The sequence below is a fragment of the Vairimorpha necatrix genome, chromosome 8, assembly GCF_036630325.1.
Source record: "Vairimorpha necatrix chromosome 8, complete sequence".
NCBI classification, from domain to species: Eukaryota; Fungi; Microsporidia; family Nosematidae; genus Vairimorpha; species Vairimorpha necatrix.
The window spans coordinates 966,803-1,094,101 of record NC_088823.1 but is presented as its reverse complement, the minus strand read 5'-3'; the positions used below and the strand labels follow the sequence as shown (position 1 = coordinate 1,094,101).

General features: G+C 25.5%; 29 protein-coding genes and 1 non-coding gene across 33 annotated transcripts; 6 read left to right on the top strand and 24 right to left on the bottom strand.

Annotated features, from left to right (window-relative positions):
- Window positions 1-23,620: 23,620 nt before the first annotated feature.
- Window positions 23,621-25,819, bottom strand: VNE69_08197 (uncharacterized protein; the record flags this gene model as incomplete). Its single annotated transcript, XM_065474518.1, has 1 exon — window positions 23,621-25,819. The coding sequence occupies one exon, from the start codon at window positions 25,817-25,819 to the stop codon at window positions 23,621-23,623; it is 2,199 nt and encodes a 732-aa protein (XP_065330590.1).
- An 8,788-nt stretch (window positions 25,820-34,607) lies between these two features.
- VNE69_08196 (uncharacterized protein) lies at window positions 34,608-35,315 on the bottom strand (the record flags this gene model as incomplete). Its single annotated transcript, XM_065474517.1, has 1 exon — window positions 34,608-35,315. One exon carries the CDS (start codon window positions 35,313-35,315, stop codon window positions 34,608-34,610), a length of 708 nt encoding a protein of 235 aa, XP_065330589.1.
- A 3,166-nt stretch (window positions 35,316-38,481) lies between these two features.
- Window positions 38,482-39,045, bottom strand: VNE69_08195 (FCP1 -like proteiny domain-containing protein; the record flags this gene model as incomplete). Its single annotated transcript, XM_065474516.1, has 1 exon — window positions 38,482-39,045. One exon carries the CDS (start codon window positions 39,043-39,045, stop codon window positions 38,482-38,484), a length of 564 nt encoding a protein of 187 aa, XP_065330588.1.
- Window positions 39,046-40,840: 1,795 nt separating this feature from the next.
- VNE69_08194 (uncharacterized protein) lies at window positions 40,841-42,478 on the top strand (the record flags this gene model as incomplete). The annotated part of the gene is made up of 1 exon (XM_065474515.1): window positions 40,841-42,478. The coding sequence occupies one exon, from the start codon at window positions 40,841-40,843 to the stop codon at window positions 42,476-42,478; it is 1,638 nt and encodes a 545-aa protein (XP_065330587.1).
- A 4,888-nt stretch (window positions 42,479-47,366) lies between these two features.
- VNE69_08193 (uncharacterized protein) lies at window positions 47,367-48,092 on the bottom strand (the record flags this gene model as incomplete). Its single annotated transcript, XM_065474514.1, has 1 exon — window positions 47,367-48,092. One exon carries the CDS (start codon window positions 48,090-48,092, stop codon window positions 47,367-47,369), a length of 726 nt encoding a protein of 241 aa, XP_065330586.1.
- A 3,395-nt stretch (window positions 48,093-51,487) lies between these two features.
- On the bottom strand, window positions 51,488-51,748 carry VNE69_08192 (putative glutaredoxin; the record flags this gene model as incomplete). Its single annotated transcript, XM_065474513.1, has 1 exon — window positions 51,488-51,748. One exon carries the CDS (start codon window positions 51,746-51,748, stop codon window positions 51,488-51,490), a length of 261 nt encoding a protein of 86 aa, XP_065330585.1.
- A 124-nt stretch (window positions 51,749-51,872) lies between these two features.
- VNE69_08191 (translocation protein SEC62) lies at window positions 51,873-52,469 on the bottom strand (the record flags this gene model as incomplete). Its single annotated transcript, XM_065474512.1, has 1 exon — window positions 51,873-52,469. The coding sequence occupies one exon, from the start codon at window positions 52,467-52,469 to the stop codon at window positions 51,873-51,875; it is 597 nt and encodes a 198-aa protein (XP_065330584.1).
- Window positions 52,470-54,891: 2,422 nt separating this feature from the next.
- Window positions 54,892-55,491, bottom strand: VNE69_08190 (putative SP-containing protein; the record flags this gene model as incomplete). The annotated part of the gene is made up of 1 exon (XM_065474511.1): window positions 54,892-55,491. One exon carries the CDS (start codon window positions 55,489-55,491, stop codon window positions 54,892-54,894), a length of 600 nt encoding a protein of 199 aa, XP_065330583.1.
- Window positions 55,492-58,315: 2,824 nt separating this feature from the next.
- VNE69_08189 (putative SP-containing protein) lies at window positions 58,316-62,172 on the bottom strand (the record flags this gene model as incomplete). Its single annotated transcript, XM_065474510.1, has 2 exons — window positions 58,316-58,804; window positions 61,624-62,172. The coding sequence occupies 2 exons, from the start codon at window positions 62,170-62,172 to the stop codon at window positions 58,316-58,318; spliced, it is 1,038 nt and encodes a 345-aa protein (XP_065330582.1).
- A 2,300-nt stretch (window positions 62,173-64,472) lies between these two features.
- On the bottom strand, window positions 64,473-64,940 carry VNE69_08188 (eukaryotic translation initiation factor 5A; the record flags this gene model as incomplete). Its single annotated transcript, XM_065474509.1, has 1 exon — window positions 64,473-64,940. One exon carries the CDS (start codon window positions 64,938-64,940, stop codon window positions 64,473-64,475), a length of 468 nt encoding a protein of 155 aa, XP_065330581.1.
- A 199-nt stretch (window positions 64,941-65,139) lies between these two features.
- On the top strand, window positions 65,140-65,376 carry VNE69_08187 (uncharacterized protein; the record flags this gene model as incomplete). Its single annotated transcript, XM_065474508.1, has 1 exon — window positions 65,140-65,376. One exon carries the CDS (start codon window positions 65,140-65,142, stop codon window positions 65,374-65,376), a length of 237 nt encoding a protein of 78 aa, XP_065330580.1.
- A 92-nt stretch (window positions 65,377-65,468) lies between these two features.
- On the bottom strand, window positions 65,469-66,533 carry VNE69_08186 (proteasome subunit RPN3 (RPN3); the record flags this gene model as incomplete). Its single annotated transcript, XM_065474507.1, has 1 exon — window positions 65,469-66,533. One exon carries the CDS (start codon window positions 66,531-66,533, stop codon window positions 65,469-65,471), a length of 1,065 nt encoding a protein of 354 aa, XP_065330579.1.
- Window positions 66,534-66,833: 300 nt separating this feature from the next.
- Window positions 66,834-67,256, top strand: VNE69_08185 (putative ADP-ribosylation factor-related (ARF); the record flags this gene model as incomplete). Its single annotated transcript, XM_065474506.1, has 1 exon — window positions 66,834-67,256. The coding sequence occupies one exon, from the start codon at window positions 66,834-66,836 to the stop codon at window positions 67,254-67,256; it is 423 nt and encodes a 140-aa protein (XP_065330578.1).
- A 310-nt stretch (window positions 67,257-67,566) lies between these two features.
- On the bottom strand, window positions 67,567-68,484 carry VNE69_08184 (replication factor C subunit 4 (RFC4); the record flags this gene model as incomplete). The annotated part of the gene is made up of 1 exon (XM_065474505.1): window positions 67,567-68,484. One exon carries the CDS (start codon window positions 68,482-68,484, stop codon window positions 67,567-67,569), a length of 918 nt encoding a protein of 305 aa, XP_065330577.1.
- A 134-nt stretch (window positions 68,485-68,618) lies between these two features.
- Window positions 68,619-68,990, bottom strand: VNE69_08183 (putative DNA repair protein Mms21; the record flags this gene model as incomplete). The annotated part of the gene is made up of 1 exon (XM_065474504.1): window positions 68,619-68,990. One exon carries the CDS (start codon window positions 68,988-68,990, stop codon window positions 68,619-68,621), a length of 372 nt encoding a protein of 123 aa, XP_065330576.1.
- A 23-nt stretch (window positions 68,991-69,013) lies between these two features.
- VNE69_08182 (histone acetlytransferase) lies at window positions 69,014-69,853 on the top strand (the record flags this gene model as incomplete). Its single annotated transcript, XM_065474503.1, has 1 exon — window positions 69,014-69,853. One exon carries the CDS (start codon window positions 69,014-69,016, stop codon window positions 69,851-69,853), a length of 840 nt encoding a protein of 279 aa, XP_065330575.1.
- Window positions 69,854-69,860: 7 nt separating this feature from the next.
- Window positions 69,861-71,897, bottom strand: VNE69_08181 ((endo)-chitinase; the record flags this gene model as incomplete). 3 transcript variants are annotated; one of them, XM_065474501.1, is made up of 1 exon in its annotated part: window positions 69,861-71,897. In XM_065474501.1, the coding sequence occupies one exon, from the start codon at window positions 71,895-71,897 to the stop codon at window positions 69,861-69,863; it is 2,037 nt and encodes a 678-aa protein (XP_065330572.1). The 3 variants fall into 3 exon arrangements, with proteins under 3 accessions (XP_065330572.1, XP_065330573.1, XP_065330574.1); XM_065474502.1 differs by having other exon boundaries at window positions 69,861-71,750; XM_065474500.1 differs by having other exon boundaries at window positions 69,861-70,415.
- Window positions 71,898-72,004: 107 nt separating this feature from the next.
- VNE69_08180 (uncharacterized protein) lies at window positions 72,005-72,478 on the top strand (the record flags this gene model as incomplete). Its single annotated transcript, XM_065474499.1, has 1 exon — window positions 72,005-72,478. One exon carries the CDS (start codon window positions 72,005-72,007, stop codon window positions 72,476-72,478), a length of 474 nt encoding a protein of 157 aa, XP_065330571.1.
- A 339-nt stretch (window positions 72,479-72,817) lies between these two features.
- On the top strand, window positions 72,818-72,889 carry VNE69_08906. Its single transcript has one exon. It is a non-coding gene; the product is annotated as a tRNA-Ser (tRNA).
- A 737-nt stretch (window positions 72,890-73,626) lies between these two features.
- On the bottom strand, window positions 73,627-74,559 carry VNE69_08179 (uncharacterized protein; the record flags this gene model as incomplete). Of its 2 annotated transcripts, none has more annotated exons than XM_065474498.1 (1): window positions 73,627-74,559. In XM_065474498.1, one exon carries the CDS (start codon window positions 74,557-74,559, stop codon window positions 73,627-73,629), a length of 933 nt encoding a protein of 310 aa, XP_065330569.1. The 2 variants fall into 2 exon arrangements, with proteins under 2 accessions (XP_065330569.1, XP_065330570.1); XM_065474497.1 differs by having other exon boundaries at window positions 73,627-74,271.
- Window positions 74,560-80,214: 5,655 nt separating this feature from the next.
- On the bottom strand, window positions 80,215-81,159 carry VNE69_08178 (uncharacterized protein; the record flags this gene model as incomplete). Its single annotated transcript, XM_065474496.1, has 1 exon — window positions 80,215-81,159. One exon carries the CDS (start codon window positions 81,157-81,159, stop codon window positions 80,215-80,217), a length of 945 nt encoding a protein of 314 aa, XP_065330568.1.
- A 6,678-nt stretch (window positions 81,160-87,837) lies between these two features.
- Window positions 87,838-88,779, bottom strand: VNE69_08177 (putative SP-containing protein; the record flags this gene model as incomplete). Its single annotated transcript, XM_065474495.1, has 1 exon — window positions 87,838-88,779. One exon carries the CDS (start codon window positions 88,777-88,779, stop codon window positions 87,838-87,840), a length of 942 nt encoding a protein of 313 aa, XP_065330567.1.
- Window positions 88,780-91,066: 2,287 nt separating this feature from the next.
- On the bottom strand, window positions 91,067-91,999 carry VNE69_08176 (uncharacterized protein; the record flags this gene model as incomplete). Its single annotated transcript, XM_065474494.1, has 1 exon — window positions 91,067-91,999. The coding sequence occupies one exon, from the start codon at window positions 91,997-91,999 to the stop codon at window positions 91,067-91,069; it is 933 nt and encodes a 310-aa protein (XP_065330566.1).
- Window positions 92,000-93,839: 1,840 nt separating this feature from the next.
- VNE69_08175 (uncharacterized protein) lies at window positions 93,840-94,760 on the bottom strand (the record flags this gene model as incomplete). Its single annotated transcript, XM_065474493.1, has 1 exon — window positions 93,840-94,760. The coding sequence occupies one exon, from the start codon at window positions 94,758-94,760 to the stop codon at window positions 93,840-93,842; it is 921 nt and encodes a 306-aa protein (XP_065330565.1).
- Window positions 94,761-99,683: 4,923 nt separating this feature from the next.
- VNE69_08174 (uncharacterized protein) lies at window positions 99,684-100,607 on the bottom strand (the record flags this gene model as incomplete). Its single annotated transcript, XM_065474492.1, has 1 exon — window positions 99,684-100,607. The coding sequence occupies one exon, from the start codon at window positions 100,605-100,607 to the stop codon at window positions 99,684-99,686; it is 924 nt and encodes a 307-aa protein (XP_065330564.1).
- Window positions 100,608-104,771: 4,164 nt separating this feature from the next.
- On the bottom strand, window positions 104,772-105,710 carry VNE69_08173 (uncharacterized protein; the record flags this gene model as incomplete). The annotated part of the gene is made up of 1 exon (XM_065474491.1): window positions 104,772-105,710. The coding sequence occupies one exon, from the start codon at window positions 105,708-105,710 to the stop codon at window positions 104,772-104,774; it is 939 nt and encodes a 312-aa protein (XP_065330563.1).
- A 2,973-nt stretch (window positions 105,711-108,683) lies between these two features.
- On the bottom strand, window positions 108,684-109,595 carry VNE69_08172 (uncharacterized protein; the record flags this gene model as incomplete). Its single annotated transcript, XM_065474490.1, has 1 exon — window positions 108,684-109,595. One exon carries the CDS (start codon window positions 109,593-109,595, stop codon window positions 108,684-108,686), a length of 912 nt encoding a protein of 303 aa, XP_065330562.1.
- A 393-nt stretch (window positions 109,596-109,988) lies between these two features.
- On the bottom strand, window positions 109,989-110,894 carry VNE69_08171 (uncharacterized protein; the record flags this gene model as incomplete). Its single annotated transcript, XM_065474489.1, has 1 exon — window positions 109,989-110,894. The coding sequence occupies one exon, from the start codon at window positions 110,892-110,894 to the stop codon at window positions 109,989-109,991; it is 906 nt and encodes a 301-aa protein (XP_065330561.1).
- Window positions 110,895-118,522: 7,628 nt separating this feature from the next.
- Window positions 118,523-119,416, bottom strand: VNE69_08170 (uncharacterized protein; the record flags this gene model as incomplete). Its single annotated transcript, XM_065474488.1, has 1 exon — window positions 118,523-119,416. One exon carries the CDS (start codon window positions 119,414-119,416, stop codon window positions 118,523-118,525), a length of 894 nt encoding a protein of 297 aa, XP_065330560.1.
- Window positions 119,417-121,894: 2,478 nt separating this feature from the next.
- VNE69_08169 (uncharacterized protein) lies at window positions 121,895-125,390 on the bottom strand (the record flags this gene model as incomplete). Its single annotated transcript, XM_065474487.1, has 2 exons — window positions 121,895-122,748; window positions 124,574-125,390. 2 exons carry the CDS (start codon window positions 125,388-125,390, stop codon window positions 121,895-121,897), a joined length of 1,671 nt encoding a protein of 556 aa, XP_065330559.1.
- Between the last annotated feature and the right edge of the window lie 1,909 nt (window positions 125,391-127,299).

The following is a 127,299-nucleotide window of genomic DNA, read 5'->3' as shown; positions in this document are numbered from 1 at the left end:
ACCTACCTACCTACCTAACCTACCTAACCTAACCTACCTACCTAACCTACCTAACCTACCTAACCTACCTACCTACCTACCTACCTACCTACCTAACCTACCTAACCTACCTAACCTACCTACCTACCTAACCTACCTAACCTACCTAACCTACCTAACCTACCTACCTAACCTACCTAACCTAACCTACCTACCTACCTAACCTACCTAACCTACCTAACCTACCTACCTACCTACCTAACCTACCTACCTAACCTACCTAACCTACCTAACCTAACCTACCTAACCTACCTAACCTACCTACCTACCTACCTAACCTAACCTACCTACCTAACCTACCTAACCTACCTACCTAACCTACCTAACCTACCTACCTACCTAACCTACCTAACCTACCTAACCTAACCTACCTACCTAACCTAACCTACCTAACCTACCTAACCTACCTAACCTAACCTACCTACCTACCTAACCTACCTAACCTACCTACCTAACCTACCTAACCTAACCTAACCTACCTAACCTACCTACCTAACCTAACCTACCTAACCTACCTACCTACCTAACCTACCTAACCTACCTACCTAACCTACCTAACCTACCTACCTACCTAACCTAACCTACCTAACCTACCTAACCTACCTAACCTACCTAACCTACCTACCTAACCTACCTAACCTACCTAACCTAACCTAACCTACCTAACCTACCTAACCTACCTACCTAACCTACCTAACCTACCTACCTACCTAACCTAACCTACCTAACCTACCTAACCTACCTAACCTACCTAACCTACCTACCTACCTAACCTACCTACCTAACCTAACCTACCTACCTACCTAACCTACCTAACCTAACCTACCTAACCTACCTACCTACCTACCTAACCTAACCTAACCTACCTACCTACCTAACCTACCTAACCTACCTAACCTACCTAACCTACCTACCTAACCTAACCTACCTACCTACCTACCTAACCTACCTACCTACCTACCTAACCTACCTAACCTAACCTACACCTACCTACCTAACCTACCTAACCTACCTAACCTACCTAACCTACCTACCTACCTACCTAACCTACCTAACCTACCTAACCTACCTACCTAACCTACCTACCTAACCTACCTACCTACCTACCTAACCTAACCTACCTAACCTACCTAACCTACCTAACCTAACCTACCTAACCTACCTAACCTACCTAACCTACCTACCTACCTACCTACCTACCTACCTAACCTACCTACCTAACCTACCTACCTACCTAACCTACCTAACCTACCTAACCTACCTAACCTACCTACCTAACCTACCTACCTAACCTACCTACCTACCTAACCTACCTAACCTACCTAACCTAACCTACCTAACCTACCTAACCTACCTAACCTACCTACCTAACCTACCTAACCTACCTAACCTAACCTACCTAACCTACCTAACCTACCTACCTAACCTACCTACCTAACCTACCTAACCTACCTACCTAACCTACCTACCTACCTAACCTAACCTACCTACCTAACCTACCTACCTACCTACCTACCTACCTAACCTACCTAACCTACCTACCTAACCTACCTACCTAACCTAACCTAACCTACCTACCTAACCTACCTACCTACCTAACCTACCTAACCTACCTACCTAACCTACCTAACCTACCTACCTACCTAACCTACCTAACCTACTACCTACCTAACCTACCTAACCTAACCTACCTACCTACCTACCTACCTACCTAACCTACCTAACCTACCTAACCTACCTAACCTACCTAACCTACCTAACCTACTACCTAACCTACCTACCTACCTACCTAAACCTACTAACCTAACCTAACCTACCTACCTACCTACCTAACCTACCTACCTACCTACCTACCTAACCTACCTAACCTACTACCTAACCTACCTACCTAACCTACCTACCTAACCTACCTAACCTACCTAACCTACCTAACCTACCTACCTAACCTAACCTAACCTACCTACCTAACCTACCTAACCTAACCTACCTAACCTACCTACCTACTACCTAACCTAACCTACCTAACCTAACCTACCTACCTAACCTACCTAACCTACCTAACCTACCTAACCTAACCTACCTAACCTACCTAACTAAACCTATAACCTACCTAAACCTAAAACCTACTACCTACCTAACCTACTACCTAACCTACCTATACCTACCTAACCTACCTACCTACCCTACCTAACCTACCTACCCTAAACCTACCACCTACCACCTACCTAACCTACCTAACCTACCCTACCTAACCTACCTACCTACCTAACCTACCTAACCTAACCTAACCTACCTAACCTACCACCACCTACCTACCTACCTAACCTACCTACCTAACCTACCTAACCTACCCTCTACCTAACCTACCTACCTAACCTAACCTAACCTAACCTAACACCTAACCTACCTAACTAACCTAACCTAACCTAACCTACCTAACCTACCTAACCTACCTACCTAACCTACCTACCTACCTAACCTACCTACCTACCTACCTAACCTACCTAACCTACCTAACCTACCTAACCTACCTAACCTACCTAACCTACCTACCTAACCTACCTACCTACCTAACCTACCTACCTACCTAACCTACCTACCTACCTACCTACCCTACCTAACCTACCTAACCTAACCTACCTAACCTAACCACCTACCTACCTAACCTACCTAACCTACCTAACACGTATGCTTTTAGCCCTCAAACATTTCTAAATATTTTGTTTTAAAAAAATTCAGTTACATCAATATGTAACTAAAATAAATAAAAAATGAAAATTTTTAGATAAAATTTATTTAACTATCTTTATAATTCAAGTATTTTTTTTCAGATTAATGATTATATGTTATACATTTATTTAATAGGAAAGTTCAACCCTAACATCCCCCTCCAGAAGTGTAGTCTCACGTTACAAGCTTCTAATTTATCATTTTATAATCTTTTAGGTCATAATGTCGTTTTTTAATGTATCTTTTGCTATCAGTCCTTACAATATAAGAATCATTCTCACACTTTCCCATTATTTTACCAACACTTGTAAATCTTCCTTTCATACTTTTCATCTATTTACCCTTGTTTTCTCTTATTGCAATTCTCACAGCTTGATCTACTTCAAATTTTTCTCTATGCCTTAATTTAAAATTACTTGAATACACACCCTTTTTATTGTTTTCAATAAAGACTTATTTTCCTTGTTCTTTCCATGCTTCAATTGTGTTGAATTAATCGCTGTGTGTAAGAATTATTAGTTCTTACAGCTTGTTCTAGTTTTTCCTCTGGGTTTCCTTCTTTTTCATGGATCATCGATTCCCTTATTGTTCAAATACATAGTTCTATTCTTCCATTACTCCTATGAGCTTCTAAACCTACTTTCTATTGCATAATTTCGTTTACTTTACACCAAGTTACAAATTTATTACTGACAAATTCCTTACCGTTATCCGTAAAATATTTATCTGTGTATCCATCTTCCTTAAACAATTTTTTCTAAAATTTTAGTAATAACATCACATCCCTTAAATTCCATCTTTGCGTGACATACTCTTGTTCTAAGTAGTCCATACCTAATAGCACGTATCTTTCTATTTCCCCAATATCCATTACGTCATAAGCTACTTTTCTAATTTCTTAAATGCCAAAAAAAATTGCCACCTCCGATCGTTTTTTTGTTATTAATGCTACATACTTAACAATTTTTTAGCGATGTGGTTATCTGGTCTTTCATACCTGGCCAGTACCATCTTTGTATAATCTTATAATGTGTTCCCTTAACTCCTCGATGATTTAATTCCTCATGAACTCTACGAATTTCTGTTCTCACTTATTTCTTTGTGTTGTATTTATTAATTTCTCCTGTTGAAAACTTCCAATAGTTTTTACCTTTTCTATTAACCATGCGCTTTATTTCTTTTTCTTTCATCTGTTTTTGGGCCTTTTCTACTTTCGCTTTTTTACTTTCACTTCGTTTTTTTAAATTGTCTACTATGAGCATATAAATACGTGATCAATTCTCCTTTTACATATTCAAAAATAAAATCGAACTCTTGTATATATTCTATCCATCTCTTAATTATGTAATTATTGAAAAACGGTTTGTTTCTAATCTCGGCCAGTGATTAATGATCTGTTATTAAATGAATTTTTCTTCCTCACAAATCTGACTCAAATTTCTTTATTCCGAATAACACTGCCAACATCTCTTTTTTAGTAATCATATACTTTTTATCTGTTAATGTTATCATTTTTGATGCCCATTGTTTCAAATCCACCTATCTTCCTTGTCTTCTTGCAGAAGTATGGCTCCAATTGTCGTATCGCATGCATCCGTTCTTATTCTATAGATTTTTTTACTATCTACTATTTTTAATTTTTTCATATCCTTCAAACCCATTTTGATATCCATAAAAGCTCTTTCCATATATCGGATCATTCCCATTTACTATCTTTTTTTAGTGCTTCTGTAAGAAGCGCTGACCTATAAGCATAATGAGAAATAAAATCTCTTAACCAGCCTGCACGATCTCGAAAATCTTCTAAGATCTTTTATGTTGTTAGGCCTTTTGTATTTTAATGTCTTATGCTTTTTATTTTTGTTAGGTGTAATGTCTTCTCCGTTAATTGATACTCAAAGTAGTTATACTTCTTCTTTATATTGTATCTTTTAAGTTTCTTAAAATCCACATTCGTTAAATTTTCGAATTACTTGTTTTAAAGAATTTTCTTGTATTTTACTATCTCTTGCATGAATAATAATATCATACATGTATACCTTAACACTCTTGCCTCTAAACTTATCTAAAACTCCGTATATCACTCTTTGCATAATATGGGAAGCATTTTTAAATCCCTTTACCATGCCATTCCCTCGTAAACTCTATCATTTATCTTAAAAACTGTCTTATGTTTGTAAGTCTGTCAATTTCTATATGTTAGAATCCTTTTTTTAGGTCTATAACCATAAATACTTTAGAAACTTGCGTTCCCCAATAATATCTCTAATCAATGGCAATTCATACGGATCTTTTTATTCCAGTTCATTATAAGCCATCAAATTGCTTCTCAATTGTACTCCACCATTTGGTAATTCTATGGGCCTAATTGGGCTTATCCATTCGCTCTTTGTTCTTTCTGATAATACCTCTACTTTAATAAATTAATATACTTTTCTCGATTATTATAAGAAATATTTTTTACTTTTTTACTACTTTCACTCATTGTTTTGTTTTAAAAGAACATTTTATCCCTGTTAAGTATTTTATTTACTCTTCGTCTTTTCCGAATGCCTCAGGAAATTTTCCTTCCAATTCTTCATATTTATTAATATTTTTTCTTCTTTTATCTTGGTTTGTATTTTTTACATAAAAACTGTTTCTTGAGTTCTCTCTTTCTATCTCCACTGGTAGTCTCAATTTAAAATCATTTCCTTTTAATATTTTCATTTTACTATTATCACGAATCCCAAAATATTTAACACTTTTATTTTCATTATTCTCTTCCTGTCTTCCTTTATGCAATATACAACTTCTAACTATAAATCCAACTCTTCTACATATAAAACAATGTTTTGGGGGTTCTCGTCTTTTAATTTGATGTGTCTTCCTGGCACTGCTACAGTCCTAGTCAGTTATCCTTTAATCTTCTTTTTAATTTTTCTTTTATACCCTCTACCATATCTTCTAGTTCTCTACTCATTATTTTTTCCGGTTACTATTCTCTTCCTCTTCAACAACTAATTTATAAATTTCACTAATAATATCATTCCAATTAATCATACTGATTTAATTTTTGTCAATAATAAAATCCTAAAGTTCAGAACTTACTTGTTTTATCGACTGCTTCGTTGTCACATCTTTTACATCCTTCTGCATTCCGATGATTGCTTCTACTCTCTGAGCTTCTTTTAGTAATTTTCTATCTCCTAAACACAGGTCTCACTTGTTACCCTTTCGTCTTTTGTGTTTGCCATGTTATACATTTATTTAATAGGAGGTTCAACTTTAACATTATAATTAAAACACAAAGCATTTTTGGTGTAATTCTGCGAATAAATTTATGAAATAATATATTGTAAAAGTATGAAATTACTTCTTTAATTTGTAATATATATTATTGTAAAAAATGTCATTCTTGTGTTTTAACATATTTTTTTACTGGAAATATTCGTATTATACTAAAAAATAATATTTTAGGGATATTATACAAATAACTTGAGTCTCGAATGCTGTATTAACGCATATATACAGACATAAGAGCTTATACTCTTTAGGAAAGCTCATGATAACCACTTTGAATAATAAATTAAATCATTATTCCAAGAAAGTAAAACGACTTAATAATTTGGAAACATTAAGGACTAGATTCCAGGGTTTGTTTGAAAATACAATACGAATAACTAATTACATTCGAATATCATATATAAAAATTTTTGTTATTTTAAAATAGATCAATGAAAGTAATTAAGATTTATCTAAATTAATATGATATAATTTATTTTTATAAAATAAAAAATTGTTTTTTTGAATTTTTTATGAATATTTATATCTACTTGAGCTGCTGCATAGAGGTGCGGCTTCTTCTAATGTACAATTTTATTTATATATGTATTACCTAACTGTCCAGGAATTCTTTATAATTACAAATGATATTGTGTCTATTTTTTATGTTCTCTTTGAAATTCAATTTTTTATGGTAGAAAATATAATATTTTAAAAGTAAGAGGGTGTGAAACTATTGGATAATTGAAAAATACATCCTATAGAAAATATATTTGATTATGTGATCATAATACAGTAGATATGTTTTGTTTGTACTTATATCTTTCTTTTATAACCGTTGGATTTACTTCTTGATTGATCTTCATATAATTTTAATTATGAAGAGAATTGGTTTGATATATTTGATAACCAGTTAATATTGATAAATTTTTTGCGATTCAGATATGTTGTATATTCAAAATTATTGCTTAAAAAATTGCGAATAGTTTAAAAGTAACCTATCATTCTCAATGAAAATGTTTTATTTAATGTGTTATGCTAAAATGTTATTCTTTATGATAAAACCAATTCATGGATTATTAAAAAATTTTAATTTTTAATTAAATCATTAGATTGATTTCATTCTACGAAAATCAAAATGTTTATTACAAAAAAATTCATGAAAATTTTTTTGTTTAATAATTAAAATTTAATTTATCAATTTATTATTATATTTTTTTAATCAATTAATATTTAAATTAAATATAATTTAATAATTTTTAGAAATCGTCAACCACATCTATGTTTAATATGTAATTGGAATTATGCATTAAAATATTTTAATTAAACTATTTTCTGTCATTATTGAAGATAAGATTTGTTTTTTTAATTTATACGCTCTTAAATTAAACTATCTTTAAATTTATATAAATATCTATTAATTAGCTGTATTGAGGTTTGTTTATACTTTTTATTAACCCTTCTTAGTTCTTATTGATTTATATTTTTAAATTATATGGTTAGTGTAAATTTTTTTTCAATAAAATTACTAATTCTGTATTTATTTTGATTTTATTTTTATCATAATTATAGTATCATTAATAAATACGTGGACTATATGATATTTACTATAAAAATCCACATGAAGAAATACGTAATTCATTTCCAGACTAGTTTTGTGTATAAATTTACAATTTGTATGAATATTGATTATCTTTTAATTTGAAATGTATTTAATATGTTTTCTGACCATTATTAGATTTATTTCCTAGATATTTATCATTATTCCCATTGAAATAAAATTTTTTTTTTATAATATTTTTACAGATTAATACCATAAATTTTAAAATACTGTTGTAATAAACCATAACAGAATGAAATGTCGTACGTTGTGTTCCTCTATAGATGTTTATATTTTTTTTCGTCGTATGTCTTTATGTTTCTTTGAGACTTTAAATTTTTATTTATGAATTTTCTTGATATTATTTGGTTTATATATGCTACATTCTCATAATAATTTTAAAAACTTAAGTTAAGCATAAAAAAATGAGTTTTTAGATATGAAGAACTTTCCAATGTTTCCTTGTGATAATTAGAATTGAATGTTTTACTATAAGAATGATTTAAATCATTTATAAAACTTTATGAAAAAATGATTGTAATTAAAAAACTCTAATCTATAATTTTTAAAACCCTCCGTGATATGGTTTCTTTGAAATACCAATATAAGAAAATTTTTAATATTTTTATAAATTTTTCATTATTGAATCATATGTTTCTCGTGTTGGTTGAATATATCATCATGTTTAACAATGTAGGTTTAATATACTGCATTGTTATTTTTCGATTGATATATTATTTTTAAAAAAAATTACGTCGTTATATGTTCTAAAACTTTTAGTTATTTTAATCAGTCGTATGTGTATTATCAAGAGCGAAATTTGAAAATATAAAATTCAATTTAATGATCAAAAAATATTATTTTCGTTTTAATGGTTGAGACTTCTAAATTAATCAGTCGTGAAAATTTTCTTCTTTTTACTTATTTTAAATTATTTGAACGTTTAGTTTTAATGTTTTTTATAACTATTCTGATGAAAATATATTTTCAAAACGAGTTTAGTCCAATATAGATTTTTTAAAGAAAGTTATCCTACTACTTTAAATATATTTTTTTTTTAAAATTATTTAAGTAATATTAACCTCAATTATCTTTATTGAAATTGCATTTCTTAATATATTAGTTTTTTCAAAGATTTTTAACGCATTATGTTTATTTTACTTGTAGAACAATCTTTGTGCATTAAAAATTTAAATTGAAGTAAAAAATTTTCTTGATCTTTTCATACTTAGTTTTAATCTAACGCATTTAATGAACTATAGACAATATATAATATATTTAATTAAATTACTATTTTTCATCTATAATGTATACTATAACGGTTATATTCAAATTTTTGATTCAATTAATTTAAATATCTGATAATTATAAGACAAAGAACTAAATTTTTTACTTTATAAGAGGAATTTTCAAGTTTGGTCTTGTAACTAATAATATTTCATTTTTTTGCTAAATAATAAAAATTTTTACTTTTTTATTTAAATATGTGTAAATGAATTCTAATTTATTCTAAAAATTTAATTTCTTAAGAATACTTTTAAATTTTCGAGACTAACGATATATAAATATTATTTAGGTGTTTTTTCTAAGATTCTTATTTGTTTCGAAGTAATACCATATTGTTATATTTAATATATCAAATTCTAACTTTTAGACTTTCTTTTATTTTTTTGTAAATAATCTTCAAAACGTCCCGGTGAAATATTATATAGTATTATTATTGAAAAATATTTATCTTGTATTAACATGTTTTTAGGTAAGTTTTTAAATTTAACTACAGCTAGTGCAAACATTTTATTTTATGTTATTACTCTTTATATTAATTGAAATTATTTTCTGCTTAAATATATAAATTTTGTAATATATATTCCGTTTGCGTGTGACTATACTATATAAGATTTTATAATAAATATATCATTTCATATTAATTCTATTTTGTTATTATATGTAATGGATTTATATGCATTTCTATTCCCCCGTATTTTTGATTTTATTTTTTAGAATATGCGATGCCTTTTTGAAAATCTCGAAAACGTTTTATTCACAACAACCTTGTATTAAATTGTACGTGCTATTGTTTTTATTTAATTATTCATAATTGAAAATTTACTTATTATTTCTTATTATATTATAATATGGAAAATGTATTCAAGTAGGGGTTTTCCCTAGGATTTTCTAAAATCAATAACATAAATGTTGTTTCTGAGTAAAATTCCTTTTACCTTTACTAAACGATATTACGATGAATAAGTCTTATTGTATATAATTTTTTTCAATTCTACTAATTATACATTAAATAAATGATTTTCCCATCAATATATAATTGTTGATTGAATTAGGAATTTTTTTTTCTTACGTATATAAACTTTTTTTATAATATTTTGATCTTCATACTTAAATTTAAATCTAATTATTATATAAAAATATTATACTTAGACGATATAGGAAGTATTATAACTTTCAAAAGGGCGATTATTAAAAATTTAACCGATAGATTTTTGAATTGATTTGTTCTCATTTATTTGAAATTAATAATAAAATAATTTAATTTTATAAATAGATAAAAGTATTAATGATTTTACTTTTTAAAATTTTTTGGTCATAATTTCTAATTTTGTGTGGTCAATATGATTGTAAACAACAAATTAATATTTGTGACATTTGTATTTTACCAACCTTAATTTAAAAAGTCTACAATGTTGCAATACTGAAACTTCTTTAGAATTCTATAAACCAAAAAAATGTAATATACGAGGTTAATCGAAATCCGTTAAAAATTTTTATATAACATTTGTTTTCGTTTTTTTACCATTAGTAATTATTATACTTAATAACGTGTACATATTGGTCATATATAAATATTATATAGTTGATTTTTAGTATAATTTTTATTTATAAAATCGTCTGATATGTTCTAGATAATTAAAAAACTTTATTGCTTGTTTTAATTTTATCTATATATACTATATGCAACATTGGGATTAATTTTTGTTCATCTTTCGTAGATTTTAATATAAAAGAAAATTGTATTTCATCTAATATCTTTATTTTAAATTCTTATGTATTTATGTTGCTGAGCAATATGTATAAATCATATGAATATCTTTTCTTTATAATCTCTTTACTATCTAGTTGTAATAATTGAATATTATTTGTATCACTTCTAAAACAGTGCTATAATGATCGTAAAATAATTTTATTTTTTGCTTTCGTACTTATACCAAAAGAAAAAGGGAAAGATCAAATTTCAATTATCTTGTTATTACCTATGATGTAATTTAGATTGAGTGTAGAATTCGTTTTAAATTTTAAAAGATATTTTTTTCTTTATACCAATATGCTCGTTCTTATTTTTTCTTTATTTATCTGTTCCTCATAGATAAAACCTTGCTACTTTTAAGTTAGAAGGCTAAAAATATTTTGCTATTAATAACTTTATAGTTGTGTACTTGCTTCATAGATATTCCTTGCCCTTCGTATACAAACTTCTTTTTTAAATATTATTTTTATTGTAATTATTTTTAGCCACGTAAGTTCAAGGTTAATTATTTTAAATGGATAAACATATTGTAAATTTTTAATTTTTTGTTGTATTATTGGTGTGTTGGAACGTGTTTGGTGAATATTTGACAGAGTAAACTTTGAAAACTGTCCTTATGATGTAATCTTTATTACACACTTCCATGAAACCTTTGAATTTAGTTTATCAAGTTTCGGTTTTTTAACATTTATTTAAATACTCTAATGCCTTTACCTAAATTATTTTAGATAGATTTATAATCTTATTTCTTTTAAATAATATATCCTAATTTTTTCAACAAATATATTTTTATACTAAATTATATGTCTTAAATGATTAATATATAGTGTCAGACATTTCTTGTAATTAAATCACTCAATGATTGTGTTTTAATTTCTTTTTGAAAGAATCTTATTTACTTGTTTTGAAAAATATGATTTAATCTTGCAAAAAGAAATAAATATATCGTTTAATTAACGTATTGTGTCCAAAGCCGATTTAATATGTTTAACTTTACTTCAATTTTTTATTTTTATGGCGATTCTGCACATAATGCGTTTCTTAATTATTTTATATATAGCAAATTATATACTTACGTACTCATACGAAAGAACAAAAAAACTAAATTTCTAAAAATATTAATAATACAGATACATACGTTGGCAACATCAAAAAAAATGTACTAAATTATGCAAAAATAATTTTCGAAATAACAAATATAATATTTATTCAGATGTGTCAGGCTGCAGACCTGCACTGACAATACAAATTCCAATTAAACAATGATTATTTGTGCTGTCAAACATCTTAGAGTATTGTAAACAAACATTAGACATGTTTGACATTCACAGACTAAAGTAAGAAAAGTGCATGTCACATGAAGTACTACGTATTTAGTAGAACTTCGGTTTTTGTTTGTTTGTTTACATCTTAAAGAGTTTGACAGTTAATCTAATTGACTATTTAAACGATTTACTCCTGACCCACAATTCGAAGAGCAGAAAACAAGAAGATAATATAAATCAATATGTTAGTTTTGACTTGCCCTCCTCTACTTCGGATCAGGCTACATGCCGGATCATAAGATGTGTAGATACTCCATAAAGAAAAAAAAATTATTAATTTGTCATATATTTATTTCTTGTTTATTTGTTTAATTCATATCTAAATATGGAAACAATATAGTTTATATAAGAAATTAACATATTAGATTCCATTGTTATAATATATTTAAATATCTTTACAAATAAATCCAACATAATTACTATTTTTTTTCTATTATAAAAAATGAATTTATTTTGGGATATGTAATAAAGTTTATATTTCTAGTATATTCTGAACAGGTTCGCGCTAGCGTCTCCTGTTTGTGGGCAGCTTCTCGGCTCTTAGTCTTTTTAAAATCTTAACCTTCACATCTCTTCGGTGGTCTATTGGAATGCTTTCGTGTCTTCTCTGTTAATCATTTTGATGTACGAATCTACTTTCTTAGAGTATTTGATAGTTAGACCTATTTTTTATTTTATATAATACAACAATATTAATATTATATTTTTATTCAAATGTATATATATCTTCTTTATTATACTCTATAAACCATCTTATTTAAATTTTTAATATATCATTTTTGTTTAATCATAATATATTTAAAATATTTTTTTTCACATATTTTCCTTAAATGAAGATAATTTCAGATCACAAAATATATAAATTAAATATTACAAATAGATTAGTTTCATTAAATATAATAGACAAGATTAATAGGAACCTTACATCGATAAAAAATATTAGAATTCTACAACGCTTGATCTGATGATTTATTTTTCATTTAGTCTTTATTGTAATATAATCCGTTGTTTTAATTATCTTTATCATTAAAAAAAAGCAAAATTCATTACCGACAACCAAATTACTACACACCTTCTTTTACATGGCCAACATGTTTTTTCTTAATATATTTTTTTTATACTTAACTCTAGATTTTTACTGATATATATATATATATATATATAAAATAATCATTCTCATACTTTATAGAATTTTATATCATATATACGTTTTTATGATATTTTTATTTATTAAACTCATTAAAATTATTCATTATAATAGAATGACAGTCTTTAATTTGGTATTTATATAATGTTCTAAATATTTATAACTTTACATTTGAAGCCTTTTGTTCTACTGATTCATCTTAATTATAACTGTAAACAGTTTATATGATAATTTGCTATCTATTTATTACTAATATATTATCTAAACTTGAATGTTAACTAATAAAGACTTTCAAAGCTGATTTTAAAGTTTGTCTGAATCAGTGTCAATATATACTTTATATGACAGATATGTATTCAAATCAATTGCCGTATGCACAAACTTTAAAATTTTATTATATGTTAAATTTCTTATCTGATAAATCTCGCTTTTCGATTGTTATAAAATTTTCGTAAATGTTAATAATCCTTCATTAAATAATATCTCTAGACATTCTCTACTTTCTCATAATATTATTCTCTTCCTAATTTTTATTTTTTTCCATGAAAGATAAGAGAAAACTATTACTTAGAATTTTGTTAACAATGAATTTGTTCTCATACGTTTCGTGTATAGAGTTAATTGATAAATACCGATTTGAATTCTCATACAAACTACAGAAAGTACATATTGTAAAATTTTTTCGTTTCAGAACATATGTTTTGATCTACCTTTATATTTCATCGTCAAGATTCACTGCTGATAAGAAACTAAGATTTAAATAAATTCTAAATTGCAAAATCATGTACATAATTTACTAACACAAATAACACTTATCATTACACGATTTTTTTACGCGACTTCTAACATTACTATAATTCGATCCTGCTTTCTACGGACTTCTTTGACCACCAGTTATTCGAATTTTAAAAAATGGGGATATAGAATCGTATAAAAGAAAAGAAGATGCTCCTAGATAAATTCTTTAAACGTTGATTCGCCATTATCAAATTTCATTAAACATTGCATCAGTAATGTTTTTTTAAAAAACTGGCCTCTTTTTGAAAACACGGTCGATGTAAACATCAATTTTATTTCTAGTTGTAAGTGAAGTTGTTCATTTATAGTAAAGTTCTATTTTTGTATTTTTTGAAGCTCATTGTTACTTAAAATTTTTTAATGATTTCCAAAATAAACTTCGTCGTGCGGGGAACAAGAAAGGCTTTTCAAAAAAGCAAATCTTAATAGTCATAATGGAAAAGACTTGGTTACAATGTTTTTTCTAGTGACGTTGATCTTAAAGATAAAGGACTGGATATTCATTTTATATCTCATAAATATTTTTAAAATGTTCTACAATTTCAGTGTCTACTACAAAAACTAAAAATTTAAAAATATTTATTAAAAGAGACTTTATACAATATTACTTATCATTTTTTATGAAAACATTACCTGCAATTTATATATAGAACATTCATTTTCAGTTTATTAATACTCTATATGTAAATTTCCCTTATATTACACTATTGATTATAAAATTGTATCAAAAAAGGTTTGTTATTTTGTTTTAAACATAATATTTTTTATCCACTCTATATATATTGCTGATGCAAGTTTTATTTTCAAATTTATCATCTTTAAAATTTCTACATAGATAGTTTTATGTCTAAAATGCAAGTTTTTTTTGCTTTTAAAAGAGTGTGTGAGATTTGCATCATTTTGATCCTTGTATTATATTTTAATTGTAGATACGTTTCTTGTCATTTTCAAATAATAATTAAAAAATATAAATACTTGAATTATTAAATTTAACATAATGTATTTTTTAACTAAGAATTTATCTTATTTTTAATTTTACACAGATACATTGAATCAATCAGCTTAACATAATAATCTAAACTTATAACAAGTTGATTATATTAATTCGACATGAATTGTACGTATTAAGCGTATTTCATCTAGGTTTTATAAGGTAATTTTCATATTTATTTCTTGTCTAGATTTTATCTACAACTGAGATTTATTAAAACAATATATCTCTATTAAAGAAACAGTACCATTCCAATCTAAAAATATATAAAGATTATCAAATGTGTAACCTTATGTTTTGTTATACGATAGAGGATCAGGTTCGGTTTTACAGAACAAACAAATAACAATATCAGTATTACTATTTTAATAATGATATATGTGTTTTTTGTCCTTTATTAGGAAAGTAAGCTATTGCTTCGTCTAAAATAAATATTGGACTGTTTTTCAAAGAAATTGTATTTTTATTTTGTAAATGTTAATTTCTCGCATATGTATATTTTCGCCCTTAATTATAAATTGCTTGAACATAACATTAAAATTTTTATTGTAAGAAACGACATTTCGATAATCTTTCATCTAGGGATTTGTTTTTCTACCAAATTGAAATTGTGTAAGGAATTTGTTTTAGAAATTAGAAATAAGGGCGAAACGATTCAATTCGTTTCCTGCATACTTTATTTTGTGTAAAAATATTTTTAAAGTAACTTATAATGTGAATATAATGTTATTTTACTGTTTTTTATGGAACAGAATTAGAATATGTGCATTTTTTATAAAAATTTAATTTACAACCAAAACAATCCCAGGAAGGTTCAGTCAAAATTTATGTCTGCAATTATTAAATCCATGTATAATATCTAATGTGAACAATAAATTTGATTTAGTGTACATTTTTATAACTATTTTTTGATCTGTAATCTTTTTATTTGTTTTCTTTTCTATTATATACAACGTCCTCTTATCTGTTTGAATTATGTATGATTTAGATGGTCTAATTATTTGCAAACAGAAAGTATATCTATTAGGGGGTGTAATTCAAAAATAAAAAAAAAATTTTTTTTAGATATGTTATATTTAAATGATCATTCTCCCCATACTATGAAAAATATTTTCATCTCTGGAATATTCAAAAAATATAGTATCCCAAAATAAAATTTTTCCATTGTTAAGATTATATAATCTCACAATAAAATGTTGACGTAATTAAATCTAAACATATCAAATATTAAATTGCGGAATTATATTACTCTATTGTATATATGTTGTAAAAAAATGATTTTATTTTTAATCAAAATCACAAATAATTATAATTTCGTTATTTCTACTGTTTTTTTTTTATTTCTTAACTTTTGTTTATTTTATAATCATTTATAACTGATAAATTTCTCTTATTTTTTTTATTGTAGGTCAAAATTACTTCAATCCACCCTATAAATTATTAATAATTATATCTTTTTACTGACTTATATTTATAGAATATATAAGATACGTAAATTCTATTTTTTAATTTGTCATTTATTTTTTTTAGGTTTTAGCATTATCTTGACAAAGAGAACAAAAGTTTGATTGTTTACAATACTTAATTTTCATCGATTGGGTTCTTTAATATAATTTGTTTACTCTTTTTACATACAGAATATTTTTTTTTATTAATTAATCGATATTGTTCATAACTCAGAAACAAACATAATTTCTTATTATATATCATTAAAAACGTTATTGTTCATTATGTTTAGTCTGTACAAATAAAAATTTCGATTCAATTGATTCTGGGATATTTCATTCTTTTATACATAGATACACCTGATTGTTCCAATAAATATGAACTTATTAATATGATTTTTATTTCTTAGTATATTTATATTAAGCACTTGGCATCTTAATTATATCTACACATATCTTAGTAAAAGCTTATAAATTTTTTTGCATTTTGAATTTCTAGTATCATATAATTTTTATTTTATTTTATATATAGACTTCGAGGTTAATTTACGCCCTAAAGAAGGAATATTGTTGTTTTCTTTAATGTGTTCATTTTTTCTGTGCTTTTCAATCCTTAATAAGTAATCTTTTCTAGTATTCCACTAAAAGTGTCTTGTTTATGTAAAATGCTAATGACTAATTGGAGATATTTAAAACACAAGAAACATTTGTTATATAAATCTTTATATGTCAACATTACAGATATATATCTGCCAATTTTGCCATCTAAAGTCAATCATTTCTTTAGTCTATCTATGTGCCAGTCAATAATGGCTAATACTAGTGGCAGGGCACGCCTCAGTATGCAAATGACTCGTCACACATAGATTATTTAATTTTGTAGTATTAATGGAAATCTGTTCAAATACAAATTTCTTAGAACATCTAAGTTTGGTTGTATAGATAAATATTTATATAACAATGTATTTAACATTGTTTGTTGAATAAACGATCAAACTAATTATTTATGTTTCTCTATTATATATACTAACTTTACTTTGTTTGCAAGCGATAGATATAATTAGAATTTTTTTTCGCAAAGAATATTAAATAAACTTTTGAAGTTTGGTACTTACAATACTGTTTATTCTGAATTTTAATATCAGATTATTTTTGTCTTGTCAATATTATTATCTCTTCTTAAATATATATACATATACATATACATTTACATCTCTTTTTAAAAATTAATTGGTCGTTTAAAATGTCAAGAATAATACTTTTAAGCCTTCATGATATAGTTAAGTTCTTTTGTAATGAATTATTTTGGGGTGGGTATTTTCCTTGTTAATTATCATGATTTTCTTCTTCATCTTATTACATTGTATATTTACTTGTTGTCTTTGAAAAATCTAAAATTTAAATCTCTAAAATTAGAAATTATTGCATTTTAGACTAATTATTTTTTCATGATTTTCTTTTCTGTCTTATTGTATATATATATATAAAATTTTCCTTATTTTAAAAATGAAAATTTCAAAACTCTAAAATTAAGAATTATTGCCAGTTAGACAAATATTTTTTCATGATTTTTATCAACTTCTTTTTTTTATAAATGTGTATAAATTCTTTTCATCAATGAAAAAAAGAAATCAAAATTATGTCATTTTAGATAATAATTTTTTCATAATTTTATTCTTATTCTTGGTGTTTGAATATATATACTTGTCATCCTTGAATAATTAAAAATTTAAAAGTTCAAAAAACATAATTTTGACTTATAGCCTATATTTAATTTAAAATTTCGTATTCTTGGCGAGTAGAAGAGAAGATGAAATCTTATACATGAACTCAAAAGAAATTGAGTTAATTATCCAATTGATATAGGGCATTTCTACTCACTTAACTATTATCGAATACTTGCGCTTCACTATCTCCGACGTAACCATTGGGATTTGATTTGGTAAGAATATTTTTATATACAAGCCTCTAATCGCGTCATTAAATCGATAAATATATTAAAATGAAGATTTTAAAACCTCTATATAGATTTATCGTATTAATATAATGTCTATATATATATAAAACATAAAGATCTCAGATATCTCTTTCCTTACACAGAACACTAAAAGCTACCTTTTTAAACTTCATTGTCACTAATAAAATAATTTAACAGATCTCTATTTATATTATATCTTGTTTGTATAAAAACAAACTTCATAAATTTCTACATCAAGAGTGGCATAATTGGCTTTTAGATCCCTATAGAATATACAGCTATGGTATTTTGAAACACAGAAGGACAAATTATATGTATTAAAATTCGAATTAATAATATATTTTAGAAATTAATAATTAATTCAAAACAAGAGATACTTTTCATATTATTTGAAGTCTATCAATTTGCCAATTTTATTTTATTGACGTCTATATATATGCCCAACAGCAAATATTTGATACAGCGAATATAAATTTTATTGCCAACGGAAATCGAACTTTAGACCTTCGATATCCCAAATCAAGGTGCAACTATTCTGCCAAGAACACTTATTTTAATTTTTTGTTATCCTTTGAGAAAACCAATTATAGTTTAACCTTCTTTTATTTTTGTTTTCTTTCTATGCATAAAAAAACATTTCATATTAGTCAGATTAAAAGATCATTAATCTGAATGAATCAAATAAAGAACAATTTACAATGTTAGTTTTATGCTTTCTTATATAAAATAAAATTATATAAGATTTTCTTTGATCCGAATATACCTTTGTAATATATATATTTAGTAAACTAAAAAATAAGATACATTTTACACGGCAAAAACGAGTATATATCCTTTATTATATACAAAATACTTTGATATGTGATTGCAAATTTTAAGATTTACTGGCGTCGTTATTCAATTTCTCTATTATATATGGCAATTTTGTTATTCTTATTTTCCATACCCTCTAAAGTAAATTTTTTTAAATAATTTTTTCAACAAATCAAAACTGTCATTTGTAAGAATATGATTGGTAAGTATATGATCTGCTACAACTATATATGAACTACATTTTTTAATAATTTAGACTACAAAATAATAAAAACATATTTCGTGATTTAACTAATATTCTTTATTAAGATTTTGTTTTTCTTAGATACTGTGATGTACATTACTATAACACATGGACAGATGTCAAAAATATGTCAACCGTTTCGGATGGCATGTCATATTGGGTCACACAATCAAACGAAAGTTGCATGGTCGTTACTACATTCGTAAGTACGCCAATGTTTGTGTTTAGTGTTGACAACAATTAACAAATTAAGAATAAACTTTAAAAGAAAGTCTGTCTGTGAAGGGTATGGAATATATGGAGTACTAAAGAACCAAAGAAACCATCAATAAATATAATATTATTAAAAAATATTTAGAACAATATATTAAAAATGGCCATGTACCCAAGATACATGACACATTGTAATTATCTTATAGTATCAGTTTGATTTGTATTAAATTTAATTGGTCTCTATGTAAGGTTCTTTTGCTTCTTACTCCCTAAAAAAAAATTTCTCTATTACAAAAATAAAAGTAAAAAAAGGATTCTAGGCCAAAACATAATGACTTTAAATGCAATTTTTTATTGTTATTTTAATACTTAAGCAAAAATTTTACATTTGTGAACATGTAATGATTAAGAATGTTAAAAAAGATTTATAATAATTGTCGCGAGCCCAACTGGTTACCCGAGCCGACTGAGTACACAGCATATTTTCTTGTATTTTATAATTTTTATTTATGATCTATGTTTTCATAATTTATGCCCAGTTTCCGTTAGTTTTATCACGTGAAACATTTTTAATTTTTTAAAAAATTTTTTACCCATATGATATCTGAACCAAAAAAAATGCCGAAGTCAAAGACTCAATAGTAACCACCGAGCCAAGTAACTTAAACTTAAAAAAATTAGAATATTTTAACAAATTTTAACTTTTTTGGAAAATATTTTTTTATCCCCTCGATGAAAGGAATCAAAACCCAAGAAGAGTATGATCTTCTGGTAAAAATCTCCAAGGAGATGATTTGACTGCAATCATCGACAACAATTACGGTATAGGCTGAGATAAAGAGCCGAAAAGTTCTTTCTTGCAGATAATTTCTCTTTCTAAGAGATATTTCTGGCTTACATAAAAGGGTAGTTGTAGAGAGTAAGGTACAGTCAATGAAATTGGAAGTACAAACTCTACATAGTAAGTATCATTATGGACACAATCGTTTATATGAGTTGTGTCAGCAATTTTACTTCACTATCCCAAGAAGTCTTGTGCGTGAGGTTTGCAAAGAGTGCAATGTTTGTTCACAGGCACAACCTCTAAAAACAAAGGAAACCTACAAGCATATATTAGCTAAAAGGCCCTTTGAGAGGATTATTATCGACCTGGTAGACATGAAGGTTTATGCCAACCAAAACGAAGAAAATAGTTGGTTACTAGAAGCTATAAATGTGTATTCTAAGTATGCATTTACTTCTGTGATGAAAACGTAAACTGCTTCGGAAGTTTTAAAAATTCGAAATTTAATTTCAATCGGTACGGGCTTCCTAGTGAACTTCATTGTGATAATGGTAAAGAATTTAAAAATTCACTTTTATCTGAATTCTGCGATCAGAATGAAATTTTACTAATTCATGGCCGACCCAGGAATCCTCAGAGTCAAGGTCAAGTTAAGAGATTAAATCAAACAATTTTATGATACTTACAAAAACACCTCTACGCAGGATTTTGGTACAAATAATAAAAACTAAGTCTTATTCATTGACACAGTTGTTTATCAATACAACATCTCAGTACATTCTGCAACAAAAAAATCTCCATTTGAATTATTTTATGGAAGGAAGGGATATAATACTTGTAAAAGCAGTGTTAACGATGAGGAAATCAAAATAGAGACTTGTATTTTGACTTTGGGCGAGAAAATAGATTTATGTTAGACGAAAAATATCCCTTAAGAATGGACAAAAAATGCGTTCATCGTTCTATCAATAATTTTGTGATAGGAGATAAAGTAATATTAAAAAAAGATTTTGACGTTAAGTCCAAAACAAAAAAGTTAAAATTATCTCGTTTTATTCTGAACTAGGAGAAGTAATAGAAATTTTGTCTAATAATAGGTTAAAGGTTAAGTTTAAAGATTCTGAAGAAATTGTGTCTATGAATTTGGTAAAAAAATTAAAAAAATAGTTAAGCTTTGTTAAATTGAGTTTTTATTCTTTATAATTTTACTTTAAAATATAAACTAGATTTTTTTTTCAATACTTATCATATTTCTATTCCAGCGTTAATATAATTCATCATAAAAAATATTTGTGTCATTAGTATATCGAATTATATATAAACAACTGATAATATTTATAGATTGTCCTATTTTCATTGTACAATTAATTTAATTACAGAATCTAGATTTATAATTCTTGTTTACAATGCTCAAAACCAATCATTTTTAATCACTAATTCATTGTGTAAATTATATTTTTAACTTTTCCACAATTACAAACTATTCTAAAATAAAATTGAGAATATAATTCGACGTGTATACCGTTTTAATTAATTTAAATATAGTTTTGTTAGTATAATTTTAGTATTTAAATATATAACAAACAACTTTTATAATTGAAAATATTTGTATAATTCAAAATGCGTATTATAATAAAAATTATACTGATAAAAATATTAATTGAAATTTTGTAAGTTTTTTAAATTTCAAAATACTAAATAGAAGATAAAAATTAGATAATAAAGTAGTAAAAATTCTTAAGAAAAATGTCTTTATTTTTTTTCGAATATTTTTTATAATTAAATTATAATATTGAGTGTTATTGAAATATGTTTTATGCTAAACACTCTAAACAATTCCCTTAGAGCATTTTAAATACCTTTGTAAGGTTTCTATTAAGAAAAATTCTTTTTTTAGTAACCAGCTGGGTCGTAACAATAATTAAGTAGTTATCACAAAATGGGCATTCAGCTTATATGAATTTATTTATAAAAAAAGTTTTTGAAATAAACGTTGCATTTAAGCAAACCTTGCAGATCACATTGAGGGTTATTTGTTTAACTTTTATTTATTAAAATTTCTTATGCTACAAATTATCTAATAATACAAAATTCTTCTAGAATACGAAAATAAATCCAGAAACATTTTTTGCAATTTAAATGTTGAATTATGAAATCGTCTATATCGGTCGGCATTTGGACATTAAATGAAGAGCTTAAGGGATTTCAAAGAAATTGTACAATTGATGGTAATCATTTATAGATTAAATATAAATAGATTTACATCATTAAGTCAATAGCATGACTGAAGACTTTCATGTACCTCTTGTTTCTTTTTTTATCATATAGTCAAACTATGCTCACAAGTTCTCCTTAAGCTTCCTCAATTAGTATAAGTTGCTTTGATCGAAAATTCAGATATTTTTTGAGCTTCTAACATTGTCTATTTCTTATACCTTAATGATAAAGTATGATTTAAATTTATTGTAAAGTTATGTAGAAATTCAATTGTCAACAGAATAATTTTACTGTTCCCTAACAAAACACTACTTGGAAGTTGTTAAAAATGTCACACTTGTATCTAGTACTTTTATAAACATAAAAAATAGAATTTAGTTTATACTGATAATCATATATAATTATTTAAAACGCCAAAAACATAAAAAATTATCTATCTCTTATAAAAACTCTATTTGTAGAAATGATTAATTTTAAAATTTTATTTTTCTTAAAATAAGTAATATATTACTTAAATGCATTTTGATGTTATCCTGACTAAATAGAAACCAAAGTTTATATATCAAATATACTAAGAAACATTTGGATAAATAACCCATTACGTCAAATCTAAAAATTTCTTTTAATTATCTTAATATGTAGCTCGAAAGAATAAATATGTCAATAAGATATATTTGTATTATAATTTCTCTTTGAAATTATAGAAAATTTTTCTTTCATGATATATTAAATTTAATATAAATATTATTTTATAATTTCAAAGCTTAAATAATCGTATCTATTAGTTAAAAAAGCATACAATAAGCTTTTATTTATCATAAAAATAAAAAAAATTATCTAGTAAAAATAGCATGACTTAAAATATATAATCTAGTTTTTCATATTCCATTATATTCATCGATACAGCATTAAAAAAGTATAATTTATATTTTACATTTTTATCATGTATATAGATAACTTACAGATTTATAAAATAACTCAAAGTAACTATTTTATACGTTTCCTTTTAATAATTGTATCAAATTATCGTGAAGTTTTATTCCACATTCGGAATTTACAAATTTTATCAAATCATTTTCTACCACATTGAAATTAAATTTTTTGTGTACCTTTTCATTATGATTTTTTGCAAAAGAATCGTCTTGTAATTGTCTACTAAATATTTCTGTTAAATCATTAGACAACTCTGATAAAATCTTATTTGATATTGATCTAGTAAATTCTTGTGCAAATTCATTATATATTTGTTCCTTAAGTTCTATTTTATGATCATTTATTGATTCTTCTTCTATCCCTTCTAACCCTACAAAATCCATGAATATTTGATCAATTAAGTTAAATATATTAGTTTTGAATTCATTCTGTAGTTTTGTAATTAATTCTCCGTCAAATATGTTTTCTATGTTTTTATTTTGACAATCTACTATTATTGAATTTATTTTTTCATATAATCCGTATTGTGAAACAATTAGTTTGATTTTTTGCATTTGTTCTTCTCTTAATTTTCTCTCTTGTTCATATTTTTTATCGATTTGTTCATTTTCTAATAATCTTCTTCTTATAATTTTTGAATCGTGTTCGACATTATTTTTACAAAGTTTCAAATTCGAAATGGCTTCATCTTTTGAAAAGCGTTCTGGATTATTTCGAAAAATTAATGCAGTATCTAATCCTGTAAGTACAGATATTATTCTACATATCATAAATATAACTTCATGATTATATTTAAGAATGTCATTAATATAAATATTTGATATTTCATGAATAACAAGCGAAATATAAGTTTTTTCATCTTTTTGGTTTTTAGATTTTATTAATTTTATAATGTCATTTAAAGAATTATAAAAAAAATCATTGTGCTGTTTACACTCTGTCATTAAATCTTCTATCTCTAGCACTAAACAAATTTTTAGAAAATAGGAAGATTCTGACATATTGTTAACTGAAAACAATCTCAATAATGATTTTTCAATTTTCTCAATTATATTTCTTGTATTCGTTATTTTTCCTAAAATGATATCTAGCTCGTACTTATTTATTTCTTTTGTATGTAAAAGAATGTGACCAAAAAAAATATTTACAGCCGATCTTTGCTTATTTAGAATTCTCTTTACGAGAGATTCTACTTTTTTATTTTTCTTTAGTAGTCTAAAGAGAAATTCTAATCCTTTTCCATCGTCTAAATTTCCAATAACGGATATTTTTTTCAAAATTTCCTTAAACTTAACATGACATTGTTCATCAATATACACGCAATTTTCGTATTTATTCTGTCCTTCTAGGACGTAAAGATATTTATTACAAGGTATATTGAAAATTATCCTGTCAGATTCTATCTCAATTTTTAACGACAAGTTCTCTAGTTCTATTTGATTTAACGAACATTTTAGATTATTTGTTTTATAATATTCCATTACTCCGTCAATAAAGTCGTATTTGTATAGTTTCAAAAGCTTTGCAAATATTTCTTTGTCAAGTTCGTTTTTATATTTATCTATCGGAAGTAAATCAATTCCATCATGACTAAAGTCGCTAATATCAAATTCAAATAAATAAAACACATCCGTTATAATGATGCGCAGCGTAATTCGATAATTATCTTCATAATCTTTCATGATGTAAATAATAGGTATGTCGGAGAAGATAATTTCGTTGTTATTTGTTGATAAATGTGTTTTAAGTTTCCAGGTCATTAGTTCTAAAAGATTAAATTGATCACAAATATTTTCATAATAAATTTCATATGTCTTCTTTTTAATCTTTCTTTTTTTGTTGTTATTTTTCATATTTTCTATTACATCTTTCATGATGGGATATTTTTTTAATTGTGATGCATTATAGAACAATATAACGCTATGATTATTTTGTAAATTAAAAAATCTTCTAATATTATCTTCAATTTTATCAATTATGAAACTTATAGTCTTATATTTATAATTCAAAATAGAAAAAGTATTTATGTTGCGATTTACTTCATCATAAAAATTATGATTTCTTTCCAATATTGTCATCATCATATCTTCTTCTAATTCAAAGAAAAACAACCAAACTTTACAATATTGTTTGTTAATATCAAATATAATATAATCGTAAGAGCCGATTTTGTTCAAAAAATTATCCTTAATCAGTGTGTATAATACATGATTTAAGTATACAAAAAATAATTGTAAAAATATTCTTAAAATTTGCATATGGGCAAGTTATGAGAAAATATAAAAAAAGTCATATATTAAATGATTAATGAAATGTTTAAAACTAAAACGTCGATCAAAAAACTTTTATATAACAAAAAAAATTTGTACTTTTTTGCCTTGCATAATACATCGAGAATAGGTTTCTATTACGATTACATTTAAGCCAATCACATTTGTTATTTTAGAATTTATGCAATATATTTAGGTCATTATGATATATTAAAACCTCGGCAAAGAATAATTTATTTATATAGACACACTTCTTTTTTATCAACAGGCGAAAAACATCTGAAATTATACCTTGGAATATGTTATATATCCTTTGATCTCTATCAATGACGTAAACATGATCTACTATGCTCGAAGATCAGAACAGGAGATCATATGGAATAACAGAAAAAAAAGGATTCAAAAAATATAAGATTGTTTTTTTAAGGAAAACTCGAGACCTCTAATTGAAGCAATAATTATATAGGTATTCTATTTTTTATATTTTGTGATATATTATAAAGTAAGAAACTTCTTTATAAAATACTTTGAAAAGATAATTTGAAAATTGAGTAGCAAACATACCTTAGTTGTCCTAAAAATAAGTCTCTTTTTTTCTTACAAGTCGACTCAGAGCCATTATATATTTTTTTTAAACAAATTTTAACGCTTTATCATAAATCCATTATAGAAAATAATCTTAATCGATTTTTCAAAAGAAAAAATATATAAAGACCATAACAAAATTTATTCGCTTATTAATTTTTTTATTTGACTTTGCTATCAAAAAGTCAAAATTAGCAATTCGTGTACTCAAGTTATAAGATTAAAAACCAATTAGAATTTTTTTTACATATAATCTATGGGGAAAATAAACGAAAAAAAATAGTATCATACGTATATGTTGATCCCAGCTTCAATAATTTTTTTTTGTCTTTAGTATATAAAAAATGCTTTCAAAATATTAATAAATTTGACGTAGAACATGCCATTACTTGGAAATTCTAAAAAACATAAAATATATATATATATATATATTCAAAAAAATTTTCCACTTAGGACTATAAATTTCTCAATCTTATAAATAACAAATGTAAACTACAAATTAATATGTTTTTAATAATAAGTAGTCATAAAATTTAAAAATAATTAAAGTAAAGTAATTACCAATAATTTTATAATTTGACATAACGTTTTAATTGAAATGTAGTTTTTAGCTGACGCGTGTAAGCAATAAATTAATTTTTTAAGAACTTAATTATAGTGTTTTTCAAAATGGTTATTTTATAGGTTAACATAAATTTTTTTTTACCGTTTAGAGATATCTTGAAAATCTTTTTTCTTTCTAATTTTTACATGAAAATTATTTTTATTGAAATAAAGAAAGTCGAGACTATGTGTTTTTAATCAACAATATTCTATGCGAGTATTATATTTAAACTGCTTATGATTTGCTAAGGATGAAAATATCTTTATAGAAGTCTCCCATTTTTATAATATTCAACGTAACAAACAAAAAATAATAATAATAAATATTAAAACCAATATTTTTATTAATCAATATTGAAAATAGAAGAAAAACACAAGCCTAATGAGTTTTACAAATAACGAATCTTTAGTATTATTTTACAATGAGTGCGACTAGACAACTCTATAAGTCTTTATAAGTCTATTAATTTTAAAAATATTTTAGAAACCATAAAAACCATAAATTTAAAAAATATTAAATAAATAGGGCTGTAAAATATATTATGAAACAGTTTGTATAGAACCTGATTATTTTGATGATAATTATCTCGACATTAGTAAATTTATTATCTATTAAACATCATAAAACATGCTAATTACAACTTAAACCAGTTTTTACTTAATATTCGTACAGATATATATATATATATATATATATATATATATATATATATATATATTTGTTATAGACTTTTCTGACAAAGTTGATTATTTAAATGATATAAAATGAAACTAGATACTATATACGACTAAAAAATAATTGGGCCTTTTCTCGGATTGTATAAAAATGTCATAGATCATTACTTGTAGGTTCATTTTATAATCTACTGCAAATATTTTACTAAATAGTATTGTCTAAGTAAGAAAAAAATATTTTTTAAATTTAAAATAGAACCAGATGAATATATTAATTCAAAATTCTAAAGACTATTTTAATTATTTACATTATAAAAAATGCATTTTTCTAAATTATAGGCAATGTTTTATAGATTTTAAAAAAATAGATGTTACTACTATAATAACTGATGAAAATACCATCCAAGCAAGTTTATGTGGTCTAAAATAATGTATTTATAAAGATAAAATGTTTTTTTTAATCGATTTGATTATAAAAACACTAAATTCTGCATAAATTATTTTACTGGCCCATTTACTTTTACATTATAAAATAATAGAAGTATCCAAAAATCAATATAACGCTCAAGAATGAATGTATTGAAATACAAAAAAAATTGGATTCGTCAATACAATATTTACAAAAGTGTCAAATTCACATAACACCACTTTTTTAAAAAAAATCGCACTGAATTATAAATGAAAATGCGATGAAGACAATGATGTATATAAAAACTTTTAAAGTTATCGGAAGTCTCATATTGCTTAAAAAAGATAGAAATAAATACATAAAAAAATGAGTTTATTTGAAATAATTTAAGAAGTAGAAAGAGTTCATGTGTCAATTTAAAAACATATTAAAATGATGCTTTAATTGTTTTATGTAAAAAGATATCAAAGTTTACGCGATTGAAAAAGCCCCAACAGATTTTATTAATAGCTTAGAACTTGTTAGATTATAGTAGAAGACGTCATTGAAAGTTTTGCACTTTATAAAAACGAGATAGTGAAAATAAGAAAATTTTAAAAGAACGATTGATCGAAAATTTACGAAAGATATAAAATTTGAAGTAAATGGAAAAAGATAAAGAATATAAGTTAGTTAAAATTATGCAATAATAAAGATTCTTAATTAATAAAAAATTATTTAAAATAACACATTAATCCGTAACCATAATATTATAAGATTTTTTAGTAAAAAAAATGAGTACATTAGAGAACAACTTAATGAAAAAAGAATAAAGACCATTGAAGCAATGGTTTTAAAAATTATAATTGTTCGAGTAAACAATAAATAATATTAGAGTATAAAAACAAGTTAAAAAAAATTACCGATGAAATGAATTAAAATATCAAAGTGTGATGTACATGACTACATCACATAGACAACTGTCAAAACGATCAGCTGTCAAACATCTTAAACGGGGTGTAATGATGAGTCACGTAAACGATCAAACAAACGAAAGTTCCATGGTCGCTACTACATTCGTAAGTACGCCAATGTTTGCGTTTATTGTTGACAAAGAACAATTAATTAAAAATAAAATATAAAAGAAATATTGCTGAGAAGGGTACGCGGATATGATGAAAGAAGATTCATTAAATAATCAGAACAAAGATTATAATAAACAAAATAAAACTATTAATATAAAAAACTATTTAGAAAAATACTATAAGGATGGCCATGTACCCCGGATACATGACATAATTGAATTCAATTCCCACAAAGTATCGAAAGGGGACAAAAACGCAGTAACTAAGGAAGCGTTAGAATTTAAGTATACGATCGAAGAGATCGATTTAGAAGTTAAGAAAAGCTTAAGCATAATAAAAAATATCAAAGAATTTAATGAAATGGAGTTAGATACATGGTTTGAAGAGTTCAACCAAATTTCTAAGAACAAAAAATGGGATTTTAAAAAAGAGAAAATCGCCTTAGCAGAATTAGTGCGAGATCCCGCATTGCAACAAATATTTGCATTACCAGATTTAGAGAAAATAAGAAGATATATTGAGAAAAATTTAAGTCAAAGATCAAGTCCTGAGATGCTACATTTAAAGCTACAGGCATGCAAACAAATTAATTTTAGATACATTAAAGAATATTTGTTTGAAATAAAGAATCTAGTAGATCAGTATGCTAGACTAGAAAACTTAACAAGAAAAGAGTACGAGAGAAAATTAAGAGAAAATTTCTTTTTAGGCCTAGGTTTCTCCACTCGCCTAAAGATATTGGAACTTGGAAAAAATAACGTAGAAGAAATTGTTACATATCTAGAATCAGTAGAAGAACGCCTAATATTAGAAGGTAAGAGACGAGGTCTCAAACAAAGACAAATTGACATGGATCGAGAACGATTTAGGAATCAAAACGATAACTATATGAATAGTAAATGGTGCAGTTTACACAAAAATACTACGCACGATTCAAACGAATGCTTTACGATAAAAAATAATACTTCCGAACAGCTAAGGAAAACATCGCAACATCGAAAAGTCAAAGAGGATGTTCCAGTAAAGCTATACATGATGAAGGAAGTTAAAGAAACGAAAAATAAAGTCGAGAATAATGACTTATTAAAAGAAGAAACATTAAATAAAAAAAATTCAAAAGAAGTGAAAATTAAATATGAAACATCAACAAATGATGAAATAAAAGCGAACACGCTTAGTAACGAGAAACTACGCGAGAAGGTAGTTGAAACAAATATATTTAAAGTAAAAGATAAAAATATTAAAAGAAACACAGATGTTGACCAAAAGCTTAACAATGAGATAAAAAATAAAGAAAAGGAAAATAATAATGAGGAGTATAAAAGAAATCGAGATATTAAATTAACAAAAATAAAATACCGTGATAAAGATAAACAAATGAAGACATATAAAATAAGAAATAAGCACAAAGAAAAGTTAGAAAATATAAACACGAAGAATAAGCAGGAAATAATAAAAATTAATAAAAATAATATAATAGTAGAACCGCCGGACGAAATATTGAAACATGAAGAGTGGTCAGGAATATATAAGAATGAAGTGGTATCTTTAAAAAATTTAAAGCTTTAGGAGAGGGCAGAATGTGATGTACATGACTACATCACATAGACAACTGTCAAAACGATCAGCTGTCAAACATCTTAAACGGGGTGTAATGATGAGTCACGTAAACGATCAAACAAACGAAAGTTCCATGGTCGCTACTACATTCGTAAGTACGCCAATGTTTGCGTTTATTGTTGACAAAGAACAATTAATTAAAAATAAAATATAAAAGAAATATTGCTGAGAAGGGTACGCGGATATGATGAAAGAAGATTCATTAAATAATCAGAACAAAGATTATAATAAACAAAATAAAACTATTAATATAAAAAACTATTTAGAAAAATACTATAAGGATGGCCATGTACCCCGGATACATGACACAAAGAAAAATGGATTTGTTTTTTACAAAAACATTGATGAATTTATTTTATGCTGAACTGACGATCAAAAAATTAAGAAAACAAAATTAAAAAAATTTAATTTTAAAAAAAACCTATAAATATTATGTAATGGGATTTAAATAAAGAGTCTATTATACTTATACGTAATATTTTAATAGGATTTTTTAGATTTCAGGTAATTATGGTGAATAAAAAACATAACTCAAGGGTTTTTAATGTAACATACAAAGGAAACTTGTTGTCAAATTTTCATACCCATGTATTTACTTGCAATTATTCTCCATATCTTATATGTGATTTTGCTGTTATAAAATTGTTAAATAAGATGAACAATCAACCAAAGATTATTTCATAATATATTGTTTTTAAATGTAACAAAGTCAAGTAATATTTATTTATACATAAATATAAAGTATTATTTTTTATTTATACAAACAGTTGATTGACTATGTTGGGCTATTTTTACAATGTTCACAATTTGTGGTAATAATTGGAAATCCTTTTAAAATCTAACTTTTAAAAAATTAAAATTTTTTTCATCAATATCTTACTAACACAGTTTTAAATCTTACTTTACTATTTTAGCCTTCATCATATAAATCTTTGAAATATAAATATGATAAAATATAAATTAGACAATTTGTAGCTGTATATTATATTAATAATTTTTCATTTGAGAGATATGTAAGTATTTTTTTTAAATACAATATAAAGAAAGTTATACATTAGATGTTATAATAACAGGATATATATAGAAAAAAAAAATTTAAGCATTACTTATTTATTTTTTTTTCAAACACAGAAAAATAATATATTTAAAATTATTTTTAAAAGATTCTGAAATACAATACATAGTATCTTTAATTTGTTTTTATAATATCTTGTTGCTTGACCCTCTACATAATTATAAAAAAGAAAACGAAAACTATTATTAATGCAAATAATTGGTATTACGATAAAAAATAATATAACCTTAAATATAGACTTAACACAAAACACATCCTTTTTTAAACTATTATAGAAATGCTATCATACTTTTTAAAGGTAATTTAAAAATCTCGCTTTAAACCCAATTCTTATGTTTAAAAATAATTTAATCTTATGAATGAACCAGAAAAAAAAACAATTATCCTCTGGCAAGGTATAGAACAAGAAACGATTAGAACAATATTTTTATCTTGTTTGATTCATTTTTCTTAGGAAGGATATGCTCGGCTTAATTATTATTTTATATTTTATTAACAAACACTCAAAATATTTTTTAAATTTGTATATATATTTTTTTGTATTTTAATTATCATATAAGTAAATAGATATGTGGCGTGCTGCACAGGGATGCGGCTTGTTCTAAACTAATATGCAAAGAACTGTATGTTTGGCGTCTATCCCCGTCAGGCTTGCATATGTTTTTAAATTAATGCTTTTATTTGAGTACGTCTCCTTTAAATTCATTTATTCTTGTGGGGTTTAAACTAAAATATTTAAAGAATGCGAAGGAGGGATAATAATTTATAATATTAAAATACTTCTTATAAAAATAGAGATGTTATGTGAACATAATAACAAGATGTTAAAAACATTATTTTGTTGTTAAAATTTCAGCCGTTAGTGCCTTAAATATAAAATAACAAAAACTTACAAAAAGTATAAATTTTTTATTAAAAACTACAAAATTTATAGAAATTATTTTGTTCACATTTCTATATACTAAATATAAGTTTTTTTGTTTGATAAACATTATAAATTGCCAATATAGAAAATTTTTAATAATAACCGCTATCAAATATATGACACATGATAAAAATAAACTCATAGACAGTATAAGAAACAAAACAGATAAAACTCAAAAAAAAAAGTGGTACAGCAATATAGAAAATTACATAAAATTAGAGATATATTTCCAGCTATTATATGTCAATAAAACAAAATTATTGAAAAATATAAGCAGGTGTAAATGCGATTATATGCATATGTAAATAACTTTTTAAAGATATTGTAATAAACACTGAATATTTTAATTTTTTGTTTAGTACTGTCAATATTCTCATAAAAGCATGGAAAGCTATATCGAAAGATTATGCTATATTATTTATAACATAAAAAATGAATTAATAGTATAAAAGGAGCGACTGTATGACGAAAAAACATTTCCTTAGAAAAAAACTAAAAATTTTTATTTATTTATGAGCTTAATCCTCTAAGTTGCGTATATGTCATGCTATTAGTATTGCATTAATTAGAGTTTTAAAAAAAATGTAGTTATTTATCATAATTCACAAGAGAATCTACAGCAAGTAAAAACGATAAGTTAAAAAAGTATGGTGTCCTTGAACGAACTGGGTCTAATATATGGTTTTAAAACAGAAATAATATCCTACGTAATTAGTTGGAAAGGTATAGTGACTAAGTTTCACAAATCTTATACCACAAGACTTTTAATCCATAATATGGTAGAAGCGTAAATCCAGATGATCACGCTAAAGAAGACGCTAGAGAGCATTTCTCTGGACTAACGAAGGAGAGGAGACGAAGCCGATGTGGAAAGGACTATGGAGATGAGAAGCCACCTACAAGCAGGAGACGCTAAAGCGGAACCTATTCGTGTTAAACTAAAAATATAAATTACAATAAGCATATTCTAATTAAATTTATCTATTATATCATAATTATGGGTAAGATTTATCAAAATATATAACAGTTAATATATACGAAATATTTGCACATTGGATTCTAGAAAAAGTTTTATAAATTTCAAAATTTTTCATAACTTTCATAATTCTAAGAGTCATTAAAAGTCAAGAACCAAATGGTTTTCAAATATTATAATAACTATAAAATTTTTCGATGACATAACGTCTTAAAAATAATTTCAAATCGATTAAAATATGTATTTAAAAAAAATTTAAACGTTGAAATTGCATTTTATTTGTATGTATGTTTCAATATTTCTATTGGCCTAAAAAATAGCTTTTGTTTCATTAAAATTAAAGCTAATTAGGTAGTTTGAAAAAAAATAGTTCCAAATACTTATAATAGAATTATCTGAATAGAAAAAACACAAATATTACTTTACAGACAGATTATGCCTAAATACGAAGTTTCAAAATTTTGCAAGTTAAACAAGACAAATGTAGAAATACACTACTGATTTATTAATAAAAATATTAATGATGTTATTCCCAAATTATTTTCATGTATAAATAATACTTACAAGAAAGATTATACAAAAAGAAATGTAAAACAATTGATTTGTAGCGTAAAAGCACCCTTGGACGATTTTTAAATCCAGAAATTTTAGTATAAAATAAAAAATTGTTTGTTGTAGCTAAATATGCAATGTAATTAATTGCAAAGATCGGTAGTGTATAAATTAACAATATTCCTTTTTTATTGATTATAAAATAATTTGAGTATATATAAAACGTCATATAAATCTTAAATCTACAAGAAAGAGCATTACATACGTTTAATAAAAATTTTATTATTTCTAATTATCCCCTACTTCCAACAAACGAGGTGTCCAATGGATTTTTTCTCTTACCAGAATACATCAGTTCACTATATAATTGTATAACATGCCATGGGCAAAATTCCTTCATCCTCACATCAATAAATCTATTAACAAGCTTTTGAATCTTTTTCATTTCATTGGCATCTTCAAATAAAGAATAAAAACTTAAATCAAAGATCAGATCATAACTATGATACGCTAAAAATTCAAAGAGATGACCAATAGGTCTCAATTTTATTTTAGCCGGCTGATTTGTCAGAAATTTTATTACAAATATTTTAAAATAATATCTTAAATTTTGAACGTACACATGTTTTTTCATATTCTTAGTTAGATTTATAATTTTAATAATATCTGTGTGTGATGTCAAAGCATCAAACACAACATCTAGTGATTTTAATATATTTTCCCATATAATTACATTATAAATTATTTTTTTTGGCTCGAATAAAAAATGTTCATAACATTCAAATATTTGCGTATTATCGAAATCATCATACCATAATTTATAGTTTTTAACAGTAACATTTTTATATTTTATATCAAATGGCAAAACGGATTGTTCCCTGTCGAAAATTGCATTTTTATAAATCATTCCATTGCTTTTATTTTGTGGACCAATGGCATTTAACGATCTTCCAATGAAATTGTAAGAATTACTTAATAACGAATAAAAAAATAAAAACATTATAGGGATGCAATTTTATCATTTAACTTTAAACTATTAAGAAAATTGCGTCTGATTTTCATAAAAAAATTGTATTTTCTTGACTTTATAAATAATAAATATTTATGAAAGTCAATTAGTGACATGTAACAACGTAGCGAATAAAATTACATCATATAAACAAAACGAAGATTTTATTAAGTAATATTATTTTCTAATGGTAGAACTCCATTATTCTAAAATTGGATTTGTAATGTTAAATAAATTTTTCTTATTAATGTTGAATTTTTAATGTTTTACTGTAAACAATTAGTGTTCTTGAGGCATTATCGAATTGCCTAAGCATGACGTTAAAAATTTTAAAAGTGTCAAAAATGAGCGCAAAAAAAAGATGCAAAAGATAACTAGAATAATTTATCATTTTTGGCATTATAAATCTAGAATACTTGTAAAATAATTTACTTTGCTAAACATTATCGTAAATATTAATTCGAATTGATTTTTAAAAAAATTTTAGTCCATGAAATATTGTGCTCAGTTATAGTCAAGTAAAAATTGTTTTTTTGAATTGTGATTGAGATCACATGTGAATTTTATTTAACACTTGTTGAAAATATTATAATGGGTTTCCTTACTTCTATTTATTATTTACTAGCGTATGCTTTCCCGTTTTGAAAACGGGATAAATGTGTTTGTTTTATAATATGTCCCGTCTCGGTAAATTTTGTGAAGTTTCCATTTTTGGCTGATTGAATTTGACAGAGTTTAGACATGATTTTTTAAAATACTTTTTAGTGACATATAAGAAAAAAACTTGATATAAAAACATTTAATAGTTATAATGAGATAATTTTAGGAACTTCTAAGCTCAATTTTTGACACTTACATGTAAGATCTTCATTGGTTATATGTTTTTGCAATTTTTCTAAAAGGGTTAAATAAATTCTAAAAAACGATTCTGACGATATTTTGGAACTGAGTTTTACAAAACAAAGAATTAAAATAAAAATGCATTAATATATAGTGTACGCACTTACGATAATCAAACGAAAGCATTAAATTCGAAAACACTATTTTAATAACACAATAAGCTCAAAACATATCGTTAAGAAATTTTAAAACTACAAAAAAGAGGGGTAAAAAATTAAATAAAATTCTTTTATATATATGATGACTAGCGTATGCTTTCCCGTTTTGAAAACGGGATTTGAATGTTTTGTTTTATAATATGTCGCTCCTCGGTGAATTTTGGTGAGTTTCTATTTCGGGATGATTGAATTTGATAGGAGGAAGACATCGTTTTCAAAAATACTTTTTAGTAACATATAAGGAGTTAAGTTAAGTTAGAAACACTTATGAATCATATTGAAATAATTTTGGGAACTTCTAAGCTCAAGTTTTGACAGTTTTATTCAACTTTTTTCTTTGGTTAATATTTTTGTGAATTTTTTCTAGAAGGGTTAAATAAATTCTAAAAAACGATTCTGACAATATTTTGGAACTGAGTTTTCTAAAAATAAGAATTAAAATGGAAATGTATTAACATACAGTACACACACCCATGATAGTCAAAATCATTCAATGAGTTTATATTTGATATTACAATAACACAATAAGCTATAATAAGAAGTTTAGATTTTACAAAACCACAAAAAAGAGGGGCAAAAAATTAAATAAAATTCTTTTATATATATGACTAGCTTATGCTTTCCCGTTTTGAAAACGGAATCTAAATGTTTAGTTTTTTAATATGTATTTCCCCTTTTATTGTTGTTAAGTTTCCATTTTGGGATGAATTTGAAAAGGAGGAAACATGATTTTCAAAAATACTTTTTAGTAACATATAAGGAGTAGTGTTGTTTTAAAACATTTAATAATCTCAATGAAATAATTTTGGGAACTTCTAAAGCTCAGTTTTTGACACTTACATTCAATTTCTTCTTCGTTATTTGTTTTTAAATTTTTTCCTGGAAGGGTTAAATAAATTCTAAAAAACGATTCTGACGATATTTTGGAACTGAGTTTTACAAAAAATTTATAAAAAACAAAAAAGTATTAACATATAGTATTCGCATCTATAATTATCAAATTGAAACATTAAATCTAAAAACACTATTTTTATAACTTAATAAGATCAAAATAAATAGTTTAGAAATTTCAAAGTCACAAAAAAGAGGGGTAAAAAATTAAATAAAATTCTTTTATATATATGATTTGGTTTTTGTGCTTTGAGCTTAATGATGAAATAAATCTGCTTTTAAATAAAATATAACTTATATAATATTCTTCAAATAAAAACTTATTTTATATTCATGTTAAATTAAATAATTTTAATTCGAAGTAGAGCAGTTATCTAGCTATTCATAATTTTCAAACATCTATTTCTATTTTAAATAACTAAATATTTTCTCATGCAGTTATTTCTCTATTTAAATTTGTTCTGTCTTCTATCAACCAACGTCATACATTGTGTACTATTTTCCGTTGTTAGAGACTAAATAGGCTAAAATTTAGTTATTGCGTCAACACTTCTCCCATGTTTTTCGTTTATTTGTGTAATTTAAATCGTTTTCACGTGTTTATATATTTTCTTTTCTATTTTTGACAAAAAAAAATATCTATAAGTGATAAAAAAAAGTCAAATCTGGCGCTAAAAATTTTTTCATTTACTTAATTGTTTTTTTTATTCTATTTGGTCAAAAAAAAATTTCAAATTATTTATAAAACAGATATAACACTTAATTTGTATTATAATCATTTAATTTGTTTGCGAAAAGAGTTAATATGCATATCGTAGCCTATCAAAAAGAGCAAATCATCTTTCGACAAGTGAACGTATTTGATTGGCTACTGTAACCTTTTAAAATCATTTCCAAAAGAGGGCATGGAAAATACAAGTAAACTGTTTGACAATGCATTCTATATGTAAGGGGACCAATTGTTCTATAAAATTAATAAATAATATATAAACAATTTATGTAAGATATATATTTCTTTCCATGTGAAACCATAATAAAAACTAGCCAATCATCTTTCGACAAATGGACGGTTTTGATTGACAACTAAATTATGTAAAATAATTTTAGAAGAAAAAATATTTGCCAAATAAAACATTAATATTTAAAAATAAATGTTTTAATCATTTAAACCGACCTAAATACTTATCTTTATTTGCAGTCTCGTTGTATTATTCCACAGCTAATGATTTTACAAAACATTTTGTCTGACAATCTATAAATTTATCCAGCTTTTTACATATATTGATGATTTCTTCATCATGTCCTAAATTTATTTCCTTTACGTGTATAAAGTTTTGACCATCAACATGTTTTTCGATATCATTGTCTATGAGTACACATTGTTCTAATTTTACATTAAAGTGCTTAGAAACTACTTCTAAATTTTTTATATTGTTTTTTGCTTTTATCTTTTCAGTAATAATACCCTCTTCACATTCCTCTTGTCCAAAATAGCCCAAATGAAAATTATACCCAATTTCTTCCAAGTAAGGAATCATCTTTTTGATATTATGTTTCATAGATGTAGACCAAAATACATAATTAATATTGTGTATCTCTAAAAATTTAACTAGTAAATCTGTAAGCGGTCTTTTCAACAAAATATGATTATTACAACTGTATGTATTGTTTTTCTGATTGTCAGTTAAACTGTCTAAAACATATTTATCAGTTTTTTTTATCTTAGAAATTAACGTATCATTTATATCAAAAACAAGTAGAAATCCTTCCATGGGTAAAATATTTCCAAATTTAAAAAACAAAACTAACTAAAGAATAAATTTAGACTCCAAAAAACCAAATGGCAATTTCATAAAATATTACACGTTTTTTAAATATATATTCTATTATGAATAAATAAAATGATTAATTTTTTGATCAGCATAACATTATATTAAGTGTGCCAATTATTTATTCCAAGTTTTTCCACCTTTCATAATTGCTTATTTTTTACTAATTGTAAATTTGAGTGGGGCTTAATAATGAATTCAGTAATTATTATTGTATGTACTCTGTGTTTAAATGCCCTTTACTGCTCTTTATCTTTGTAAAACCCAGTTCTAAAATATAGAAAGAATTGTTTTTTGGAATTTATTAACCCCTCTCCATCAAAATTTACAAAAAAATTTATCCATCTAAAAGTAGAAATTTATTGTTCTAAATGGTAATTTTCTATTCAATTTATAACTGTTTTACAATGAATTTCTTGGATATATGCGACTTAGGAATGGTTCCTTGAATAACTATCATCTTAATGTTTTATTAATATATGACTGAAACGGAAAAATAAAAGCTGTAAATAAATATTATAATCACTTTTCAAAATAAAAATTTGAAGCTAGTTCTAAAAAATTCTTATTTGATTTTTTACTCTTCTTTTTAGTAGCTTTTAATTTTCTAAATTGTTTATTTGTCTGTCTTTAATCAAACAAACGATGTAAATAGTATTTGTCTAGCTATACTAAGCCCGTCTCGTCTGTTGTGAGTCCTCTTAGCAATCAGTTTTGAAAAAATAATTTAAAAGATTAACTCTACGTTTTTTTGTTACTACAATAATATACTTTGTGAGACAAAGGTAATCTATAATTTCATATATTTAAGATTTAAAATCCATTTTTCGATTATTGCTGATAAACTTTGATGCTAAATTTTTAGTGGAATCATCTATTATAATTTTTTAAACCCCTCTTCCGTAAAATTGCAATACAATATAACCTTTTGAAAATAGAAAAATCATGAATTTCGCTAAAAATAGCGGCTAAATTTTAATTACATTTTAGTTTTTTTAAAATTTTTATTTTCTAATGTTTTTTGTATTGCTTTTTTTGTGTTTTTAAAAATTTTAACTTCAAAAACTGGCATAAAAAATATTTTAAACTCGTTTTTCTCAAAAGATCAGTAGTATATTGCAAAAAACCCGCGAAACATTTAGAAATAGAATATTGGATTTTAAAACGAAATTTAAATCAGACAAATGTACGTAATAAATTTTACAAATGTTATTGTATTATAAGAGAATAATTACACTATAGATATTAGAATATTTTGCACTTTTTGGTAAAATAAAAATCTTGATCATGGTTTTTAAATTCTTTTGCATAAATGACAATCCAAAGAAAATATTTTAATAGAGATAAAAAACACGTATCTCTCTTTTAACTTTTAGTTTAAGCTGGTATTAGACTACTTCAATAGTTTGATAATAATGAACAATTAAACTTATTGAATCTAAAAATATAATCTCAAAAATTCTACTTAATAATTTATTTATTGTTAAAATGAGCCATTTAGTTTACGGCAAGATAAAAAATTAATTTGCTTTTTCGAACGAGTAATTGTATTTTTATGATCTAAATCACTACTTTACTTTATCAAATCTATACTTATTTACAAAATTGATCAAAATAAAGGAAATAATGTATGAATTTCGAAAACCTATATAATAAATTTTTATCTTGATCGTTAAATTAAATTTTTAGTAAATGAACGAATTAACGTAAGTATAAATACCATTAAAAAATATCCCACATGATTAGTATTAAAGTTTTGCTCTGGATTTCAATGGTAAAGCCTGATCTAAGAAAAGAGATATATAATAATTTTAAAGACGAATTAGAAATTAAACTAGACATTGGTGATTTCATTACCATTGATAAAAATGAATTGCATGAACTAGAATATATTGAATTTGAAGAAACTCTTGATAGTTATATCATAAATTTTAAGACTACCATATCTGAGTTTGTGTTGGAAATTAGAAATGATAAATCTATATCGGATGTATCTAGTCAAATTTATAAAGAAATTAAAACTTATTATGGATTGTCTTCTTACCCTAGATTGTTGGTGTATAACCAAAATAATCTTCCGTTAAGTAAATCTATTAAAAAAATAATCAATACTTTGAAGACATTGAATAGGCATAGCAATAATGCTGCACCCAAAGATTACTGTTTTGATGATATTATTGAAAAGAGTAGTATGTTATATGACGCTATAATATTTATTATGAATAACATTGATGAAAATGCATATTTTAACGAATTACGTTATGTCAAAAAAGATAATACATTTTTTATTTATTTATTTTTCCATAATAATGATCTCCTTTACTATTTCGAAATTGATGTTAAAAACCTCAATTTGAGAAAAATTTTTCGTAATAAGGTACTAAAGTCTCTTAAAAATATCAACTTTAATCAAGAGATAATTAGATATGTTTTTAAATTATATGGCATCAATGAACTAAGTAATATCATCAATGAATTCCACTATAAACTTCAAAGATCAAATGATAGAGTATTAGTAGTATTTAATAAATATGGAAATACATCTGAAAAGGATTTAACTGAACATAATGCTCATATAATTAATGATGGTATGGGTTCGATGCATAAAAGTGTGTTATCAGAAGAAGGATTAAAAGAATTAAATAAAATTCATAATTATCTAGATACAATAATAATTAGAGAATTTGAGCATATAGAAATATTTTACCGACTGATTGAAAGTAATTGTCTCGTAGAAATGCTACTAGAAAGAATTTTGTTTAACACTGGTAAAGGACTAAATATATTCTTTATCAATTTTTGTCTGAATATTAATTTGTTGTGCAAAAATGATCTAATAGTTTTTAATGAGAATTCCTTCGTGAATCAAAATTCAGACAAGACTCTTTGCGTTAAAGATATAACTAAAAAGAAGAAAATACTACATAGAATTGTTGATTTTCTAACAAATTATAAATTTAGTAATAGCTATTTGATCAAAACCTGTCTATTTATTGAGGCAGAAACTATTTTAAATGAAAAAGAAGATTCAGGCAAAGAAGTATTTCAAATATTAAAAATTATTGGGAATATAGTTGGTCAAGAAAATATAGCAAATACCTTTTATTTAAGAAAAAAAGAATTTAAAACATATGATCTAATTACAATATTTGAGAACATGTTCTATCATAAGGGGCTTATTTTTCATTGTATTACACGTATGTGGGAGAAAATCTTTGAAACAATATCTTTTGTGATCGGAGTTGAAAACGTAGTAAATATTGAAGGATTTAATTTTAAATTTAATAATGAAAATAGAAATTGTTCTTTTGTTGACATCGATGAAGTAAATAAATATAGGAATGACTTATCAAGAAAACTTGGAAAACGAGTTTAAGAACTTGAACAATTGTATAAATACATTTGTTTTAAATTGTATATAAAACTGTTACATTAAATTTATAATTTTAAGTCATGTTCATTGAATGTTATGAATATATATTATTTATATTATTTATTTCTTTTTTTTACAGAATTTGAAATACGTTAAACATAGCCATTCTAAGTCTATTATTTTTTAAAAAAAGCAGGTTACAAAATTTATATAAATAACAAAATTTCAATATTTTTTAGATATCCATATGTAGTTCAAAAAAAATTATGTAATTTTTGTCGTAGAATACTATAAAACAACACAAGACGACATGGAATAGCTTTAAAAATTTTTCTATAAATTTATAAAACTTTTATTTATACAAAATTTCATACTAATAGATGATATATGTTGGAAAGGGCTTTGAAATTAATTTGAATTAAAAAATTTTACAATAAATATGATAAATTTTCCTAAATAAATATATAAGGTTTATTTTATTCTACATATTGTAATATTATAGAGAGATTTGAGAATAATTATGTTGAAATTTCTATGTACATACAGATACTCGTCTATAAAGAATATCTAGTAGTACAATACGCTCACAAGCTTTTACTTATTTTATCACATAAATACAACAAAACTTAAACTGTGTCGAGTATAAACTATATCAGATAAAAGAATCAGGGTGCGTGTCCAGGTAAAAGTAGCAATAGGGCTTTTGATAATATAGGAATATAGTTGTTTTAAATACGACACTTCTGTTTTACTTATCAAAAGGGAATCTGGACCATAAAGAACAACATTTTAGACGAAATAACTTAGATGTCGATCTCTGCGAATATAACATATGGAATATACCTTATAAATATCTTATTTTTAGACGTTTTGTCTAATTATATGTACAAACAAGTGCTTTATAAGGATTACTTCATTCTTGTTTCAACGTGATAAAATATGCACACAAATATTTCTCAGACAAATCATTTCTAAACGCGATTTAGGAAACTTAAAATTAATATTTAAAAAAAGTTGATAAAATGCAGTCTCTATAAGATTAAACCAATTACATCTGTTTATGTGGTTTTTACTTATATTACATATAACATTAAAACAACCTTAGTAATTTTTAAATAATAAATATTTATAAAATATTATATTTATGATGAAATATTTATCCGAAATATTTGCCTTTTTATTGTATTTTAATGCATTATATATTTCAAGATGATTTATATAAGCATTTCGTTGTAATCTTATAAATTAAAAAGAATGAAAACCAGGAGATGAAATTGTAAAAATCTTTTTTAATACATATTTTTTGTATTTTTTGACTAATAGCCCCAATTAGATATTTCTTTATCTATAAACATTAAAAATAATTTATTTAAGTAGAATATAAGATCTTACTTACTAATTACTTTTTACAAGCTATATTCTCAATCTCCTTGGGAGTCCCTCCTGAAATCCACATGTTGGGTAATCGAATGCCCCTCCCCGTTCAGAACAAGCCCATGTCTGATTAACATAGTTTTGGGCCTTCTAAAGTCATTTTAATACTCTTGTCTGTACATATGCTTCCGTTCTGAAATCTAATCGAAGCTCTTTGATATGCGAGCGGTGGAAATTAGTTACTGTTCCATCTCAAGTCATCAAATGAGGAATAATTTTCGGCTTATTTTGATAGAGAGAAGCCTTATGATTTGCAATCAAGTCGTATTTTCAAAAGATATATACAGCTTTTTATTCTTAAGATTCTAAAACATTTTTTTTTCTTTAAATAGCACGAGAAAGATAAAAAGACGCTAGTAACTCAACAAAGAAAAACATAATACAATAAGTATAACAAAATTTATCTTTTGAGGTCAATTTGAATGATTTGTTTCATTAGGTTGTTTTTATATACTTATATAACTTGAAACAATACAAAATATAGAAACTTGCGCAATATTAATTACTGTAGCCGACCTCAGTTTTTTTTTGAGTTGCAAAAAAATAAAGCGATTATTTCTGAGATGATAGATAATTGTTATGCAAAATATGAAGTAGTTTAGATAGTTTACTAGAATTTACTATGGAATAACACTTATAAATTTAATTACTATTTTTTTGTCGAAAAATCTACTATCATATATTCACCACAAAAGTTTTTGGATAAATACAAAATTTGTCAAGTTTCAATATTTACGCATATCTATCCTTATCAAAAACGAATAAAAAATTATATAAACAGAATAAATTAATCTATAAGTTACAAAACAGCTATCTATTGGTAATAATATAGATAAATTTTTCTTTTTTTTGAGAAGAAAGAATTTATATTTAAAAAGCCGCAATCGGGAATAATTTTTTTACAGATTTGAACTCCAAGTAAACATAATTGCATGAATAATAGTACTTTATAATCTATACTTAGAGAAAAATTTGAATTTATAATCAAAACAAAGAAAGTAAGTATAATGGATTGATAAAGAATTAAATAAATCTTTTATTGTCTGATATGCGTATCTTTCATTCAAAAAAATAAGATTGAACTTTTCTGATCATTAATATAAGTAAATTATAAACATAAACGAAAAAAAACAAAATTTAAATTTTTTTCTAAACAGAAGGAAGGTAAAAAAATATTAATGAAATAATGAAAAGAATTATCAATCGGCTAGAAGGGACAAAACTAATACGTACAAAAATGTTTACGAAAAATTAATATAAATCTAATGGTTAATATTCTTAAAAATGTTCTTGTGTTATTCTAGATTATTTTCTTATTTCTTTTTGTTGTTTTAAAAAATAAACAATGCGTTAGATTATTTAAATCATGTTACTATTTAAACACTTTTATTCTTAAACTTTTTGTGTTATAGCTAAGTAATTTTCATTTGGAGTACCTTTAGGTGTTTCTACAGGATTAAAATCTTGTCTCGTCAATGTCTTTTTTCTCTTATAAGGCCTTCTTTCATCCTAGTTTTCAAAATCGGACTTGATACTTTTATTATTTATATTGATATAAAATCAAGATGTTTCCTGTATTAATACATGAACCTCGAAGGAAAAATACACGGGGGCTGTATTTAACATATTTCAAGGAATTTTAAGACCTTTAGTTAATTTGAATGTGTTCGTAAATATCGTAATTTGAATTTATTATTATTGCTAAATTACAAAGTTGATTTTTTAAAATCCTTTGTATATACAAAAATGGAGATTTAAAGCATTGTTCATTGTTTTTATTGTTAAAAAGTTATAAAGTAATTATTGCAACGTAAATTTTTTTGTTCCATTTTTGCATCATAATGTATTTAATTTTTGGAATAGATTTTTAACATTGCAAAAACTTTTATTAATATCTCATCATAGACTTTTTTTTTATGTCATGTTAAATATAAAAAATTTAATTTTTATCTGTCGTTGCAGGTGGTACAGATTATAATTTATTCAATATTTTACTTAATCTATCACATAATTATAAAATTTTAGAGTAAGGTAAATAGATAATAAAAGGTATTGGAGCTATTAATTGCGCATGAAAGTCAAACATACAAGATTTTAATGGTTATGTACAATGTATTTTATTGATAAAATCGTTATGAAATGTGCACGCCAAATCCATTGATTAAATAATATCATATAACATTATAATTAAATCACGCATTTCGTCAATTTCACAGTATTAATGTTTTAAAAAAAAATATAAGAAAAAAAATTATATGTTATCAAATGAATTTAATAAAACGAAATTATAACATACTATTTCTTGTCAGTTATTTATTGAATTATAATTGTGGTGCTAGCTGCCTCTCTAGCCGCTCGGCTTGTTGAAATAAATTAAATCTGTATAATATTTATTGACTCTGGTTCTTTTCATAACTCGGCGAAGGGCTAAAAATTCATACTTTTATGTTTTATTTTTAATAAACGTCAAACATATCATTTATTGAGGGAAAGCTAGTCTCTTGTACAGTGTGGTATCCACCACTGAGGAAAGTATGTAAAATGTTTTTATTGTAATTTTTACTTTTGCTTTCCTCTACTCCGTACCCCTCTCCGGGTAAAATACCTTAAAAAAATGTTGGAGGGAAAACTGGACGAATCTAAAGGGAAAGATTATAGGAATATATTTTATAATATTGGTTATATCATATACAGTTTTCTAGATTATGCCTTTATTCCTCTGACTAGACATCTTCTTATTCGTCATTTGTATGTTGACGATGACGTTTTTGTTCACGTCCATGACTTCGCTGCAATTGAGATATGACAATCGAGGAGTTCAAGCATTAGAGTCTCACTTGCCCCTACTAGGTATAGGAAGGATGTCGTGTGACAATAATTGTCGTTTAAATTAATTTTTATATTTTAACTCTTAAAGGTTACCGAATAGATAAGGATTATTTTTAGTTTAAAAAGTAAGGGTTGTATGTATAAAATTTTTTGTTACAATATTATACAAATCTATAAATATATTGCTTATTTTTTTTACAAAATCTTTTAATTGTAAAATTCTTAACTTTTAATGTTATTTATTGATCAATTACTGACTATTTTGCTACGATTACAACGACAATATATTTGTTAAATGTGAAATATAAATTTTAACTTGAGCTAATTAGCTACACTGTTTATGTATAAAGCAGAAATTACAAACAATCGTAAGTTTAATACTTAATACCGAAATCACAAACTTAATGCTTAATATATACGCATGATTTTACTGACAAAATTAACTCAGTGTTAATCTTTCTATACCTTATGAACATACTTTTTTTGAAAGTTTTTTGACTTTTTAGAATATTTATAATACAAAGTTGTACATAAAATACATCAAGTACAAGTTATGTTTCTATTATATAGTGTTTCCATCTTTAACACATTGTTAAATAATTTAAAGTATATAAACTAGTTTATCTTATTAACCACGACTTCCAATAAATTCAATTTCTCCCGGCTTTTTAATTTTAATATTTGAATTCATAAGATCATTGTACAATTGTGTTATATGCCATGGACATGATTTTTTTATTCTGACATCAATAAAATCGTAAACTAGTTTTTTAATTTTTTTTATGTGGTTTTTATCTTCAAAAGATGAGTAAAAACTTAAATCAAAAATTAAATCATAGCTATGATATGCTAATAATTCAAAAAGATGTCCAATGGGATGTAATCTTATTTTTGTTGGTTGATTTATTAAAAACTTTGTTACAAATATTTTAAAATAATATCGAAAATCATGTGAATGTTTATGCCTATTCATATTATTAGTTATGTAAATTATTTCAATTATATCTTTATGGGACATTAAAGCATCGAAAACAACATTAGAGGCTTTAAAGATTATTTCCCATATAATTACATTGTAAATAATTTTTTTAGGTTTGAATCTAAAATGTTCAACACATTCAAATGTTTCATTAGTAATTTGACTATCATACCAGGAATTATAATTTTCAACAGTAACGGAGTCGTATTTTATATTAAAGGGCTGAACTTTATATTTTTTTACATATTTTTTGTTGTCGTACATCAACACACTATAATTAATTGATGCATTGCCCGTTACAGCTAGTCCTTTATCTATAGAATGAGACAGATTAAACGAATTATATATTAATAATAATAATGTAAATATCACCATTATAGGGGGGGTTGAAAAATTATATAATAATTGTTTTATGTATTTTTTATAATTTTTTTTTTGTTTTTATGTTTAGCAATATTCTTAATGTTATATTTACAAATAAACAATTTTATATACTACATCGTTAGTGCAAACAAATACATCAACACGTATTAATTAAATGTTAAAGTAGTTTCTTCTTTAAAACAAAACAGATTACTCAAAACTTTAAATCGTGAAGTAAAAATAAAAAATAAATAATATGATATCACGAAATTGTCATTATTACAAAAAGTGTCAAGTTGGGCGATAAATTATATAGCTTTTTATTTACATAAAAATACTTCGTTGGGTGCCTACCTATGATTTTGACTCATGCGTAAGTATGATTTGTAAATCATGTACAAAGTTAAAAATTGTAACTTGGTTAATGATGGTAGTTGCTGTCCTTAAATTTTTTTTCTGTTTTTCACTTGAATGCATATGATTAAATTTATCAGAAGTAATACGTCGAAAAAACATATGTTAAAGCTCAGATATATCGAATAATATGATTTTGAATGTGATGTGATCCAGTTAAATAATAAAACTATTGATACAGTAATGACGAATTAACATTTTAAAGACATATAAACACTGAAAAACTTCATAAACAGAGATCAGGAAATTGTTTAACGTCCGACGAATTATATTTAATTTTTAAAGATTCAATATAGTTATATAAAAATACAGCGGTATACTATCAGAGATTTCGAATTATGTATTATTATTACAGTATTTGCATTGTATCTACAGTGACAATGAGATAATGTAATTTCTACTATTTTTCATCTCGCGAAAATATTTTTAATGTAAGTACCAAGAATTGTTGTTCAAATATTAAGCCCTAGAAATAATTTTCTACAACACAATCATTATTTTTGAATATCTAACAAGTGACTATTTATACATAGACACGTCATTAAGTTAATTTTATTCTCATCTACAAATTTTGAACAAAGAAATTTATCTTATGATTTAAAATATTAGATAACAAAATCTTTCGTTCTACCATTCATAAACTTGCGAATAAAACAATGAAAGAGATCTTAATAAACATGAAAAAGATCATGGGGTCGTCAAAATGGCTTTACGTTGTGAAAAGTAATTCAAACGGTCTATCAATACTGTAGCAAACATGATTACATATGATTCTTACGTAATCAAAATTAAGATTAATAAAGCCAGAAATTTCGAAAAAAAAATTCTCAGTAAAAAATGCATAAAAACAAATAGTATTTAATATGAGAGTCGATGTTTATTTTTTAGGTTTTTAAACAAAGTAAAAGACGGGCAAAAAATATGTGACAAAATAAGCAAGAATTTTTTTTTACTTTGATATTCAATAAAATTTGAAAATTTGTTTAATAAAAAAATAATCAATTGTTTTACCTTGAAGAAAAGAAATGTCAAAATAATTAAAATTGTGGATATGTATATAGAGATCATGAAATAAATTTTTTAGAAATTCCTTATCTTTCATATCTAAACCTAAAGACACTAAAATTACTATAATTTTGAATCACAAATGAATACAAAATAGAAATCAAATATTTTTTCTTTAATTCTGTAATGATATTGTACTGTAAAATTACGCTAATATTTTTGTTAAATTAATCGAATAATTGTATAAATATCAATCTCGGAAATTTTAATTAATTTATATCTTAATACGTCTCGCATTTAAGTTCAGATTTGCAAAATAACAACGATACAATAGAAGCGTGTAAAAATTTTATCTGAAAAATTTAAGAAATGAAGTATGATAAACACATTTAAAATTTACGTGTAAGAGATATAAGTTACCGAAGTCTAAACCGAAAACTAATCCAAATTATGTATTATTTATAGTATCTTTTCTTTATTCCCGTTTAAATTCGTAAAGAACTAATTTGTAACTAAGATTAGAAGCATAAACTTATGCTAAACGTACTGGATTTTGTATTGATTTTTATAAAGGTTATGATTAATAACATTCCAATGACAAACGCTGCTCGATATTATGAGACATGTTATTAAATATACTGTATAATCAAGTTTATTGGAAAGAACTATATAACAGACAAGAATTTTTAAAATTATTTGCAAAATTCTACATATGTCAATCAAACATTGGCTTGGTACTTATTAGGAAGTGGTATTAAGAGCCCAATATTTAGATTTCAGAATAAACATCGGAGAAATATCGAAAAGATTGTGAGTTTATCTTGTGAAAAGTAATTAGTAAGTATGATATTATGCCCAAATTAATTATTACTTGAATTTAGTATGTTTGCACAGAACAATATAGATTTTAATACTACTTTTCACATCAAGCAACATTAAAATGGCAACTTTAAATTTATCTTGAATTGTTTTTGTATTGTGTAGATTTTACAACTTTAAGTTTTAAAATATAATTCAATATATAAAGAAGTATTGTGTAAGCAATTTAAAATGATCTGAAGCGGTAGTAAAAATATTAGCAGCAGATGAACAAAAAATAACATTGATTATTACTTTAAAAAATTTGTATAATGTACACGAGATTTCTTTTTTATACTATACATAAATAAATTAACGTATAGCAAAAAAAAATAACGTAGAAGTAAATAAGGAGTTTAAAACGATTCTGTCCAATGGATTTTTTGCAATTTAACTAATTAAGTTAAGAATAAAGATTTTTGAAAGTTAATTATAAATATATAATACAAAAAGCTGAATGTGACAACGGAGCATTATTATAGTAGTGATTCAAATCCAGTTCTTTATAACAAATGATGTTTTTACAAATAAAACGAAGATTTTATTGCAAAAAATAAAATAGATTATTAAATATGAATGAACACAAATTATTTAAGACTTTAAAAATACAGTCGGTGTTGAGAAAGAAAAAATTTTAAATAACATTGATTTTGGCTCTTTTTATCAAAAACTAATATTGTTTGGCCGAGTTAATCAATCAAAACCCCGAGAAAAAATGGAATTCTTTATGTATCAAAAATAATTAGACCCAGCTACAAATACACATTAAATAATATATAAAATTATGAAGATCAAAACCAACCTTTCAACTTTACAAAGATTTTATTGCATCGTAAAGCACATTAACTATGGAATTATTTAAAAGATTTAGAGTCGAAATGTTATACATGCAAAGAGTCATTCGGGAAAAAATAAAGGCTTAAGGATAATAACAACTCCTTATCAATAAATATAGTTAAAATAAAATTCTATTAGTGCATGACTTGAGGAAATTGTTTGCGTTTAATGACCCCGCGTCAAATATATCAAAACATTGGCCTGTGATTTTTGACGCGTGCCACACTCTCTTGAAAAAAGAACTTCGTAAATATAATTGTTGACTAAAGAAAAGAATAAATTTTTATTTAACATTAATTCTCAAAAATCTTTGATAAATCACTACATCCTCCAATAAATTTCCTATCCAGAACTATTAAGGGGAAAGTGCGGTAACTGTATTTATTCTGTGCTTCTTCAGTTAGAGTTTTGTATTTATCTTTATTAAATTTCTCAAATTTAACCTTATTAGATTTTAATATTTTTTCAGCTTTGTAACAAAAAGGACACTCCTTTAAAAAGATCATGAAATTTTCATTGTCTTGTAAGGCTTTTTCTAATGTTAGCGATTCCATTGAAGGATCAAAAAATTTTATTTTTATAATTTTTTGTCAAGAAGTTTGACCAATAAAATAAAAGCTAATTGTGAAACAATTTTGTGTTACAAAATATTATACAGACATTTGAAACTTAAAAAAATTAATCTTCTTTATTCTTTTTTACATCTTCCCCGTGATAACACCACAGAGGAATAAAACTGTCTATAAAGCCACAATCTGCGAATAAATTTGGGAATAACCAAATGCCAGGAGAATGTGTAAAATAAGTAATTGAGAATAAAATAATTCTTATAACTCCCAAGACTAATAAAAATGCTATAAAACCACCACACAAATATGAAGCGTAAGATGCGAGCACTTTTAGATTTGAAGGCCACATTTGGAACATTACCAGGGAAAGTCCTAAAATTATTACGCCTAGACAAATGAGCAAACTAAAATGACTAGATTTTTCCTCGCTCCAAATATAAAAATCTTTTTCTGTAAATCTGTAGTCCAATAAAAGATCACATGACTTTTTATTCTTTGAATCCATCTGAACTTTAAGAATAATGCTATTTATTAACATGTAAGATACTAACTCCTTAATAACTTCACTGGTGCAGCCTTTTAATTCTAGTGCCTTTAGCAAATCTACGCCTTTGAAAACATTGACCCTTTTTGCAGATCTTAGTATTTTCTCCTCTGTTGGAATTTTTCTTAAACATTTTTCTTGTTGGCAAAACAGCTTTTCCATTTGGGGCTAAAAAATAACAGAGAAGAAAATAAAAAGAAATGATCAAGTTTTATCTTTAGATATTTGAAGATTTATAGATATTAGAACATAAATTAATTTAAAAATCCAATAAAATAATATTTGGTCTTAATTTTGTTAGAAAATTTGTGAAGCGCAGTAATCATGCATTATCAAAGTAAACAAATCAAAAGAGCAAATTGTTATTTAGTTATGTATGGTGCTCAAAAATTATTTATTACTTTTCATGATCAATAATTTAATGTTTGATTTCGAAATAATTATTATTTCAAACATATAACAATATTTTTAAATTACACAAAATAATAAAACATTCTTACTAATTCGTTTTCTTAGATGAAATTACACCTTATGGTCATTAAATGTGAATATTTTATAAAAAGAAATGAATTTAATTAGGGTATGCTTATTGTAGTTTATATTTATAGTTTAACAAGGGTAGGTTCCGCGTTAGCGTCTCCTGCTTGAAGGTAGCTTTGTGGCTCCATAGTCCTTTCCACATCGGCTTCGTCTCCTCTCCTTCGGTAGTCCAGAGAAATGCTTTTTAGCGTCTTCTTTAGCGTGATCATCTTGATGTACGCTTCTACCTTCTTAGGGATTCCAAGTCTTGTGGTATATGATTTGTGGAACTTAGTCACTATACCGTTCCAAGTGATTACTTGGGGAATTATTTCTGTTTTAAAACCATATATTAATCCCAGTCCGTTCGCAAGGACATCATACTTTCTAACTTATCGTTTTCTACTTGCTGTAGATTCTCTTGTGATATGACACCTATTTCAATTATTATGATCAATTTATTCTTTTTATCTACTACGACAATATCAGGTTTATTATATTCGATCTTTATGTCCGTTTTTATCGTCGTGTCTATTCTTATTTCCACATCTTTTTTTGCAACTATCTACTGTACTGTGTGGTTTCTTAATCTCTTCTTAGGCTGCACTTTAAATTTTTCACACAGTAGTAGGTGGATGCATTTCACTATTTCATTATGCCTTCTCATATAATCGTGTCCTAGCATTTTTCGCATCTTTTCGCTAGGTGATCCACTGTCTTTGCTGATTTATTGCAATGGGGGCAGGTTCCAATCGATCTATTAAATATATTTCGGTCTTGTAGGGCACATAACTTACTTTATGTCCTGGTATTCGTGTTACCTACTTTAAGCCATAGTGATGAATTTTTAATGTCGACTATTTCATTTTCCTTTGCCCTAAACAACTTTTTATGTTCTGTTTTATTATTTATGTTGTTGTATAGGGTATTTAACTGACCCTCAACTAGTGCTTTCTGATCCACATCTATTAGCTTATACTTTTCCTGGACGTATTCTTTAATTAGAAAAAAGAGTTTTCTTTTTTTCCTGGTTTATTATAATAACTCGTCTTCTGGGGTAAATATTGACCGATTGTTCGAAGTCTGTCCTTAGTTTGAGTAGCATGCTTTCACTTTAAAACACTGCACTAGTTAGTCCTCCTCCGAGCGCATCGTGGAGAAGGTATAGTCTTTCTTTGCATGCCGGCTGTGAATGACCTTCATGTATGTTCAATGATATTCTAATAAAAGAGTCTATCTCGACAAATATTTCGGTTCTATAAATTACAGCACCCTGCTTTTCCGAGCAGTCTCCGATCTCAGTACTCACAAGGCGCTTACTGGCTTAACTTCGAAGAGCTGACGAGTTCCGGTGCTTTACAGTAGATATGGCCGTAATGTATATTTCATAAACATAATTTTAGAATCTTTCTTTAAAAAACATTTTTGACATTTACATAACTATACTTAGCAGTATCTTAGTTTAATTAGACGAGTTTTGTCGTATCGGAAATGTATATGCTGTTTAACTTTCAATTTTATTCAACTAACCTCATGTTAACGAAAATTCGGACCAAATTTGCAATAAAGATTAATGCCATGCCAAATATCATTTTGCTTTTACGTGTGTTATAAGACCTTTTGATGAATTTTGCAATGGTATTTGTGAACAACAAAATTAAAAAAATAAATCTGGTGCCATTTTGATGCATGGTAATTATTCGAAGAAGTTTTTTGTAATTAAATTTTTAAAAAAAAATTTATGATCATTTTGAATTTTAATTTGTCATCAAAAGTATCGTATTGAGATAAGCACCATTAAAATTTCTTACTCTTGAAAAAATTTAAATTTTAAGATTCTAATAGCTAAAGAAATATACAAGAAAATTTATAGATATTTTTTTCAAGTAATAATACGCTTGTCTGTATAAAAATATATATAAATAAAAAAATATGGAAACAATATAATGACTTGGATCATTTTTTCAGTTACAAAACAGTGTAAAAATATCTTCAAAATTATTATTTACAAAAAAGTTATTTATAAAAATTTGTCTCGTTACAAATTACTAGATGATCCAATTCATTATATTCTAATATCTTCTGCGACAAATTTGTTTATGTTTGCAGAATAATATACCAGATACATATTTTGTATCTCAGCTCTATTCATGAACCATTCATAGAGTTGGTATTCATATGATTCAGTTTTAGTAGCCCCAATTTCTTCAAACATATTTTCATCATTAGTCTTCATGTCTATTTTATTAAAATAGATATCTTTTTCGTGTAACTTTGCAAAATATTTCATTATACCAATTAACATATTATTTTTCTGTTCTTTATCTGAGTCAATAACATATTGTCCGTTATTGAAAAATTCGCTTGACTCGATAATGTGAGCTATATTTTCTAATAAATTTTGATATTTCTCTCTTTTAATATTATTTTCAGTAGTATAGAAATAAAATAGAGCTAAATGTTCTGCTCGTATGTCATATACTTTCATTTTTTCTTTTTTAAAATCCACAATCTTGTTAATTTCGGCAGAATCCTTATACGAAATGTTATTTTTTCTATAGTTCCTACCTTGATAGTGTGCAATGGTTTCTACCCGACTACTACTCATGTTCGCTGTCGAACTACTTAAAATTGTTATAACGAAAAAAATTATAAACAAATCCATGGGGTGCAAAATTTTTGAATTTTATATCAAAAAAATTATATTAAAAAATAGTAGTAAATCAAATTTTATAAATTATCGAAAAAGCAATGTTGATAATGTTTTATAAGGTGTCAAATTAATTTTATAATTGATTGATTTGACTTACGTCTTTTAATATTTTATTTTATATAGAAATAAAACAAAATATAATACATTATGATAATCACACTTAAATTTTTAAAAAAAAGGACATAACACAGAACAATACTATTTGTTTTTCTTTCTCGCAAAAAAGGTTGTTGTTTCATTATAACAATGTAAAAAGTATTCGTTTTTAATTTTTCTTGTTTTGAATCATTAGATTGTTTATTGGAAATGGAATGTCATATTAGGCAGGAATAAGAAATTACTAGAAATATTAATAACATAACTTGCATTGGTTTATAAATAATTGAAGCAATATTACAGCAACTTCTAAAAGTCATGAGAAAACTCAACCTGTCGAGAAGTATTGGTCTAAAACGATGACAATTAAGAGGTCACCAACCTATAGCATTGTATTTGTCTTATATAAAAGTCAATAAATAATGTATTTATAATTTACTGATATTTTACGTCTTTTCAAAAGAAATTATTAAGAAACAAATAAAATTGATGAAATGTTTATTTTAGTATCGAAAAGACCTTACGTTTTCAAATCTCATTATATTTTGACTTTTTAGTAATATGCATGTTTTTTATACAATTAATTACTTCAATTTCAGTCTTTTACATTTTATGTGTATATTCGTATGCATATATTTGTTAATTTAAAAAAATTAAGTATAGCAGTTCATATAATAGTATTTATTTCACGAAATTATCTATTCAAATATTTTTTCACTTTTTACTTCGTTAATATAAATTATTCAAATCATTTTGCAATCTTTTTAAGAATTTTCTGCTATGATGACAATTAAAATAATAATATTCGAAGTCGGCAATAAATATCTAAGTTTAACCGTTTTTTTATCATTTTTAAAACTGCCTATCATTATTTTTCTTGATTATCATCTACAATTGACTTGATTCTTATATATTATAATCTCAATCTTTAGATTTGCGATTTAAAGGAGAAATAAGCATAAGGTGCCATGCTGTGTAAATTTGCATATTTTTGATTGGCAAAATCTATTATCTATGGACACACAGATAAAGCGTTTAATAATAAGTAATAGAAATAATTGTTGAGAATAGTAAACGTAGGGAGTATTTAATAAAATTATCGCTATTTAATTTTATCCAACAATAATCAACTTTTTTCCCTGTAACTATAGATATTATTTTAAATAAAAATATTAATATCAACTTCGCTCCTAGATTTTTTGAACACGCTTGAAAAATATTTGCATGGTCTGCTTTTTTTCTATGACATAAGCTGAAATAATTCTTACACCATCGGTCGATTTATTATTTTTATTATTATCTTACAAATGTTTTATTTAACCTTGATAGTTTTTTTCGTATTGTTAAAGTAAGATTTATCCTAAACTTTGGATAATCTGAAAATTATGATACAATTAGCGCGTGTATTGTTTCAGAGTAAATTAAAAAAATATTATTTTTGTAATTATCCTTACACTTTTTCTATGAATTATATCTAATATTTTAATCGTAAATTTTATTGGTAGGACATACACAATGTAAGAAAATAATTTGATATCTATGTAAATATGAATTTTTGTTAATTGTTCGAATTATCTGTATAGTACTACATTTATATTCAGGCAATCCACAGATATTATTTACTATATAAATCAAAATCAAATAAATATAATTTTTTGGGTATAATATTCGGCTTATTAATTACTTTTCACAAGATACGCTTACAGTCTCATCTTGCAGTTCCAGGACTTCCTTCTGAGATTCACTCATTGGGCTCTCGAAGACCCCTTCCTGATCTGTATAAAGCCCATGTCTGGCTGACATAGTTAGGCTTTCTAAAGTCTTTTTAAGGACTCTTGACTGTATATATGCTTCCGTTCTGGGTTCTAATCTGAGCATTTTGATATGCGTACGGTGAAAATTAGTTACTATTCCATCCCACGTCATCACATAAGGAATTATAAATCAAAATCAAAAGATTATTTTTTGTTTTAGTGAAAATAATGGAAAAGTCAATATAGTTTTCCATGCAATTAAATTTTATTCGTCTTTTTCATATTAACACATAAAGTTTATATTATAAAAAATTATGCATTATTTTTGTATTTTTAAAAATGTATTCAACAATTTAAACAAGATTTATTGTTGCCGAACTAATAACTGGTTTTTTACTTATAATGTAGCACTGAAATTGTTTTAGCATACGCAATTCGTATTTCGAATAAAAGCGTTAACTTTTTTCAGTGTTGATATGTTGAGGTTAAGTTTTCACATAACTAAATATATAAAAACCCCTGTTAGAATATAATTATTCCAACTATCTTGATAGGACCCCTACTCACAATTCAAATTGGTTTTTTTCTCTAACACTTCTAATTTAATTATTAATCATATAATTGTTCAAACCGTAAAAATATAATAATATAAATTTAATTAAGTTATTATACGTAAAAAAATAGATTCCATATATAAAGTACAACAAATTTTGCAAGGTAAAAATGATTCATTAATAAAATTGTTCATTAAACTATAACAAAAATTTTCAATGCTATCTGAATCGTTATAAATTAAAAACAAAAAAAACTATATGTAAATTGTTTAAATATTCTATACGTGTCTTTACAAATTATGAAATAAATTAATTTTAATATATAAATATTTTCATATTTTTTTTTGTTTTTTTATACTGAATTCTAATTTATCAGTGAATCACTTCTTTTATTGGTATTTTTTCATATTCATAAACCAGAATCATTTTTTTTGCTTTAATTGTGCTTATAAACCAAAAATATAAGTTATATTCATAAAAATTAGGCCTGGGTCCTTCTAAAACTAATAAGTTGACTAAATTCGATTTTATCTCTCCTTCATCGAAATAGATATCCTTATGATGTAACTTTGCAAACGTTTTCACAGCTCTTTTTAAAGTAGCTATTTTTTGGTTTTCATCTTTTTCATCAGCATATTGTGCGCCATTGTAATATTCATCGTCCATAATTTTTTCAGCTATATTTTTCAGTAATTTCTCTTCTTTTATAATGTCGAGCTTCACTAGTTTTGCATATCCTAAAATAACAGTCATTTCATTTACTCCTATTCTTCTTAACACGCTTTTATCGTCAAAATTTATAATCTCAGTAATTTCAGGTAGTTCATCTCCGTAATTTCCGCTATTATACTTTTTTAAATTCTTAGCTTTCGTATTTATGACAGTAGATATTAAAAAAAAAATGCAAACAGATACATAGGGGTTAATTTTTTTTAATTAAATATCGTAGATATTTTTTAAAGGAGTAAAAATATAAATTTTTTAAACATGAAAATATAAATATTAAATTATTTACAGCTAAAAATAATTTACAAAAAAAATCAATCCTTGTATTGAATAATTGATTGGTCAGATTATCCCTTTGTTATAAGGAAAGATATTTTATTAATTATTTAAACAGTGCATATTTCTGGCAAATTATAGTTTTGAATTAAAAATAATATTAAAAAAAGTGTATAAAAATAAGATTATATGCCATAATTAATATACGTTATTTTTTTAAATCTGATAAAATTATCATATATAAGCACTTCTGATTTAAAAAAGAGATTAGCCATTTATATCACAATCATGTTGATATCTTGCATACTTGTTAAAAATATTTTGTTTAAGTCATTATCATGCTTTTAGGCTGGCCACAAAGTTTTCCAAAAAAAAACTTTCACTTTTTTTTAAATTTTTTTTAACATTTAAGATAATGGTTAAAAATTTTTACAATTTTGATGTACATAACTATATCACAAAATCAGATGCCATAAACTCATCTGTCATGTCTTTCTGAAGGCACATCAAACGTTCCATGTCGCCTTCCAAGACGTGTCCCGCAAACAAACAAACCAACGGAAGGTATAATATTTTTACTACATTAGTAAGTACGCCAATGTTTGAATTAAGTGTTGAAACACTTGATTAATAAAAAATAAAATTTATTAGAAAGTATGTCTTTGAAGTTAAAAAATATTGAATAAATAAGAAAACCATAAATTGATATATTTAAAATTATCTGAAAAGCCATGTTAAACGCTACAAAGTCCTATCTATACAGGACAATAATATTTACAACTTTCTCGAAAATAAAAAATTACGCAACGAAGTTTTTATGATCATTTATTAATCTATATACATATAGACAGTTAATCTATTTTGCCGAGACACCTTTTATTATTTTTAGATATAGTTTAAGAATTATTTTTTAATTCTAAGATTGGGAGTATGAAATGTTGCGTCCAATATAATAAAATACTTTACATTTTTTTATGTCCCCCATGTCTCCAGCCGAAATTTTATATTTGTAGTTTTATAAGCACATTATATAAAAAATGATTTACATCCAATCAATGTATCGAGTACTGTTTCTAAAACCATATATTAATGAGTCTTTGTTTCGAATGACTAACTATCTTTAAGGAAAAAAAATTAAAATTCATCGTCGAACTAATTTGTAAGAAAAAATTAATGATATGAAACCTTTAAAATCACATCACACTAGTTTTAAGCACTTTTTTATAAAATAAGACAAAAAAATTGATTTTATACGTGAATTGGTGTCTGATTATGAGATATATGGTATCTGTTGGAACATTAAAATGTGTACACAAATTGTATTTTTTATAGTAGATATTACCGAGTCAAGCTACAGATGATTTACTTAGCATGATTCACACATTATGGCCCAGCTAGCACAGGTTTAACGTTACTTTAAGGTGACAAAAACAATCTAAACTTTTAAAAATCGATGACTGTTGAACTCAGGATAAGATCCTTTGAACTAAATTTTAAATTACGAAATAAGTAAGACGATTTTAAAACCTTCCTTATGAATTATAGACACGCCGATACAAAATTTTTACAGACAAATTTTAAGCGCCGACCTGGAAAATGCAATTTATTCATGAGTGATTATGCTGGTGTAGGATTCAGATGATAGTAGAACGTTTGGATTTGTATCATGATGACACTTCTCGGATATAGGTATTGTGCCGTTTAATTTCATCTTCTAGTAAAATTTCGTTAATCGATATATATATATAGGTGGTATTTGAACCTTATAGAGCCTTAGACAATGAGTAGAGCAGATTTTCGTATTTCAACTCAAAAAGAGACTTTAATAAGTAAAAACCTATAAAATCGATGGATGAATATCTGGTTTCAAGTATTTTGATAACCTAGTTATATTATCAGCGTTTTAATTTTTAGGCAAAAAAATTACATTTACGAGATTTTATCACCATGCAATTTTTTGCCTAGATTATTTATCTACTCTGTTATCAAAACAAAAAACTAGTTTTTTTTTATACAAATCTTTGATTGATTCCAAATCCACAAAAGCTCATTTTTTCTTGGTATTTTCAATTTTTATATTCTAACAATTTTTACATTCTTACAATTTGTGTTGGAAGTTTTTAGAAAACTAAAATGTTAATATGTTTTTCGCAATCTAATATGCTGTCCATTTATTCAAATTAAATATATTTAAATTTTTTAGTAATGCATTTTCGGCACTTCTTATTCACGGACATTGTGTTAAAATAAATTCATAAATCAATCATTTATTATCCCATATAAACATATATTGCTTGGATATTGATTTAAAAGCTATTGTTCGAGTCTCAAGCAACTTTTAATCTCCTGAACTTCAATGTCTCAAAACTTATTTATTTTTTTTCATAAAAGTCAAACTGAAAAGTGTGATAAATAAATTTTTAGAAACCAAAATGCTTTATCAAATACCCTTACAAAGTACATGAAATTTGTCATGAATATAATAGTAGTACGGAAGAAAAGGGTTCAGCCAATGTAAAAAAAATAATACCACTTTTTAATATATATATATATATAAATGAATAAATCAACCTATAATTCGATTAAAAAATATTTAAAATTTCAAATTCAATATTTTTAACAAAAATAAATACTATTTTAATGAAAAATTAATGTAATCATGCCCATACTTTTTTTACTTTAAGCATTTCTATGTAATATAAATCTTTTTTTTCAATTTTATATACCAAAATTATATTTTCTACTTCAATAGTATTCATGAACCAACGATAAAGAATATATTCGTAAGACTTATATCTAATGGGTCCATTATTAACTTTTAATTTCTTTCTAACTTCTTCATTAATTTCTTTAAAATCAAAATAGATATTTTTCTGATGCAACTTTGCAAACATCTTTATTATACTAGTTACCATATCAATTTTTTGATCTTTGTCTGGTTGATAAACATATTGTCCGTTATTATAGTAGTCATCGCACTTAATTACATGGGCTATATTTTTTAATAACCTCGTTTCGTCTTTATAATTAATTTTGTTTTGTTCGAAATATTCTAAAATAACAGACATTTCTTTTACTCTTAATCTTCTGATCATTCTTCTTCTTTCAAAATTTATAATATTCTTGATATCAATAATTTCATCTGTTATACTTTTCACATTTGTTTCAGATTGAGCACTCAGATTTCTTAAAATAAATGTTAGACAATAAAATGTAAACAAATTCATAGGGGTATTGATTTTTACATATGAAATTATTTTTAATAAGTAGTAACAGTTTTAATTTTTTTCGAATCATACAAATTAAATAAAAGAATAGTCTTTGCTAACGAATATTCTAGATTATTAACTAATTGTGTAATAAATAAAAGAATGAGTTATATCGTCCGTTGTTATTATAGTCTGCATTATAACCTCGATGACGATTCTTTTATACATTTCGATACACATTTCATAAAAATGCATAAATGAAAAAGTTGATGTAGTTACAAGGACAAATCTATCGACTTGAATTAAAAAAATTTATTTAATTTTTTGCCCTTTTTTTCGTGTTTTTAAAATCTCCAGTCTACTCAATTGAATCTTATTATGTTTAAACTCTATCAAAGATAGAAATAATGCTTCAATTTGATAATTTTAGGTGTGTTTAGTTTTTGCTAATATATTTTTCATTTGAATTATTATTTTTATGACTAAAACTCAAAATTTCTTTTAATATAGCTATATAAAATTAGTCTAACTTTACCTAGAAAAAAAGTAAAGAATAGTTATTTTAGCTAAGTGGTCGACATATATTGCATAAAAATATGTCTAATTGTATCAAAACTGTTTTCATCTCTATTTAACTAGTTATATTTACTTAAAAGCATTTTTTTAAAAAATCTACTTTATTTTTTTCTCAAGGTGTAAAAATTTTAAGAGAACATACCATCAAGCCTAATATCGATCCCGTATTCAAAATGGGAAAGGTTACGCTAGTTTTATATTAGAAAATGAATATAAATATAAAGTATAATGCAATTACACAAATCATAAGAATAAATTTTAAAGAAATGTAATTCAAAGATATTTTAAAATCAATTTGTATTTTTGTGGACATTTAAGTTTATGGATTAAATTTATATATATCTTTTTTCGTCTTTATAATACAAATAATTTTTAAAATGTTGACTGTCATTTCACCAATGTATTGTTGAAGTAGAATTTCCTATTCAAGCCAGCGTCCCATTTTGCATTGATAGATTTTTTTTAAATTATATGTAACTAATACTGTTTTTTTTTATTAAATTTTTTTTAGAGTAAAGAAATTGTTAGGTTTGACAATTATGTTGATTAAAAAAATCTAACTATATATTTATAAATTGATTGCTTGTTTATTTCAAAAAATTAATTTTGAAGTAGTTTCTATTATTGTTTTATTATAACCATGGGGAACATTGGCTTTAATAAAAACTTTAAAAATGAGTTCTGAAGTAAAAGTTTTATAAATTTCTTTATATTACATGCCACATTTTATATATCGTTTATCTTTTTAATTATACACGCAAATTCCCACTATGAAAAGTAGTTCAGCAGTTTATTTTTTTTCAATAAGATTTAATATATTGTATATTTTAGTCATATGTCTTTTTAACATAATATTTTGTGTTGAGAAATAGAATTATATAATTTTATCATATATTTTCTCATAGTTCGTAAATAACTTTTTTATTCCAAATAAATAGTTTGCAAGGAGTTAAATCATGACTAATGGGTTGACTCCTTGCAAATATTATAAAATTTACACCCAATTTAGAAATTTAATGGTATAATTTAATTAGTTTGCATTTTATTTACGAAAGTCTAGAATACTATATGTATTAATAATATATTTGGCTTTTGCTATTATCGTAAGTTCACTAAGTGCTAATACGCATTAAGTTTTTTATATATGTTCGTTTACACATACTAGAACTATCGTTGTCATAATTAAATTTATTAGTAGTTGGTTTATATGCTTAATCCGCCTTAAAGAATATGACCAAGAGTTTTACGCTTTAATGTATTGTTTTTATAAATAATGTAAATGAGTTATGGCTATCTCAAACCAGTAGAAAATTTTCAATATTGAGTTTTTTGAAAATAAAATTTTCAATATTGAGTTTTTTAAAAATAATTTCAAATTTTAATACATGTTAACAAAGCTATCTTATCTTTAATAATGTCGTAGAGACCTTACTTTGGAAAGTATAAGAAGATTTTTAAATGTTTAATTATTTATTTTCTTCAATTTAAAATAATTTTTTTTATTAAATAACAAATGTTAATATAAGATCAGTCAACTGAACATTTCTAAAAAGCCTTTGTTCTATGTTCAGTCTGGTACTATACAAAAATAAATTTAATTCTTAAGTATAAAAATGTACCATTTTCTAAATTATAAGTTCAATAATTTTTTTAAATTTTTTTTACAAATTAAAAATATAAATTAAATCAATTAATATAAAAAATTATAATGCTTTTTTTTAATATTTTTAATTGTAAATTATTTATTTAGATGGTCTAATAGTATCAATCTTAATATACCCTGGCAAAGCTCTAAAAACAAAATCAAATTCTTCTACATCTCCATTTTCTTCCATTACTTCATTTATCTTATCTTTATCTTCTTGACTCATTGATTTCTCTACATCTAATTCTAAGTAGTTATTGTTCTCATCCTTGACAGTTATAGTTTTATCATCAGTAAAATCAATCAATTTTGCATTCACTTTGATCATTTTCATGACAGTGACTCTGTCACTGGCAACTAAGATCATGTTCCTACTGGTATTATTAGGAAGATCTTTACTGGTTACAGCAGTTTTAGCAGATCCATGTTTACCACATTTAACAGAGTCAATTTTCTCTACACGGGTGAATTTGACAGTGTCGTTTTCTTCAATTTTGATGTAGTGGCCGACTTTTATTTCTTTTCTATCAAGACCCTCTTCTTGAAACTTCAAAAATTCTGCCATTTAAAAATGGGGTAAAAAAAAATAAATTTTAAAAAAAAAGATTTGATTTGTAATATTATTAGTTATATAAAATTAAATATCAAGCATATATAAACTTAAAATAATTGTAAATATTTTATAATCTTATAAAATGTAAATAATAAATGTAAAATATTAAATTTTTCTCATGTTTTTATAAATCTTCAGTTTACCCTTTTTTATGTTTGAGAAATTATCAGAAGACAAAAGAAAACTAATCCAAGAAAAAATAAATTCTTATGGGCTAGAAAATGAAAACACAGATGAAGAAATCCTAGAGAAAATATTCAATACACTGGAATATAAGAAATATTTAGAGAGTGAAAATTCTGTAGATGATACTGACAATTATGTCAAAAAGAGCAATATCTTACAGAATTACAACAAGAGAAGAAATCAAAACAGAGAAAATAAATAAACCATAAGAATAAAGAAAAACAACTTACGTCATAAGAGGATTGACTATATAACAAATAAAGAACATTTTATAATAAAAATGACTTATAAATTTTATTGTATGGCTTTCTCATAACAAAGTGGTTGAATCTCAGGATACTTCATTTCTGATTTTATATATGAATTCAATTTCTTTAAATTTTCAAATTTAAATTTGTCTGTTACTTTCTTCTTGGTCTTACAAGCGTAATATACGCCATCCTTGACTTCCCCAGAGATCAACCCCGAGTTTATACTTTTTAATAAAATATATTCTAAATCTTCCTTGTCAATATTGAGCCTTTGACTCATGTCCTCATAAGAAATCTTAGAATAAACCAGGCTGATACACCTGATCTTCTCCTGAATGACATTCCTAGACAATCTCAGTATAATGAAAAATGTATTATCTTTTATAAGATCATCTTTATGATCTTCTATAAATTTCATATATCCAGGAAGATCGGCCTCCTTGACAATTCTAATAAGATCAAAATAAATCTTAATTTTCTTATCATATTCTACAGGGATATTAAACTTGGACTGCAATAAACTGGCCAATATTAAATAAACTGCCCTGATTCCTTTATTATTAGGAGAATCTAATAAGAAAAAGGCCTTCTCATAATTCCCTTCTACTAATTCTATAACTCCATTATAGAAATTATATTTAGACAATTCTGAAGGGACAATAAAATTCTCAATTCTCCTGTAAATTTTATTACTAACAAGATAATCCAATAAACAATTAGTAATGACAGAGACTGACTCTTCATTCCCTAACTCTTTGTTGGGAACCAACAAATTAAAACATATGTCATTATTTATTCCTAATTCTTTTCTTGATAAATAATACATCCTCAATATCTTAGAAATTAAGATATCATAACTTCTATATTTCCCAAGTAAAAGGCCTTTGATGTTATTTTCTACATAAGAAACAACTTCTAAAAACAACTTCTTTTTAAAAAGAAGGACAATTTCCAAAGTTCTAAGGAGGAGACACAAGTCTCCTCCTCTGAGACTTACTAGATACTGAAATGTCTCTGTATCCAATTTCTTAAATATCTCTGAATATTTTCGACTAAACAAATCATAGTCTTTGGTTGACAAAATATTTTCCAAAAAGGCCAGTTCCATGGAGGGCATGTTTTTTCAAGAATTCATGCGTATTTATACTTTTAAAATAAAAAACAAACAAACAAACTCGGTCTGAGAATTATGCAAAAAAACAAAGTGGCATAAAAAACATAGGGAGATAATATGCTATTATTTACAAATGTCTAATGCTAAAAGGACATAATAATAAACTTATTTTCATTTTTTTTAAATAAATTTGATTAGATTAAATATACGAAGCTTTAATTCTTTTTACTTCATAATACATATTCTTTTCTGTGATTTCTAATATTTTCTCTTTAATTGCCCCCTATACTAAAAATGATTATAGAAATATTTGTCTCCTTGCTTATCTTCATACTTTCTTATAAATTATTCCTCAGATTAAAACCAACTAACTTGAATAAAAACATTCTTTTCACTGGCTACAGGCAGACAGGGAAAACTCTGACAATAAATTCACTTATTAATGAAAAATATAAAACAGTGCCTACTCTCGATTCATATACAGTAAATTATAAAGATTTACAAATTAGAGAACAAGTTTATAATGAAAAGGACTTATTTGATAAATCTTCTAAAATATTATTTTTTATAAGAAATAATAAAGACATGGAAAATTTGACAAAGAAATTTCGAGATTGTAAAAATATCAAATTTGTGATGTATAAGAAAAGTAATGATAAAATCAAGAATGTGTTATATTTAGAAGAAGAACCAAATAAAATAAACATTATTTTATGAAAAAAATTATAATTTTATTTATAAGTTATATTTTGGCCTTATCTCCATAGATAAAAGATGTTTATAACAATAACCATACTAAACTAAATGAATTTATAAATCTAAACAAAACTATTAAACAAATTAAATTTAAACATACCTGTTTAGACAAATTAAATTAAATTTAAACATAACTGTTTAGACAAATTAAATTTAAACATAACTGTTTAGACAAATTAAAATAAATTTAAACATAACTGTTTAGACAAATTAAAATAAATTTAAACATAACTGTTTAGACAAATTAAAATAAATTATATTTTTTTTTCTTTTAATTAACTTTTAAGATGTCATAAAACATACCATAAAATATCAATTTGCTTATATTCCCTTTGATAATTTTCAAATGCGTCAGGCCAACGGCCTTCACCACTTCATAATTTTCCATATTTTTAGCAATTCTAAAAAAAGACGAAATCAAATCTTCTGCGTCATATTTTTCATCCCAAATCTTCTCAAATTTCTCTATAGCTTCTTCAATATTCTTTTTAAGTAACAAATTTACCACTTCATTTACTAATTTAGGAGAGGGTATTCCTATAATCTTGACAATATATTGAACATCAATCAAATTCGGGTTATTTATACAAGTCTGTAAAATATTAAGTAATTGTCTCATGTCTCCGTCTGAAACATCAATTATGAAATTGACAGCTTCGTCTGTCAATTTTATATTTTCAAATTTCGAAATTTCTCTAAGCCGATTTTCTATGATTAAAGTGTCAATTTTATCAAATCTTAAGACTGCGCATCTGCTTTGTATTGGCTCAAATATCTTCGAGAAATCATTGCAAATTAAAATAAATTTGCAATCTGAACTGTGTGTCTCCATAATACGACGCATAGCTTGTTGAGCGGCAGTCGTCATACTATCGCATTCATCTAAAATTACTATCTTAAAAGGGACTGTCTGGATTTTCTTCATACTGAAATCTTTTATTTGTGTCCTTACTGTGTCTATTCCTCTGTCATCAGAAGCATTTAATTCTAAAATGCCGTCTTTACTGCCAATTAATTGAAAAGCGAAAATTTTAGCAGAGGAAGTTTTACCAGTGCCGGGTGGGCCTGTGAATAAAAGATGAGGCATTGATTTTTCTTTAATTATGTTTGATAAAGTTGATATTGTGGAAATATTTCCTATAACTGATTCAATATTCAGTGGTCTGTATTTATTTACAAGAAGATCCATAAGAGGGCAGTAAAATATTATTACAAATTTGATTTATTAAATTTATATTTTTTATGGTTTATTTAAATTTTAATTTACCGTTATTAATAAATAATCTTAGATAAAATAAGTCAATATCTTTGATTCAAGAATTTTTATTTAAGTTTTACAGTGGAATTACATCCCACGGCTGGACATTTATAATTATTATTTTTTAAAAAATTCTCTAATCCTTTTCTCTCATAAGTGTGTCCACAATGATTCGTAAAAGCATTCACTACTTTTTTCTGCTGGAATGGGCAAATTTGTTCTCTTTCAACTAATTTCACTTCGCATTCATCAGCACAATTGGCCAATTCTTCCAATTTCTCCTGATATCTTTTTAAATTAGAAACTTTCAATATCGACTCTTTATTATTAAGTATTTCTTTATGTAAACTAATCATTTCTTTTACTCCATTATTTTTATAAAAAAGTTTTTTTAAATCTTCTAATAAGTCTTTTTTTCTAGAAATGTACTCGTCCATTTACAAGGGAAAAAAACATGCCCATGGAAATTAAACAAGACAATAAAAGTTCAATGCACAAAAAAATCAAAATAAATGAAGAAGTTGAAGAAATTTTGAAAAAAATTTATGAGGAAAAAAATATTGAAAAAAAAAATAAAATAAAACATGTGATTTTGGGTGATAGAATTTTTGAAATAAAAACTGACCAATTTAATAAATTAAAAACTGACACAAAATATTTTTGCAATGAGTGTCTAAGAATGTATGAGGAAAAAATCTCATACGACCGACACAGGCAAAAATGCGATAAAAAGATACCAGGATTGAAATTGATTTATGAAGAAAAACAAACAAAAATATATAAAATTTATGGGTATGAAAATGTACCATTTTGTCAAAATCTTTGTTTACTTGGGAAATGTTTTATTGATCATAAAACATTATTTTGGGACATTGAAAATTATAATTTTTATATTCTTTTTGATAACTCGAATTTTGCCGGGTTTTTTTCTGAGGAAAAATATAACGCGAACAACAACTTGTCTTGCGTCGTAGTCTTGCCTGATTGCCAAAGAAAAGGTTTTGGTTCACTTTTAATAGATCTGAGTTATTTCTATAAGAAAGGAACTTGTGAACGACCACTTAGTTCAGACGGGGAAAAAGTTTATTATAAATATTGGAAATATAAAGTCTACAAATATTTAGAAAAAAATAATTGCAGAAATGTGTCAATTTCAGACATGGCAAATGAACTTAACATGGCGAACGAAGACGTATTCTTGGCATTGAATCTTTTAAAATGTAAAATAGACGAGAAAATAACATGTGACGAAAATGATTTAGGTGAAATCAGATTAGTAAAAAAAGAATATTTAAAATAAATACAATTTAATAACAACCTCCTTCATCTGCTAAATTTGATATTCCTAGTACTTCTGCTACTGCTTTATATATTTCATATCTCTTTTTACTCTTGTCTACATTAGATCCTGTACATTCTAAAGCTCCATTAATGGCTTTTGTTGTAGCTCCAAATTGATTATCTTTTACACCAGGCGCACTTTCTACATTCTCCTTCCAAAACCAAACACTCACTTTCGCGCCAAGCTCGGCATCTTCGGCTACTTTCTCTGGATTCTGGAAGAGTTCATCTCCCATACCCAATGACTCACCAGCTGCTTTATAATTCGCAGGCCACGATAATTGAATGAAACCTCTTCCATGGTAAGATTTACCAGGAGCTCCTTCCGAGCCACCATATTGATCAGCACAACTGGTTGATCCAGCGCAATCAATTTCTTCTATGTATTGAAAGCCTCCTGATTCATGTGCTAGTTGAGCAATAAACATAGCTGCCATATTTAAATCATCAAAGTTTTCATTAGTTGCCTTAACTACAGCTTCTACATATTCGGGATTTGGACTAAAACTCTGTTTTGACATTGCTTCGTTTATTTGATCTGCACTTACGTTTACTTCTCCATTTCCTCCACCTGATCCACTAGGTTTTTTATCTCCTCCTGATTCACTTGGTTTTTTATCTCCACCAGCACCACCGCCTTGAGCAGGCTTCTGAGCACCACCTTCTGTAGGCTTTTTATCTCCACCGGCACCACCGCCCTGAGCAGACTTTTTATCTCCGCCACCTTGAGTTGGTTTCTGTGCGCTTCCACCTTGAGCAGGTTTCTGAGCACCGGCGCCTTGAGATGGCTTAGAAGCACCAGCGCCGCCTTGAGCAGGTTTCTGAGCACCTCCGCCGCCACTTTGAGCAGGTTTCTGAGCACCTCCGCCGCCACTTTGAGCAGGTTTCTGAGCACCTCCGCCGCCACTTTGAGCAGGTTTCTGAGCAGCGCCACCACCACCTTGGGCTGGTTTTTGTGCACTGGCACCGCCCGTACCACCTCCTTGAGCAGCACCGCCTGTATTACCCCCTTGAGTAGCGCCGCCAGCTTGACCTCCTCCGTGTTGAGCTGCGCCTGCTGCACCAGCTCCTTGGGTAGCCCCACCTGGTACGTTACCATTAGCAGTACCTGCGGCTTGACCTCCTCCGCCTTGTGCTGCGCCTAATTGACCACCACCTTGAGTAGCGGGCATATTTCCAGCCAATTCAGAGGACGTAATGCCATTTTTTTGTATATCTTGTGGCTTTACATAAGGTTTTACTGATTTATCAGAAGGCTGTATCAATTGTACATCGATATTACTTGCGTTTTCTTTTTGAATTATCGTTTTATACACTGTAACTGTCTTATCTCGATGTTGTGCATCCTGTCCTTTATAATAGGTAACTGTGACTACGTGATTATCTTCCTTATCATTTTGTTTGTCGGATTTTGAATGATTTGATTTGACTTTTTTGTACTTCTTTTTCTTAGATTCTCGTTTTTTAGTACTTTTCTTTTCTTTATTGCTATCTTTCTTTTTCTTTTTATGAGACTTTTCTTCAATTTCTGATTCTTCTTGGTCGGATTTCTTTTTATTGGACTTATCTTTATTATCTGAATCTTCTTGCTCTTTTTTCCTTTTGTTTTTATGAGACTTTTCTTTAATTTCTGATTCTTCTTGTTCATTTTCGCTATCATAATCTTCTGATTCTTTATTTTCATTGCTTTCCACGTCTTCTTCATTGTCTTGTTCTAAATGTTTTTTTAATGAATTTACAAAATCTTTATCATGTGATAACTTAATTAATTGCTCCATTATGTTTTTTTCTGTACCTTTAGACTGTTTTGACTTTTCTTTTGTGTTTGTAGTACATGAAATCTTATTATTTTTCATTTTACACTCAGTATCTTCTGGACAATCTGTCGTAACTAAATGTCCTCCTTCATCGCATATACTTAACATATTATTAATACACATGGCGGCCCCAGGTGTACAAATATCTTTACTATACGCTAATAGCATGTAAAATATAAAATTCATGATACAAAAAATTAAAGAAAAAAATACATAAAGCTGAAACTTTGTGTTTCAAAGTAACAAATTATTTTAATTTGACGTTATTAAGTTTTAGATTTTTTTTACCCCAAATGGCTTTTAAGAAAAATTATTATGAACGAAAGCAAGTTGCACATAGAGCGAAATATGGAAAATTAGAAAAGAGAAGCGAATTGATTACAAGATTAAAAAAGAAAAAAGAACATAAAAAACTTATAAATGATGCAAAAAGTGAAATAGAAAATGTTACTGGTAAAGAATATTTTTTTAAATATAATACCGTTATTAATAAAAACGGAAAAATTTCTAAAGTTGAATTTGACACTTTAGAAGAATTAAAGAAAAAAAAGTTGTACGTAGATAATGAAATTATTAGAATTGAAAACAAATTAAAACAATTTTCCGTTATACCAAAAAACAAAAGATTTGTATTTGATGATGATGGCAATAAAAAAGAAATAGAAATTGTTAAAGAGAAATGTCTAAATGAAGATTTATTAGAATATGAAACATATTTAAGAAACTTGATTGAAACGAAACAAGAAATAACAAATAAATTGAAATGAATATTGTATTTTATTAATCTATAGAGAAATGTAAAAAGAATTTAAAACATACAAGTATGTTTTGTTTGTATTATTTGCCTAAATAAACAATTTTTATATTTGAAAACATTTGTTTTGACTTTAAAAATATGTTCAATTTTCTACTGTCATATGATTTATCCATTTAAGTGAGTTAGGAATAAATAAATTGGTTAAAAATTAAGTATGATTGCAATCCAGGCATGAATATAACACAAGAAAACAAAAGTTTAAAGTTTAACTTAGAAATTATAAGAATTTCTTTATATGTTCAAAATAGAATTTTAAGTTTCGTATTGGATTATACCATAAAAATAAAAGTTCTGTGGCCTAGTGGTCGAAGGCAGTGTCCCTCGAATGAACGTGGCTAGGGATCAAATCCCGGGATCGAAAAAGATTTTTTAATTTATATGGTGAAGTTGTAACAACTCAGATGATGAAAATGTCCACGATAATCATTAAATTGACTCAATGAAACTTGTGTGTGTCCAGCCTTAAGGGGATTAGCATCTAGTGTAGAAACGCAGCAAAGAAATGAAAAATTATAGCCGTAGTAAATAATTGATACGTTAAGTATTTGGTATATAAATTTAGTCTTCGTAGTGTGTCACAAATTCTGGAATGTAATTTTAGAGCTCTAATAGTCAATTACGCGAAATAGAGTAAAATAGGATCTCGTGAACTCTACCCTATAGGAAAATGTAATACAATGACCTAAATTAGTGAGAGTATAGTTGTCAACGTAGTTCAATTTATGTCTCTATTTGTCGTGGTGGATTAAGGAGCCCCGTGTCTAATGCAGATGATAGTAGAGATTTTAAGATTATCACGAGGTCTCTTCTCTGGTTGTTAAAACTATGCCCGTTAAGTATATCTGCCGTGAGATCTCTCTGGACACAATTTGGGCCATAATGCTCTCAGTTTTTTATTTGTTTAAGTTCAATAGCTTAGGAAAAGCTTGTTGCACTGGCACGTTATACGGAGGAGTATGGGTGTTAGATAGACTCACATTCAGAGTTTAAGATTCATATTTAAAACAAAAAAGCTTCATAAAGGGCCCATGTCGCCTTCTACATAGATTTAAGAACAAAAAAAAAATATATGATATTGATTTCTAAAAAAGTAAAAATTTATATACATGGTTCAAGCCGTTCAAATGTTGTTAACAGTCCTTTCAGATTATCTATAAGTCCATTAGGATTATATAATATATAACTTAAATTTTCCGACATGTCATACAAAAGCCTATTCAAAATATTTGAATTTGCAATTTCTAAATTTTGATTAACTATTCTTTCATATAAATCTATAAATCTTCCATATAAATCGAAGTCGTCAAATAAATAAGGATATCTTTCAATCATGGCCTTATAGTAGAATATTAAAGTACTGAGTTCATATTTATATCTAATATGTTTAGGCCTGAGCTTATTATAATATTTCATGACACAATATAAGGATTTAATATCTTCTATTATGGATTTTTTAACGTTTTCAGAGAAAGAAGACTTTTCTATTTCATTCTTTAAACGAGGCAAGAAAAACGTAGATATTTTTGCAAAACTATTCAACCACCTATTTGCAATTACGTTAATTTTATGATATTCTTTATAATCTTTAGTATTTGTAAATTCGAAAGCGTTGACTGTATATTTCATATCTACGTTCTCACTTTCCCATTTAGAAATCAAATTATAAAATTCCTTAGCACGGTCATCTTCATTCTTGTTTTTTCCTTTATCAGTTTTATTAATCTTAATATATTTAGATTTCATACGGCTTACGAATTTATAAATTAAACGTGGTAAGTCAGACTCATGAACTAATGATGACGCACTAGATTTTTGATTTTTTATCTTGTTTAAAGTATCGTTTTTCTTAGAAATTTTTGAAACTAATAAAGAATGTGATTGGCTTTTATCACTTTCTTCGATGCCTTGTTCTGGTTTATAAGAAAGATCGAGTGGTAAATCTGACGGAATACATTTATCATTCGTCGATTTAATACTGCTTTTTTTGTTTATTAATTTACAGCATTTTATCAAGAAAAGATACGAAATCATTTTGGGTAGCAATTTTGGAAGGAATTTAACATCGATATCAGAACTACAGAAATAATATTTATAAGGAGCAGAAGCGAAGGGAACTTCTTTCAAGATAAAAAGGATCATAATTTTATAATTACTACAAAAAAAATTTAAACTTAAGAATTAAAGCTAAACTCTAGAAAAGCTATTTAAAATTTTGCAAAATAATTTAGAGAGTAAAATTAACTTTTACACATGAAAATTAAGTACTTATTTAGAGATCAAAAGTCTTTTGGGCTTTATTTTCTGCAATTATGCTTTCAAGACATCTATTTTTTTTCTAATGTAACCTGTGGTTTGAAGTTACACGTTACTTATAATAATCTTGCAAAGTTAAAAGCCTTAGCAAATACAAATAAAATGAATCAGATAATGTCTAAATATAATCAGTCAAAACATATCTTTGTTTTTATAATTGATCTTTTTAATTGTCATTTTCAGACTTCGACATCATAAACTTAAATAATATTTCAATTAAAATTCAACTTAAAATTTTAATCTAACATCTTCTTTTACGATAATTCTATCAGATATCTCTCATGATATTAAAATACTTACCATAATTTTTTTTGTTTTCACAAATTAACTTAGGTTTTTAAATCCCAAAAATATTCTAGTAGATGATTTGTATGAATTCCTATGATTCTTTTTTTTTTTCAATAAAAATATATTATCTATTTGCCGTCCAAATATATTAAACTTAGAATATTAAACCTAAGTTAACACTTGAAAAAATGAATTTTCATCAAGAAAGTACTTTGAGCACTATGGTCGTCTCTTAACATCATTGCATGTATTTTTGTATATATTTTTTTTATATGGTTTAATATATGATTTGATGAAATTTTTTTATCATTTTGTCGCAAACTTTCTTATAGTTTTTTAAAAAAGTTGAATAGTAAATTACTTTTAAATCTTATAGTTTTTTTTACATTAATGTAGAATTCGACATTTTTGATTTAATAGGATAATTATGAAAAAGAACTTTAGAGCTTTTTGTAAGTTGATGAGTCAATAATACGATACAACAAGTATCAAAGTGAGTTGTATTTGCGGTAATAATAATTGTGGACTAATTAAGAATGTATTTTTATCATATAGGCAGAACGCAAATTTTAACAGAATGAACGGATAGAGACGTATAAGATACATAAATACGCCCGCTGGAAATCTATATGTTTATTTTATTATGGTACAAGTCATTGTTCGTTTTTTCATGTAATGACATGATCCGTTTTGTAACTAATTTTTTCACCACGCACACATTTATAAAGCTTCGAATGAACCAAACGGTAAAATATATGCAGACAAAAATTCTATAAATAAATGTCCAAAAGCTTAATTATGTAAAGCAAACTTTTTTATCAATTGATTAAGAGAGGATACATGAGAACCTGGTTATTATTTTCCACAGTTGTTACAATGTCTGTTACCAAAAAAAGTGTGCGAAAAGAATGATATTTTTTTATTTTCTATGTCTATATGACCTTTATTTATTTTTACTTGTTTCGCTTAAGTTATTTTAATATGGCTAGAAAAAATAAATTAAAACACAATGTTATATATTTTGATAATTTTTACCCCCATTATGATAAATAAATACATGGGGGCGATACCAAATCGAGAGTCAACAAGTGATGGCTGTGGTCAAGAGGCCAGAATAATGTTACAAGAAATTAAAAGAATAGTTTATAAGCTAGAGTTGGATGGAGTAGATGAGTCTCTATGGAAGGCAAGAATTTATGAAATGGGTTCGGAAGAAGTAAAGAACTTTATGGTAGAAAGAATTAAAAAAGAAGATAGTTGGTCCTTAATTATTGAAGAAATGGAAAAGGAGGTTAGAAAGGACGAATTAAAAAAGAAGGAAGAAGAAGACAAAAGTAAGATGATGGAAATAATTGCAGAGTCGGTTAGAGGAACAGTTCGAGAGGAGCTGGCAAATAGAGGAGCATTAGGAAAAATAAGGGAAGAAACTACGAGAGTAAGAAGTAGAGATTGTTTTTACTGTGGTAGATTTGGGCACATGGCAAGAGATTGCTTCGTAAGGAAGAGGAAAGAAGAAGATAATAAAAATAAACATTTTAACAAGTATTTAATTGTTCATGAAGAGAGTGGATCTACAAGCACAGAACTTAGCGCACAAGAATATAGGAAATGCGGAGAAGCAAAACGTAAACAAAATTCAAAAAGGAGAGGAATGAGAGAGGATAGAATGGAAGAGGGCCTTGTCATTGAAGATATAAAAGCGAAGTTTAGAGAAATTTTTGACTTGCAGCAGGAAGAGATCGTACACTGTAAGATAGAGAAATGTAAAATTGAGACGCCACCAGGGAAAAAAGTAGTTAAAAGAGGACAAACTATCCCACAGGCGTTGATGGAAAATACTGAAAAATATATAAAAAGTTTGGAAGAAAGAAAGATTATAAGAAGATCAACATCCGAGTGGAGGAACCCAATTAGAGCTATAGTAAAACCTAACGGAGGAGTAAGGCTTGTAAGTAATCTAATGAGTTTAAATGACTTAGTTGAAAAAGACCCGTATGAGTTGTCAAATATTAGGGACATCGTTAGAGCCACACAGGGGTCTAAATGGTTTACCGTTATAGATCTGAAGGAAGGCTTTTACCACGTAGAGATTGAAGAAGAGGATAAGCACAATACGGCCTTTGAATTTAACAGAAAGGTATATGAATGGAACAGTATGGTAATGGGATATAAAAATTCCCCGCAGATATTACAACGAATAATGAACCAAATATTTGAAGATTTACAAGGAGAAGGAGTGGAGGTATATATGGACGACATCGTTATACACGCTAGAACTAAAAGAAGGCATGACAAGCTAGTTATAGAAGCATTGGAAAGATTAAAAAGACATAAAATGAGATTGAATATTGAGAAGATACAGTTTAGCCAACAGTTAGTTAAGCTCTTAGGAGTCACATTGAATGGTACAGATATTGAAGCGAATGAAATAAAGAAGAACGAGGCGTTGGAATTCCCGCAGCCGACAAGTGTAAGTGAAACACGAAGATTCCTAGGAATGACAGGATGGTTTAGGAACTTTATAAAGAATTACGCGGAATTAACTATTCATCTGACAGATAGCTTGAGAGGTAAAGATAAGAAGTGGGAATGGACGGTTGAAATGAATAGAGAGTTTTTAGAGCTGAAAGAAGTTTTGAGAGCGATGGGGAAACTTAGATTGCCTGATTATAGGAAGGAATTTATATTGAGAACGGACGCGAGCAATGTAGGGATAGGAGCCGTGTTACTTCAGAAGAACGATAAAGATGAATGGGTAGCAATCCAATGGAGTTCAAAAAAGTTAACACCTACAGAGACCAGATATACTATATCGGAGAAAGAAATGTACGCGGTATTTTGGGGGATAAAAAGATTTGAATACGAGTTGCGCGGTAGGAAGTTTAAAATCGAGACGGACCATAAAGCCTTGGTTGAGATTAGAAATAAACCGTGTTTTAATAACAATAGAATAAATAGATGGATTGAAAAGATCCAGGAATTTGACTTCACCATAGAATATAAGAAACCAGAAGAAATGGTGGTGGCTGACGCGTTAAGCAGGATACATATGGAAGACGATGAAAAGAAAAAGAAAATCAGAGAAAGGACCGCCAAGCAGATAGAGGGCAAATGGAAAGCGCACGTCGATGACGCAGAAGGAAAAAAATATTGGAGATTTGATTCAGGACGGAAAGTCGAGATACCACCAGAAGAGTCAAGGGAAAGTTTGATGCAGGAATACCACGAAAAAGTTGGACATAGATGTATGACAAGTGTATATTACGCGATGCGGGAAAGATTTTATTGGCCCGGAATAAAGAAAGACATAAATGAGACAATACGAAAGTGTGTACAATGTCAAATATATAATAGAAAAAGACTCGGTGGATGTGAGTTTGTAGATACTACACGTTATTTAGAAAAGGTTGCTTTGGATCTCATTGATTTTAGAGACGCAGGTAAATACGTATTGGTTGCGATAGATTATTACACTCGAAGAGTATGGGGCACGGTAATGGAGAACAAGACTGGAAAGAATGTGACAGAATTTTTAAGTAAGTTGTGTGAACAAGGAAAAAAGCCCGAAGAGATTATAACGGATAATGGGCGAGAATTTATCAATGAGGGGTTTAGAGAGTTGTGTAACAGACTAGAAATTAAACATAGGAAAGTAAGTGTCGAATCACACAGGAGTAATGGCAGAGTCGAGAGGGTTATAGGTACGCTGCGAGAGAGCATTCTGAAGACTAAAGAAGGTACATTTGCAGAGAAGGTCATGGGAAGCATTGAAAAATATAATATGAGTTACCACACGGCACTAAAATGTACACCAATAGAAGCGACAGAGGATAAAACTGGACATGTAATGATTGAAAATAGCCCACAAGGGAAATATGGAAAACTGTTTAACAAGGGGAAAAGGGAAAAATTTAAAGTAGGTGAGTACGTGAGAGTAGCTAAGAAGGAAAACTTGAAAGGTGCGGATAAATATTCGAAAGGTAGGTTTTTAGAGAGTGGGAAAATTATAGAGAGATGTGGCAATGATTCTTATATAGTTAAGTTAGTAAATGGAAGATATGTAAAGAAAAGGCACTATGATCTAAAAAGTCTGCTTGGGTTAAGGATAAAGTGAGACTAACCGTCTTGGAGGGGGGATGTTATATATTTTGATAATTTTTACCCCCATTATGATAAATAAATACACACAATATTAATATAAAAATAAATCGCTTGAAAGTACTGGTAGAATAAACGTATATACAAGCCATATCCCCATAAGACCCTTAAGAGTATCTTATTGGACGATTAAAAATGAAGATTGACAATCAGTAGCGAGGCAATGAAAGAGTAGGTGTCTGTAACAGCTTTCTTTTTTTAAATTGTTTATCATACTAAGAACTAAAAAATCATAAAGTTAAAAGAGTTATATTTATACAAATGTGTGATAAAATTATTGTAAAAATATATAAAAAAGGTTAATTATGTTAGGTTTTATATCAAAAGACAAGATATATAACAACCCGACGAAAATGTAAAGATATTAAGGAAAAAAACAATAGAATTATGGCGAAACCCGTACAATATGAGTGTCTCAATATTTTGCCTAATGTAAATAGATGATAATAAAAGAGGTCAACTATCCAAAGAAAACAAATATATGTAAGCACTTTAAGTTAATTTTTCTAAATTGTTAAAACATGGACTTAGTTGTTTTCTAATTGTTGATTAGTATGTAATAGAGAAAGAGCATGATCATTGCCAAAAACAATTTTCAGTGATTTGCAAAATTACCCGCGGTCCAAATAATACCTTATAAAAAATATGATCTGATTTGTAGGTATATATTTTAGGTGCAGGAATAAAAAATTTATAAACAGCTATTTGGTTTCATGTATGTTCAAAAAACGCAAAACTATATTTATTTTTGAATTAATATAACACTTAGATCTTTTGTAAATTTAAATATACTATTAGTTTCTTTTTAATGATTAAATGTTGCATTTTATGATGTAAAAATATTAAACTTTATTTGGTAAATAGAAAGATATTCGAATATAAAAAACCATAGACAATTTAACTTTTTAGTTGTAATCGTATAGCTAACTATTTCATTATTGGTTCGAGAAGTTCCAACATTGTTAGCATTGCTTGAATATCTTTTATCAAGCTATCTGAGTTTTTTAATACATATTCTAAGTTAAATGACATGTTGTATAATATTTTATCCATGTCATACGATTCGTTTACTTTTTTAATATATAATTCAATAATCATCTCATACAGATAGACAAATCTGCCTGCTAAATTAAAATAATCAAATAGATATGGAAATCTGTCAATCATAGTAGTATAATAGAATTTTAACATTTCAGTACTGTGACTAAATCTTACAAATTTAGGCTTTAGTTGCTCAAAATAATCCATGACACGAATGATGCTATTTATATTTTCGATCATTGATATTTTAACATTTTTGTTAATGGAAGATCTTTCAAGCTCATTTTTTATTTGAGGTAAGAAAAACTTAAAAATTTTGCCAAAATTTCTTAACCACAAATTCGTTTTTCTGTTTAATTTTCTATATTTTTTGTAATCTTTAGCATCTTTAAATTTGTATGTAATAAAACTTACTTTCATAGTTGTTTTTTCTTTTTCCCACTGATCAAATAACTCATTAAAAATTTTTGTGCAACTATTAATGTTTGTTATATTTTCGTAAGTCTTATTATTAAAGGATTTCGGATATTTTTTTTTTGTACGAACTAAAAAATTTGTGATATAAGACCTCATAGCCGGGTCGTTATTTTTAATTGAAGACTCCGATGACATAAAATAGTCTCCTTCATATGAGCACGAGTTTCTATTACAGTTTTTCTCGTTTGGAATAGAATTAATTTGACTTTGAAGATTCTCGTTTATCACATGTTCATCACCATAATTATCTTCTTGAAGTAGTTCATTTTCTACACTATACAATTCTCTTATATGGTCTAATTCGTAAAAATTTTGTAGTTCAGAACCGAAAACATATAAAATGTGTTGAAACATGAATGGTTAAAAAAAACAATTTAAGTAGCAAAAAAAAAATAAGATTTAATAAAAATTTGAACGTTAAAATAAATCTATGGATAAAGTTTTAAGATGCATCTGAATTTTATGCACAACCGTGTCAAAATTAATAATGCTTCATACGTGAATGTTCTTAATAATCTAATGTATTAAGCCAGTAATTTTTTTAAAAATATATCAATGAAAAGATTTTAACACTAAAATTGACTTTACAAAAAGCAATATATTTTTATACATTGGCCTGTCAATTACATTATATATCAATAAGGTAATTAATTAATACTTCTATTGAAAAAGAACTTCTTTTGCTTAGTTCGTTATATTTTGATAACATTTTGATATAGTGCGTCAAACATAAGCTCCTGTAAATACTAAAAGATATCATTTACATGAAATGAGCTACACGGCGCTTTCAGCAAGAAACCAATAAACTAATTGATTTTTGATATAGAAGTTCGAGAGTCTAGCCCTGTAATAAAGACCTTAAATGGCACTTTCTGAGAAATGCCTATCAAATGTCAAACATCGTCATGTGTCATTAGCACAATTAAAAGAATACACCTCTTTAACTAAGCATACGTAAGTATGATAGATTCAAAGACTCTTAGAGTATTAATTGATTTAACCGTAATTGTAAACTGCAATTATATGTTGGCAAGCAGAATTCTGTCTTGGATTTTATATTTATTAAAATATCTATATAATAGCGTTATTGCACAACAAATAACATTTCCTTCATAGAACAACAGTTTCGCCATCTTATTTGTTTAAATTTGTGTTAGCATATTATATAGGTGCGGTATATAGGATTTACGTTCAATTAACACTACAAATTTTAATGTGTGGGGTTGCCAACAGGTCAAAACTAAATGGCTAAGATGCATAAATTGAGTTTATATATGCGATTATGCTAAATGGTTGTCGATTTATAGAATATTTTTGTAGATTTAGCTTTGTAGATTTTTAAACATCTCCTGAATGGAGTTTCTGATGTGACGTATACATTAAATGTCGCAAAATAGAAGCTATAAATGAGTTCTCGAATTAAATTGTGGACCTATAGTTTATATATTCAAATTTTACAACAAAACATACATATCTTAGACGCATTCAAAATGTCTATAAATACTACTTAAGTTGTAAAATTTTTGGTTTTAATTGCTACTTACGCTATAAGATTTTTTTTCATTTTATTAAAGTGGCAAGGAAAAAAATAAAAACACTACAATATTGACAACCCTAATCTATTTATTTCCTAAATCTCTTATTATAAGCTTGGGTGTAAACATAACACAATCCATCGATTCAGAATCAATTTAAGAAATGATGAACATATGCACGCATTCAAGTTTCTGAATTAATTTAATGCATGTGAGATATACCTTTTCAAATAATATCTATATTTTTATTGCTATATCTATCTTAATTATCGAAAAGAAAAAACATTTTTGATTCATCATATTTCAAATGGGGGCATAATTGTATTGATTATGATAAAATCATATAATAAAAAATTTTATCGAATGTAATTATAAATATTGATTATATATAGAATAAAAGTTTTCTTCTGTAAAATTTTATTCGTTTTTTGTTGATAGCAAAAAAAGATTGTTTTATATAAATTATAAGTTATAAGAATAGCGCAAATTTAACAAGTCTTTAAATTTGTTCTACGATTTATCAAGCATTTTTTACTATTAAATATTGAATTTTTTTCGTGGTAAATTTTATGAGAGGCAATTTTTTTCACATTAATACTATGTAATATATTTTAATTTTTAAATTTATAAATTTGTCAAAGGCTGCGATTTACTGAGATAATCAAGGAATTATAATGTTTAGCACATATTTTAGTGCTATTTTTAGTTTTTAGCAATAAACGATTATCAACTTCATTTTTACATTAATTTAAACTAATCTGTTATTATTTTGAGATTTTTTTTTTCATACAAATATATCACAATTTTTTTTTCCAGTGCTATTTTTAGCGCCTTTACACATTGTGATTACTTATTTTCATATATAGTAAAACATAATAATTTTGCTTCTATGTAATCGATTATGTTTACAGTATAATAAAATAATATTACAGTTCCAATTGTTATAATAGCATACAATATTTATTAAGGCCCATTAAAAAACATAAATTTTAAGATTAAAGATTTAATTGAGTAATATTGTTTTATTTTCGCATCGAAGTATATTATCTTGATTGAAAATAATATGAGATTGAAATGACTTGTTCTATACACACATGTAATTAATAAAAATATTGACAGACTAAAAGATCACATCTACAAACTTTTCGAACCACATTCTGATTTTTATATTTAATTTTTTATAGATGTAAGGTTAATGGAATATAATCAATTAAAAAATTTGTGACCCTCTACTAACAGTGCGGAATTATAGCAAAGAAGTTTTCGGAGCATTGAATGTTTTTTTTGGTTCTAAAGGTTTTATATTGAAATACATTAAAATATAATATACGAAAATGAATAATGCAATCTGTAATAACAGATTAATAAATTTATATTAAGTCTATAACCAATAGAAATATCAAAAATAACGTTTAAAATATTAAATATCAGGGCTGTATAAAGTATACTGCAAGAATAAGATTTACAATTAGTTGTAATTAATTTAATTGCAATAAAATACTAAAAATATACAAAAACACAATTAATCTTCTATTTTATTAATTACAGAGCATAATTTTAATTACCGTAGAATTCAAAACCATTTTGAAATGTTTAATTATGTTAAGATAGAGAGTAAAATAATTTGAATTGAAGATTTTCTATTTGTTTGTTCTCGTTAAATTATTTAGCGATTTCCAAACTACATTTTTCATATTGATTATTTTCATATAATATCAAATTAAAAATATAGCCTCAAATCGATACTATTAATTGCGTTGATATATGTAAACAAGTTTTTTTTGTTAAACTTAGTTCTAAATAAAGTCGGAATTTAATATATTTTGTGTACCCTTACTCCGAAGCATTTTAAAAAGCGTTCTAGCATCATAAAATTCTAAACATGATGTTAAAATTGAAATAAAAAAATTGGAAATGTTTATTGTGATAATTTACAGTTTTATGCTACTTAAAAAATACGTTACATCTTATAAGCGATTCTTTTTTATTTTTAAAAATATAAACTTAAAAAAATTAAAAACTTACGTTTTATAGAACCTATATTATAAATACGATTATAAATGGATAGTGAAAAGCAATATTTGTATTACAATGAATTCTTACATGTTTTTTAAATAAGACTAAGATTGAAAATAAAAAAAGAAACCATTTTAAGGGGTTTTTATGAATTCTATAATTTTATGATGGATTAAAAAGTAATATCAATTCATTGATTTTAATTTTTAAGTAGTAATTAGATTATAATTAAATGACTCTAGGCGTCCTAATGTAGTTAACAGTCCTTCTAGATTCTCTATAAATCATTTAGTTTTTTTTAAAAAAACACGCAAACATTTCGAAATGTCATTAATGTCTTATTAATATTATAGCTATTAATGACATTTTGTAAAAGTTGGTTATCAAATATTCCATATAAATCTATGACATAAATTGAAATAGTCAAACAAATAAGGAAATCTATCAACCATTTTCGTATAAAAAACTAATTTATTAACATCAAATTTATATCTATAATGTTTTAGTCTGAGTGCATATAACATTTCATTGGTCTGGAAATAAAATTTACATCTTTTATTATCAAAATTTGAAAATTTTCTGGTAACTAAGATCTTTCTTCAAATTTCTTAGTTGAGGCAAGAAAATCGATGATATTTTATATAAATTGTTCCACTACAGATTTGTATTATAGTTGTATTTTTTGTATTCTTTAATACCTTTAGTATTTGCAAATTGTTTAAAAGGTTCAAGTAAAAATAAAATTTATTTCATCAATTCCCCATTCTACAGGTAAATCAAAAAAATTTTGAGTATGTTCATTTTGATTTTCTATACTTGCTCCTATATAAGTATTTTCAGTCTGAAGATGGTTTGTCTATAAATATCTTATGAAATTTCAAATTTTGTGTGTAAAGTCTTTCTCTTTAACTAATGTTTAAACATCAGATTTTAATAATTTTTTCTTGCATAATTGCATCCTTTTTCTATAAGTTTTTGCAACCAATAATGATTGTAATTGGCTTTTATTTTTTTCGTTGTCATGTTTTGGTTTAGAAATAAGATCAAGTGTTAAATCATGCTGTGTATCTTCGGTTATTATATTAAGATTGTCTGGTTTGTCTATTTCAGAACATATTACGAATAAAATATACAAATCATTTGGGATAAAAATTTATAAAATTTCTCAATTTCAATATAGCAGTGGAAACTAAAAAGACAAATATACGAAAAACATCTTATTGCATCACATTTTTCTTTTAATCTACTTTGGTGCATTTGAAAACACTTTTGAATGTTTTGTAAAAAAATAAAATTAATAAAATTTTTATATTATAAACAAATAGTTTAATATTGGCATTTTAAAAATAGAATGTTTATTTTTAAGAAGATAAATTTAGATAATATATCATTCGAAATTTATATAAAGTTTATATCAATATAAATTTACAATGTATTTTATTGTTTGATTTTATTTTTATTCTAATTACAAATCTAAAATACATGCTTTCTACTAATACCAATGATTGTTAGAAGTCACTTGTTAATATTATAATTAGAGCATCCAATAATAATGCTTCAAATAAATAATATTTTCAAAGAAAAATTTTGCATTTGAAAAAAATAGAATAATTTGTGAATATTATTCCTTAATTAGTTCTTAGACGTTAATTCATACAACTTTTAGTAAAATGTAGTTTAAAGTATATTTTTTTTCTTGAATGTTATAATAATTTAGATAAAAATAAATTTTGATTTTATGTTTTTTATTACTGTAATACATTTTTTTATCTAAGATATTAATCACAAATCAGTTTTTCTAAATTTTTAATTATTTTTATGTAAACTAAATTTTGAATCTTATACATATTTGTCTTAGGAATGAAAAACCTATTTGTTCAAGAATCGTAAATTCCAATATTATTTATTGTCAAGATATTTTAAATGCTGTGATGCCACTTCGCAGATGTTATATTATTATAATTCATTTTTCTAGTTCTCGGGTAGCTCTGTTGTATTGATATTCTACATTACCTCACAATATATATGCGTACATTTTTATTTCTTTATCCTTCAACATAGAACTGAGTAAATATCTGTATTAAAAGTTATAATATTTATAATATTTTTGTTTTTTAAAATAGAAAGTGCTAAAGAACGAATAAATTTATTCATCCCAAATATTTTAGAACTTTAAAATCTATATACACAAATGCACAAAAAAATTTAAAAAAAAAAAAATTAAACAATTTATCCTAATTTTTACATAAAGTAGAAATTAGTGTGTAATAAAATAATTGATAAAATCTATCTATTGTGATTGCAAGTGATGTTAAAGGTTTTTTGAGAGTTCATAACAAGTTTTAATACTGAAATTTTTTTTTTAAAAAGATAAATCATTTGATGCTATGTTACTAGATAGTTTGTAAAGATGTTAAAGTTTAGGAATTTGTGTTTCAAAATAGATGAAAATCTAGAGATAGTATTATATAGATGTATTTAAAACAATACTTCAACATTTAAAAATACTCATATTTTTAGATGTAAATATGGAAAAATTATTCAAAAAATCATTATTAGACGATGTTTTCTATTCAATAATATTTAAATTCAACTATTACCTTGAAATCACTACTATTTTTAATTGTAATAAGCGAATTTTTACCATTAAAATCTAAATATTATAGTTTTCGTTGTATGTGTTTGATTAACTACAATAAAATAACGTAAATATTTATTTTATTACACGATAACATAGATTATTCAAATTACAAATCTTTAATACGCACTTGATTTAGTCATCACATATATTAATGTGTAAATTAAAAACAAGTTTCAGCTTTTTGTGCTTTTTACGATAGCCACTACTGTTACATTCTTTTTAGAAAACAGAAAACATTTAAGAAATTAAAAAAAAATAAGTAAATCCAGAGTAAATATGCAATCTTTATATAGGGCTATTAAAATAATATCAAAGATAAAATTCGATATTGACTTATTACTATGCCAAAAATGAACCAGAAATATTATATAATTAAACACGGAACTGTTTTTGTCTTTTGCTACAATATAATATTTTCACGTAAATTTAAAAAAGTATACATTTTTAAAATAAATTTTTTTTTTTAAAAAATTTCAATTATCTTCACAGATGAAAATTTAAAGTTACTATGATGAATCCAGATGTTAATAAACAAAATCCGAGCTTCAGATAAATTTTGCAATTAAATATATACTTTAAAACTTAAAGCATTTTTTTTAAAAACGAATATAAAAAACATTAAAGTAGGAAAGAATCACAAATAATCGCAAATTTTTTCTTTCGTATTTATTAATTACGTTTCTAACCTCTTATAGAATTAGATTTAAAGTATTTAGCTTTTATATTTTTTTTTGTTGTCTTTTTAATAAAATGTACAAACTGGTGATTATAGAATAAAAAAACGAATGTAAAATTTTTAAAGTTATTATCAACAAAAATATTGTATTTTATGAAATTAAACTATTTAATTGCCGGTTCGAGATGTTCTAACATTGTTAACATTGTTTGTAGATCTTTTAAAAAGTTATTAGAATATTTTAATACAACATTTAAGTTAATTGACATGTTGTATAATATTTTTTCCATTTCAGACGATTCGTTCACTTTTTTAATATATAGCTCAATAAGCAGGCCATATAAATATACAAATCTTCCACATAAATTAAAGTAATCAAATAGATATGGAAATCTATCAAGCATAGTCGTATAATAAAGGTTTAACGTGTCTGTATTGCGCCTAAAACTAAAATTTTTAGGTCTAAGTTTTTCAAAATAAGCCATCGCACGAATTGTACAATTTGTGTTTTCGATAATTGATGCTTTAGAATATGTATCAATAGAAGACTCTGCCAATTTTTTTATTATTTGAGGCAAGTGAATAGTTTTTATTTGTGAAAAGTTGTTAAACCACCTGGCCATTCTTTTGCTAATTTTTTGATATTTGATGTAAGAATCATTATCTGGAAATTTGTTATTTCTTTTAATTTTGATGCTATCAAGTTTCTCATTTTCCCATGTCTCCAATAGATCAAAAAACATTTTAGTACAATTATAGACATTTGGTATATTTTCTTTTATTCTGCAGGTTTCACTTTTTAGATAATCTGTCTTCATACAATGCAAAAAATCAGATATAAATGTAAAAAACACTGAGTCATTATTCGTACTTGCAGATTCTGTTGACGATGAAAAGTTTTCGTAGCAAGACCGTGGGCTTTTATGACAGATTTTTTCAATATTTGAAGAAAATATTTGACTTGAATTTATATTTTCAACTCGTTGGCGACCAAAATTAATTTCGTTAAGAACTTCGTTTTTTAAATCATCCCATTCTCTCCACTGATCTGATTTCTGATCATTTTGTAGGTTGGAGCCGACTACTAATAAAATATATAAAAGCATGAATGGGGTAAATAAAAAACTTAAATAAAAGCAAAAAAAAGTTTAAAAAAATTTGAATTTACTGTTAATTTATGTCAAAAGGTTTTAAAACCTTCTTTGTCTTTTTTAACACCTGTCAAAATTAATAAAGCTAATATATAAATGTTCTTGAATATCTTAGATAATTACAAAAAAAGAAGGATTATAAATAAAAGCCTTCAAATTTAGAATATAATTTTATAATTTTTTCTTGTTTTTTTCCCGCAGCTGTTTTGTAGCTATCAAATACAGAGATAAGCAAAAAGTTATTGTTAATACATTTACAAATAGAAACTACCTGAAACTTCAAAATTAAAAATCATTTCATCAATTTTTAGAAAATTGATGACATAATTTGATAAAATCAGCATTATAGTAAAAAATGACAAGTATAAAATTTTTAAAAATTGCCCTCTTTAAAAAAAATTAATAAGAAGCAAACCTCAAATCCCTCAAAACATATAATAAAAAAATGAATGTATTAGAATTAACGAGGAATGTTGGTTATATCAAAATAATACTTTTATATATTTTGCTTCAGTTGCGCCGTATAGCTCATTACTTCTAATAATATAAAAAGTCAAATTATTTGACAAGGGTTGTCCTTAACCTATTGAAAATAGAAACTTCTAGTGATTTTTTTCTGGGAACCTGTTTTGATATTCCTAAAATCTTGACTGTGATTTGCAAGTTTTCTGAACCTTATTAGCCTCTTTAAGGTTATATAGGCACCCACATATCTTAACAAATTACGGATTTAAAGTTTTACACGCTTTCTCAATTTTGGGAACAATGTATATTTGTTTTTTTTATATTTACATAGACTATATTTTATTACTTTGATTCTTAATGCATTCATCAACAACTAACTCCCATATGCCAGTCTTCCTTTTATATTTGGCTTTACCAAACTTACTTTTGTATATCTCTACAACTATCTCATCAATTTATATCTGTACTAGGTTATTCAAACTTATAATAAATTTCTAAAAATTTTCTTTGATGTAACTTACGTTTTAACGTTACAACCCAACAATCTCAATTTTGAGTTGTGTTTAACCTAAATGATCCACTTTTTATTTTTTTACAGATGTAAATGATTTAGTTTACTATTTAAAATAAATAATATATTTAATTTAAAAATCTATCTTTGCTATTAAAATCTGCTTCTAAAATAAACCTTTTATTTAATACTTGCTCACAGCCACATTTTATATATTTCTATTAGCATTTCTTATTATAAAATGCTAATAAAAATCATTAATTCTTTATTTATTGTCATTCCCTGGTTTTTTTCAAAAAAGGTAATTTTTAAAAACTTTGACACGTGTCATTTTTGGACGCTAACGCTGAATTTACCCACGTAATTAAATTTACGTAAACTTCAAAATGGAAAAAAAACTATAATTTTTGTCCATTCAAAATCTGATTTTTAGTTTTTTAATATGTAAAAAATTAATGGTGGTTAAGATTTCATGAATATATGCCAACTTCAAAAGGATAAATTAACTGTTCAGATTATAAATTCAAAGGTTTAATGGGTTACAGTATACCACGAGCCTTTGTTGTATTTGTATGCTTTCTAATTTCAATTCTTTTATAATGCATAATATTTTTTGGATTTTACTGACAGAGTAATTTCTAAAATAATATCATAATATATTTGTTTTTTTTAATTTAAATGCAGTTATTATTTTGTTGAATTGTTCATATGGAACAACTATAATTGTTTCTTATTTTTAATAATTATACAAAAACATCAAAAAATCAATATAAAGACATTAAATAAAGATTTTTGTCTTAGAATTTTTATATTGTACACAGTAACTTTTTAATTACGGGTATTGTTCTAAATATTTAAAAAGGTCCGATTAGGCGCGCATCCCTTTTTTCTTATTTTATAAGAAGTTTTTACTAATATTTCAATTTTAAGGCAGTGTTTTGTTAATTAACATTCATACCTCTAAATACTTCTCCCGTATGTTTAACTCTTTACAAATACCGACATATTCTCAAAAGAATATAGATTTATTTATAATGAGCATAATTTGGTTTTGAATCTTAATTTTAATATTTTATAAAGGATGCAATTGAATTTACTACATGTCCTATATAAGATTTAATAATATTACAAATTTAAATTTACTTTTTTATTTTCGAAAAATTAAAAAATATATTAAACCATTATCGGTAAAGGTAAACTTTTAACATTATTAAGTATTAAATACTTTAAATCTACAAAATACTAAATTTAGTAAATCATTAGAATTTATTGAACCAATTTAAAATTTTCAAGTATTAAAATAATTTCTTTTACATTTTTTAGAAAATTTTCCCGTCTATGTATTAAAAGTTTTAGGTTTTTTGACATATTATACAATATAAGTTCCACTTCGTACGAATTAGATACTTTCTTTATATAATGTTGAATAATCATTTCATACAAATCTATAAATTTCTTACATATATTAAAACAATTAAATAGGTAGGGAAATCTATCGACCAACAACTTATATAGGTGTATTAATGTATTGCTATGATATACATAATTTAATTTATGAGGCCTAAGCTGTTCAAAATATGACATTCCACAACATAATGTATTTATAATATCAATTATTAGATTTTTAGATATTTCTTGAATTGTAGAACATTCTATCTTATTTCTGATTTGAGGCAAGTAAAAAGTTAATATTTTACAGAAATTATTTTGATAAATATTGATATATTTATGTGTATATATATACTTCTTATTATAATCAGGATCTACAAATTTACACGGTTTATGGATTTCTAATACCATTATATTTTCACTTTTCCATTTCTCTAACAAATCATTAAAAATTGTACTTTGGTCACTAATATACGATCTATCTTCATGTAGTTCAACACTTTCAGTTAAAATATGTGTCATTTTTATACGACTTAAAAAATTTAATAAATGTCCCAATTTAGTCGGTTTTTTTAATGATTCTGAAGGTTTCTTACATTCTTCGCTGTAAGCGTTCGTAATTTTATTGATAGTTTCTGTCACATTTGAAGATTTTAATTGATATTTTTCATTTTCATACTCCTTCTTTTTTGGTTTAAATGTTAGATCAAGCGGAAATTCGTCTGTTAATTCTTCATTAAACGATTGTTTTAAGGTAATTGAGCAATTTTCTATTGTAGAACCGAAAACTAATAAAATATTAAAAAACATTTTAGGGTAAAAACTTTATTTTTAATATCGTTTTAATAAAACTTTTGTATTAAACAATAAGTTTATTCTTATAAATTTCACAAAAGGAAAAATTGAAGAATTTAAACTATAACACATTCATAAAAATTAAAAATTCTCATTAAATAATATATTAAACCAAACATTTTACAAATAAATACAAATAAATGTATGTCTATAGTTATTTCATTCTTTATTCTAAAATGACTAAAAAATTTATACATAAACATACATTTGAGATAAAAAGTTAAAACCTCTATAATTATATTAACAAATTTGTTTCATTTTGAGCATTCTTTGTTAAGCTAAACATACAAAAAATAAAAATATCTATTTTAATATGTTGAATAGTCATTGCGTATTTATTTGTGATGTTTGCAATTTGTATTGTGTCTTTGCTTTTTTTTTATAATGAGTAGTGCTTGGCAAGGCGGTTTAGAATTTCATAGCTTCAAATGAATATTCGGGATATGAAGGATGATTTAGATACCTTTTTGGATATTGAAAAATGTATTATTGTAGGTTTTGTTTATCATATAAGCGCAAAGGGAAACAAGCGAACCATTGTTTTATAATGATAAAGCCAATATATTTTGATCATGACCATATTAAAATACTAGACTTAAGATCTAAAATTTATGAAATTATTCTGAAAGAGAAAACATCATGTTAATTATTTGAGAAACATTTGGTATTTGGTGACACACGACATTCTTCTAGCTCTCTTAATATAAGTCAGACTCTAATAATAGAAATATTCGGCTTAATTTTAATTCTACCGAATCATCAACCTAAACAAATACGTCGCCTAAAAAACAAATGGAAAATTTAAGTTCTTTTTATAGTAAAACGTATGGAAATGAAAAAACTTATTGCAAAATTGAAATCCTTTTCAACCAACGAAAGATAAAATTGATCTAATGTGACATAAAAAGAGAAACAACAAACCCTTACTAGTCACTAGAAAAATAGGTGTCAAAAACATTATAAAAATGTCTTTTATCTAAGCAGAGCAGCTATGGCGCAGCTCTCACTCAATTTCCCCTTTTCGGGATATGTATTATAATTTAATGACTTGCCAAATAATACAATATAGTCAAATTGATCTTGTTGATATCAATTTTCTATCTACAAATTCTAATGATAAACAAATCAAAGCACAATAGATGATATACTTGTAACATATTAAAAAATTATTATATTTAAATTCAAAATGACATTACATTTTTTAAAAAAAAATGTTCTAAATATATTTAATATCGATTTTTCCTATTAAATTTGTTTACAGATTGACATACGTTATTTATTTTAGACAATAATTTATTAGTTGATCTTTGCCGAAAGTAAGCAAAGCATATCAAAAAATTCAATCTGTACATATTTCATTAGAATAAACATAACGTATGATTTTAGTTAATATCATCAAAGTTGATTAGTAAAGTTAAAAATAATACTGGGCAGATTTAAATCAGTTCTTTATGCATTTTACGCTCTGAAAAATGTTAACATCTATTGAATATTTAAAAATTCCATTCAAATTAGAATCAGAACAATCTCTATAATTTTAATTAAAAAAAATTTGATTTTTTGTCAAATATATTTCATAGAAGTTTTTATAAAAAATGCTTCAAATTGTTTTGCTTTTATTGTTCCTCTTTATTGTTATAAATTTTTAAAAAAAAAATTTTGAACGTGAAAGTCTAATTTGGGAGCAAATGTATTACTTCCCACATATTTTTAATGATATACCTTAAATACTTGTTGTAAGATAATTTAAATTAATAAAATGAAAAAAATAGAATAATTACATAATTTAATCACTTTATTCGAGGTGATCGAACATTGTTAATATACCTTCAACATTTTTTAGGAACTTATCAGTGGTTCTTAATATTTTTGACAAATATTGGGAGCATTCATATAAGATTCTAATCATGTCAGATTTCTCATTGGAATTTTTTTTATGATACTTAATTATCATTTCATATAAATTTATGAATCTTTCACATAAATTAAAACAATCAAATAAATAAGGAAATCTCTTTAGCATGGTCGTATAATATAATTTTAATACCATGGCATCGTGATTATAGGGCAGATTTTTCGATTTAATATTATCATAATAAGACATGACACGAGATATATTATCTATATTTTCGATTATTGATGTTTTAGATTCATCTAAAATATTTGACTTTTCCAATTCTTTTTTTATCATTGGCAAAAAATAGTTAATAATTACTGAGAAGTTGCCCAACCACGTAGTTATCTTTTTATTGTATTTTTTGTATTTCATCAGATATTTAGGATCTGAAAATTTTTTAATACTAAAATTATCTTTAACAATCTGTGTCTCGGTTCCCCATTTCTGAAACATTTTCATAAAATCAACAATGCGATAATTATAATCCTTCATATTTAGATTAGTATAAATCTTAAGACGCATCTTCTTCATAAGTTTTAAAAAATTTAATGTTAGACGCAAATAGTCTGGTTTGTTCAATAAAGTTGAAACACACATTTTTCTCGATTTTCTTTTATAAGGAAGAAATTTTTTATTCGCACCTTCAAATCTTTCGAAATAATCGAATGGGCTTTTAGAATTATTATGCAGACATATTTCAGATTTAATTTCAAATTTCACTTCGCATTCGTGCTGGCTATTCTCCCACGGTCTCCATAGAGATAAATCCTGGTCATTAGCAAGTTCGGAGCTATCAATCAATAAAATATAAAAAAACATGTAGGGTAAATTTTTTAAAAAAAAAATTGTTAAAAATAATATCCAATCTAAAAAAAAACTTATTAGTACTTTTTATTTTATAAAATAAAAAAACTTTCTTGACAATGGAAAATAAAAAAAAACATAATTTTTTTACTAGAGAATAATTTTGATTGTATTATTGCTCTGATGATCAAATATCAAATATTCAAATCAAAAATGATTAAATTTACAAAAAAAAAACTAGATCGGTCAAATAAAAATATAATAAACGTTTGCAATTTTTTTTTGTGTTATACAACAATCATGAAAAAATTCTGTTTATACTTGTTTAATATAAGAATGCTTTTTAAATTTATTAACTTTTTTTGTTAAACGTATAAAAATATGGAGATGGGGTACAAGACTACCCCCCTCTGAGGGTGTTCATTTTTTTTTCGAACCCCAAAAATGGATTGGAAAAAAAGCAGGAGCTAGAAGAAGACAAAAATTACATTGCGCTTATTACACTGAAACAATAAATAAATATCGCTTTTGAATACAAAATTATATATTAAACTAATTTATTACAATTTTATAAATTATTAAGCATTTTTTACACTTACGATTGATGGAATTGGGGACCAAAACGCCCCCTCTGAGGGTGCTCACTTTATTTTTTTGTACCCCAAAATAAAGTAAAAAAAAAGGAAGGAGAGCGATCATTAGCACTAAAATTACTTTACCTTCAAACATTAAAAATGCCAAATTAATATATTCTTGTGCATAAAATTTAATTTTAACTTATTATATTTCTATAAAACTATAAAATTCTACATAACTCAACATATTATATATCCAATTTTTTGATTAAATAATCTATCTAGATAAAGAACATTTAATATATATTTCTTTCATGAAATACATTTCTAGTTTCAATTGTGGTTTACCTTAAGGTAGATTTTCTTCAAAAACTAATTCTTATAATAAGCCAACAATTAAAAAAATTTAAAAAATAAGAAGATTAAAAACGTACAATACTTTAGATAAGCAGAAAAAACTTACCTTTAAATATATTTTTCTATGAAAGCACATATTGATTTGTTATTTTATATTTCATTGTATGGTGAAATTTTTTCTCTTCTTTGCTTCTCCTTTTTTGCCTTCATTTTTGGGCACCAAAAAATTAAGTAAACACCCTCAAAAGTGGAGATAGTGTGGTATCTTTCGCCCTAATAATATTACACTGTTTCTTTAAATACTTCATTCAAAATTTTGATTTTACATGTAATTGATGTATATATAGTACTTTTAAATATATCTACCATTGTACTAGACATTATAAAGCCTATAGTGGAAATCTTAATGTTGAATGTCACCGTCGGAGCGACGCCAGGGAAAGTGCTTACTTGAGAAGGGTAAAAAATTAAAAAAAAATACCCGTTCGGAGCGGACGCAAGGGAAAATGCTTACTTGAGAAGGGTAAAAAATTTAAAAAAAATTGGTGTTTATTTGTAATTTGTATTTAAAATTTCCCTAACTTTAGGGCATGAAAATAAAATTGAATAACAATGGAAGACAAGAAGTTTTTGTCTTTTTACAGACTGGTATTGTTCCAACAAAGTTGGTAGAAAAACAAGAACGAGATGATTTTAGGAAAAGGGCACAAAAATTTATCCTTTTTGAGGATATAATTGACGGTATCACAGAGCTCACGGTGAGATTTAAAGTAGGTCTATATAGATTATTAAGATTCTTTATCACCAACGAGCAACGATTCAAAATTGATTATATAAAATTGATCCATATCTAAAATGGGCATGCGGGACGGGACAGATTGTTTTCATTATTGCAAACAAAAGTCTACGACGCTACACAAAAAGATATCCAGAGGGTCTTGAATAGCTGTGATATATGTCAATCAAAGAGAAATCTAGTAACTAGACCAGTTATTAGACCAATAGTAGCAAAGTATCCAAGGGAAAGATATGTTGCAGACTTGATTAACCTCCGGCTATTTTACGAACTCAATGAAGGATATAAATGGTTATTGAATATTGTAGATTCTCTTACCAAATTTTGCTTGACGGTACCACTATATGACAAATCAAGTATTAGTGTAGGAAATGCTTTCGAAACATTGTTTAGGACGTTTGGTTCTTGTTATATACTTCATACTGTTAACGGCAGAGAATTTGTAAATCAAACACTCTTCGATTTATGTCAGAAATATAAAATAAACATGTAAGGGGGAGAGCTAGATGTCCATGGATACAAGGACAGATAGAACGATGCAATCAAACATTAAAGTGGATGATTGCATCTAATCTCAGGACAAAAAATATTTTGGGTCAATAGACCAAAGTACGTGAAGAAGTTACCTGGTCATATAATAATTTAAGACACTCTACTACGAGACAAACACCATTCTCTTTAATGTTTGGTAGACCCATTAGGGACATAATGGACGAGTCTAGAATCACGGGTATTCTAGAATCGATTAATAGCAAAATCACGAACAAGAGTGTGAGGACGAAGAACGCACTGAAGAAAGTTTATCAGATGTTCTAGATTGCAATACTAATGAAAAAATCCAGCAAATATATGCTCTTAATAACACAAACCTTTTTTTAAATAAAATTTATTATGATGCAGCAAGAATTCATACACAAACTGCTGCAGATAGAATGGTACAAAGAAGTATGTGGAGAAATGATTTTTTAGAATTTAAAATAGGAGATAGAGTCCTTATAAGACCTTACTTGGACAACAACGTCAATACTAGAAGACATTTTCTATATGAGCATTTAGATGCTGAGGTCTATATTGTAATAGACATAAACAATTTAATAAAGTAAAATTATGCAAAGAAGATGATAATGATATTATAATAGAAGAAATAAGTACTAGAGATCTAAGGTTGCTTGGTAATGAATAAAGTACTAAAAATTTTGTTTATTTTATTTTTTTTTTCTATTTTTTTTTCATTATTCCCTCCCATTATTATAAAAAAATAGCAAAAATTTACCCCTCAAAAAGTCGAGACAAAACTTTGGTTATCATTTAAGACGAACATTTATTTGTTCTTATTTTTTGGTTCGATCCTCACTGAAGAGATTTTTTTTAATTTTTTACTCCTGGTGTCCGCTCCGAACTGAGACAAATGTTATTCCAAAAAATTTTACTCCCTCTAATTTGTATTGTATCTTCATAAAGTTTACTTTTAATCCACAATCTTTAAATTTACAAATTACTTGTTTTAAAAAATTGTCTTGTATGTACTATCTCATGCACGAATATTAATATCATTAATGTACACCTCATAGATTTGCCTCTAAATTAATCTAAAACAACGTCCTTCACGTTTTAATATGAGGAGAATTTTTAAATTCAATTATAATGGTATTCCATTTTTATATTCTAATATTTATCTCAGACGATGTCTTATGTTTGTGATGTTCTTCAACTTCTATATGATAGAATCCTTCTTTTAGGTCTATACACGTTATACTTAAGAACCATACGTTGCTCTAATAATGTCTCTAATTCGTAACAATTCATGCGGATCCTTTTCAACTTGTTCGTCAAAGGCCATCAAATTTTTTACTAATTTTACATCTCCATTTGGGCTTTTATAGACTTATTAGTGCTCTCCACTCAATATTCGTCCTTTTGACAATACCTCTACTTTCTAATATACTTTTCTAACTTTTCACGTTGATTATAATTAATATTTTGTCACTTTTTAAGTACTTTTACTCTGGTTTTGTACTTATGAAATATTTCCCTCTGTCAAGTATTTTATTTCCCCCTCGTCTTTTACTAATACTTCTGTCAGTCGACGAACCTACGCTGACAATAAGAATCCATAAATGTGACTGATTCTTATTTAATATAAATGTGGAGAAGGATAATAGTGACAGGCGGTAAATTAATATTGAATACGAGCATTTAGAGAGTTACTTTTATTTTAGCAATTTACTCTTTTCGGAATAGAACGTCGAAATGGTCTATTCCAAATATTTCCTATTTATTTATTTTCCAGCCCTTACCCTTAATCATGGCTACATCTAATAATCCAAATAAATCTATTATTGATACTCCGTCCTCTATTTCAGATCAGACCTCGTATCTGGTCACAACTTCTAACACATTTTTACAAATTCTTCTAATTAATTAATATTTTTTCTTCTTTTATTCTGTTTTGTATTTCCTACATAAAAACTGTTTCTTAAGTTTTCTTTTTTTACCTCTACTTGTAGTCTTAATTTAAAATCATTTCCTTCCAATATTACTATTATACCAACATTGCAAATACCACTATTAGGACTTTTACTTTCATTATCTCCTTTGTCTTCCTTTACGCTCCTTAAACTTCTAGCTGTATGTCCATTTCCTCCACATAGTAAACAATGTTTTCTTTCTCGCCTTTTATATTGGAAAGATCTTCCCGGTACTGCTCTTTTCCTGGTCATTTCTCCCTTAATCCCATTGTTTAATTTTCCTTTCATCGCAACTACCATATCTAACAGTTCTCTCCTCCTTATCTTTTCTTTGTTTTCCTTCTCTTCTTCTTCAACTAATTTTCAATTTTAATATGAAAAACCTTACAATTTTCCATACTTACTAAATTTTTATCAATAATAAAACCCTGAAGTTAAATACTTGCTTTTTTTATCGCCCACTTAAGTGTCAATATTTTACTTCATTCTGCATTCTGGTGATCGCTTCTACTCTCTTAGCTTCTTTGAATAATTTTCTGCTCCCTGAACACTGGTCTCACTTGTTACTCTGTCTTCTTTTTTGTTCGCCAAAAATACATTTATTTAATAAGGGGTTAACCTCAATATAGTTATTTTTTAAATATAAAAAAAAATCACAGTTTAACTACTTACCAAAGAATTTAATATATTTTTTTAGAATTATATACACAATTTACAAAAATACAATTTCATATCGTAAAAATCATTTTTCATCATCAGTTTGAAGATTTCCAAGTAATTCTATGCTATTTTGTATGTATTTAAAAAAATTAACACGATTTCGTACTATATATGTAATATTTGACGACATAGGGTACAATGTCGCGATCATTTTAGATGAATTCGATACTTTTTTAACATAATTTTCGATTATTAACTCATATAAATTTATATATCTTTCAAACAAATTAAAGTAATCGAATAGATAAGGAAATCTATTGTACATTAATGTATAAAGACATTTTAGTGTATTGCTATGATGGATATAATTTAAGTATTTGGGCTTAAGTTGATCAAAATAGGACATAGAATAAGATATGTTTTTTATAATACCATTTATATTATTTTTACATACATCTTGTATTGAAGATATTTCTATTTCATTTTTTATTATAGGCATGTATTGATTTACTATTTTACTAAAATTGAGAAGATATATATTAATATATTTATGCATATAGGTATATTTCTGATGACGTTCTAAATTATTGAATTTATATGGCTTTTGATAATAAATATCTAAGGAAGGTTCACTTTTCCATCCCTCCAATAAATTTTTGTAAATATATGTACGATTAATTAAATTTGATACATTTTCAGTATTAAGATATTTTGTTTTTGTACGTTTAATAAAATCTAAGACAAAACACAACATGTTCGAGTCATCCATCGAGGCCGAGCAGTTATTTTTTGGACCTTCTCTTTTATAAACATACGTTACGTCATAAGAATGTCTTGTACTTTTTTTGGGGATTGTCTTACTTTTATTTCTAACTTCTTTATGTTTAGGTTTACATGAAAGATCTAGTGGAATTTCATTTGATATATCTAATTCAAAAGAAGACATTAAAAAGCCGTCAGTGGGTTTGTATTTTGAACTTAAGCCGACTAAAATATATAAATACATTATGGGTGACCTGCATTTTTAATTTATGTAGGGAATCAATTTATATATCAAAAAATGGAATTTATTTTTTTTTATTTTATTAGATCAAAAAGAATTATAGTAATAATTTTAGATTTTGCATTTAAACAATTTATCTTATTCATTAATTTTTGTTGATTTTTTGCCTAATATTTTTTAACAATATATTTGTAGTGTTCAGAAAATAAAACATTGCATAGATATAAGATAATTTATACTTTAAAATTATTTGCTTATGATCTATAAGATCTTCAATTTTAAATAAATAAAAATACACGGATCAATAATAAAAAATAGAAAGCGGTAAACCTTTTAAATTGTTCAAGCGATTCATGGTAATTTGTGTAGTATAAAAATTTATATACGATATAATTACAAAAATATTATATTTGGTTTCGAAAGCATCTTAGGCATATAACGACGAACAATTTACAGCTATTGAGTTTTACATAAACTTTTAAGTTGATCGGCAAGATAATAACAAAAGTAGAAACATGAATTAGACATTTCAAAATAATACAAAAGAGCATAAAAATATGTAAAAATAGAAATTGAACACATTAAACATTTTAATCTGCAAATAATATCAATTTGCAGTTAATAAGTTATAAAATGCTACAATAATAATTAAATGGTATTATGACAGACGAATGACTAGCAAGATACGAAGGATATGAAAGAAAATATTGATATTATATTTTTATTAATTTTGATTATATGTTATATATCCTTATTATTTTTACCCCTCATTATGGAAAATAAACACATGGGGGCGATACCAGAAAATGGGTCTACAAAGGAGGACCGTGGCCAAGAGGCTAGAATATTATTAAAAGAGGTTAAAAGGATTGTTTATGAGTTGTTTTTAGAGAAAATTGATGAGTGTGGATTTAAATTAGAAATTTTTAGGAGAGGTTCTATTTTATTGAGAAATTTTATTGTTGAGAGGATCTCGCAAGAGGGTAGTTGGAAGGAAATTGAGGAAAAATTAGAGTTGCTAGCTATTCAGGAGGAAAAGGAACAAGTGAGAAAAAAAGAATTTGAAGAGTTGTCCCTAGCGTTATGGGCTAAATTTGAGGAGAAGAATAAGTTGTCTCGTGAGGAAAATAAAAAGAATATGCGTTGCTACAATTGTGGGAAGTTAGGCCATAGTGTTAGATTTTGTAGGGGAATGAGGCGAGATTCTGAAGACAGAAGAAATAAAAGTAGTTTTAATTATGTTGGTAAATGTAAAGTGCAATTAGACTTAGAGGGTAAATGTGATGACGATTCCAATTCGGACAAATGTGATTATTATAATGTTGATGGTGGGAAACGTAAGAAGAAAAATTTAGGGGATATACAAGATTATAGCAAAAGGGACAATAATAAGAGAGTTCTGTTGAGAAGGGATGTAAGAGGCATCGCGTATTTAGAGGAGATTATTTCACGGGTAGGAGGAAGAGAGGATGAAGATATTAGTTTTGTAAGGTTGAAAAATGTATTATCAAGACTCAAGAAGGCAAGAAAGTTGTTAAAAAAGGGCAGGCTATAGCTCAGGCTTTGTTGAAGAAGACGGAAGATTATATTAATAATTTGGGGTGAAGAAAGAGAACTTATCGGGTTGTAGTAAGTATGAGAAAGGAAGATTTTTAGGATATGGTGTTATCAAGGAAGTTTGCGGAGGTGACTCGTACTTAGTTAGTTTGGAAAATGGTAGGATCGTGAAAAAGCGGCATTATGATTTAAAAGGTCTGCTTGGGATTAATGAGTTCTAGTATGAGACTACCGTCTTGGAGGGGGGATGTTATATATCCTTATTATTTTTACCCCTCATTATGGAAAATAAACACATTATATAAATATTTAATATATTAGGTATGGTCCTAATTATTTGGGTCGGATTTAATAATAGTCAGATAAGAAAATATTTTAATCAAAGCTCAAATTAAAAGATGTTGTTTCTAACTTACATGTTTTATAAAATACTTATTTGAAATTGTTATAGGTTTACTAAAGCGTGTTTAGTTAGTTTCTCTATGATTTTATACGTTAACTTTTACATGGTTAAAAAATAACGTCCGCATTGTAAAAGATCCTCGTCAAATAGTTTATGACACATAATCTAGATGCATCGAGTTGAAGGCGTACCCAATACAGCATAATTCAGTAGTAACATGTTTAAAAATATTTAAAAAGAATATCAAAAGATTTTGGTTTTATTTCAACATTGTGGAACTGAATGTACATTTATTCTAAAAGCAACTAATCATATTCAATTGATAAAGCACTTTTTTTTGTATTTCTCGAGAATATAATAATTATCCATGTATATGATTATGATTGACCGTTAATGTTTGGTTTTGAACTATAATCAATTCTATGTATTATTTAGCTGTAACTAGTTAAATTTTTATATTTTTCTGAAATAAATTTTTTTTGTGGAGATCATTAAACTGACTTTATAAAATTCTGGAAAAGAGAAAGGCAATAATTTTGGAGAAACTTACAATCGATCAAATTAAAATCACAAAAACTCAAGCAATAATATCAGATCCGGGATACTTATTCACATATCCAATGTCAAAATAAGACACAGTTGTTTTATATTTCAATTTTCGTTTAAGATTAGTGCCATGTTAGAAATCTTTGTTAAAATAAAAGATTTTAATTAGAATTACGAATTCCTTTAGATAATATATTGTAGGTATCGATGGATATCAAGAAAGCATCACGACCATCTAGTAATTTTTCAGATGTATTGACATATGGTACAACTTTTGTTTTATATTTTGTGTATTGGATACTTTTTAAAGTAATGCTCAATTATAATTTCATATAAATTTATAAACCTTTCAAACGAATCAAAGAAGTCAAATAGATAAGGAAATCCCTTTAATATAAAAGTAGACTGTAGTTTTGATAAATTGCCATCGTATTTATATTTTATTTTTTTTTGATGTAGTTTGTAAAAATATATCATGGAACGATAGATAGAATCTACCCTTATGATTATTCGTTTTTTACACGTTTAAAGTATTTAAGACTTTAGTATTTTTTTTTCTGATTTGCAAAAAATTTTTATTTGTTATTTCTTTGAAATTTTGCAGCCACATTAAATATATTCTATAGGTATTTTTATAATTTATAAGATGTTTGTGATCTGGAAATTTGTAATTATGTGATTTATCATCTATCAAATAACAGCTTTAATCCAAACCTGCAATCTATCGTTTAAAAACTTGGCTCGGTACTACTATATCTTTTTTTAAAGTAATAATTGTAATTTTCATTATCATGATATTTGTTTTTCATGAAATTTACGAAATTTAATATATCACTTAGTAGATCATTGTTGTCTTGGGTGGTGCATAAATATTATACTTTTAAACAATGTTATTTGTAGGGATTAAATCTTTTATTGTACATTAATTAATTTTTGAAGATTCTGATCTATTTTTGCTGTTTTCAAAATCACAATGATTTGACTTATAAGTAAGTTATCAGTAATATTCTTGGTTTATTCTCCCATGGTTAGTTGGAATGAATTCGTGCTCAAGCGTGACCGATGAACTGCTTATTAACAAAAGACATTTTAACATAATGGGCACGAGAAAACCAATTTTATAGTTTCGTTTTTGATTAAAATTATATACCCTGCATATCTAAACATACTATTAAAGTTTAAACACACAAAAAAATCTAAAATATACATATATTTTTGACGTTGATATTAGAATAAATGATACTAGTTTAAAAGAAAAAATAATGTATTATGTAAAACTCATTTTAAAAATTAATCGCTCTATCATCTTTTAGTTTATATCATATTTTATTTTTTTTGGTTCGAATTATGTCAATTTAACAATTTAATCAGCTACTTGTTGAAATGTTATAAAAAAAGAATAAACAAATGAATTTTTTTAAATCTCAAAAATTTTGGTGGTTAATTTACGTCGTCTTTCATTTTCACAATTCAAATAAAAACAAATGGAAAAGAAATAATACATTGCTTTTGTCTTTTTTTTAAATATGAGCAAGGAAAATAAAAGAAAACTATTTTAAAAATTATTTTTAAGTATTTGTCTACAAATTTTAATGCTTAAGATATTATATACTTGGTATATAATTAATTTTTTAGCTTTTATAATCTGTATATTATTAAAGTTATAAATTAGGTTTACTTGTTGATATAAGAAATGCTAACTTATTTTCAAGCGCTGTCATAAAATCATCCTTATTATTCATTAACCTCGACAGATTTAGAGACATTAAATATAATCTTCTATTCATGTTTCTTGGATCATTAACTTCTTTAATATAACGCTTTATTAGTAGTTCATATAAATTAATAAATCTCTCACAAAAATTGTAATAGCTAAATAAAGAAGGCAACTTATCTAATATTAACTTATAACGAAGTTTTAAAAAAGTACTTCTTATGACGAATCTTGATATCTTAGGCCTTAGAGTCTCAAAATAATCCATGATTTTATATATAGATTCTATATTCTCACAGATTGTCCTTTTTGATATTTCTCGAATTGAAGATAATAATACTTCATGTTTAATTTGAGGCAAGTACTCCTTTAATATTTTTCTATAGTCTTTCAACCACCTAAAAAGTACATTAGAATTATAATTAAAGTTTTTAGTACAATGAGTGTTGGACAATTTATTATAATATTGTTGCTCAAAAGATAATATTTTTTCAATTTTGAACTTCGGAAATAATACATTTTTTAATTTAGAGTTGTATGAAACTTGCATATCATTGTCTAAAACGTTTTTTGTATGAATATATTTTGTTCTCATTGTTTTTACAAAATTTACAAGAAGAGGCAAGTAATCTAGCTCAATTTTTGAAATTGAAATATCATGCGACGCAAAATCTACACGATCATGACGCAATAAACTATGATCTTCAATTTCATTAGTCTCGAGTGAATTTACTGTCCTTTCATGAAAACTTGAGTCATTAAGTTTTAGTAGGGTGCTTAAACTTAATGCTAGATCTATTGGTTTATCTTCCCAAGGTCTCCATGGAGTAAAGGTGAGACTACTTTCAAATTCTGAACCGAATGCTATTAAAATGTACTGAAACATAAATGGGTAGAATTTTTTATCATAAATAACTATAATTTAATAATAAAATCATGAAATTGAAAAATTGTAATGATTATACTACAAAATAAATTGAAGTATAATAGTTTTTCCAAAAATTTATTAAAAAATCATATATATCTTTTGATTAAAATATGATGCGAAAGATATAGAAAAAAAATTGATATTAGTTCGCATTTATTTCAGATGGAGCTTTGGCCCACTATGGTCAGAAAAGGGGTATTTAAGTGAATTTGTAATTTTTTTGCCCCAAAAATGAAAAGTCGAGAGGAGGAGCTCATGAACATTTTTTCAACAGCAATCGAAAACAAAACAGTAAAGTGTACAAAATGTGATGCTGATTGTAAAACGACTAAAAAAAAACAAATATGTAGCTATATGTAAATGGAAAGCTTGTAAAGTCAAGGTGTCATTATTAAAAGACACTCCATTTTATTGCAAAAAGACAAGTATATTAGATATTTTGTTAGTAATAAAACTATGATCTTGTAAAGTTAAACAGACTGCCATATGTGAATTTCTGGGCATTAGTCAAAAATGCATAAGACATATAATTAATAAAACATTATCTATTGTGGAAAATACTGTTTATAATTTAACTGGTAAAATAGGTGGACCAGGAATAATAGTAGAAATAGATGAATCCAAATTTGGTAAAGTGAAATATCACAAAGGCCATCGTGTCGATGGTGTCTGGGTTTTTGGGATGGTTGAAAGAACCACCCAAAGGAAGATTGTAATGATTCCAGTAGACAATAGAAGAACTGACACTTTAGAAGAAATAATTAAAAATTATGTTCACAGAGAATCAATAATACACAGTGACTGCTTTAAGTCTTACAGCAAATTAAAAGACATATTTGCAGAGCATAAAACTGTTAATCATTCCATTGAATTTGTGAACAATATCAATAGCTGTCATACTAACACTATTGAAGGAAATTGGTTTGGTATAAAAAATGAAACTTCAGTAAGACACAGAACAAGAACACTGATTTCTGGTTCACTAATAAGATTTATGTTAAGAAGAAATTTTAAAGGAGATGTATTTACAAATATTATTAAATTTATTTTTTCTTCCTTTTTTCCCGTTTTGACTTTCCAAAAAAAGGGTGTTTTTTTTAAAAAAAATATTTATAGCCAAAAAACGCTCATTGTGGGCCTTTTAGCCATTTCAGATACTATAAAAACTAATCTATCAATTATAATTTCTTACTTTATAATAAACATTGTTAATATTCTATGTATTATTCTTTATTTTAACGCTCTATTTTTTAACATGAGCAATTAAAAAAGAAAAAATAAAATATTAGCCATGATTGTTTCCAAACTAGGTTTAAAGATTGATTCATGAACATATCATATTCAACATATTTTTTCATAAAAAATATTTTATAAATATAACAACATTTCATTGAAACTCTGTTTTTAATAAATGAGTAGTTGATGTTTTTTTTTAGAAAAAATATATTTTTTTAAACATAATTTAAGTCTAGAGAAAATATATATCGTGTATTAATAGTATGTTTTGTTCGTATAAAATAATCACTGAAATAATTAATTTGGTAACCTGTGTAACAATTAATGTAACTTTTACACATTGGGCTGGTGTGGGTTTTGTATATTGTCTATTTAAATTGTTTCTCTTGCCTCACTACTAAGCATTATAAACTTAACAAATGTCATTGTCAACATTGTAATTAAATATTAGAATAATAAGATCAAAAAATTTATAATGAATGTTATATTCTTTCAATAAGTTATGATAAAAAGTATATTTTATTAATAAATTTCTAAAAAAATTTGATATTTATTTAGCGCTGGAAAATGAAAATTGTTTTTACATTTATTAATATATTCCCAAAAAGTTTTGGTTAAATTTAACTTAGAAGGCATAACTTTCTATATCCCTTTAAAATATTTTTAATTATTGACATAAGAAATAATCTCAAAAGGCTTAATAATGTATCATTTTGCAAATTACTAATAAAAAGTATACTTTTAAGATTTATTCTATATAGCGAAAAAAATACATCTTTCGTAACTAAGGTTTAAAACATATATATATTATTCAATATGCAATTTTTTATAATTATACATTTACCAAAAAAAGTCGAACTGAATTAAGTATAAGAAATAAAAATAAACCTTATTTGCATAGTTTCTCAAATTTTTTCTAAATTTTACTTTAAACTTGGTAAAATTTAACATTTCTTATGCCGAATCAATATCTTTTTTTTTTAGGTACTAGAAAATTTATAGAATATTATTTTAACAACCCTTCCACTTGTACGTATTGTTATAGCCAAGCTGGGATATTTCATAGATTAATTTAAAAAATTGAAGAATGTTTACCGTTTAAAGAAGCTGATAGGCAAATAAATATCGGTACACGACCATGCATTCTTAAATCGACTTAAATTTCTTTTGTTTTTTAAATTTTTAATTGTTATGGTTGTTAAAATAATATTTGTTAATTTTTATTGAGCAATTTTTATAATATAAAAAAACATAAAAGCTACAAAAATTTATTATTTTCTAAAACATGGCATTCTGTAGCCAAAATTTAAATATTTGCTATTGTTAGCTTGTTTTTTTTTTGTTTTCTTTAACTATTAATTTGCTTTTTTCTAAATTGCCGTAACACAAATAAAACTTCTGCAAAAAAAATTTATTAAATTTTTTCTTATATATCTATTCAAAAAAATATACAGTTTCTATTTGTTAAATAATTTAATATTCTATTAGTTTTTTAAATACGGTTAATAATACTATAAATCTTAATATTTAAAACATAGTTTTAAAATTTAAAACCATTTCTTTTCATCATAATTAAAAGTAAAACAGCGCTACGCAGAAGAACTTATATGCAATTGATTAAATAAAATTAAAATTCCACTGTATTAAATATAAAATTATATAAAATGTGAACGAAAAAAATGCAAAATAACTACTTTAATTAGATGGAACAAGGTTTTCAAATAATGCTAGCATATTTCGTATGGCAAGTAGAAATTGCACGCGATTATCCATTAATCTTGTTATATACATTGACATTTGGTATAACGCCTTTTTCATAGTACTTGATTCTTGGGTTTTACTAATATACAATTCAATAATCATTTCATATAAATTAACAAAATTTCCACATAAATTGAAATGGTCAAAAAGATAAGGAAATCTACTTACTATTAAAAAATAGTGTAATTTTAATGTTGTTGTATGGTAAACATAATTCAAATATTTCGGCGTTAGATTTTCGTAATACATCATTGCACGGGAAATATTATTAATATTTTCGATAATTACTCTTTTAGAATTTTCTTCTATAGAAGATAAACTAATCTCGTTTTTAATATAAGGCAAGTATTCATTTAATAATTTTCTAAGATAACTCATCCACCTAGAATATGTAACGTAATTAGATTTATATTTTTTCAGATAATCAAGATTAGGGAATTTGTTTTTCTTATAATTATATTTTGATATTATATTTTCTTCCTCCCATAACTTTATCAAATTATTAAAAGCTATCATATCTTCGTTAATGTTGCTATTTGTTTTTTTAAGATACTTTGTTCTCATAAGTTTTAAGAAATTTAATAATAGGCTCATTAGACTTTGATCTTCATAAGAATTAGATTTTATGTGTTGATCTCTTTTATAAGGCTTTGGTCGATGATTACAAGTATTAAATTTCCTTGTACTTGGCTCTATGCTTTTTAAATTTTCCTCACTTTCAATTTTGAGTTTGTGGCTGAGATCAAGAGGTATATCATTTGTACGAACTTCAAGAGGTATCAATGAATTTAAAGTCAAACTATCTATGGTATCGGAGCTAACAATTAAAAAAATATTTAAGAACATGATTAGGGCTAAAATTATGTTTATATAATTAACCAAAATTTTTTATTAACAGTTAGTTTTAGTTTTTTATTTAAAGATCTATATGATAATGCAAATAAAAAAATTATTAGAAACATGTCAAATGTTATTATATTTTTACTAAGTTCTGTTCTATATTTTATAAAAAATAATTTGAATATCGCAAATACAATATAATGTCATTATAGATAGTGGTTTTCTAATTATACGATAATTGAATCAACCCTCTTTAAAACGACTTTATCGTAAAATTTACCAAAAGTAAATTATTTTTTATATAAAAAAATTACATTATAAATTATTCTAAACCAAAACTTACAGAAGAATTTTGAATATAAAAAAAAAAATTTACAAAAATTTATAAATCGAAATTTTTTATTTAGCATTTTCAAGCAGTATTAACATATCTTGTATAGATTTTAAAAAGATTTCTTGATTGTCCATTAATCTTGTCAAAATACATGACATTAGATATAATGTTTGTTTCATTTCATGAGTATTATGTATTATTAAAATATAATGTTCAAGCAACATTTTATATAAATCTATAAAATTTTTACAAAAATTAAAATAGTTAAAAAGAAAAGGGAATCTATCGATCATCCTTTTGTACTGAGATTTTAATGCGCTAGTATGTATAGTATATCTTAAATTTTTTGACTTAAGTTTAACAAAATACGCCATAGCCCGACAAATATAATGTATCTTTTGGGTAATTTTTATTTTAGACAATTCTACAATAACGGAATTCTCTACTTCCCATTTTATTTGGGGTAAATAAACATATAATACTTGCTTAAAGTTTCTCAACCATCGAAAAAATATTCTGTAACTAATTTGATAACTATTAAGATAATAACTACTCGAAAATTTTTTTTTTACATTCTTTTCTATACAAAAATACTCATTTTCCCATTTCTGAAATAAATTATCAAAAATCTGCGATTTCATATTGTAATGCGGGAAAAATTCGTAATTGCAATGAGTCTCGTGAGTTATATAATTTGTTTTCATAAGTTTGATAAAGTTTAGTAGGAGAGGCATCAAATTTTTTTGTTCTCCTTCAAACGAATTTTCTAACAGTACTGAATGATCATTGTATACAATAAATGGAGTTTCAACTTTAATTGGAAATTGTAAATCGCTATTATAATTTTCGTTATAAATAGGTTCGGATTCTGCAATAAGAACGGGCCCAACTAAGTTCTGCAAGTTTTTAGATTCGAAAGAAGCCTTATTAATCGAATCTGAGCAGTAAACTAGTATGACTTGAGCGAACATGGGGGATAAAAATAAATTTTAATAAATAAAAAAATAAAGATTATTTGCCGATGAAATTTTTGACAGTTTTTAAATGACTAAAAGATTATTGCTCATTTATGTTGCACACCAAAAAAATTTATTAAATTATTAAAATTTCGTAAAAAAATGAAAAATTAAGTTTTAATATTGTTATTTTATATTTAAATATATAAAGCTAGACTACCAAGGAGAGTAGACGAAGCTGATATAGATAGGACTATTTGGCCTAAAATCTACCTTCAAGCAGGTGACGCTAATGTGGAACCTATTTTTGTTAAATTAGAAGTTTTAACTACACTAAGCATACCCTATTAAATTCATTCCATATAAAGCTAGGTTTGATTTAATTGTTCAAAATTTTAAGTCAGTAGGAACGCAAGATACGGTCCATAATGAGTTTATATAGAAATTAACTTGACAATAAGTTTTGCACATAAGTTATTTCTTTTTTTATTCAAATTTTTTTGAGTATTAAAATGACTCAAAAATTAAAGCAAATATAGTTTCATTTTATTTATTTACATATCGTTAAGTTATGTATTTTGGTACTGGTTTATAGAAAATCGATCGAAAAAAAAACGAATTTATTTTTTCAATTACTTTTCAATATAATATATTTTGTAACATTAATATAAAATTATGTATTACTGTTTATATTTTTCATTAAAAAAAATCTTGATTTTATATTTTAGAACTTATATTATGTTATTTTTATGATATATTTTAGTATTTAATAGTCAAAACTTTATTTTTTGAGCACTTGGATCACAAATTTGTTCTTATTTTGTTATTTTTCCTGGAAAGAATGGTAAAAGAAGAAAAATTGAATCTAGCAAAAAAATATTGCCTGTCATCCCTAAAATCAATAGCAAAATCGAAAAAGAAATATTACAAAGAAGAAAAAATAATAATTATAAGTCGACGAAATGTGCGTTAAGAGACAAAACTTTAAAAGAAAAATTTTTTAAAAAAATGCCTTTTTTTTAAAACGCTATAAAGAGACGATGTAAAACATATAAAGATACATTAAATATAAATAATGAAAAATAAAATTTTGCAAAACTTTACCAAAACAAAAAAAAATTTGCAGAAGCGTATGGGAAATATCAAACAAGATGTTTTCTATTAAAAAAAAGATTATTTAAATCTATACACATAAAAAATTTTAATTAATGATAAAGATCTTACAAAATGAGAAAAACAAATCTTGAAGTTTTGATATAAGGTATTTTTTATAGATATAAGATCTACAATTTAAAAAGTTCAACTAATTAATTTAATATAGCCTGTGCTATTTTGATCATGAGGTTTTTTCAGAAACGGATTTAAGTTACTTATTTATAATAATGGCTCTAAGTCGATTTGAACCCTCTATGTTGCGTTAGAAACTTGTTAGCACACCAAAAGCTTGAGGCAAATTATAAACCGATTATATATATATAAAACAACGATTTGAAATGAAATGTGATTAATAGAGGCAATTTTTAACGTCATTATAATGTGTTTGATAGTTCCAAAAATCTGTTAATGATAATGATATAGTCTTAATATTACAAGACGAAGTTTATAGGGTTGTTTCAGTGTAACAAAAATAACAAGATAAAAACGTAACTTTATCCGTATAGATTGAATCTTATAAACAAGTGGTGATGTTAAAGATAAGCACATAAAGGTTTTGTATAGTGAACAGTTTGATATATGGTAGTTAAATGTAAAGCCAATCATCAGTTTCAACAAGGGTCTTTAACAGGTTTAAACATCATGCGATAAGTTTTTTTTTATTTTTCTAGGCAAAATAAAATTATTAAGATGCGTCACATGTAAATAATGGCAACCTTTAAAAAATATTGAGCGTCAGGCTTGTAATACGGCAAATAAACCTGTAGACTTATTTATTTACAAAAACAAATGACAAAATAAATAAGAAAACGAAGGGTATTTTTGGATATAAACTATAATAGGCGTGTATACTAAGTTTGTTTGTGCATTTTAAATAAAAAGCAAAACGGAGAAGAGGCTGAAAAACTTAGAATTTTTTTTACAAGATGAGAACTTCACTTGGAATCCTTCAAGGTATAAAGAAAAGATGTTCTTATATACATTGCAAGACATGATGTTTGAACTTTAAAATAAAAAAAAAACCATTAGGCCGCGTCACCCGTAGTCAAACTTGCAAATAAAAAACTTCGAATAAATTTAACTGAGAATATTTAGAACCATTTATATGATACAGTGTTTATAGGTTTTGAAACTTCTGAAATTAGAGATTAAAAAGAGGACTGTAAAATCCTATTAAATTTGAAATTAATCACAATTTAAATAACATAGTGTTACAGAGCGGTCTATATTTGACTTATTTTTTATATACACAGTATTATATTTTGTTATACTGGGATTAGAAGAGTTTTAAATTTTTAGTGGAAGAAATTTAAATATTTTCAGAGACAGAAATATAAGGTATGTGGCGTTTAATGTTTTTGGTGTAAAAACTTAACTTTAATGTCGTTTCAAATTATAAGCTAGAATAAATCGTTATTTATTAGATCCATCTCCTGATAGAATCTTTTAATTAGTGACCGACATTATATCACAAGACTATGATAATAATATCAAAACAAAAATATAGCTTTTTTTTCGTAAAAATAATCGATAACATAAATTCACTTAAAGAACAGAATGAAAGGTGAAACCTAAGAAGTATACAAAATTTCTTAATGTCTAGGCTTAACACTATTATGTACAACAATTTTTTAGAATTGTATTTGTGTTTTTTTTCTTTATATAATTACGTTTTCGGAGTCCACGCTGACCCTACATACATTTTTTCAGAATTAAAAATAAACAGATCAAAAAAAATACATAAGTATATGTCTTATTTTTTATAATTATGTAGATTAAGATTAAATAATTAAATTTTTTTTTAAATTTTGAATCTTTTTTTTTTATGGGATTGTTTGAGGCCCGACGTTTGTCTCTCTATATGTATTAAAATACTTTAATGTATTTTATATTTAAACTATACAAAAGAATTTAACTCAAACATATTGAAGTATTTTAAAGTTGATTAATTTACTTCCGAATGCTATACAATCATTAGGATTTATATTTTGTAATTATTTATTTATATCTTTCAAATTAGACATCTTGATCTAAATCAGTTAATATTATGTTTTTATTTAGAAAAAAAGATGTTTTTTATATGTAATTGGAGATTATAAAAGAATAGAACTATTTCGTGTACATTATTTAAATTACTATCGTAAGATTTTTAATTTAAACTAAGGTAATTAAGAACCAAATGTGCAATACACAAACCTAGTCAAAAAATTGGTCTAAATATATGAAGGTATTCCTGGTTCATTTATATTTTCGTGGTTGTAAATAGGGATATCATGTTGCATAAGCTTGCTAAGCTCATCTAATATAGTCGTATTGCCTTTCATGATGCTTCTATTATTTTCTTTAGCGTTTTGGAACTTTATATATTATTGTTAAACTCATTGATTCGATAAAAGATCTTTTATTTTCTTGAGTGTTATTAATACCATAAACCGTTTTTAATTCGAACTTAGTACTATCTCTTTCTGACAAGGTAATATTATTATTTTTTTGTGTTTAAATTAATAATTTTTAGTTAAAAACTTATATATTCTTGAGTGTTATATGTACATTGTCTTTTATGTTGAAATTATTTATTTCGATTTTACCACCATTTTCTAACGTGATAATTAAATTATTGTCTTGGTTGTTTAAAAATTATTTAATTCGAGCTTATGCTTTCGTTTTCAGACGTAGTAATTTGATCGTTTTCTTGGCTGTTTTGAATGTTGAATCTTGTGGATTAATATCATCCAATCCTCTCTGAGCGATACTTTCTTCTATAACATTGATATTTTTAATATCGTCATTTGTTTTAAAATAATAAAAATGTGACCTTTTTTATCAATCGAATTACGTATTATTTTACTTTTAGCAATGAAATTTTCAATCTTATGTTTATTATGTATATTGCCCATATGCTTAAACATATCATAGCATCATATATTCATTTATTAAACAATTTTATTTCAAACATAAAAAAGTCGACTTATAGAGCTTTATCTTTAGGATTCGATTGTATATATGTTAAATAATTAAGTTATCCTCATAAGTTTCGTATTTGTCTTCTCGGGGAATCTCAAAAAAATCCACTTTCGGACTCATCATAAATGAGTTTTTATGTTGAAAAAAAAAAAATATTTAATCTAAAACAGAGTAAAAAACGCTCTTGCTTTTTTTTGTAAAATCATTTATAATATTTTCACTAGCCTTTTTTCCATATTTGTAAATGCGTTTATTAAATTCAATATTTGTTTTTTTATTATCTTTAATAATTGGTTTGGTTTTTGATTGTTATTTATGGAATAGAAATCTTAGATAAATCAAACACATTTTATTGGATACTAAAAAAAATTTTTTATAGCCAAATGATAAAATTTATTTTTGCATTCGACTAAATATTCATCGCAAATATATTAAACTTCTTCTAGCACATTATTTTTTCAGTATTTTTTTTGCCATTTTTTCAATTTCATTTAACATAAACAAAAAATTATAAAATTTGCATTTTCAAAAAGAAATCTACGTTTTTTATATTTCTACAAAATATTTATTTAATATAAAAAATATTAAACAAATAATTCGCAATTCTACATAATATAATAAATATAAAGATATAGATTCAACAGATAAAATTCAATATCTTTATTTTTTGGTTTTAAAGTAAAGTCGTATAATAAAGTAGACATGACATATTAATAATAACACTTTTTATTATTAATAATATAAGTTTTAATATTTTTGTATTAAAATAATACATATCAATTTATTTTATAAACAAAAAAAAAATTTATTTTAAAAAAACAAAATATTCTGTCATACAGCATGTTGAAACCTAAGAGATGGTAGAAAAGTAATAAATATAAATCAAAAAGTCATAATTGTCAAATGACTGAAATGCAATTTGAATACGACGACTAATCAAAAACAACAACGGAGAATAAAAGTGTTTATAAATGTGCTAATTTCCTTTATGCTTATATTTATAGTTCAAATTTATCCCACCAAATCCTAAGATATTGGGTAGGCCGAGGCAAATAATTTATAGAGAAATTATTTTTATCAACACCTTGTTATGAAAGAGTACAAGGGAAATTTTATATTTGATAATAAAAACCATATTAGACACGTTGAGTAAGCGATGAGACAGCTTGTGCTAAAAATCTATTAATTAGTTTGTGAAAAAAATATTTTTGATGTTCATATTTATTTTTATATGAAAAATGCAATTTTTAAATATTTATTTGTGACTAAGTTCCACAAATCATATACCACAAGACTTGGAATCCCTAAGAAGGTAGAAGCATACATCCAGATGATCGCGCCAAAGAAGACGCTAGAAAGCATTTCTCTGGACTACCGAAGGAGAGGAGACGAAGCCGATGTGGAAAGAACTATGAAGCCACAAAGCTACATACAAGCAGGAGACGCTAACGCGGAACCTACCCCTGTTAAACTAAAATTTAAACTACAATAAGCATACCCTAATTAAATTTATTTATTTTAAATATTTATTTCACAACAATCTGCGTGTATCAACATGTTTTATAAACTGATTTTTTTTATATTTTATGCTAAGATATGAACATGTAGTTTCTTCATTTGTCTTCCAATTAAGAAAGAAAAAAATATAAAAGAAGTATTATGATTTTAAACACGCATGAAATATAAATCCTATAGAAATTTTCTTGGATCAGTTATTAAAAGCACACTAAAATTTATGAAATTCTTGATTTTCAAAAGAAGAATTTAACATCAATGTAATGTTTCGTGCTGTTGTCAAATAAATTTCTAGGCGATTTATGGGAATTTTTGAAACTGAGTTTACAAAAACAAAAAACTAGTATTGAAATATATTAACAATTAGTATACGTATTAATAAATATCAAAATATACCAGTAGTTTGTATATGTTGTTACTTTATAATAAATTGATTAAACATATATAGTTTTGAGATTACAAACTCAAAAAAGAGCATAAATAATTAATCAAAATTTATTTGTATTGATATAAACCTTAAATCTTGTTTTAAAGATGCTATCGGCATTGAGCGATTTTCCGTTTTTAAAAGTAAGCTTCTGGGAGGAAGGGTAAAAGTGTGATATCATTTTTTTAAAAAAAATATATATCTATAAAGATCGTAACAGGAAAGAAACATAAAAAAGTTGCTATAAATATAAATAAATGTATTTTAAATCCCTTAGTCGGCTTTGACTTAATTAATTTATTTGATTCTAAAATAGGGGGTTGTAAAAATACAGTTTGCTCTTATCTTGTACTAAAGAAAATACATGATATTCTTCTTATTGTTTTAACATTTATAAAACAAAATACTGTATGTATATTTTAAATCGCCAAAAAAAAATTTCTAACATCAATAATACCAGGTTTCCGGATTATAAGATCCACCCCAAACGTCGAATTTTACGACCCTTTAAATGGGAATTTTTATACTAGTAGAAGAGATCCTCCCATAGCCAATGGTAAAAAATTTAATGAAAACCCCCTTTGATACAATGACCTTTTAATTTTCCTAGTAATCTGCGCTTGAAAGCAGTCATACTTATGTTGTTATTTTTTTCACGCAATTTTTGTAATTATTCTAATTTTTCTTTTAGCGTGTAAGATTTTTTTTCATAAGTGTAAGGTTTGAAAAATTTTTAAAAGAAATTTCAAATATTTTATATCAATAGAAAGATCTACTCATAGATAAGATCCATGGTTTATCTATGAGTGGAACTTATAACAAGAATAGGTATTTTTATTAATCAAATAGAAGATGAGCATAAATCTTTTAATTTCCAAAATAAACTTAACTTTGAAGTCTGTTCAATACATACCAGATTACATATAATAGCAAGCTTCTAGATATAACTTTTTTTTTATATATATTACACATATAATTTACAATCTCATTTTGACAAAATTTCGGATCTATCTGGTCGTAATAAAAATTTTATTATAATTGAAGTTTATAGCTTCAAATATTCCGCTATTTCTCAAGGTACATTTTAAATAAATGCTAAATTGCAGAAAATTGTTTAATGAATTAAACAAACTTGGAAACATTTAAAAACATTAACCCAAAATTTATAATTTTAATTGGATTCAACTGCTCTAAGTGTCTTTTTTTTGTAAATATAACTATTTTTTTCAAACGTAATGTTTTATTCTAAATATAAAAAATGAAACTTTTTTATATTTCCAATATGAATATCTTTAAATACGATCTTATTAAAATTAAATGACGTGAAGTAATTATAATAGCCCTAATATGTAAGAATTTTCAATAGACAGACCAATGAAATTTATATAAATGTTAACGAGAAAGTATGTCTATTATATTTATATAATTATCAGATAGATACAATAAATTTTGTTGTTTTATTTCAATATTCTTTACAAAAATATTTTAATACAAAAAATATTTCTCAGGATTCAATCTTATATACAGAAATTATAGTTTAAAAAAATCGATATACCATTATCTTAAATACACATTTTTGATATCAATTTTTTTTATCATTAGGAAGCTCAAGAGCTTCAAGCATTTCTAACATGCAACTTATATATGTATAAAAATTTTCACGGTTTTTTGCAATATATGTTAAGTTCATTGACATTGGATAGAATATTTGTATCATTCTTAAAGATATTAATACTTTTTGACTATACAGCGGAATAATCATTTCATATAAACTTATAAATTTTCTAAATAAATTAAAGTAGTCAAAAAGATAAGGGAATCTATCAATCATCAATTTATAGTGAATTTTTAATAAATTACTTTTACTAGTATATTTTAAATTTTTAGGCTTAAGATTATCGTAATATCTCATAGCATCGGATATATCTTTTATATTTTCAAATATTGTACTTTTAGATATTTCTGCTATAGATGACTTCATTACTTCAATCTTAATTTGTGGCAAGTAAAAGTCCAATATTTCTTTGAAGTTACGTAACCAATTATTGCTCAAGTTATTTAAGCGATTATATTTTTTTTGAGCTTTATCGTCTAGAAAATGTGAAGCCAAATGATCATACCTAATATTAAACACTTCATCCGACCATTTTTGTAACAAATCTTTAAATAATTTAGTACGATCATTAAATTGTCTTATTTTAAGATGATTTGCTTTGATATAGTACAAATTATTTTCTATTTTATCTTGTAAATTCGATTCGATATCTAAAATTTCAATTTTATCTAATTTTTTTGTATAGGGACATGATATTTGGGTCTTAGAAGAGATTCGAGAACTAGAAGGAGCGTTTATTACTGGTTTTAAAGTAAGATCTAGCGGCGTTGTATTTATTTGGGTTTCCCATGGTCTCCATGTAATAATATTTTGCTCTTTTGGTATATCCGAACCTATCACTACTAAAAGACATTGAAACATTTGTGGGTATAAAATAATTTTCATAAATACTTAATATAATTGAAAGTTGATAAATAACTAATTATCCTATAAATGAATTATGCTTTTTTTTTTACGTTTTTTCAATTTCTATTTTTTTCTAACAAATTAATAAATTTTTGTTTAAATGCTAAAACTCTTTCCAAGAAGTTATCCATTATTTAAAGATGTGTATAAATAACTTTTACATTTATCTAAACTTATAATATAATTTTTAAAAAATTAAAAGATTTGACAACTATCTGCAAAACTATAATTGTGAAAATATATCTACAAAATAGACATTATTAATGAAAAGGTTAATAAAATTTGACAAAACATCTAGGAAACACGAATGTAATTTATATTATAAAAAAGTTTATGATTCTTACATGGGAATATTTTTTCCGTTTGGCTAAAGCATAATTTTAAAAAGATTTAGATTATCAAAAATCCTAGTTCAATTAAATACATAGAAATATTGTAAAGTTCCAATCTTGGAATTTTATATTTTACTTATTTTTTTGAATTTTTTCGATATTTTATATTATTTTGGGTGGAAAAATTTTACACAAAAGACACGATTCATAATATATGATTTATATTTTTAAATATCTTATCTTATGGTATCTTTGAAGGCTAATTAAACACTCAGATAAATTGTAGCAAACTAGAAACTTTTCTATATATATTATCTGTCGGTGTAGTAAAACTTAGTTATATTTTTTGTATGATTTTTTATATTCATACCGTTGAAATTAGCTATAAATATATGACTGGAAGTTATTCTATAAATATTCATTGGATCATTAATATTTACCAAAATTCATTAACTTTTAATTTTTATTTTAAACTTGATATAGTTCGTATAAGCATACTGATTAAAATTGACTCTGTACAGAAAATAAACATTTCTGAAATATATAAATACATTAACACAATCTAATTAAATCTATCCTATTAAAAAAAGTATTCTTATCCTGATGTATCTAACGATAAAGAATTTGATTTTAGAATCAATTCTGATATTTCTAATATAAATATATCTAAATCGTTGACATATTTTCTAGATCATCTTGTTATATACAGCTAAAATTCTTAATATTAAAATGTTTTTCATAAATACAAAAAAATATATTTTACCATAAATGTCTATAACTGAGTTTTAGAAAATATTGCGGGAAAACACCTCAGTCACTCTTAAAAATAAATTCTATACATAGAATACTTTTACAATTGACAGCAAAATAGAAAAATTTACGTTTAAAAGTTTTATTCAATAATTAAAACCCCATAAAATTTTTTCTTATAAAAAAACTAGCGTATGCTTTCCCGTTTTGAAAACGGGATTTATTTATTTTGTTTGTGGCATTTACTTCCTCCTTTGTTTTTTTGATCTTCCATTTTTTGTTTGAATAAGAAAAGAAATTGTACGTTTTTAAAAATACTTTTTAGTAACATATAAGGAGTAAAGTTTAGTTAAAAACATTTATGAGTCTCATTGAAATGATTCTGGGAATTTCTAAGCTCAAATTTTGACACCTATATTCAACTTTTTCTTTGGTTAATGTTTTTGTGAATTTTTTCTAGAAGGGTTAAATAAATTCTAAAAAACAATTCTGACGATATTTTGGAACTGAGTTGTACAGAAATAATAATTAAAACGAAAAAGTATTAACATATAGTATACGCATCTTTAATTATCAAATTGAAACATTAAATCTAAAAACACTATTATAGTAACATAATAAGTGCAGAACATATCGTTTAGAAATTCCAAAACCACAATAAAGAGGGGTAAAAAATTAAATAAAATTCTTTTATATATATGATGATCTGACGTGTTTACCGCCAAACTTGTCAGTGGCAAACCATTCAATAATGCTACGGTTTTGGGTGTCGTGAAAACCGATTTTAGACAGATTAAATGAATATATTGTTTATTGTATTAATTAGAATTTGGATTATCTGAATTATAAAGGAAGAATGTCTCTTAGTGTTCGAGTGATGTACCATATTTTTCAAGGAATTTCTACTTTAATTTACATAGTACCCAATAGAAGGAAATTAGATAGCCCTGGCCAAAATTGATCGTATCGAAAAAGCATCAACGTTTGAGTTTTTATTGGGTATTTATATATCAAGTGGTATGGTTCATTATATCACATGACTAATGTACTTTTTCGATAATTTCATTTATATTTGAATATTAGAAATTTCGAATTAAATGTATATATTGAGAATGTTAAACTTAGGTTCATTTTTATTATAAAATCTTATTAATATAGTTGTAAATTGTAATGAACAGTAATATTATAAACGGAATAAATATGTCTTTGTATAATTTCAGATAAAAAACATTAAACAATTTACTTCAAAATTCTATAACTATTTTTTTTTAATGTGAAACTTAGACATCCACTCAAAAAATAAAAACAAATTTTTCTAATACTTATAATAAAATAAAAACACAGAAATTATTTAATTAGCTGATTTATGATCTCTAAGTAATGTTAAAATATTTTGTGTAGCCGATAAAAACGCATACTTTTTTTTGAAAATGTATGTCAAATTTTTGGACATATCATATAAAGTTCGAATCATCATACATTCATTAGCGAGGATTTCGTTTTTCTCAATGATCAATTCATACATATTTACAAATCTTTTACACAATTCGAAATAATCAAATAGATAAGGAAACCTTTCTAAAACTAATTTATGATATAATATTAATGTGTCGATATTAATATTGTATTTTAAATTTTTAGGCTTGAGTTTTACAAAATATGACATCGTACTAGAAATTTTATCTAAATTTTCTATAAATAAGGATTTGGACTTCGTATTAATAGATGAAGATTCCACCTCATTTTTAATTGTAGGCAAAAACAGATCATTTATCCTCCTAAAATTGTTTTCAAAAATTCTAATCGTTTTGTAATATTTATTATATTTTTTTAAATCTTGATCGGAAAATTTTTTAACCTTGATAGGAAACGTCTCGTAGTGTTCATTTTGCCATATCGCAAATGCATTGTTAAAAGTCACAGACTTATGATAACATTCTAAGATATTTGTATGTATTTTAGAGGTCTTTATATAAAGATGTTTCTTTTTCATATATTTAACAAAACGCACTATTCTAATGACATGATTACGTTCTGATTGTAATACTAAATTATCCGATGCTGTTGGATTCTCTCTTTGGGAATATGATGATTCTTCGTTTAAGTCTGTCGATGTGTTTGATGTATCATAATGATTAAAACCATTATTCTCTACGTTATTATCATATAAAACTATTTGTTGATTTAATGGTTCAAAATATTTATCTTGAGAGTGTTCTGAGCTGAATATCAAAAAAAATGTATTGAAACATGTATGGGTCGCAAAAATAACAATATTTATATTAATAAAAAAAATATTTTCTATATTATTGTCATAGGCGAAGAATAAAAAATAAATGTCAACATTTAATATATAAGTTTTTTTTTAACAACCTTAATTTCATTTTCAATAGTTTAAACTTAAATGCATAGGAATACTTCATTGTAATTTATTACTTCAAAATTTAAAATTTTACTTATTTCGGTTTACAATTTTCATTTTTCTACACTTAAAATATAAAATTTTTTTTTTGAATTATTTCTGTGGACATCTCTATAACTAGTCATCATCAATTATTTAAGCTAAGACTAATTTTTATGTTATTTATTTATAAAAAAATAAAACTGTATTAATATGTTTTATCGTTTAAACTTGTGAAATTTCGAAAATGTGGAGTGTTAAATATAAATTTACACAAAATATTACAAATTACTAAAAAATTTAATTTGGCCATTTTATGTAAAAAATTCATAATAATATTTTTTTTTAATTAATTAATATAAGTGCTTAAATAAATATGTATTTGCTAATCTATAATGTTTATTTAAATATGTGATCAATCTTTGGCTTTATAAACATGTTTAAAACAGTTTTTTATATTGCTAATAACATTTGTAATAATATCTAGAATATTTGTATTTCAAAAATTTATTTTTTAAATAAATTTAAAACATAACCACTTTGTGTTCATTGAAACCTTAAATATAATACAACATCGTTTATATAAACAATTTTCTAATGTCTTATGATATTATGTTAAGTATTTTATAAATATTTAACTCTTAAAGAGAAATACTCATAATCGCTATTTGTTACCTCGATTGAAAATTTCAAGCAGTTTAAAACTTTGAAACTATGATATTCTTAACAATAAAATGTTTCTGATGTATTGCTTTAAATGTAAAATTATTCCGTGTGTATAAACATAGGACGTCGTGGTTCAAATAAATAAAATGCACCGAAGAAGGCTTGATAAACCAACATTCGTAGAAACAAAATTCAAAATCTCGTTCTAAAAAACATTTGAAAGTTATTCTTAAAATATAGACGATACAGAGATCTCAGATGTGATGGTGAAAGACGAGATCAAAGATTCTAATCATCTCTACTCACAAAGAGATGCATATTAAGACTGATATAGAGACATAAGAAGTGAAAAAATCCTGCTTTAAATGAAAATTAACATTCTAATATTTATATTGTTATTTCATATTGTCTTATTATAACACTTATAAGCAAACAAGATTACAATTTTTATATCACAAATATTTTCTCATTGAGTAAAAAACTTAAAAATTTTTTATTTATAAAAATTACCTAAAATTACCTTTGGTATTTTTGGCTTTAATTTAAAAATTGATATTTCGACTTTTGATATGTTATTATAACCGTAGAATAAAGTTTATTTTTATTATAAAAATCTAATTAACCTATTCGTAAATTGTATAGAGTGATATTAAATTATCGAAATAAATTTGGCTCTGTTTTTTATGTAATAAAAAAATAACCAAATATTAAACAATTTACTTAAACATTTTATAACTATATTTATATAACATAAGTAATTAATAGAAAAACAGCTAAATATGAATTTAATATTTTTATTGTTAAACTTAGAATGCACTCAAGCATTTACAACAAATGCCCTAATGAAAAAAAAAAACTTAAATTACTTATAAAATGATCTTTATTTTGATGAATTAAGTTCTTGAAGCAGCGTTATCATATTTTGTGTAGCCGCATAAAATGCATGTTTTTTTTTGAATACACATGTCAAATTTTTTGACATATCATATAATGTTCGGTGTAACATATATTGATTAGGAATAAAATTGTATACCTCAATGATCATTTCATACAAATTTAAAAATCTTTTACATAAAGCGAAATAATCAAATAAATATGGAAACCTTTCTAAAGCCAACGTATGATATAATATCATTGTCTCGGTATTATAAGTGTATTTTAAATATCTTGGCTTTAGTCTTGCAAAATATTCCATCGTACGAGAAATTATTTCTAAGTTTTCTAAAATTAAGGATTTAGACATTGTGTTTATAGAAGAAGATTCAACCTCTTTTTTAATTGTGGGTAAAAACGGATCATGTATTTTTTTAAAATTATTTTCAAAAATTCTAATCGCATCAGAATATTTTTTATATTTTTTCAAATTTTGTTTAGATAAATGCTTATTTGTGTTTATACTTGTCTCATAATATTCATTTTGCCATATCTCGAATGCATTATTAAAAGTTACAGACTTAAGATAAGATTCATTTGTATTTTCTTGTATATTCGAGTTTTCTAATTGAAGATGATTTGATTTCATATATAAAACAAAATTTTGTATTTCATGTAAATAATTGCATTTAGGCTCTAAAATTAAAGGCTCTACTGAGGTAATATATTGACTTTGATAGAAAAATTCCTGTTCGTTTAAATCTGTAGTTGTATTTAAGTTAGTATATTGGTTAAAACTATTCGTCTCAAAGTTATTTTCAACTGGGACTATTTGTTTATGAAATGTTTCGAAACATGTATCTTGACATGGTTCTGAGCTAAATATAAATAAAATATATAGAAACATATATGGGCAAAATAAATAACTATATATTTATAGAAAATAAAAACGATAAATTTTTACTGTTATATTTTTTTATACCGCAAAAATGAAATGAATGGTCAATATTTGATATACCTTTTTTAAAATAACCTTAATTTTGGTTTTACACAACAAATCTACTATACTTCGAATATGACGCAACAAAAAGATTTTCTTTATGTTATGCTTATATATTTTTTCGCTAATAAATAATACATTAAAACAAGGGCGTTATATTTTCCACGCTAAGATAACATTTTAAGGACGAAACATTTTTTCGTGACTTTTCTGCATATAAAATCAATAATATAGTATGAATTTTATGTAAGTTAAAAGCAACGTTATTATTTAGCTTACCACTTAAATATATAGAAAACATAATTTTAACCCATTCTCTTTTGTCAAATAGCTAGAATTTGGATAAAAAAATAAAAGTTATACTTAAAAACTGTTCAGTTTAAATCTAATTTGACAAATATAAAATAATTTTGACAAAAAAAAAATTTTTTTAACATGTGTGATACATATATTCAAAAATAAATATGAATTTATATTTTTTTTTCTAAGCTAAATATTCAATTTTTGGTAGACATGTTTAAAATTTTAATGATTTACTAATTAACGTTTTTTATAATGTACACAGTTAGTTTTCCTTTAATAGATATTTTTTTACGGCACAAAAAAATTCTATAACCACATAAGTCGCTTTCAATAGTAAATCCAATGCAATATCAACTCCATAAATACTTTTATTCTTATAAAAAACATTAAAATCAATTCATTATTGTTTTTTCTTACACAATATCTTTTATATCAAGTTTCTACCTTTAAATAATTTTTATTAATGGTGTTAAGAATTTTTATATTAGAACATTGAAAAATAAATTAAAGAAAGTTTTAAATAAATCAGTGAAATAAGAAAGGTTAAAAGCTGTAACTTTATAAAAATTTTCCATTCATGTGTAATATGTCAATTAAGTACGGAATATACCACCGTCTCGTTTTTTTGATTTAACTCTATAAAAAACACGGCTAAAAATAATAAAAACCATCAGATACCTAAGATGACGATTGTAATAAAAAAATCATAATATTAGAAAGCAGTTTATATGAGAATTTGTGTTACTTGGACTTGATGCTCACATAATTGATACAATAAAGTTTTGCTCTTTGTATTATTTATGTCTAAATGTAATATAAATGCTAAAGTTTATTTCAGACTTATTGTTAAAAAATTTACTATCGATTTTGGTCATCTACACATGAAATTTTTTACATATAATACAAAAAATAAGTTAAAATTCTACTAGATTGGGCATGGTTTTGCTAACTTAGTACTTTATAGTACTGCGCTTATAATGGATCAAGCCTCAATTAATTTTTATGGATACCTCATAATCTACAATAATGTGTACCAATCAAATATTAATCACTGAATGACGATACAGAAGTTTTTATATTTCGTATTTGTTCAGAGAGCTTTTTTAAATGGAGTCTTCATAGTTACTTACGTTTTTCACCCTTTTATTTGTTTACTTCTAATTACACTTATGGTGTTCTTTGCGAAACATCAAACGCAACAACCACTATATTGATATTTTAAACGCGGTGTCTCTTAACTATGCAAATTTTTTCGTATTATAGACTCATAATTTTAACGATTTTCTTAACAATATATGACCAGAATTTTGTATTTTAAGATGACTTAACTAAAAAAAAATTAAAATTCGGTTATTTGAAATTTGAACCTTTATTTCGGGCTATCTCGAGTTCGTAAATTACCTAGTACATTATTAATTTTTATTTTTTTCTTTTAACAATACCAAATAACCATCTATAAGACTTGAAAAATTTTAAGCATCATATAAAATTAATATTGAAAAATATATCTCAA